The 144,179-nt window shown below is 32.8% G+C and overlaps 11 protein-coding genes and 5 pseudogenes across 18 annotated transcripts in view; 9 read left to right on the top strand and 7 right to left on the bottom strand.

Annotated features, from left to right (window-relative positions):
* The window catches only part of LOC124834850 (ankyrin repeat family protein / regulator of chromosome condensation (RCC1) family protein), a 10,217-nt gene extending 5,395 nt beyond the window's left edge, over nt 1-4,822 (top strand). For all 4 annotated transcript variants that reach the window (XM_088116124.1, XM_088116126.1, XM_047309651.2 and 1 more), the window contains 4 exons: nt 1-426; nt 1,922-2,578; nt 3,168-3,704; nt 3,904-4,822. The exon at nt 1-426 is cut by the window's left edge and continues 66 nt beyond it. In XM_088116124.1, coding sequence (XP_087972250.1) covers nt 1-426; nt 1,922-2,578; nt 3,168-3,704; nt 3,904-4,131 — 1,848 coding nt within the window. In that variant the 3' untranslated portion in view covers nt 4,132-4,822. The remainder of the gene's footprint in view (nt 427-1,921; nt 2,579-3,167; nt 3,705-3,903) is intronic.
* A 1,834-nt stretch (nt 4,823-6,656) lies between these two features.
* Nucleotides 6,657-16,199, top strand: LOC148197873 (uncharacterized; annotated as a pseudogene).
* Nucleotides 16,200-40,839: 24,640 nt separating this feature from the next.
* LOC148197872 (uncharacterized) lies at nt 40,840-41,550 on the top strand. The gene has a single exon (XM_088115659.1). The coding sequence runs from the start codon at nt 40,840-40,842 to the stop codon at nt 41,548-41,550; it is 711 nt and encodes a 236-aa protein (XP_087971785.1).
* On the top strand, nt 41,550-42,110 carry LOC148197871 (uncharacterized). The gene has a single exon (XM_088115658.1). It carries the CDS (start codon nt 41,550-41,552, stop codon nt 42,108-42,110), a length of 561 nt encoding a protein of 186 aa, XP_087971784.1.
* An 8,545-nt stretch (nt 42,111-50,655) lies between these two features.
* LOC124834840 (uncharacterized) lies at nt 50,656-54,599 on the top strand. 2 transcript variants are annotated; one of them, XM_047309642.2, is made up of 10 exons: nt 50,656-50,912; nt 51,161-51,402; nt 51,503-51,707; nt 52,089-52,179; nt 52,253-52,398; nt 52,786-53,029; nt 53,116-53,220; nt 53,310-53,492; nt 53,586-53,790; nt 53,888-54,599. In XM_047309642.2, exons 2-10 carry the CDS (start codon nt 51,183-51,185, stop codon nt 54,382-54,384), a joined length of 1,896 nt encoding a protein of 631 aa, XP_047165598.1. In that variant the 5' UTR covers nt 50,656-50,912; nt 51,161-51,182; the 3' UTR covers nt 54,385-54,599. The 2 variants fall into 2 exon arrangements, with proteins under 2 accessions (XP_047165598.1, XP_087972560.1); XM_088116434.1 differs by lacking the exon at nt 50,656-50,912 and adding an exon at nt 50,949-51,043.
* A 69-nt stretch (nt 54,600-54,668) lies between these two features.
* LOC148197870 (receptor-like protein EIX2) lies at nt 54,669-59,340 on the bottom strand (annotated as a pseudogene).
* A 3,213-nt stretch (nt 59,341-62,553) lies between these two features.
* Nucleotides 62,554-65,774, top strand: LOC124834839 (uncharacterized). Of its 2 annotated transcripts, none has more exons than XM_047309639.2 (10): nt 62,554-62,710; nt 63,074-63,223; nt 63,304-63,508; nt 63,592-63,682; nt 63,748-63,893; nt 63,986-64,229; nt 64,334-64,438; nt 64,541-64,723; nt 64,826-65,030; nt 65,138-65,774. In XM_047309639.2, exons 1-10 carry the CDS (start codon nt 62,698-62,700, stop codon nt 65,632-65,634), a joined length of 1,839 nt encoding a protein of 612 aa, XP_047165595.1. In that variant the 5' UTR covers nt 62,554-62,697; the 3' UTR covers nt 65,635-65,774. The 2 variants fall into 2 exon arrangements, with proteins under 2 accessions (XP_047165595.1, XP_047165594.1); XM_047309638.2 differs by having other exon boundaries at nt 62,556-62,710; nt 63,059-63,223.
* Nucleotides 65,775-70,166: 4,392 nt separating this feature from the next.
* LOC124834858 (ethylene-responsive transcription factor 3-like) lies at nt 70,167-71,246 on the bottom strand (annotated as a pseudogene). Its single transcript, XR_015786858.1, has 3 exons — nt 71,134-71,246; nt 70,886-70,971; nt 70,167-70,688 (listed from the first exon to the last, which is right to left on the bottom strand). The product of XR_015786858.1 is annotated as an ethylene-responsive transcription factor 3-like (transcript).
* Nucleotides 71,247-78,768: 7,522 nt separating this feature from the next.
* Nucleotides 78,769-80,880, top strand: LOC124834861 (spermidine hydroxycinnamoyl transferase-like). Its single transcript, XM_047309668.2, has one exon. The coding sequence runs from the start codon at nt 78,836-78,838 to the stop codon at nt 80,198-80,200; it is 1,365 nt and encodes a 454-aa protein (XP_047165624.1). The 5' UTR covers nt 78,769-78,835; the 3' UTR covers nt 80,201-80,880.
* A 9,802-nt stretch (nt 80,881-90,682) lies between these two features.
* On the bottom strand, nt 90,683-92,362 carry LOC124834862 (hydroxycinnamoyl-CoA:piscidic acid hydroxycinnamoyltransferase pseudogene; annotated as a pseudogene).
* A 1,803-nt stretch (nt 92,363-94,165) lies between these two features.
* LOC124834846 (signal recognition particle 43 kDa protein, chloroplastic pseudogene) lies at nt 94,166-94,729 on the bottom strand (annotated as a pseudogene).
* A 7,283-nt stretch (nt 94,730-102,012) lies between these two features.
* Nucleotides 102,013-105,218, top strand: LOC124834842 (cation/H(+) antiporter 15-like). The gene is made up of 3 exons (XM_047309643.2): nt 102,013-102,246; nt 102,754-103,758; nt 103,968-105,218. The coding sequence occupies exons 1-3, from the start codon at nt 102,013-102,015 to the stop codon at nt 105,216-105,218; spliced, it is 2,490 nt and encodes an 829-aa protein (XP_047165599.1).
* A 5,373-nt stretch (nt 105,219-110,591) lies between these two features.
* Nucleotides 110,592-112,719, top strand: LOC124834854 (thioredoxin-like 1-1, chloroplastic). Its single transcript, XM_047309658.2, has 4 exons — nt 110,592-111,042; nt 111,566-111,742; nt 111,857-112,021; nt 112,127-112,719. The coding sequence occupies exons 1-4, from the start codon at nt 110,785-110,787 to the stop codon at nt 112,394-112,396; spliced, it is 870 nt and encodes a 289-aa protein (XP_047165614.1). The 5' UTR covers nt 110,592-110,784; the 3' UTR covers nt 112,397-112,719.
* A 6,013-nt stretch (nt 112,720-118,732) lies between these two features.
* On the bottom strand, nt 118,733-120,312 carry LOC148197869 (uncharacterized). The gene has a single exon (XM_088114849.1). The coding sequence runs from the start codon at nt 120,055-120,057 to the stop codon at nt 119,296-119,298; it is 762 nt and encodes a 253-aa protein (XP_087970975.1). The 5' UTR covers nt 120,058-120,312; the 3' UTR covers nt 118,733-119,295.
* A 1,945-nt stretch (nt 120,313-122,257) lies between these two features.
* On the bottom strand, nt 122,258-124,921 carry LOC124830067 (MAEBL domain protein). Of its 2 annotated transcripts, none has more exons than XM_047303686.2 (2): nt 124,719-124,921; nt 122,258-123,683 (listed from the first exon to the last, which is right to left on the bottom strand). In XM_047303686.2, the coding sequence occupies exons 1-2, from the start codon at nt 124,904-124,906 to the stop codon at nt 122,375-122,377; spliced, it is 1,497 nt and encodes a 498-aa protein (XP_047159642.2). In that variant the 5' UTR covers nt 124,907-124,921; the 3' UTR covers nt 122,258-122,374. The 2 variants fall into 2 exon arrangements, with proteins under 2 accessions (XP_047159642.2, XP_087972102.1); XM_088115976.1 differs by lacking the exon at nt 124,719-124,921 and adding an exon at nt 124,400-124,660.
* Nucleotides 124,922-125,525: 604 nt separating this feature from the next.
* LOC124830066 (putative glycosyltransferase At5g03795) lies at nt 125,526-128,308 on the bottom strand. Its single transcript, XM_047303685.2, has 3 exons — nt 127,819-128,308; nt 126,413-126,980; nt 125,526-126,271 (listed from the first exon to the last, which is right to left on the bottom strand). Exons 1-3 carry the CDS (start codon nt 128,168-128,170, stop codon nt 125,788-125,790), a joined length of 1,404 nt encoding a protein of 467 aa, XP_047159641.1. The 5' UTR covers nt 128,171-128,308; the 3' UTR covers nt 125,526-125,787.
* Nucleotides 128,309-144,179: the final 15,871 nt, after the last annotated feature.

The raw sequence follows: 144,179 nt of genomic DNA, 5'->3' as shown, positions 1-144,179 counted from the left end.
ACAGCTACTGGTGATGTTTACATGTGGGATGGGAAGAAAGGTAAGGATAAGCCCCTTGTTGCAACTCGGTTGCATGGTGTAAAGAAGGCTACATCAGTTTCAGTTGGTGAAACACATTTACTAATCGTGGCTTCACTCTATCATCCTCTTTACGCTCCTATCATGATTCAGAATTCTCAGAAACTCGAGTTGAATAACGGGGATGATATGGAAGAGTTAAATGAAGACATTTTATTTGAGGATATAGATTCCAGTAACATGATATCTAGTGTGCAAAATGACACTAGCAGGCAGAGATCTATACCGAGCTTAAAAAGCCTTTGTGAAAAAGTAGCTGCAGAGTGTTTAGTGGAGCCACGGAATGCAGTACAACTGCTTGAGATTGCTGATTCTCTTGGAGCAGATGATTTGAAGAAATATTGTGAGGTACTGGTCTTTTCTACTGTATGAAGTATTTGCAATATATTGTTTCAAATGAATTGGAGCTATGTTCTTGCTTCTCTATTCATTATATAATTTATTGCTTAATGTTTTCAATTACACGGCAACCGACATGCAAATACACATACACACAATCGGAATGCACACATACACAATATTTAAGAATATGAAGTAAATGCTGACATGTCATCTTTATCAACTTGAACAAGCTTGCATTTAAAGAAAGTAACATGATATGAATTTGATTAGCTGGAAATAATTCATTTCATTGTTGGCAATAAATTCACGAGTTCAAAAGTCACTGCCATAAATTTGGCAGACGGTTAGACAAATCTGTGATAATAAACAAAGACTGTAAAACTATAAACTTAAATTGAACAGAGTAGTTAGTTATTATTTGTCATCAAGCTTTCTTTAAGCAACAGAAGTAAGATGTGCTGTCTCCTGTTTGATTAAAGAGTAGATTTCCTTCTGTCCATATTCACATAATTGTTGTTTGGTACATCACAATATTATAATCAAACTTCTGTCAAGTATCATGAGAACCTGATGTGAAATTAAATTTTTATTTAGATATAATTAATATTTAATTTCCCTAATTTAAAAAAGAGTAGATAGGTTACTAACACCTGTTTGGGAACGTTAATTTCTAGAATCATATTCATATTTACCTACAACCTTTGCTGGTTAATAGTTTTCTTTTCTTTATCTGGTAGACATAGTTTATCTTTTAGTGTATAGTAAATGGTAGTGCAAATTTATTTCGAAAGTTTTCTGTATGAATGAATGTGTCTGAAGGAATGTGACTGAAATGGCAATGAGTCTAACTAGTCTGGAAAAAATTATCAATAAAAGAATATCAAAAACTACATTCTCAAAAATCCACAAATATTGTCTAGAGATAGTATGAAAAATACTCCTCAAAACATGAAAATACTGCTACTACTGCTCTTCATTTGTTAGAAAGTTTCATCATCTATGTTGGTTAATATATGTTCATCCATTCTAATTAAATATTATTCTTTTCAAAGTATTCGTGAATAAGTATTATTTTTTAAATTGGACAAAAAAACAAGATAAGTACTTTGACATTATTTTTAGGTGAATCATTGAATCATAGAAATAGAGAAAAATGTTACGTGCTGTCAGTGTAATTGTTTTCACTTTTTTTTTTGGTCTCTTATGCTTTGTTTACCAGATTTTTTTTTTCTTTACTAACTTCATGAGGTACTATTTGTTAGATTATGCTTTATTGTACTCCATATTTGCACGTGTTTTTGTACTAGTATACTTGACATTTGACATTAATGTTAGGTGGTATCTTCTAGCATTACGTGCATTGTATTATTCTATCATGTAATTAGCCCTGTACTTCAACTGGTCTTTGCTGATATATATATATATATATATATATATATATATATATATATTACATGGTAGGTGTTTATATACTAAAGTTGTTATTATTTACTGGTTACAGGAGATTGTCATGCGCAATCTTGATTACATATTTACAGTTTCATCGCATACTATAGCAAGTGCATCACCAGATGTTCTTGCTAACCTTGAGAGGTTGCTAGACCAGAGATCATCTGAGCCATGGAGTCACCGTCGGCTTCCTACACCAACTGCTACCCTCCCTGCCATCATTAACAGCGAAGAGGATGATAGTGAGATAGAGTTTCAAAGGACTCGTGACAAACCCTTGAAAATGGAAAACGTCCAACGAGTAGATTCCTTTCTACAGCCCCAGGATGATTCTGATAAAGAAATCTCCAAAGTAGTCCGAGCTATAAGGAAAAAGTTGCAGCAGATTGAGATGCTTGAAGATAAGCAGTCTAGTGGACATCTTCTTGATGACCAGCAGATTGCAAAGCTTCAATCTAAGTCAGCACTTGAAAGCTCACTTGCAGAGCTAGGTGTTCCTGTTGAAACATCACAAAATAAAGAATCATCTTCTACTTTACCAGAAGGGAAAGGCAGTAAGAAAGGTAAACTATCAAAGAAACAAAGGAGAAAGAGTGGAAAATCAAACATAGGGCAGGCAGAAATAGAATCTGTTCACTCTAAAAGTGAAGCCATTCCCAAATCGGAGGACCTGTTGGACATTCACATCATGGGGATTTCTGATTCAAAGGTTGGTTTCCAATGTGCTATCTTACTATTTGAAAACACTGGTTGAAATCATATTTTTGTTTAATTTATTTTCTGGCTCTTGTTTTCTGTAAGGTTTTCAGTAGAGAGAAGTAATAGTGCACTAGATAAAATCGGTTATAGGCTGATAACTTGTAGTTTTAGATTGGACCAATTTTTCAGAGTATTTGTCTTGATAGCATCCCTGGGTTAGGTATGCAATCTGAGCTCTGAAGCATTTTTAATTCAGACTGCTCCTTCGTCTTTATTTTGTTTAAGTACCTGGCTTGGGTAGTTCATTAAACATTCATTGAGTTTTGGACCTACTTCGATGCTTTCAGAACTTTCATTTTTAGAGTTGTGTATATGCAATTTCATATTGTTGTTTGTTTGAGATATATTTAAATGGAAATAACTGTCCGTTTCATTAACGCAGATTTAACCAGTTATACATTTCATCATCTTAAACGGATGTTGTTATGTTTTGCAGAATATTTCTCAAAGAAGTTCTTGTCTTTTACTTTCTGTTATGAACTAGAATTAGTTGCACAGTTGCGTGTAATGCTTAAAATTCTACATTTTATTTTACATAGGTGGAAGAGGATGCTGTTTGTGAACAAATCACAGTAGACCAGGCTGCAAAAGATTTAGCTTTTGTAGTGCAGAAGAATGATGCTTTAGAGTTGCCGAAAGCCAAGGGTCCGTCACCAAAAGCTTCAAAAAAGAAGAGCAAGAAGGGTGGGCTTTCTATGTTTCTGAGTGGTGCTCTTGATGAAGCCCCAAAAGAGGTGGCTCCTCCTCCACCACCAGCACCAAAAAATGATGGTCCTGCATGGGGTGGGGCCAAGTTCATGAAGGGTTCTGCTTCTCTTCGCGAAATCCAGGATGAACAAGGCAAAATAAAGATAAACAAGCCAGCCGGGAGCAAGGACAAGGTGGAAGATCTTTCTGATTTTGGCAGTGGGGTTAAGATAAAGTTGAGTTCATTTCTTCTTTCCAGTCCAATACCCGTTACCTCAACTCGTAGTTCCCAGGTATCTGATGGAGAAATGAATACCCCTCCTTGGGCTGCTTCAGGAACCCCTCCCCATCCTTCTAGGCCATCCTTAAGGGACATCCAAATGCAACAGGTTTGTGATTTAACTCTTCCTTTCATGTTCTTATTCACTTGCTACAGTTGTACCTGTGTAATGCCTGCTTTGAATCATTAGGTGATAGATAACTCATTATGCATTTTGGCCTATTTATTATTTTTTGATTGCATTTTTGGTATCATTCAACTTCTAGTGTATACTTTTGTTCAATCATGGAATGTTGTTTTACATACAGGGAAAGAAACAACAAAGCCTTTCACACAGTCCAACGACTAGAACATCTGGCTTTTCCATTGCTACCGGTCAAGGTGGCTCGCCTTCGGAAACCACTGGAGTGAGTCGCTGGTTCAAGCCTGAGGTGGAAACACCATCCTCAATTCGTTCTATTCAGATTGAGGAAAAGGCTATGAAAGATCTCAAGCGCTTCTATAGCAGTGTCAAAATTGTCAGGAAGCAATCTTGATGCTAACCAATGATGTACGAATAAAGTAGGAAGAAGGGGCTCTTTCCTGTTCTCCTCTCCCTTGAGCATTACCATTTTTTCTTATCCTCTTTTCACTTTCCTTTTTAGTACAATATCTAAATCTGTACAGATAGTTTCAGTGTACATCCTTCCTTTTCAAATCAAAATTGTAGCTTTAGTTTCTTAGCATCATGGGTCTTTCCCATTTCTATGCTTTCCCAACTAGCTCTGTATATGACCCAAGATTTTTTTATGTACTCATTTTTAACCGTCTCAACTTAGAGATTGGTCAATAATGACCCTGAACCTGATGTCAAGGGCAGACATGGTTACTGTTTTCCTGACTCAAGTTGCTTCAAGGCTCAAGAATGTCAGAATAAAAGGGCACTTCTTTTCGAACAAGGGCTGTTTATGGCCCCATATCAGGGTTATTGCATCAATCTTCAACCCTTAATAATTTCACACCCTATATTATACATATCCACAGTTAGTAGTTGTGACCCTTCTCTACTGCATTAATGTTGTTCCATTTAGTAAAGAAATATTTAGACTTTGGAGTCATAATAATTGTTCTAATTGGTTTTTATAAGCTTTCTGAATGCTAGCAACATCAGAGACTATTGTCATCCTTTTAGCTCTGCAAGTCAAGTTCATTTATTATTTTCAATAAAGCTTAATTTTTTTGTCTGGATTTGGTTAAGCAATATTGACTTTAGGTAATATGAAAAGATAGTGGTTGAAAAAGATAAGGTGTTGCATGTTTTGGTATTATTGTTCAATGTTTCAAACTTGGGTGATTCAGATGTGTCTGTCGACTCTGAATCAGTACATTGACAACTTACTTCCCTTTTTCATTTTGATTATATACCTTGTTTGACAGGAAAAATAAGTAAATTTTCTTGATTGCAATAAAATATTTTTGCTTTTTTTTTATCCATTTATTCTGTTTAACATATTTTAAAATTAAAGTATTAGAAGATGCATAAAAATTTAATAGGAAGATGATAAACATGTTCTTGAAAAATTGAAAATATGGGTGAAAAAAACATTTTTTCACTAAAATTGAGAAAGATAAGAGTAATGAAACGAATAATTAATAAGTTTTATGATTTTATTAATGTTGACTTATTATTATTGATTGATGGGTGGGTTGACTTGGTAAAATGACAATGTCCAAATATCAATTATTTTTGTTAAAATTTATTATTTTCATGTCAGAAAAACCAGACGAGCGAAGTCAATTTACATCGAGAATACGATAAAACTTTTTTAACATTGGCTTTCATGGAGGCACTAAACTTTAGTATGTACTATTAGATTATTTGGATTTGAAGATGGATTAATGGGATGATAAAAAAAGGAAGTTAGAAATGAGAAGAAAAAGAATAAAAAGTGGAGTTACTTATATTAAGAAAGGGAGAGTGATAAGTGAGAACAAAGTTTGTAATAAATTTAATTGTATATTAATTTATTTTAATATAATCTATAACATATATTTTTTAAAATTAATTATGTAAATAAAAGCATAGATCTATAAATAAAAATGTTAATTGTGTAAAAAATATAATTAAATAGAAGATTGTTAGATATATTATCTTTGTCTTATTTTTATCTTTTATCTTTAGTTATTACCTCTTGCTTCTACTCGACGTAAATATTATAGTAACAGTTAAAGTTCTTCATGTTATTGGCGTTACACGACCTTGTTAATGAATATTTTCATATTTGTGATCAGATTTTGGGTTCACTTATTGTTTCCTCTTTGACTTGTACTTCTTCCACTCTTTTGTATGTACCTAGTAAACCCATCAATGATACACATGTTCCCTTTACGTTGGCATCTCAACGTCATGATCACAATCACTTTCGCAAGCTGGGAAAAAGATGTATCAAGTGTGACCATTGTGGCAAGCTAGGCTACAAGATTGATAGGTGTTATGCATTACATGGTCGCCCTCCTAGATCTACTGCTATTATTCAAACTGTTCCTCCCTCACAATCACCTACTAGGGATCCTCCTTCATTCAAAATTACAGATGACTTTGTTGTTTTCAGTAAATTTCTCAAATAGTATGAGGATCAACAACCTTCTAGTTTCACTACATCTGTAGCACGCACATGCACATCTTTTATTGTTTTGACTCCATCTTCTTGTCTTACCTCTTGGGTTCTTGACTCAGGAGCCATAAGTCACATTACTGATAACAAATCTTTGTTTTTTTCTTTGTCTTCTATGAATCCTTTGCCTTCTGTTACAATAGCTGATGGATCTAGAGTTTTAGCTCATGGTGTTGGGACTATTAACTTTTTTCCCTTTTTTTATCCATTAATAATGTTCTTTATGTCCCTAACTCTCCTTTTAACATATTATCCATTAGACATCTGTCTTGTTCTCTTATTGTAATATTTCTTTTAACAAAAATCTTATTTGTTTACAGGACCACAGTTCGAGACATGTGATTGACACTGAATGTGAGTCTCATGGTCTTTATCATCTTTTCCCTTTTATACATGTTGTCGCGGTTATGGAGTCTCCATCTCTTCTTCATGCTCTATTAGGTCATCCTAGTCTTTCCAAATTGCAACAACTTGTTCCAAGCTTATCCAAGTTGTCCAATTGGCTTTGAGTCATGTTAATTAGGAAAACATATTTATAGTTTCTTTCCTCGTAGTGTCTCACAACATGCTTCATTTCCTTTTGCCTTAGTCCATTCTGACATTTGGGGACCTAGTTGTGTCAAGTTTAATTTAGGTTTTCAATATTTTGTTACTTTTATTGATAATTATTCCAGATGCATTTGAGTATTTTTAATGAAAAATTGTTCTGATTTATTGTATATTTTTCAAACCTTTTATAATGAAATTAAAACTCAGTTTAGTGTTTCTATTCAAACTTTGTGCAATGATAATGGTTGTAAATATCTTTTCCATTCTCATAAACAATTTATGGCTTCTCATGGTATTCTCCATCAAACTTCATGTGTTTATACACCTCAACAAAATTGGATGACTAAGCGCAAAAATAAACATCTTGTTGAAACAACTCACATTCTTTTAATTCATGCTAACGTTTCTCAATATTTTTGGGGTGATGTTATTATTACTACCTGTTATCTCATTAATCGCATGCCCTTTTCTGTTTTAGATAATAAAATACCTCATTCTATTTTATTTCCTCATGAACCCCTTCACCCCTTATCTCTAAAAGTTTTTTTTATCTAAATGTTTGGTTCATAACTTTAGTCTTGATCTTGATAAGTTATCTCATCGATCACACAAATGTGGATTTTAGGCTTTATTAGATCATAAAAATGGATACAAGTGTTTTTCTCCTTCTTTTACTCACTATTTTGTTTCAACAAATGTACCTTCAATGAGTCTTCCTTTTATTTTAACGATCATTCTTCTTTTGATATGTCTCCTTCTAATACTATCAACATTCTTGTTATTTGTGCTCCTCCAATTGTGCTTAGTCCACCAAGTGTTTCTCAACAACCACCAAGTGACTAAATTCAAGTGTCAACTACTTTGTCTCCTCTAGCTTTGACAACCGAGTCTATCCTTCCAATTACCCTTCAAAAAGATATATGTTCTACCGTAATCCCTCTCCATATTATATTGCTTTAAGTTATCACAGATTGTCTTCACCTTTTTATACTTGCCTTTCGTCTAGGGAGCTTGTCCAATTACCATATGGAAAATCCTTTGTTGGTTGCAGGTGGGTTTTTGCTATCCAAGTTGGTCCTGATGAAACTATTGATCGCCTCAAAGCTCTTCTTGTGGCCAAAGGTTACACAAAAATTTTGGGTTGGATTATGGTGATACATTTTCTCCAGTGGTAAAGATAATATTTGTTTGTTTATTTATAGCCATGACAATTCTTCAACAATGGCTTCTTTATCACCTGGATGTCAAAAATCCATTTCTCAATGGAGATTTGAAAGAAGAGGTTTATATGGAGCAGCCTCCAGGATTTGTTGCTCAGGGGGAGTATTTTGGGTTGGTATATCGTCTTTGCAAATCCTTATATGGCCTAAAATAGTCTGCAATGGCTTGGTTTGGAAAATTTAGTAATGTTTTTCAATAATTTGGTATGACTTAGAGTGAGGTAGATCATTGAGTCTTATACCATCACTCGAGTGTTGGATATGTCTACTTGATAGTATATGTTGATGACATCGTTCTTACAAGCAGTGAGAGTCATGACATCTCTCAGATGAAACAACATATTTGTAACAATTTTTAGACCAAAGATCTTAGCAAACTTAGATATTTCTTGGGTATTGAGGTGACACAATCTAACGACGGTATTGTTATATCTTAAAGGAAGTATGCATTGGATATTTTTGAGGAAACTAAGTTGATGAATTCAAAATCTGTTGACACACTCGTGGATCCTAATACTAAACTTATTCCAAAATAGGGGGACCCTATCCGAGAAATATAGAAGACTAGTTGGAAAATTGAATTATCTCACAATTACTCGTCTTGACATTTCCTTTGTAGTTAGTGTTGTAAGTCAATTCCTTAATTTCCCGTGTGAAGATCATTGGAACGCAATTATCCGTATATTAAAATACATTAAAGGATTTCTTGGAAAAGAGTTGTTATATGGTTCTAATAAGTATACAAGAGTAATTTGTTATTCAGATACTGATTGGACATGATCTCCTTTTGATAAAAAGTTTACATCCGAATATTGTGCCTCCATTGGTGGTGAAAGAAAAATATTACAAAACAATGAAAAATGTAGAGAAATGTGAGAAAAATTTGTAAGTGATTTGGTTAATGTGAATGACATTTTTTATTAATAGATGAAATTGTAAGATGACGAAATTGTTCCTACGATTAAAAACTATTATTATTATTAGTATTATTAATTTTTTATTGTAAATATATATATATATATATATATATATATATATATATTATGATTATTAATTATTATTATTAATATGATTAATTTTAATTGTTAAAATTTATTTAAAATAAAATTTGATTAGTTTAAATCAAATTAAAACAAACAATGAGTTATTAGTTTGAATATAATTTTTTTAAATTGATAAAATTATTTTAAACTATTTTATTTAACTATTAAATTATAATTTTATCAATAATATAATTAACAAAAAATATTATTATATATATTATAATAAAAATTATTTATATATTTATTAGTATTAATTTTATAAATATTACTTTTTCAATATCAATTAATTGATTTTTATAAAAAAAAAATAAGAATCACGTTAAAGAATGTAAGAGCCTAGAAAATCATATCTTAGTTATGATAGAGTGTTTTAAAGAGACTGAGTTATTTTAATATTAGGAAATCAAAAGTATAAATAAAATTTCTAATAAGTTTCATTATCTGAAAACACTCTATCTCTCCAAAGCTCTTTCTCTTAGAGTTTCCTACTCTCTCTCTAAGTTTTCTAACTCTTTGTCCATCTGAAGATTAGAGACCGCTTGAGTGATTTTTGAAGATGCTTTTTTCCTCAGTTTATACAAGTGCAAAAACAGCGTGTAACGTCACGTGTTCGACGTCTAACCACTCAATAACCAACGTTAAAATTATCAGTGGCAATTTTTTAAATAAATGCAATTATTAAACGAAGTTTAGAATTATAATTCGACGTAAAAAGATATAATTTGTCGAATGTCTCAGTGTTAGACGTCAAAAGGTTAGTGAATTCAATAAAAAATTGAGCGGGAGATTGAAAATTCATTCACTTTATCTTAGCGCGCGAGACCCTCTTCTCTGCTCAAACTTTTCTCGAACGAAGTTTGAGGACCATCACATGTAATCTTTCTTTCATTTGATACAAATGTATGTTCATTAACTACTTTAGGTATGATTTTCGTTTTGTTTTCACCGATTATTTTCGTGTTCTTGTCCTTCATAGACACATTCTGCTTTCTCTCTCACTGGTGGCAACACTTTATTCCGATGAACCCACCTTTTGAAGGTTAGTTTTCGTTTTCATTTTGAAGAACTTATTTGTTGAATTTGTTTGTTGTTTTTTTGTTGAACTTGTTTGTTGTTGTTGTTTAGTTGAACTTGTTTGTTGTTGTTGTTTGATTGAACTTGTTTGTTGTTTGTTAGTGTTATTTGTTGTTGATTCTATATTACGGTTCATAGTTCTGCTTTTCAGGTCTCGTAGAGTTGTAAAAAAGGATTATAATTAATTAAAAAAAATAAAAAAATTTTATTAACGTCGTATATTGACAAAATTCGACGTTAAATTAACGTTGAATTTTTTAAATTTGACGTCAATTTAACGTCTCACAATATGACGTCGTTCTCGAATTCGATGTGAAAAGGCAAAAATATTCGACGTTGTATGTTGTTTTTGTACTAGTGTTATGTGTGTTTTCATGTATATGAATTGTTATAGTCGCATGTGTCATTCGAGTCTTTTATAAGACTCCATGTTGATCAATGGTCCTAACAGTATGCCTTGATAATGGTTTTGTGGTTTATATGAGAAGATAGGATTCTTGATCCTGTTGGAGCTATTTTAGGGTCTTTAGAGTCATTTGGTCATTTGACAGTTTTTAGGCCATGTGATATCAGCTGAGGGTATATTTGTAGATCCGAATAAAGATAGAGACAGTGTTGAGATGGGAGTGCCCTAAGTCCATGTTTGAAATAAGGAGTTTTATGGGCTTAACTAGCTATATATAAGATTCATTAAAGGATTCTCTAAGTTAGTGGCGCCTTTGACACACTTAACCCACAAGGTTTACTAGTGCGCTAGTGTTGGTGATTCTTGACACAAGTAGATCTTTTGAGGTCTGTTGTGATTCCTTTTATCAGGGTTTAGGTTGTGTGCTTATGTAAGAAAAGAGAGTGGTGACATATGCTTCAAAGAAATTGAAGGTTCATGAGAAGAACTAGGCTACTCATGATATGGAGTTGGCAACGGTGGTATTTGCCTTGAAGATATGGAGACACTACTTGTATGTGCTTAGCTTCAAGTTTTTAGTGATGATAAAAGTTTGAAATTCTTGTTTTATCATAAGGAGCTAAACATGTGACAAAGACGGTATATAAAGTTTCTAAAGGACTATGACTTTGATTTTTTATACCATCCGGGGAAAGCTGATGTGAATGCAAATGCTTGAAGCAAAAAGGCAGTGAATGTGTCTTATATGATGGTTAGAGAACTTGAACTGGTGGAGAAGTATAGATATATTTAGTTGCAAGTGGTAATGGGAGAAAATGTCATTAGATGTAGTCATATGATGACATAAAGTGATTTCTTAAGTTTGGTTAAAGCAAAGCAATTATTAGATCCTAGTCTGCAAAAGACGGTTAAGTTGATTGGATCAAAACATGCTAAGGATTTTGCGATGAGAGATGATGATATTTTAAGGTTTAAGGACATAGTTTGTATACATGATGATGTTGAACTGAAGAGTTTGGTTTTAGAAGAAAGGCACAAAAGTCATCTTAGTATTCATCCCCGTATGGTCAAGATGTATCAAGATTTGAATGATTCTTTCTTGTGGTCTAGTATGTAGTGTGATGTAGCTTAGTTTGTAGCCTCATGTTTGACTTGTCAAAGGGTAAAACTGGAACATTAGAGGCTTGAAGGGATATTGTAGTAAATGGAGGTAGCAGAGTGGAAATGAGATAGCATAACTATGGATTTGAAACCCATTTGCCACGGTTTGTGAGTGGGCATGATGTAGTTTAGGTGATAGTAGACCGGTTAACGAAGAGTGTTCATTTTATAACGGTTAACTTGAGGGTGTCTATGGTCAAGCAGACATAATTGTATATCAAGGAGATAACAAGGCTACATAAAGTGCCTTCAAATATTGTGCCAGACAAAGATCCTAGGTTTGCTTCTAGATTTTGGCAAAACTCTCGAAGAGTCTTTGGGTAGCAGGTTGGGGATGAGTTATGCCTATCATCCTCAAACTGATGGGAAATTAGGAAGAACAATTCAATCACTTGAGGATTTGTTGAGGACATGTGTATTGGATCATATGGGTTATGGAATGAAGTTTTTCCCTTGACAAAGTTCACCTACAATAATAGTTACCATGCTAGTATTAAGATGGCTTCATATGACGCTTTGTATGGCAGAAGTGTATAACTCCTTTATGTTGGTATCAGGATGGTAAGATGATAAGGAATCTTCAAGTGGTACAAATTTGAGGAAAATTCTCTTCAAGAAAAAGGGTATGATAGAAGATTATCTCCTGAACGTATATGAGAAGCTCTTGAGGAAAAACATTCACAATTCAAAAGATTTATGTCAAGGTCAATGATGAAAACATGTCTCCTTCAATCTTATAATATTCCATGAATGTAAGAGCCTTGAAAATCATGTCTTAGATGTGATAGAGTGTTTTAAATAATGAGAATCAATTATTTTAATAATAAAAGTTCAAAAGTATAAATAGAACTTTTATCAATGAGTTTCATTATCTAAAAGCACGTAATCTCTCTAAAGCTCTTTCTCTAAGAGATTCTTACCCTCTCTCTAAGTTTTCTAACTCCCTATCCATCTGTTTCAAGATTAGAGACCGCCCAAGTGATCCTTGAGGTGAGATCATTAAGTCTATTCTATTAGTTATTGTGAAAGAGTAAGTTGATTTATGCTCCTTTCCTTAGTTTGTGTGTTCTTCCAGGCATGTGAGTTGTTCTGTAACATGTGTCATTCGAGTCTTTTATAAGACTCCTTGTTGATTAGTGGTCCTGATGGTATACTCTGGTAATGTTTTTGTGGATTGTAAGAGCAGACAAGGTTCCTAGAGTTGTTGGAGTTGTTTTATAGTCTTTAGAGTCATTTGATCATTTGACAGGTAAAAGAAGCTAATTACTCTAATTTTAGCTAAGAGGCAAGTTTTGATTGATGCTTGTATGCTTGTATGACAGTTGGATTGTGTAATTGAGTTCTCTTAAGAGATATAACTTGTTAAGTTGAATTAGGAAGCTTGAATTGCCATTAGAAATAATAAGATAAAAACTATACTATGATAAAATGATTGAGGTTGTATTTGAAGTGAATTGTATTGTTGACATGCATATGATATGTGAACTAGTTTTGCAAGATTGGAAAGACAAAAATCTATAGAATTTTGTTCTTTTGAGTTATGCAGACTCGTTGGGCGAAGTCAAAGTTAGAGAGCTACTGACTTGGTGGTCAATGGGCAAGAAAAAACTCGTTGGGTGAAACCAGAGTCAGAGGGTTCACTAAAGTGACGACCACTAGGCGAGAATATATTCGTTAGGCGAATTTTGGGGGATTTTAAATCTCTAAGTTCCATTGGTTTTCTTGATGAGTGAACAGATCTGGTGGCTAAGCGAGAGTACTTTCGCCGAGCGAGAGTACTTTCGCCGAGCGAGCAAATTTGGTGGTTGGGTGAAAATATTAGAATTTTAACTAAATTTTCACATACCTTTTATAATGTGTTTAATGTGTGTAATTTATGTGAATGTGAAAACAATAGTTGGATTATAATATGATATGTGAATGGTTGGAGCCAATCCAAGAAGGAATTGGTAGTGATGTTATTAATGTGTGCTTTGACATGTGGGGATTCTGAAAGTAGGTATCTTGCTATACTACCAACCATTGAACTCATATAAAGATGAATGAAGTGAGAGAGAGAATGACAGAAGGTCTTTACCATGAACTTTCGGTCTCATGTGTGAAAAATTAACCTCGTGTGTAGTAAGGTGATAATCCATGTATTTATGACTCTTTAGAGTATAAATACTACTACAGGTACACAACTATATTGAATACATATGTCAAAGCATGTATCCAGATAATTGAGTTTAGAGTCAATTATTGATAAGTTTATATAATTGAGAGAATGTTATAAATGTTGAACCAATATGTGATATGTTAAATTGTTTGTGAAATTTTCTTTTGAATACTAGCTTATCCAGCCTTCTTTTCTATCTCTATTATTATCTTTTTTGCAATGATCACCCATTAGTGTGAGCAGATGATAAGTTAGGTGTTGATATGATGTTGACGGAGAGTGATGCTACCGAGTGATATGTTAGGTTTAGTTAGATGTTGTATATTAGTTTTTAACTTTTGAGTGACTTGTTAGTTTTCTAAGACCTTATATATATATTATGTTGTATATTTACTACTATGAATAATTATATGAATAATTATATCAATATTTAGTATGCTTCTTATCTATCTACCATGTATTATCAAAATATATGATGTTTTACTTAGTAATTTTAATTATTAAATGGGACGTTACAAATAAAATACAATATTACTAAATATTTAATATCTAGAAAACATATTTTCATATTTTTAGTGTCAAAATATTGAGAAAGAAGTTATAATTATATGAATTTTAAATCAAAATATCAAATAATTGGATAAAAATGAAAGAATTATGTAAAATATTTCACAATTACACGTAAATAAAAGTTCATGAAAACCAAAACATATATAATTTTTACAAACATTTAATTAAACAAAGTGGATAGAGTTAAAAAATATTTTTAAAAGTTATAGAAAGAAAGCAAATATCCAAGTTTAAAAACATTTCAATGTCTGTTTACTAATATATTTTTCTTATAAAATTATAGATATTATATTGAATTGAATCACATAGAAAAAAATTTATAAACTAACAATAATTCAAATTTAGACATAAATATTTCATTTTTTAAACAATAAAATATCATTAAAACAATATTTTACATTAGAAAAATAAATAACAAATAACATATATTTAAAAAAAATAAAAAAATCAAATAATTTAATACATCATTATATGAAATCGGACAAAATATATAATTAAATGTTAGATATGATGAAAAATATCTTGAAAACTTGAGAAATCTTTCCAAATCAAAAGTTATTCACATAAAACAAAAATAAATTATAATAGAAAAAACAAAATATTTTTATATTACTTAATAAATAAAATAAATGTAGGTTATGGCTAGAGATATATTTTGGTATTCGTGAGAGGTGGTTCGACTCCTTCGTTTCTGCCACGCCGCGTAAGTTCTATTACTTACTCAACTTCCCCAAAACCCGTCAGGGCAGGAGGCCATGCACAGGTTGCAGATGCGTGAGAAGCTCGAGAAGTGTGGTGGTACAACCCTCACCGCTCTGGACAAGGGGCTTGTTGCCATGTTCGAGGCGCAAAGGAATGATATGTTATCTTCCATCAGTGCGCGGCGGGCTGAACTTGATGCCAGGATCGCTGAACTCGAGTTGGCTCTCCAACGTGCTCGTGCAGATCTTGAGAACATTATTGATAACACAAAGGCTAGGTTTGCTCCTGCAAGTACCCTGGTTCACCAAAACAACGCCGACTTCAACCGCGCCTGCTGGGCGGCCTACAACGCAGAATGCAGTCGCGCTGGTGTCACTGCCCGTTCTCTCACCGAGCCTATGCTGGTTGAAGCCATTCGTACCTTTGGGCCTGAGCTGCGTCAGAGGGCTATCCTCAATCATCTCGAGCTCCCTTGGAACAGAGAAGCCCTGGAGGAGTACTGCAACACAAAGATCGGTTTCCTGGAGGCGCGACATGATCGGCGTGGTGCAAAACGTTTTCGAGGCCTCATGGATGCAGTTGGTGCTGAAGTGGTTGTACAGGTTCCCGTTGCAGATGAGGCGGGAGATATCGGACCGCTTGCCGGTGGGGAAGCTGAAGTCGGGACGGAGGACCAAATCTTCGGTCAGGTTAACCTTGCCCTTGGAGGTGCTGGAGCTGAGGAGGGTGATTGCGCAAAAGCCGCGCCAAACATTATCCTACACATCAGAGTTGAGCCTCTTCACCGCAGCAATGATGTTGAGCAATCCGTGGCTCTTCGTGTTACGCGAGCAACAAGGGGTCGGTCGACGGGCCATTCCCGTCGCTAGGAACCGCTGGGAGGCCGGGGTGAGAAAATTATTGGCGGAGGTGGGATGACGAACTGAACAGTCGACTCGGCTATGTATCGCGGAGGAGGTTGCTATGCTGGCGCAATGCGACTACCGTGCGATGCCCGTGCCGACATTCCAAGGCGTTATCTCAAAGAGTCCCGTCATTTCCTCCTAAAATGTTGTTATCTTCACGTCTTTTCAGAATCGTAGAACTCTTTTAGTTAAATAATAAAATAAATAATATTTTCTCCTCTCTTCTAATTCAGCGTACCTTTTTTCCTTTTGGTTTTTCATATTTAACCTAGTAGTAAGATAAAACCGTTTACCTGAAAATCCGGTTGGTTAGAGAACTTAACTGCTTGGAAAATATAACCGCTTGGTCGTACTTGATATTGGGTTAGTTGGTTCCGTGATTTGCGACGTCATGGCCACTTGTCTCTAACCGTTTTGACTAAAATTGACCGAACATTTGTTGACTTTTATCTTTGACTGGGTTTAAGAGACGATCTCTAAAAGACGATCGGTAAATGGGATATAACGATCGCTCGCTTTGGCGGGTGAACGATCGTTCGGGAACAGTCATATGACAGCTCGTTATTTTATCCTTGGTGATCGCTTGGGTTGCGAGTCTATCGATTCAGATATCTTACCATACAACTTCTATACAGTTTCCATCGCCCATAAGATTCTACACCTTCCTTCTGGGTTGGCACTTCCTGACCGCCCCTCCTTTAGTCTCATGAAGAACTTCAACAACAACGCTACCTCCGGACCCTCCTCTTTGCTTTTGGTTGCAAATGTACGTAACGCTGGTCTATCGGCTCTTTTATCTAACTTTATGTGTACAATGATTATGCTTCTAGTTTAATTTCTAAGGACTTTTTGCCTTATTTTGCTGGCCGTGTTGGTTTTCGGTCAAAACTGATATCTTTTGAGAATTCTGTTAACAAGTTATGTGAGAGGAAACCTATGGGCCAATGTGTTGTTATGCTTGATGCATTGGAATAGACGGTCTCCTCCCCTTTGTATAATGCATTCATCCAGGCCCTCTAGGGTCTCTTTTTGATTTGTTTTCTAGTTATTGGAACACTATGGTTTCGTGCTTCTTTTAACAGAGTCAAGCTATGGATAAGTCACGTTGATAACGTAAATAGAAGGATTTATTAGTAATTTCATTTCACTCAGTTTATTTTATACATATACTATTTTTAATTATTTTATTGTATTTATCTCCATTCTTACGGTTCATCAATGACAAAATTACAAAGTTCAATTATACAGTGTGTGTCATCTTTTATTTTACAAGAACTTTATCTCATGAGTGTCTGAATGAGAGAGAAATAAAAAAAGAGAGTGAAATAGTATTATGTCTTGAGTGTGTGAGAGAGAGAAAAAAAAGAGAGTGAAACAATTAGTTTGAGTGCTTGTGAGAAAGAGAGATGAGTGAGATGACAAATCTTGTGAACGATAATCAAAGAAAACCAATTATGATAATTGGAGTTTGCAGACGAAGGCTCTTTTAGATCCTAAGACATATGGGATAAATGGAGAATGGGTACCAAGAACCCAAGGAAGATAAGAGTAGACAATGACCGAGATTGTTGTATTGATAAAGACGTGAGTAAAAAACAAATTGACTGTGTAACTATTGTACAAAGTGGTGGATGAAGCAAGCTTTGAGAAGATAGCAAAAGCTACATCTTCAAAAGAAGCATACGTGGAAGATCCTAAAGATTGTGTACAGATGGGACAATTGTGTTAAACAAGTGCGACTTCAAACTTTTAAGGGAGAGTTTGAAAAATTTTGAAGATGGAGGACAAGGAAAGGGTGATTGAGTATATAACTTGGGTAGAAAAAGTGGCTAACCATCTCGGTAGGAATGGAGAACCAATGTCAACCAACCGAGTTGTGGAGAAAATCTTGAGATCACTAATAGATTATTTTAAGAGCATTGTGTGCATCATCGAGGAGTCAAAGGACTTGTCTATCCTCTCAATTGATGAGTTTGTTGTGTCACTTGAGGCTCATAAACAATGGAGAAGGAAGAACTATCAGCCACTTGATCAAGCACTACAATCATAGTTTGGCGTGAATGGAGGAGCCTGGAACACTCAAGGTCGATCCTGGAGGCAGAAGTCAAGGTGGCTGAGGAAGCGAAGGTCATGGTCAAGATGACCATGAATGGCGAAGAAGAAACCGATCAGTAGAATTTGAGTGGCTAGGGACAAGGCAAGCCCAAGAAGGTTGGCCAGGATTGAAGTGCTTTAAATATAATAAGCATGACCACTATGCAAATGAGTGCATAATAGGAAAATGCTATAACTGTGGTAAGGCTGACCACATTGCGAATTGTCGAGCTAAGACAAAGGGGAAACAAATCCCCTTGCTAAAGAAGCGGAGGAAGAGATAAGAGCTTTTTAGATGCTAAAGAGGTTACACATCCTATGCCTGACACTTATACCAATAGCCAAAAGAAAACAAATCTCAAGACAAGCTTCGTCAAAATGGTCATATTATCAAGTTTCAAGACACGCTTCGTCAAAACGGTCATATTATCAAATCTCAAAACATGTCTATATCATCAAGGTGTATAAATAGAAGACTAGAAGAAAGAGGAAGATGAGAGAAAATATAAAGATATAGAGATATATCATCATCCATTGAGCAAGAAAATCTCATTAAACTATAAAAGCTATATTTCTCCATCAAGGAAAAAAAAAGAGAAGAGCTCAAGAAAAGAAGTATACTCTCAAGCTTCATCAAAACATATACTTGAAGAAAGAAAAGAGAGTGAAAGATTGAAACATAAAAGAAAATCTCTCAAACTTCATTGTAATATTTACTTGTAGTAATAAGTAGAGAGAAAGAGAGAAGTAAAGCATCCCTCTAGTATTTCATTGTATTAAATATTTAGTTATATAAGGTGAGAAAAAGAAAGATAAAAGAAATATCCGGAATTTGGGTGGTTACACTTGCGAGGTCTCATAACTCTAGCCCATGCACCGCAGTAACAAACCTTAACCACTAAGTTACAAGCTTTTTATTGAAAAATACATACAAAAATACGCATATAAATCATACTAACTGCACCATACATTATTAAAACAACAAATTAATAAAACTATAAATTAATTTATAATCTAATAATAATTATAACACAAAACCACCAAAAACTAATTTATTTTATTTTATTGTTTTCTATATTTATTTGATTTTATTAATTTTTTTCCAAATTTACATTTGACATGGAAATATGGTTCCGTGCGGCACTTAAACCCGTCACCACCAAGGCTACACCACCTACAACGAGAGCAACCAAGACAACAACAGCCCATCACATCAATGCACCACCTACAACACAACATTATAATCAATTCTTGAAGAAATAAAGCGGGAGAATCTATTATGTTCAAATGGAAAAGACTGAGAATCCATTTTCTGAAAAAAAAAAGAAAAGAGAGTCGATTCTCCTTCTACACAAATGGTCGAATCGATTCTGTTTCACCGTAAAACGATGACCATAGATTATCTCCTGCTCAGAATAATACCCTCCATTTATCATCACTCCCAAATTGTAATCTAAAATCCGCGCATATAAATTGAAACAAACAAAAACAATAGTTGGCTATGTAAATTACTATTGTTTCAATAGATATTTTTGGGACCGAGAGACTAACCTGCTGACGTGTTTGGACCGCTCGCTCGCTTCCAAACTCCTGTTGTTTGCCGATCGGTATTGGCACAAACCGATCAGTCTCCTTCTTGACGAGGAAGGATGTACCTGCAAAAGATACTCCGACGCTCAAGTTAGGCGTGTGATTTGAAGGGCCTCGACTCTTAGTTGAATATTTAGTGAATGATTATCACTATTGAGTATTTGAGAGTAGCGTAGAATGAATAATGCGTAAGTGGAACCTCCCTGGCTTTCGGCCCTGGGTTTGTATTTATAATTTATCTCATGGATCTTGAGCTGATATAAGCACAACAAATATAAATAGAATAAGATATAAACAGATTATCTGAAAATCCGGTTGGTTGTTTATAACCTACTTTATCAATATCTTTAATTAGATATTAGTCACCAACCGCTCGGTTAATATTTTATACGATACAACTATAAACAACATTGTGTTAGTATCTGCAACACAATGTTTATTGTTAATGTATTTAATTTTGTTATGAATAATTTTTGTACACATCTAAAAAGTTTACAGTGCAGTTAATTACAAATTGATTTTAAATGTGATTATTGTAATATTCAAAGATTTAGTAATGAAAGTTTTCAATCGAACAATAGTATAAAGGCATTGTATAGTGTGAATGAATTACCGAGTCTATATTTTGGCGTATTTTTTAATTGGTTTAAATTCTCAGATTGTCCTTGTATTTACAGGAGAATCTCAAATAAGTTTTCTTGTTAAAAATAGTCTCAATTGAGTTTTAATTTTTGAAAAATTGACATGGACTGCATGTTTTCTCCAATAAATTATAGTAGAGGTTGACATCTATGAATTTTGATTTGGTAATTACTGAGATGGAATTAACAATTGACCTTTCTCGTTTATCAATTCTATCTCAAACTATTTAGAGGAGAGTGAAAGATGGAGCAACACTTTTAATTTCAAAATGAATCCTTCACACTTCCCTTGGCAATTCACTTTGTGCCCATCTCCTACCTCTATCATAACGCTGGCTATGGTGTCGATTTGTCCTCACGGTGGCGCATCAATAGAGATGAAGACATAAGCGATGGTGGTTGACGGCGTCGCAGATCGATGACGATGGGTTGAAATGGAGGAAGATTGGATTGCCATGGGTGGGAGGAAGAACGTCAATGAAGGATGTGAGAGGGGTTCGAGCAACGTGGAGGTCTACGTAATATAACATTTATACATCATTATATTACGTGTACATCATGTCAGCATCTGTTAACGCCGTCTGTGAAAACTTAACGGAGAGGGCTTAATTGACTCAATTTTCAAAAATTAAAACCCAATTGAGACAGTTTCCATCAAGAAAATCTACTTGAAATTCTCCTACAAATATGAGGACGATACGAGAGTTTAAACTTTTTTAATTCAAAATGTTCAAATTATGTTCAGAGCTCCAAAGCCTTTAGAACCTACTAGTATTTTCGGTTGAAATCCTACCTTATGCATTTTCCTACATTGTTTTTACCTACAATACTATTGTTGTCTTTATCTCTTACTAGAAAGAGTTGTTACCTTACTGAAAATGTTCATAATGAACAAACATTGTTTATTTTTCATCATCTGTGTCAGGAGGAAAAGAGATTCTTCGACCTTCCATATACAGTGAACATTTTCAGCTTTTATAAACAAAATTTACATGTTCAAAATTTTAGTAAAAGTGACAAGCATTTTGACTTGTTTATGCCTGGACAAAAGCTTCATCCTTATGTGGCTAAGTGTGTGAAACTATTATCACCATTCAACTAAATGGAATTGTGTAGCACCTATTTTATACAAATAAAGATCCTTGAATTATTTGGGCCTTGCGTTGGATTCTTCACTTCATTCAACGCAGAAGTTTTTTTACATAACACAGAAAAGCATATGATTGTCTCCATGACAGGACATCAATTGTTGGTAGGACCTAGGTGGCTAATTTTCCCACTATATACCAACATTCACACAAAGGAAATTCTCACTTTCCTTAATTTTCATTTGTTTAGGAGATATTCTTGTTAAGCGGTATTCACTATAACAACTACATAAAAATACCTTTATGAAAATTAGTTATATTTCTTAATAACGATATAAAGATGTTAAAATGGTTCAAATTTGTAAATCAGTTTGACTTATCAGTGGGCGAGGTTAGAAGAAAATATGTTCTTTATTTTTTTTTAAATGTGATCAAACTAAATCTGTCTCATTTAGTTCGTGAATTATCAAAGTTCGACTCAGGTTAAGTTGAGAGTAGGTTAGGTTGATGCATAATTTATTAACAATAATCTTAGAATAAATTATTATTTTTTATCATTTTTATAACTTTTTATTAAAATTATTTATTATTTTTAATGGTGTAAGTTGATAATTTGATTTTTTTTTAAAAAGTAGAATGTTGTTTAATAAATTTGATAGATTTAAATGTTTAATTTATTTATTTGCTAAATATATACTTGATATTTTAATTTTTAAGTATTATTTTTATAATAATATTATTTGAAATAAGTAAGTATTTTGATTATATTACTATAAAAAAATAAATCAAATCAATTAATTTTAATTATATTGTGATAAATATATAAAATAAAGAATAAACTATCTTTAAATGAATCAATTTATCAACTTATGGTAGATCCAACTAACTTACAAAATTTTTAATTCATCAAAAAATAAATTAGATTAAACTAACTCATTTTTAATTCAATTTAACGGTGAGCTAATTGAGCTTATGACACTCCTAATTATATAATATGTAACTTTTAAAAGCTATTATTTATAAATTCCATATGTCAAATGTAATTCGTTTCTTCTTTCAAAGTTTTGCATAATATTTGTTTTCTAAGGAAAACATGTCTTGTTCGTATTAATGTTATTAGTGATATGTATTTAGGGGTCTATTAATTAAATATGTGAATGAATATAGTATTTTTAGTTTGTTGAGAAGTGGTTAATTGTAAATTGAAACAATTAGGTTAATTTTGATTCCCTTGAGGGAATTTATATAAAACTGACAAAATGTGACATGTTTCTTGATTCTTTTACATGACATGGTTACAGTTACAGAAGTCATATAACTTTGTGTCTTGATAGCCAAGACAACAAGGGAGACATGAATAATCAAGAGCCTGTGCACAGTTTAGAAGTTGCTTGCTGCTCCTTTCCTCTATTTTTTCCTTTTGCATAGAAAGCATACATTTTTGTCAGAGGGAAATGAAAAAACAGGGCAATGTAATGAAGAGAAAAGGAAAATAAATGAAAAGGAAAAGGTTGATTGGAAATCCAGTGGGGCAAGTTGCAACTTGAGCAAGTTGATAGAGAGAAAACTAAAGGGAAAATATTTTTAGTTCATGTCTTTTTTGACATTAAATTTTAATAATATTATGTTTTTTTTTTTAATTTTTAATATGAATTTTTATTAAAATGTTGTTTAGTTGGAACATGCATGAACATAAGTATATTCATTATTCATACAAATTCCACACCTTTAAAAATATTAGAAATAAAACGTTAATATATATTTCTAGTTTTGATGTTCAAGAACAATATGAAATTTTTTAGACTGTGTTGGGAAGAGATACGCATTATTTGAATGATGTGACTTTCCAGAAGGTGCATGAAAGTGTCTAAATTAAACTACCAAAATGAGAAAGGACAAGAACATTGTTTCATGACATGGGAAATATACACACAATCATGGGACAAAACCCACTTCCTCACTATTCTTGTCCTTTTTCCATGAGCAATTATGTGATTTTGTGCAACTACCAACAAATAATTTGTTTATAATGTTAAAAACTGAAAGAAAGTTGAGTTCTTGTTTAATTCATAGTGATTATAATATATGAGATCATCTTATCAAAAAACATAATTACCACGTACGTCTCGGACTCTTGAAAGTTGAATGTTTATCCAATTTTAACTAACAATTTTGTAAAATAGGAGTCACCTTTCACTAGGGTATTTATATATCCATATTTTGAATTATATATTTAGATTAAATTAAATATTTATCACAGAGAATATATTGTTAAAATTAAATATAATACAAAATGCTGTTAATTTATAAAATAATGGTATATATATAAACTAAAGGCGTTGTAATTTTGGGAATATGATAGTTTTTCTTAGTAATTAAAGGATGCTATTTAAAGTAGACACACTGATTTATATATTAAATATGAAAATCTTAATTATTTATTTATTTATTATAGATATACAATGTAAAATTAGTTTATTAATTTTGGTTCATTCCCACCCTCCATATCATTGAACTTAACACCATATAATATAATGAGTGTTTGTTCTTTTAAGGATCCAAAATAACCTCATACATAATTTAAATTCAATTCCGCAAGCTCGTTTTGTAAAGTTACAAATATCTTGTGAGAAGTTTGTTTAAAGGGTCTTATTTGTGGAGAAAGGAAAACCCTACATTGTCACAAAAAGGTATTCAGAATAAATAAAGGAAAAAAGAAAACATCAAACATGCACGATTAGATTTTTGAATCATAAGTCAGGTTTTGTTATCTTGGTCGGTGAAGAGCTTTGGAATTCAATTTCAACAACTCTTCAAGTATGCAATGAATAGTGATTAAACAATCAGAGTAGAAGCAATCATGCACACTGTTGATAAACTCAGTTCTAAATTGGTAGTGCGCAAATGATGATGTCTAATGCCATGTTTTTCATTTTTAGAAGATAAAGGTTTAGGGTTCCATAATAGTATAATATAATAGAAGCTCCACGAGTCGAATATTTAGTGTATGAGTCACGTCGAGATTAATCATTAACTAGGGTTTCGTCACAAGTTTCAATATGGCTTGATGTTAGGTTTTTGCATTTTGATACGCTTTAGTCAACTTTCACATTAGTCAGCAGAAGATTATTCACGTAGTCTTTTCTTATTATTATCCACATTACTTTAAATCGAGTGCAAGATCTCATTAATTAATTAATTAATTAATACGTAATTAGATTTTAAAACCAAGAGAGAACCACTCACCTTAAACCTCACCTACCATGAGAACTACTATCACTTTTTGTTTTCTAAATATAAAGATATCATATGCATGCTTATGTATTTAGTCTTTCAGATTATAAGCTATGTAAAACTATTGAAATATCACAACAAGTTCTTTAATAAAGAATTAAGGAAGTTTTTGTTTTTACATATATTGAACTTAATTTCAGTAAGATAATTTCGTTTGAGTTAATCACACATACAAAATATTATCTGTTTTAGAATATAAAATTTTTATTATTTTTTTTAAAGTGATTGAAGAAAGAATGTGTAATTAAATTTTCCTTAATTTCAATTCTTAAATCATGTTAAAGTTGAAAGTGTCAAAACAAGGCTAAATTTAGATAAATTTATTTCTAGAGTTCTTTCTAAAATGAACTCACAATTTTAAAATAAAAATTCAGATAAACTTGTTTTTCTTTTTCTTTAGAGCATAACAGAGATGTCGAACTGTGTTATCTTTTCACTTTTGTTTTTATTAGGACCAAAATCATATTAAAAACCAACCAACTCTTGGAGTGTGTTTGGCAACTGAACATATTTTTTGTTGGTGAAATTTATTTTGCACTCTCTAAACTATAATCCAAACATGCATGTGATCATGGATTGAATTTCCAATATTAAGGTAGTTCAACCAATTTTAAATGAATAATTACTTATATTTAAGAATTTATAATTTTTTTTTAAAAATAAAATAAACTTTCATTTATCAAAATAATTTTAAAAGTTGTCAACGTTTGTCTGAACGAGTACTGTTTATAACCTTCTAAATAGCCGTGTTTTGATATAAAACTTGAGTTGACGCGTTATTTTTCTTTTAGTTTGTGTTAAATGGCATTATGCTCTATTTAGTTTTAAAATAAAATCATGTGTTTTTTTAACAAGGCGAGACTCATACTTTTTTTGAAATTTTTTTTTACATCTTTTATATTTTTAATGAAAAAACACTTGTCTTTTCTATTTTTTAACAAAAGGCATCTCCTTTTATTTTATATAAAAATAGCATATTCAATAAAATTTAAATAAAAATTATAATTAAAATTTTAAAATATAAAAAATTAGAGATCTTCTTATAAAAAATTAAACAGTTTAATTAAACGAAGTTATGTTATTTTTTTAAAGTCGTCTTCGTAAATGATTTTCACTCATCGTGGGGGACGATTCACGTAATAAAAAATCCATATTCGATTCTCACCAAGGGAAAAACTTTGAGTCAACGACAATTAGAACACTATAAACAAGATTAGTTTTTGGCTAAGTGGGTTGAGGAAAAAATGTTGGAAAACAAAAAAGAAATTCATTTCACTCTATTAATAATATATAACCATATCCTAAACTTTATTTCTATTTATACTAGTATTCATATCATATGTAAATATAATAATAGTAAGTTAATACATTTAATCATAATAGTATGTACTATTTATGTTGTACTTGTAAATTAAATTGTATTTTTATTTATTATTTAATATATGATATACAAGTTTAAGGAAGGGTGCAAATAACTTAAGTTTATATTGTTAAGTTTGAATTTGATTCAGGTTTGAGGATGAGCTCAAATAGACTATTGAACAAATAGACTAAAGGTGAATTTATCCAGCAATGTTGATGCCTATAGAAATATGAAAAAGAGAAAGGAGAGTTTCCTTCCTTCCATTGGAAAGATATAGAAAGACCTCCATGGATAAAATTAACTTTTTTTTTTTTATGTTTCTGAGAACAAAATTCAAGTTTTTCTTCACTTTCTAAGTTGATTTTCAACTATATACAGCCAAGTTAGGAGATATATAAAAGTGTAAGGATAAGTTGTCTTCTATCTATTTCCTTTAAATCTTCATTTTCCTCATCACTCATCATAGCGATAGACATGTAAAGGTTTATGAAATTATACTAAATCAAAATAAGATTTTGAACTATCAAATATTACACAAATAAGAAAATGATATAAAAATAAACATGATGACAATTGCATAAACAGATTAGCATTTATTACATTACTTACTACTGTAATATGTATTACATCAATAGTATTTTGAACCAACGTAACACTTTTGTTCTTTATAGCTTCTTTGGAGACTATTATTTTTAGCGAGACATTTCATGTCTTTTATACTCTTGTCTTGTAAGACTTATGTTTTTTTTATAAGAGAGAGAAGAATCATACTCATTAAAATATAAGAAAGATAAGTATTATTTTAAAAAATATATATATGAAAGATAAATTTCTATTTAAGAACTAAATATATGTAAATGTCATCCTGACGAAAATATAAAAAGTTAGTATCTATTAGGACTATCTTTCAGAGTGAAAGTAATTACATTTGTTTTTATAATAACGTTCTTATTCCTTGTGTGACATCATGTATTATATTCTTTTGTCTTTTTTCTTATTTATTGTATTTGGTGTATATTTTTATTTTCATCTTATTAATACGAAATATTATAATAAATTTTAGTGATGATTAATTTTTCCTTAAAAAGTTAAATAACTTTGTTATAAAATTTTCTTAAAAACAATTATGTAAATAGCATTTCTTGCTTCGGAATCTTCACTTTTTATGCGGGCAACCTATCCAGTGGTCATTCTTGAGATTTAGGAAACTGAGACATCATGCATCAAAATATCTTGATTCATATTTTGGCGATATGCATACACTTAGTTTGATCACAATTCAATTATGTAAAAAAGTTATTGCTTTATTAGTGATATAAGCCAGCAGGGAAATTTATTTAGCCTGCAAAATCATGAATGTTCTGATATTTCCTATTTTTTTAATATATTACTACACACAATTTTATTCAATTGCTTTCCTTTGCATATACCTAATTTATACTGATTATTAAACACTCATTACTAATTCATGTACATGTGATAAACAAGTCAAAAATTAATATTTAACATAACATTATAATGTGACTTTAATAATTTTATTGCCGTAAAACTATATTATATATATATATATATATATATATATATATATATATATATATATATATATATATATTAAGCAGAATCTTGCCAAATGCAATGAATTGGAAGGAAGTTGCCTGCTTCTTCCAACGTGCTTTTCCTAGGTACACAGAAAATTGTTTAATACGTTATAATCAGAAAAGGAAAAAATTGAAATTCAAATAGCTAATTGATGGTTCCAGTCCACATCCATCACCTCCACAAAATCTTCAAACTTTTTAGTAATAAATAAATAAATAAAAGGCTAGGTCAAGAAAAGTGATTTTTCTAATCCACATAAGAAATAATAAAACATTTTTTTATTACCATTTAAGAGCTAAAGAGATCTAACTTTATGACAACTAAATTTGCAAGATAAGAACAAAGTTCAACAAGTAGTTGGTACATTCAAATTAAAGTCTAAACAAAACAAGAATCATCAAAATGACTATGACACATAATGGTCATTATAACATATTTTTTTTAATAATTATAACTGTCGCTTTGATCATTATAATTAAAATGAATTAAATAATAATATTATTAATTATATATATATATATATATATATATATATATATATATATATATATATATATATATATATATATATATATATATATATATATCATATATGGAACTTTATTGGTGGTGGATAAACTTAAAAGTACTCTACGTACACGGACATGTTTCTTCCATTCATATTCTTTAATACACAAATTTGAATAATTTATGTTTTAAAATTTAGAAAAATTTAAATAATATAAATTATAAAATTTATAAAAATAAATTATAGATTATAAACTACCTAATAAAATAAAATTACATAAAAGGTTAAATATATAGTGCTCTGATTCTAAAACCATTGAGATAGCATTGCTAGGTCAATTAACTAAGGAATTGTTTGTTTTGGAGTATAAAGCTTTATTATGATTTTGTCTTTAGAAAACGTCTTAGAGAAATTAAATAAGAAATATTATTTAAATTTATATTGACTTTAACTCTTGTGAAACTATTAGATGTATTGGAACATAGTGTTATAAATTATATATATAATTTATAATACAATTTATAAAGTTATATATTTATATAATAAAATTACATTAATGATAAAATATATAAATTACATTAAAAGTGTACACAATAAAATGAAATAAAATTATAAATAGTATTTATTATAAAAGATAAGTAAAATTCAGATAAAAAATGAGTTGATTTGAGTATTAAAATTTTTTCAATATTTTGGAAGTTCAACGAAAAAGTGAGAAGAAGTTTTAAGTGAGTAATGTTACTATCAAGAAATTTTGTAAATCTAGTTCAAAGAACCTCCTTCTAAGTTAGATGACAAAATAACATATAATGTAAGAGTTTTAACACTGAATAAAAATTTGTTTTATATTTTTATGCTAATTTGTTTATTAGCCAAACACTAGTGTAAATAATATTTTTTAATAGCAATTATTATATCGGTTATAATCTACTAAATATAAAAGTGACATAATGACGTAAGTGTAAATAAGATAATACTTTTACGAAAATCAAATTTGATTAATTATGATTAGAAATAATTTTTTGAATGGTGTTATATTGTATATGTGGTTCCATATCTAAGCTAAATATAAAAAATGATTAAGAAATGTACTTAGTGGTTATATTTGAAGATTATTTCTCATGGTAGTTATTGTTGGAATGATAAATTGATTTTGTATTTTAGGCTTATAAGATAAAAGTCCAAAATTTGAAAATGTCCAAATAAAATTCTAGAAAAATCATATATAGAAATATTCTAGAATGAAGTATAAAAATATCTATAGAGTGTTTATCTATAAGATGTTTCAAGATAAATCCATATAATGTTTAGAATCACAAAAGTATTTTAGAAACTTCTAGAGAATGAATTATAGCTCTTAGATTAATGTTGTAGTGACAAGATCCTTAGTTGAGGAGGTGATTGGATCATATGTAATCAAGCCAAAAAAATTAGAAGCACTCAGTACTGCAACAAGCCTTTTCTCTTTCTCAAAATCTTATAACATCTCCCAATTTTTAAACACTTCCTTCAAGCCTCTAAAGTTTTCTCCAAACAAAGTGGTATCTAAAGCCATAAGATCTTTGTAGAAATGGAAAATATTGAAGTTCTCTTTCAAGTCACGATGCTCACCAAGAGCATTTATGACAATGTGAGCTTAAGGATGATAGCTCTCCTTGGTGCACATGATGTATGAGAGGCGGTCAAGAATGACCACACTGAGCTAGAGAATGTAGTCAGGTCTTTCTCAATCTCAAAATGCGAGTTTGAGAAACTCAAGGAAGAGCGATAAGAAAGCTCTATGTCTAATCTATCAATGATTAGACAAAGATACTTTTGAGAAGATTTCTGGAGTCAAGTCAGTCAAGGAAGCATGTGAGAAGCTTAAGATCTCTTACAAGGGAGTCGATCAAGGAAAAAAGGTATGTCTTCAAACTTTAAGATGAGAGTTTGGAGCTTTGCATATGAAGGAAGATGAACTTGTCTCTGATTACTTTTCAAGAGTTTTAGTGGTTACTAATCAACTATAAAGAAATGGTGAGAAGTTAGATGATGTAAGAATTATGGAGAAAATTCTAAGATCATTAGATCAAAAGTTTGAACATATTGTCACCATTACCGAAGAAACCAAGTCGATTCAAGAAAAGAAGAAAATGCACGCATCCAATTAAGACGAAGTTATAGGCAAGAATAAGGACAAGGGTAAGGACATGGACATGGACAAGGACAGACGCTTAACAACAATAACCAAAGAGGACAAAGCTCTATAAGAGGTCGTGGGAGAGGAAATTTGAATTTAAGGTACGACAATTCATGCATCAAATGTTACTCTTGTGATAAATTCAGACATTATGCTTCCGAATGTAGAATCAAAGGTGATAGTGATAGGTAAAGGTAATGTCCTCATCTGACTGAAGAATGGAGAACATCAATTTATTTCCAACATATATTATGCGCCCAACATGAAGAACAACATCTTGAGCTTAGGACAACTCTTAGAAAAAAGTTATGATATTCAACTTAAGAATGATAACCTTTCTATAAGAGATAATACGAGTAAATTCATTGCGAAGGTCCAAATGACAAGAAATATAATGTTTGAGGTCAACATTCAAAGAGATGGCCCACAATGTGTCAAGATGTGCTACAAAGACAAATAATGGCTTTTGCATCTTCGATTTGGCCATCTTAATTTTAAAGGATTAGAGTTATGCTCAAAGAAGGCAATGGTGAAAGGGTTGACATGTATTACTCACCCCAATTAAGATTGTGAAGGATGTCATGTAAAACAATTTTGTTTGAGTTTTCCAAATGAGTCAAACTTAAGAGCTCAAAAGTCATTATAACTCATACACACAAATGTATGCGGCCTAATCAAGCAAAGATCACTCGATAAGAGTAGTTATTTCCTTTTCTTCATTGATGATTTTTTAAGAAAAATATTGGTATATTGCTTAAAAGAAAAATCAGAGGTACTCGAGAGCTTCAAGAAGTTTAAAGCCCAAGTTGAGAAGGAAAGTGGCCTTATGATCAAAGATTTAAGATCTGACCATGGAGGACAATTCACATCAACAAAGTTTCGGAAGTATTGTGAAGACAATTAAATTAAACAATAGTTGACAATGCCAAAATCCCCTTAACAAAATGGAGTGGTGGAAAGGAAGAATAGAATAATCATGGAGATGGAAAGGAGTATGCTTAAAAGTAAGAGACTTCCAAAGGAGTTTTAGGCTAAAGTCGTTGCATGTGTAGTTTATCTAACCAACCGCTCTCTAACAAGAACTGAGTAAAAAAACACCACAAGAAGCATGGAGTGGAAGAAAACCAGGTATTTCTCATCTTAGAGTCTTTGAAAGCATAACTTATGTTCATGTACCATATGAGAAGCGAAGTAAGCTTGATGACAAAAGTGAAAAATACATCTTCATTGGTTACGACGCTAACTCCAAAAGTTATAAGCTCTACAATCCCGATACAAGGAAAATAATCATCAATTGAAATGTAGTATTTGATGAAGAAGGAGAATGGGATTGAAGAAGATGGTGTGGAACATCCACAATAATCAGAAGAGGCACCTGCTACCCTACCTACTTCACCAAATACAACCCCTTAAGAAGATGTAAGCTCAAGTGAAAGAATTCCACATTTTCGAAGTCTGCAAGAAATCTAAGAGGTTACTAAAAATCTAGACAATGTTACCTTATTTTATCTATTTGTTGACTGTGAGCCCATGAACTTCCAAGAAACAATTGAAAAGAAGAGTTGGAGAAATGTTATGGATGAAGAGATTAAGGTGATAAAGGAGAATGATACATGGGAGCTAGTCTCACTTCCAAAAGGCATAAAGCAATTGGTGTCAAGTGGGTTTACAAAACAAAGAAAAACTCCAAAGGAGAAGTTCAAAGATAAGGCAAGATTTTGGTGAAAGGCTATAGTCAAAGAGTTGTCATCGACTACGATGAGGTATTTGCTCCAATTGCTTGACTATAAACTATTAAACTTATTATATCATTAGCAACTCAGACTAATTGAAAGATACATCAAATGGATGTCAAATTTGTCTTCTTAAATGGAGTTCTTGAAGAAGAAGTCTACATTGAGCAGCCACAAGGATACGAAGTCAAGGGTGAAAAAGACAAAGTCTTGAAACTAAAGAAGACTCTTTATGAGTTGAAACAAGTCCCTATATATTGAAATGTTCGAATTGACAAGTACTTCAAAGAAGCAAATTTCATCAAGTGTCCATATAAGCATGCACTCTCTATATATCAAAGCTCAAGGTGAATATATTTTTATTGTATGCTTGTATGTCGATGACTTGATTTTCATAGGGAACAATCCAAACATGTTCGAGGAATTCAAGAAGGATATGACCATGCAAATTTAAATGACCGACATGGGGCTTATGACATATTATCTTGGAATAGAAGTAAAGCAAGGAGATGAAGGAATTTTCATCACTCAAGAAAGTTATGTTAAAGAGTTCCTCATGAAATTCAAGATGGATGATGTTAATCCAATTGGTACTTTTATGGAATGCGACATTAAGTTGACCAAGGATGAAGAGGGAGAAAAAGTGGACCCAACCCTCTATAAAAGTCTTGTTGGAAGTTTGCGTTATTTAACTTGTACAAGGCCAAACATTTCTATGTCGTTGGAGTCGTGAGTCGCTACATGGAAGCTCCAACAATTACTCACTTCAAGTCCGCAAAGAGGATTCTTTTATATATCAAAGATACAACAAGTTGTGGCCTATACTACTATATTTCTAAAGACTACAAGCTTGTTGGATATAGTGATAGCAATTGACATGGAGATATGAAAGATTGAAAGAGCACAAGTGGATATGTGTTCTACATGGGAGACACAATCTTTACTTGGATGTTCAAGAAAAAACCTATGGTCAATCTTTCTACATGTGAAGCAGAGTGTGTAACTGCAGCTTCATGTGTTTGCCATGTTGAAGTAGTTGAGCTTGCCACATGTGGAGCCAACAAAGATTTTCATGGACAACAAGTTGGCAATAGTTTTAGCAAAAAATCCAGTCTTTCATGATCGAAGTAAGCACATCCACACTTGTTTACCATTAAATGCATCAGCAACAAGGATGTGCAAATGGAATACGTAAAGACACATGATCTGGTAGCAAATATCTTCACCAAATCACTAAAGAATGAAGTCTTTATGAAGTTGAGAAGTTTGCTTAGAATACAAAATCAAGTTTAAGAGGGGTGTTGGAATAATAAATTGATTTTGTATTTTAGGCCTATAAGATAAAAGCCCAAGATTAAAAAAAGGCACAAATAGAGTTATATAAAATATCATATCTAGAAGGATTTTAGAATAAAGTATAAAAATATCTAGAGAGATTTTATCTATAAGACATTTTTAGATAAAATCCATATAATGTCTAGAATTATAAGAGAATGAATTATAACTCTTAGATTAATGTTATATTGGCAAGATCCTAATTGGTTGAAAAGGTACCACTAGTATAAATAGAAATGATTTGATAACATGTAATCAAGCAAAAAATAATTAGAACACTAATATTACAACAAGCCTTTCTTTCTCTCAAAATCTTTTAACCTCTCATAATTTGTAAACACTTCTTTCAAACCTCTGAACTTTTCTCCCTACAATTATAAGTACAATTTAACCGTAAATAAGAGAGAAACAAGGAAACCAAAAGGAGTTACCTTTATTATTAATACATATATTGTATGTAAAAGTTATTACGGAAAAGAATTTGAAGTTCTAAAAATAAACAAACTAAAATGTATCAAGTGCTGAACATATAATGTAATATTTTACTGCATAATTTAATCTTTGAGAGTTGAAATTTTTTAATATTGAGTCCATGATCCTGCAGGATTAGTTTATACATTGAGCCATGTTGAGTGTGGTAATTAGAGAATGAATGCAGATAATGAATAAAGAATGATGATGAGTTGTTGTGAGTGTAGGAGTAAGATGTAGTGGATGGAGAGTGAGAATGAGAAGGAAAAAATAACAGTGAGAAGTGCTTCAAAGCAAGGATATATGAGTGGCGGTGAGAACACTTTTCCTTGAAGATGTAGATATGTGGATTGTTGTAAGTAGTTGCACACCTTTTCCTTTATGCATACAATTACTTTAATTTGATAATCCTTTGTGGAGGCCCATGCTTTTGCTTTGGTCCTCCTCGTTATTTTCAGTGCTTCCTCCTTTTCCTCAGTGAGAGCCTGTAAAAGTCTCAGCTCTAAGCAATCTCTTGTCACTCATTCCTCTTTCTCATAAAGCTACACTACAGCCTCAGAACAAGACAACTTCCATCCCTCCAAAATCCCACCACCCTTTTCATTATTCTATTCTTATAATGACCTGTCTTTCATCTTTATTATTTACTCACCTCTTTCTTTATTTTAACTCTCTCTCTCCCTCTCTCTTCTTCCCTTCTACTTCCCTTCTCTGTCCCCTCTTTTCCATTTATTATTTAGTGCTGTACTGATTGGGATCTTGAGTGCTTGCAGGCCTTTCTTTGCTTCTTGAACCTTGAGAAAGCTTCATAGCTAGACACACAACATCGACCCTGCTATAGGAATTCATCACACTCACTCGTAAAGCTATATATATAGGTCTATATGCAAGATGGTTGGAAGAACCAACCTAACTTCTACCTCTCAATATATATCTTCAATTTGCTTTTTATTACCTTTCTTCTCTTATATACACCATTCCTTGTGAGGCCTGCTATTTCAATTTCTTGAGCTTGCTGATGATCTTGTGAGAAACGGACTCGTTATTGAAGAAGGAAAGGAGGGTGTCTGGAATGAAGTTTGATCCGAAATCATTGTCTCAGTTTCATCTTTAGCTTTGCCTGATGTGTGTGTGTGTGAGAGAGAGAGAGAGAGAGAGAGAGGGAGAGAGATTTTTCATCTGTGATGGAAAGGGGGTGTTTGGAATGAAGTTTGATCCAAGATCATATATCTTCAATTTCCTTTGTGTTTGCTTCTTGATTTACCTTCATAAATTTGTTTATCATCACTTCATGCATGGGATGGGACTGATCTCGGACCAGGCTTCATTCTTCACACCTACCTTTCCTTGTAGAAGCAATCAACCACAACAAGACAAAGGTAATCCCTTTTTTCCTTCCAAAATGATTCGTCTATCTATCAGATTTAAGTAGTTTTCTGGTTTCCATGTCCTTTTATGTTCTACCAACCAAAAATATTTTAGGCAGATATCCATAGATTCAGTTTCTTTTTCATTTGCTATCATTATTGCTTGTCTTTGGTGGTGTGCTTTTGAAAGAAGATGGAGAACTCACCATCAACTGTGTTCTCAATATTTAACTTGTGTATTCATGGTACCTAATATAGCTAAATCTGTGTGGTCTAGTTAAATTGATCCGAGTCTTATCAGATGCATTGATAGTTGGTTTGGAATATTTTTGGTTGCTTTTAGCCGTATCATTTAAACTAGAAGAAGAGAGTGATCAAATCCAAGGAAAAAAACTCATAAAAAGCACTCGGTTTCTGAAACCACGAGCCGCAAACAACACTATGATCTCAATCTACAGAAACTATGAGCACACCATATTCCATGTTTTGCACAGAAAAATATGTAGCTAAATGCTAAATCTAAACATAATTAAACATTAGTTGATTGATACTTCTCCCACGCCCAACGCGCCGTCATCTTTGTCCTTGCTGCTTTCACACACCTATTCTAAGAAACCCTAGCCGAGTCTTGTGACTTTCTAGGACACATTCATCTTTTGTATCAATGAAAACTTTCATATGATGAATGATACATCATAAAGGTTGACATCCATTTTGGGGAATTATTGGCACCACCCTGTTGCTGAAACAAGACAATAAGACAATGAGTTTACTCAGATATTCCCTCCATAGTTCAATACTGCCCCTGCTTTTCCCCATTAACTGTAGCCACAAAAAGGGTTAATCACTGCATACATTTTACATACTTATTCTGCATATCTTTTGTATGTATGTGCATGCCTTAACATGTAGATCAAGATATAAAGTTAACATCACACATACATACACATTGTTATTTCTTCTTACATTACTCTATCTTAATTGACAAATAACCATTGTTCCAGAGTGTTACAAGGAACTCAGCATATAGTTAGAAGCATCGGTTGTACATGTATATGTGTGTGTATATATATATATATATATATATATATATATGCAGAACTCATTCTAGTATCACATAGGGGTAGGGTACAAGAATCTCGCTGTCTTCTTGCTCTACGTTTGTGAGCGGTATTCAGATTCCTTGGAATATATCATACAACATTTTGTTTTTTTTTAAAAGCATATGTATAATATGTTGGATTTATTTTATAGGAAATGTCAGGAAGTTGAATGCATGCTTGATATGGATAAATTGATATTTTACTGACTTCTATGATATTGTTTTTGTTAATTTGGTATGTATGGAACAACATTAAAACTTGTTCTTTAAGCGCGTGGTAAAAGCTATATGTCACGTGACAAAGAACTATATCATTGCAAAGTTATGGCGTGATGTGAGTTAAAAACTGAAGTCACTTTTAACCTACACCACATGAAATTGTGATGTACACAGTTATTGGATAGCTTATGGTTGAACTTAACTTATCTTCCTTTTTCTACTTTTATCTACCTGTTTCTTTTCTCTTACTTTCTATTTGTGTGTATGAAAGCATATTTTTCTTTCTTTTTCTCATAGCAAACTTTAATTTATAGATTTTTCGTGTTAGAAATAATATCCGAATAAAATTACTTTGTATGTTATTATCATGTAAATTATTGGCTAAGGTTGATACGTATGTTTGGATGCGAAACTAGTAAGTTTTAATAGAATGCATTCTACGTCTTAAGGTTTTTCCTCGATATGGGTTTATTTGTTAGCAAGAAAGAACGCTAAAAACGACGTAAATTAACTTTATATTGGAGTGTATAGTTTTTAAAATCCAAACAAAATTTAAAATTGGAAATTAAAAGAGAAGATTAGAAATTATTTGAATGATTATTTTATAATTAACACAGGTGAATTAGAAAATTTCTCGATACGCAATGAGTCTCCTCCATTAAAAAACTCATGATTTTCTTTCTCGTCATAAAAGAACTCCCCCTTCTACTAATAAGAAAAATAAGAGGATCTACCAAATCTATTTTTCGAGCTAGGAGTATTGTTTTATAATTTAATTCCGTGTAGATAGGTGTTATAAAAGTTTTCAAACAATTTCACAATTATTTAATATATATAAGTTTCAAATGGATTTTTTTTACTATATACTATTTTATGGACTAATGAACATTTTTTTCTTTGAATAAAAAAAAATCTATATACAAGATGATCTCCAAAATATTCTATTGATGGAATAAATTTGGACAAATGGTTTTTACTTAAACATTATCTAAAGTTCACATCAATATTCATAACTATCTCATAAACTTTAACTATTTACGCATTTAGTAGGCATGTTTCGCTTCCTATCCCAAAAATGTATATTTTCGATGTAGAGAAGGCATACGTATAAGAAATTTAAAGCATATATAAAGTGTTTTCATTCAGTAATTGACTTATAAAAAAAATTTGCAATTTCAACTCCTTCTGAGTTTTATTTTTTCGTTTAATATGATTTAGTGTTTAACTTTAAAAAATTATACTGCATTCTAAACCCTTTAAATTTACACACCACCCCTACATAATATTACTCCACATTTCTTTTCTTTTTTTCTCATTTTTCCTTTTATTTTATTTCAAGTTACAAGCAAATGCTCAGCATAATACTGAGTCAAAATAACTAGGGAATTAATATGAAACAAAATTTTTCTTTTTCCTAATAAAAACTATTGTTTTCAAGTCAGGTGTAGTGGGAAGGGTGTATCTTCAGCATTAATAATGTATTAATAGTTAATATTACTTAAATGAGTTGTTTATATTGATTTATGAGTTTTTACAATGTCTGTTATGCTCAAAATTTTATATAAATATTCACCCAAATATTAATATAAGTGTTTAAATTAATTTTACATGTATTATATTTAATCCCGAGTATTAATATTTGAAGTATTTTCTTTGTTAATGTCTCTCCTTCACAGCATTAATTTTTTAAATAAAGATTATTGTGTAAAGGTTATCATGTCATTTTTTCAATGATAAATTTTGCAATGCACGACTTGAAACAATATTTTTAACCAACATTAATTATAACTTAGATGATAAACTACCACAGTTTTTCTAAATATGAAGATCTAATATTTTTTGGGTATTTAAAATTAATTTAAATATAAAATGAGAAAGTTCGAAAATTTTGCAGAAAAATAAATTTAATAATTTTTTAAATTTTTATATTGCTATAAAATGAAAAGATGTTGTTATTGAGAACACTTCTTTAGGAGCGCTCTCTAAAGGCCCAATATATGAGAAAGAATAAAAAGTAAATAACATTATATTAAAACCTCTTTATTTATGAGAAAAGTGAAAACAATTATTTAAGTAACTGCTCTAAAAATGTACATTTTTAAAGAAACTAAATTAATATACTTTTCTAAAGTATATAATTAAATAAGTTCACCACTATTTCATAAAACACTTATTCATCAAAGTGTTGTATAAATGTATTTTTTTTATGTAGTGTATCGATCTAAGTATAATATGATACATTTATGACCTTTGAACCAAAAACAACATTTCCCTTCGTAAAAGTCACGGTAAGATTTTGTTTTAACCTCATTTTCATATTAAGTTAATTACTCATTAAGGTTAATTAACATTAGAGTCATCCAAGAAAATTTATCACATGTGAGTCAAAAACAGGTTCATAAGGAAAGTAAAATTTTGATTTTGATCTCTTAAATTTCAATTGAGTGAATATATATATATATATATATATATATATATATATATATATATATATATATATATATCTCGAAGTCATTTTCATTAATAATTTAATAAATTTAGTTCATGGTAGATATTGACGGGACTAGAGAGATTGTGTGTGTCTACATGGTATATTATATGATAAATAATATATAATTTTTACAATTTATACGTATTACTTGTCAAATATGATATTATTATATTAATTGTAACGACCTAATTAATAAATATTATATACTAATTATATTATTACATAATTAATAAAACAGTAACAAATGTAAATATATGTGTAAGTACAATGTATTTATAATTTTTTTTAAAAAGTGTTTAAACAATTTTTAAAAGAAAATATGAGAAAATACAAAATCCAAGAATAAATATAACTTATTATACTCAAGCTTTGCAATTTCGTTGCTTGTTCGTCTCTATCATCTACTTAATTATTCTGATGTATAAACTACAATAATCGAAAGTGGATATCACAATACAACAAAGAAAAATATAGGGTAGTAAAAATTAAAACAATATTACACATATTGTCACCATTAACTTAAAATCAACAATTGAATCATGAATCAAATGTTTATCACATAGCACAATGGCATAATATTCATGATTTAATCATAATATAGACAACTATACTTTCAGGATACTCATAAATTGAATAGACTCAAAGATTTTGCATTTGTCATAACTATTAATCTCGCATATTTGGAACTATAACTATATACTTGCTAGGACCATCTTGAGTATGATTATGATAAATTTTTCATATATGATATTAGATTCTTTTTCATATTAAAGTTTTAAATTAAAGGAACCTCGTTTAACTCTCATCAATAGATATACATCAACTAACATAAATTCAATGTAACACTCTCTTCCTACAAATGAACGCATTCACACCATCACACAAACATATAACTTGTTCCAAAAACATTAATTTAATTGAAAAGAAATCTTTTTTTCTCAATTTTTCACCCACCCAGGAACTTCCCCACCTAAGGAAAACAAAATAGAGCTTTTTGGATTTTTAATTTTCAGTTGACACCTAATGACACCTAGCTCGACCCTAGTGGCTCAAGTCCTAATGCTCAATGAAAAAATCAATTTCATTTTCCGTTCAACACCCTTCTCCCTCGTTCAAAGACCAAGGTTTTGGAAGCCAATTGTTTGAAGCTCGTCCAACGACATTGATAAACTACCCAACGGTACTACAAAATTTTAGAATAATGATATGTGTATCATATTAGACTTTCTTTTTTTCTTGTACTAAAAACAAGTTTAATTCAATTTAAAATCTTCTGAGATGGTACCAACTGATTAATTTGATACGTTTTACTCAAATCAAAATATTTACTCAGTCTCATTTCTATTAATACACATCAATCACAACCTAAATAACTATTCCACAAAACAGTTTAATATTTCATCCACTTTATTAGTTTTGTAATTCAAGCTTTAATGTTTGTCAGTTTTGTTAGTTAAATACCGTTTTACTGTTATTGTTGTATGTTACATATATAAACATTTTGTAACTCTTTGTCAAGACAGTTCTTTTCTCTCTATTACATTTCTTTCACAATCATTGTTACATCTTTTCTGCCTATCTCATTTTCTGCTATCAGTTTTCTCTGCATCACCTTTTCTGCTATCAGTGGTATCCAGAGCTTTGGTCGAGGAAGGGCCTAAGGTGAATTGTGGGTTAATCCGGGTACAGTAAAGAAAAAAGTTCTTTGGGCAGGAAAGAAGAAGGATCATGGCTGATTTTTCTATGACAAATCTTCCCATTCTTACAGATAAAAATTGGAGTAGGTGGAGTACACAGATGCGAGTTTTGTTTCGAGTTCAAGACATCATCAGTGTGGTTGAAGGACAGGATTCTGCGGTTGATTTCCACAGTTCAGAGGATCAGAAGGAGATGCATAGAAAGAAAGATGATAAAGCTTTACTGATAATTCACCAATGTGTGGACGACACACATTTTGAAAAAATCCAAAATGCGAATACAGCAAGGGAAGCGTGGAATATCTTGGTCCGTTGTCATGCTGGAGGGGAGAAGATTAAGAAAGTAAGATTGCAAACACTGAGAAGACAGTATGAATTGCTGCAAATGGAGGACAATGACAAGGTCAGTGAGTATTTCAATAGAATTTTGTGTCTTACCAATCAAATGAAAGGTTGTGGTGAAAAGCTCATTGATTTAATGATAATGGAGAAAATAATGAGATCATTACCTAGACGGTTTGATTTCATTGTTGTTGCAATCGAAGAATCTAAAGATCTTGCAGAGTTAAAGATCGAAGAACTTCAGAGTTCTTTAGAGGCTCATGAGATGAGGCTCTTGGACAGAGATCCTATCAAAGCTGATGAGCAAGCGTTGAAGGTCCAACACATTAGAGGAGAAGGAAAGAAGAAGTATAAGAATTGGAAAGGCAAGTCTGCTACACAAAAAGAAATGGAAGAATAATGACAATTCAGATGATCATGAAGAAAAAAAGTGAGTCATCTGAGAGAAAAAGTGGTTCAAGGAAGAACTATAAGAAGAAAGACAAGAGAAATATAGAATGTTTCTCCTGTCATAAGATGGGACATTTTGCCTCTGAGTGTTACTCGAATAAGGATAAACAACACAAGAAAGAGTATAATAAAGAGGTTCATCTTGTCAAGGAAGAATCTGACTCAGAACCGTTAATTCTAATGGTTACAACGTTTCCAGAAGATTCACCATCGTTGAATAAATCTTGGTATTTAGATTCAGGATGTTCAAATCACATGACATGTAATAGAGAGTGGTTGGTTAATCTGGATGAATCTAAGAAAAACAAGGTAAGATTTGCAGATAACAGCACATTAAGAGTAGAAGGAATTGGAAATGTTACTATAAAGAAAAAAAGATGGATTGCACGGGACTATAAAAAATGTTCTGTTTGTGCCAGAAATGAAGTGCAACTTACTGAGTTTGGGTCAATTGATAGAAAAGGGCTTTACAGTGATTATGGGAAACAACAATCAAGTGGAAGTGTTTGATAAAAACAAAAAGTTGATTTTGAGAAGTAAAATCTCGAAGAACCGAACGTTTCAAGTCTGTATGGATATGGTTGAAAACTTACAGTGTTTGTCTACGGTAAAGGAAGATGAGAACTGGAAATGGCATTTGAGGTTGGGGCATCTCAACTTTCAAGATTTACAGAAGCTAAGTAAGAAAAATATGGTTTTTGGACTGCCAGATATTATTCTACCAGAGAAATCGTGTGAATCATGCATTGTTGGGAAGCAAACGAGAAGACCGTTTCAAGCACAATTGGAAATGAGATCCAAAGAACGACTTGAAGTTTTACACTCAGATATATGTGGACCTCTAGAAGTGCCAACGCTGGCTGGAAATAGATATTTTATCACTTTCATTGACGAATATAGTAGAATGATATGGGTTTATCTCATCAAATTGAAAAGTGAAGCTCTTGAGATGTTTAGAAGATTCAAGGTCAGCGTAGAAAGAGAGACAGGAAGACAGATTAAAATTCTGAGAACAGACGGTGGGGGTGAATACACTTCATCTGAGTTTGAGATTTTTTGTCAGAGTTACGGAATAGAACACGAGGTAACCACACCTTATACGCCTCAACACAATGGTTTGGCAGAAAGAAGAAACAGGACCATAATGAATATGGCCAGGTGTATGTTGAGAGAGAAGGCTGTGCCACGCGAGTTGTGGGGAGAAGCTGTGTCAACGGCTGTCTATGTGCTCAACAGGTGTCCGACGAAAAGGTTGCCAGGCAAGGTTCCACATGCAATTTGGACAGGTATGAGACCCTCTGTAAAACACTTTAAAGTTTTTGGATCTTTGGCATTTTGTCACATTGCAGATCAGAAGAGATCGAAGCTTGGAGACAAAGGAGAGGCTATGGTGTTTGTTGGGTATCATTCAACCGGTGCATACAAGTTCTTTGATTCTGTAAAGAGAAAGATGTTAACTAGCAGGGATGTGATCTTTCTTGAAGACGAAAGTTGGGATTGGAACTCCAATCAGTCGAGCCTGAAGAAAACGAAAACTATGATGCATGTACCAAAGCAGGATAGAGTAGATACTGATACAGTAGGGATTTCTGAAAGCAGCATTGAAGATGAAGATTCTGCAGAAGTCTCAGGAAGACCAAGAAGGCAAACGACAAGACCTTCCAGATTTTCTGAATACGAGATGTACTCAGATGCAGGAGTAGATGAAGAGGGTGATATCATTCACTTGGCTTTGATGGCTGGAAGTGAACCGCTGGATCTAGATGAGGCTCTTGCGCAACCTATTTGGAAGGAAGCCATGATTGAAGAAATTAAATCAATTGAGAAGAATAATACGTGGAAGTTAGTTAAGTTGCCACTCGGAAAACAATGCATTGGAGTGAAATGGGTTTTCAAGAAAAAGTTAAATCCAGATGGCACAATATCAAAGCATAAAGCCAGACTCGTGGCAAAAGGATTCCTACATAGACGAGGAGTAGATTTTACAGAAGTATATGCACCTGTGGCAAGGTTAGAAACAATTCGATTGGTTATTAGTATTGCTTGTGCTAGAAAATGGACATTATTCTCACTTGATGTAAAATCTGCTTTTTTACATGGTCCTTTGGAAGAGGAGGTATATGTCCAGCAACCTCCTGGATTCAGCAAAGAAGACAAGAAGCATTTAGTGTATAAACTGCATAAGGCTCTATATGGGTTGAGGCAAGCTCCCAGAGCATGGAACAAACGAATTGATGCATTCTTTATCAGTCAAGGGTTCAATAAGTGTGCTGTTGAACATAGTTTGTATGTGAAAGATAGTGACAGTGGAGGGAAAATGATAGTCTGTCTCTATGTGGATGATCTGTTGGTGACTGGGTCAAGTTTGAAGGAAATTGATGAGTTCAAGCAGATGATGAAAGCTGAGTTTGAGATGACAGATCTCGGGAGGCTTAGCTACTTCTTAGGGATGGAGTTTATGCATACATCCACCGGTTTAATAATGCATCAAAAGAAATATGTGAAGGACTTGTTGGAGAAATTCAACATGAACTGTTGTAATGAAGCCAGAAGTCCACTCGAGGTAAATGTGAGACTAAACATAGATGACGATGAAGAAGGCATAAATGAAACTGATTATAGACAACTTGTTGGATCTCTTCGTTTTTTTATGCAACAGCAGGCCAGATTTAATGTTCGAAGTTGGTTTGATTACTAGGTTCATGTGCAAGCCAAAGAAAAGTCACATGACAGCAGCCAAGCGCATGCTCAGATATATCAAAAAGACTTCAGATTATGGCATACTATTTCCTTATGGTATGAAGCAGGAAGAATTGAGCTTAGTTGGATACACTGATTCTGATTTTGGTGGAGATCAGGTTGAAAGAAAAAATACATCTGGGAATATGTTTTTTGTGAACAAGGCACCCATATCATGGAGTTCTAAGAAGCAAACTGTCATCGCCCTATCTAGTTGTGAAGCAGAATACATAGCCGGTTGTGCTGCTGCTTGTCAAGGGGTGTGGTTGAATGAGTTGCTGATGAAATTGCAAATTCAGAAAGGAAGATCTGTAGAATTGAAGATGGACAACACTTCAGCTATCAGTTTGGCAAAGAATCCGGTTAGTCATGGGAGAAGTAAACACATTCAAGTTAAATACCACTTCTTACGTGATATGGTTAACAGAGGCAAGATTGAACTGGTGCATTGCAAAACTGATATTCAGCTGGCAGATTTGTTTACAAAAGCTCTAGATTCTGCCAGGTTTGAGTATCTCAGAAAGGAGGTTAGAGTTGTGACACCAAAAGACTTGAATTAAGGAGGTGTATTAGTTTTGTAATTCAAGCTTTAATGTTTGTCAGTTTTGTTAGTTAAATACCGTTTTACTGTTATTGTTGTATGTTACATATATAAACATTATGTAACTCTTTGTCAAGACAGTTCTTTTCTCTCTATTACATTTCTTTCACAATCATTGTTACATCTTCTCTGCCTATCTCATTTTCTGCTATCAGTTTTCTCTGCATCACCTTTTCTACTATCAGTTTTCTCTGCATCACCTTTTCTGCTATCACACTTATCATAATTCAACAAATATTATTTGATTGGCAAGATTTTTTTTATATGTTATATTTTTGTTGGACCCTGACAAATATTGCTATATTTTCTTCATTTTATGTTAGATTATGTTGTGACGTAATAGAAAAAGTGGGTCTAGAGGTGTTCGACCTATAAAATATATTATTTGATAGATATAAGGCCATTAAATAGATGAAAAAGTTAATTTTGTATGCATTTATCGAAAAATTATTTTAATGATTTATCTACATAACATAGATATAGATCAGAATTAGATTAATTCAACATATAAAATGAAGATTACATGAGATGGTGAAAGAATTTATATAATTCATTCAACATAATACTGGTATAGTGTAGAAAATAGAATAAAGATAAGGTGTTTTTGTGTAAATTGTTTGAATGGCATGACATTGGATGTTTCATAATTAAAAAATATCTTTGTTTATAAAATAATTTATTACTTACACATGAATTATCCCAAGTTCAATTGATTTGTTGTAAATTTTTTATGACACAACCATTAGAGTTAAATAAGACTTAAATGCATTAACTTATGTCCAAGAAACATACTCTTCTGATAACATATATAACACTTTAGGATAGTTGACAAGTTAGAATATATTTATTCATAGAAATTTTTTATTTTTATAAAACTTTGTTTCTAACATTGGTATTCTGCTTTATATTTATTAGACTGTATAGAATTACAAAATGAATTTGTTTTTGAAAATTTGTGGAGGATTGTGAATATGTATAAATTCAGAGTTCATTTAAAAAACAAAAGTCTCACCTTTTAACAATGGTTCTAACGCAAACCATCTTTTCTAAGTCTATTTTTAATGATGGTTGTTTCTCTTGTCTAATTTCATTTTGTTTTTCTACTATGATTATTTCTAACGGTTGTTAGTTTTTTTTTTTTTACATATTTTCACCCTTAAATGTCATTGGTTATTTGAACATATGATATGATGACAGTTTGAATTGTCGTCAATTCTTCCCACTGGTTGAATAATATTTTATTTTTAAAATTAAATATCAAGACAAAAATAAATATGTATGTGTTAATTTTTTATTTTCTCTATTTTAAATTATCAAAATATTCATAATTTATTAAATATTTTATTTTAAAATGTATATTATAAGCATTCTTTATAATTTCACATTAAATAAAATATCATGTATGTTATTTTTTATAGTAAATTCCTAAGATTATTATATTTTTCACCGTTATTTTTATTTTTCATATAAAAAATGTAATAAATATTTGCAGAGATAGAAATTCATAATCATTATATCAAAATCAATAATAAATATTACTATTTACATTGGCCGATAGCCAACTCACACACTAAGCATCCTAGTGTACACTAAATGAAGATACTATATGAAATATTTTTTTAGGATGTCTATTAATAAGATTGGTGATTCAAACTATTTTTAAATAATTTATTTCAACTTCACACTCAGTTGACATGTCGTGATGATCTTTCCCTTCCATTACACACTATTGACATGTAAACATAATCTTTAATCTTTTCCTAACACATTTGCATCTACAAATTCATAATCACTTTTAATATTTTCAAATAACTTATTTGTCTGCTTATTATTTATTATTTATCAATCTGTTGAAATTTGAAAACACTCTTTATTATATTCTGCAATATTATGAATACGTTTGAATTAATCCTTTGACTAAGAATTTTGGTTTTAGCGAAGTGTAGATGATTTTATAAAACTACCATCAAATAAATAAAGTTTAATTTTATTTTATATTTATATATTATAAACTAGTCTCTTTAATTAATATAAGAATTCTAATATATATTTGATAAAAAATTAAAAGATGATCGGATAATGATTAAATAACACGTGGGACAATGACATAATAAATCCATTATTCTAATATTATGTTAAAAATTAAACTAATAAAACTAGTTTGTAAAATTAGGTTTATATTCACTTATTATTTTAAATTAATTTTCTTTGTAATCGTTGTGTTATTTTTAACATTTTAATTTTAATAAAGAATATTCTTTTGTATTGTTGTAACTTAATAAAATATATCTTACCCCTTTATTTATATGATCTTCCACGTAATGGTGAGTTTTAACTTTGTCATGGATTTGGATAATCTTTGTCCTACACATGGGTTGGGGTTGAAAGTCCATTTTCGCTTTGGTTTCAAAGTACGGAAAACAAAAGCGTGAGATTTACAAAAACCTAAATGTAAGAAAAGTCGTGGAAGTTTCTGTAAGGACATATCATAATCTTTCCATGTATTCAAATTACGTAACAGAGTTCACGTTCATAGTTATTATCTTCTGCTATCAATAATTCCATACTATAACTTTTTTTCTTCCAGAGTTTTACAGATTAATTTTTGCTAAAAATCTTATTGGTTTTTTTTAATGGAATCTGTAGTTTCAAATATTTTTTTATGGTTAAATAGTGTTTTCGTAGTTTTTTTTAATTGAGATTATCATATGCCCTCATGCCAAATTACACATTTATTAAATATTAAATATAAAACATACTAAAACAACTTTATGAATATCATTTTTAACTGAATAGAATACTACTAAAACCTACAACTTGTTGGTTCAGATTTTCAAATTATTAAATGAACGATGATGTTTATGTATTATTGTTTAAATGAATATTTATAAGTTAAACTAAATTTTATTATAAACTAGTATGTAAAAGCTCTTCATATAGTTTATCTAATATTTAGTTTTAATTAATATATAATTTAGTATTAATTTATAAAAAATATATTTTTTTAGAGAAGCCTATCCTAATGAAGAATTATTTTTATTTAATTTTTGCTTCAGTATCCAAACTCTTTGAGAGCTAATTACAGGACCTAATCTTTTTGTTCAAACTTGAGAAATTTTACATGAAGCTTAAAAATGTAGATGAATTGCGTGCGACATCTTAACTAATTGTTTCGATTTTGAACTCTTAATATATAATTGCATTAAACATTCAAAGAAAATATTTCATATTCAAAATGGTTTTACAGTTGGGGCAAAATTATTTATAATAAAAAAATACATATAATATTGTGTACTCTACGCAATGAGTTAGTCGAATCTGATTGTGTTTATCTAAGATTGTAAAATGTTGGTTAACTAACTAGTTGAATTAAATAAATAAGTTTCTAACAAACATTTTAGCTTAGCTTAATTTATCTGTAGAGTGTTGTTATGTGGTTATAAAAGCATTTTAATTATAGGTATCACTTTACGATGTTTTTAATTTATTTGGAGGATTCCATTTTATTGTATTTTTTTAAGAGGATTGTTTAGTAAAGAGAAGAAAGAATAATACATGAGATTTCATACTGGTTAGCTCCAACTCAGCTATGTTCACTCTCCTTCACAGAGGGTTCTACTATAATATTCACATGATTACAAATGAGTATTAACACCACTCCTGGTACTCAGCTACCTCGTCGAGATTTCCTTTGAGTATTTGCACCACCTTTGTACTCAACACCTCGCCGAGATTTCCTTTGAGTATTCGCATCAATCTTGGTACTCAGCACCTTGCCCTGCTGAGATTTCTTTGAGTATTTGAACCAATCCTGATACTAGACTACCGCGCCTAGATTCCTCAACTCAAAAGAGTTCGGTTTAAAGTGTTTTAATTCTTTTCAGAATTGCAATCAACGATATCTTACAAGCAAGCAGTTTAGACTAAATTTCTCTGCAAGAGGATTTGATTACAATACAATATAGTCTAAACACTCGCAAGTGCTTCTCTTTAAGATCTTATAGCAGTAAGAGATTTGACACTTAAACTCGATAGTATCTCTTTCTCTTTTCTTCAGCTCAAATGTATTATTTTCTTTGAGCTCTTTTCTCTCTTTTTCTCTTTAGGATAGATATGTCGTTATATGCTTTACGCACTTTTGCTATCCTCTTTTCTATCCTCTTGATTTTTTCTTGAGAGATATTCTATTTATAAGCTTTTTGAATATTTGTCCATTAGACTATGCTTGTAGTTCGTAGTCTTGATGCTTGTGTTTTCTCTTTCTTCTTTTCACAGTAGCTGTTGTGTAAGTCAACGTTGTCAGAGTAGGGATGTTTTTTCAGTCCTTTGCTTGAAGTAAGTTGTAAAATCCTTTTAGACTTTGCTCCAAGTGAGGAATTTCATGATTATCTCTTTTGTCTTTAGCGTTCACATTTGATATTTGATCTGTAGCATTGTGGATGCGTGTAGAATAACTTATTTGCAAAATTAGAATAAACTGTGCATGCAACATATATGACTTTTCTTATAACTTTTTTTGTTTTTGCACGTTGTGCTCAGAAAAACAAAGTGTTTTTTTTATTTTTTTACTGTTAGGTAGCATCTTACAATTAAGCTCTTTTAATTTGAAGATATCAATTCTATAGATACTTCATCACAAGATGACGTGTCTGTTTTGCTTATGGTATCATTTTGATTCAAGTAAATGTTTTTTTTCTTTTGTCTCTTTGTAGACCGATAATGTTTAGCTTGCTCAGACTTTCTTATATCTTTTAACAATTATGTCTTTTAATTGTTTTAGTTGAAGACATTGTCTCGACTTGTTTCTGTTTTCGAGAGAAGTCAAATACCTACTTCAGGTATTTAAGCATTGAGCGTTTAGCTCAATTTTCTCTCACAAGTCTTTAGATAGGACATCGGCTAGTCATGCATCTAATTATTCTAAGTAAGTGTTTTTTTATTTCCTAGAACTTAAGTGTTTTTTTATGATTTCTATGTTTGGGGTTCAAGTTCTAGTTTTTGTTTGTTTGGGGTTTAGGTTCTAAGTCTTGTATTATTATCCTAGGTTGTTTTCTGTTTCTTAACCCATTTTAATGTTATTTAGTTAAATTTTAAAACATGAGATATGAACGATTTTGTCTTAAAAGTTATGGGATATATATATATATATATATATATATATATATATATATATATATATATATATATATATATATATATATATATATATATATATATATGTTTGTTTCACGAATAGAAAAATGTTAATGGTGAGTTTGACATTATCTGTGATACGCTTTGATTATTAGTCGAAAGGTTGAAAAAGTAGAAAAGAGACGTAGAAAATGTTGAAATACGGAAATGTATACTCTGATATGGAAAGTTTCAGTGTCGTAGATAGAACAGATACGTATTAGGCAAAAAGTATTTTCTTTATATACATACTAAAAGTTATCTAAACATTATAAAATGATATTAACGAATTGATCACGTGAGTTCTCCTTCCTTCCTATGTAATAGTAAATTTTAACAGATTCTGCAGCAGGAAAGCGTTCTTCTTTTCTAAACTGCTAAATAAGATAATACCAGTTTGATATTTTGCACTACTATTGAATTAGTAATCTTTCCTACAAATGCCGTTTTCATATAAAACACGCAATGATACTAATTCCCTATAAATAACTTTGCTGTTGGTTGGCCCATTGTGTTATGTTTTCGCTGACACTAGTGCCTTTGATAAAGGTTGCTTCCAGTTATCTGATTGTGAAAATTCACCTTCTTTTTTATCTGTTTTCTCTTTTATGGGTCAGATTACCATATGGGGCATTTGTTCTAAGATTTCTTTATCAGCACGTTAATAGCAATGATCTGGATTCTGTACTACTTTCCATGCTTTTTTCACTATAAATATTACCATTTTCAGTGATGGTTGCTGCTTCATTTTTATGCAGTGACATCTGATGCAAGCTTTCCTTATCACATAAAGATTCAAGGTATGGAAATGATACAGCTTAACTAAGCTTTGCAATGTTTCTTCTTGAGCCTGGGATGTTTTAAATGTGTTTGATTGCTTGTTCAGTAAGCCTCTGACTGAGTCTCAGAGTAGTGCAATGCTGGGGTTCTGGTAGCATTTATGGACAATGAAGTGTTAATGTGGTGCATTTGAATTATGTGCAGAATGGACCAAGTTTTTATTTATAGACATTGAGTTTTACATATCTTGTTGCATTTGTTTTTCCAGTGCATACAAGGGTGGGAAGGAAATGACAAAAATCTCCATTTTGTTGGTGTGGTTTTGGCTACTAAGTGGCTGGACAGGATTGTTGGATGCAGAATACATTAAGTACAAGGACCCTAAACAATCAATTGACTCTCGGGTTGATGATCTTGTTAATAGAATGACTCTTGAGGAGAAAATTGGCCAAATGTTGCAAATTGAACGCAAGTATGCATCTGCTGATTTGGTTAAGAAGTATTTTATTGGTAACCACCTGACCAAACTTGTTTGATTTTCTTGATATTTTCCTCTTTGGTATATTCATTCAATGGCCAATGATGAAAATCATTTCTCTTTTTCGAGTAGGGAGTGTAATGAGTGAGGGAGGGAGTATTCCAGCTCCACAGGCTTCTGCTGAGACCTGGATTAACATGGTGAATGAATTTCAGAAGGGTGCTTTATCAACCCGGCTTGGAATTCCAATGTTTTATGGGATTGATGCTGTTCATGGTCACAATACTGTTTACAAAGCAACTATTTTTCCTCACAATATTGGTCTTGGAGCAACCAGGTATATTGATATCAAAGAAGCACCCCATATGTCTTAGCTTTTATTTTAAAAAAATGTTTTATTCTAAAGACAGTATAACTGATTTTGTTCTTTGAACTTTGTGATAAGACAATTCAGGAAACAGTTATACAGGCATATATAGGTTTGTGTGAAACTTGCATTGTCTAGTCTAGAAACTAAGCATAGATTGCTTTATCTGGTTTGTTCCTACGAAAAGGTGTCCTCTGTTATGTTGTTATTGTCATAATCTTTTATTAGATTGGAAACTTGGGTATGTAAGTCATGTAGAAATTTCCCATAACACAAATTGTTTTATTCTTATTCTATTCAATACATTTATTTGATAAAGATTATAATGGATATTTTTATTTTGCTTGTTAGGGACCCTGAATTAGTCAAGAGAATTGGTGCAGCAACTGCCCTTGAAGTTAGAGCAACAGGAATTCAATATGCTTATGCACCTTGTATAGCAGTAAGTAACAACAACTGGTCTTTTATGCTCTAAGTTACAGACATCTCTAAAAGCATCATTATAATCTTTGAAGGTATGTAGAGATCCAAGATGGGGTCGGTGTTATGAAAGTTACAGTGAGGATCCTAAATTAGTTCAAGCCATGACTGAAATCATACCAGGCTTGCAAGGAGACATCCCTCATAATTTACCAAAGGGTGTCCCTTTTATCGCAGGAAAGTAAGAATTTTGAAAACTTAATAACTTAATTTTGAGATGATTGTTTTATCATCAGTTATTTTTAAACCTTGTTAGTTGATATTCATGCTCCTCATTCTGTTGAATTGTTAAACCTTCCCAAGAAGAAGAGTCATTACTTTATCATTGGTTTTGCTTGACTTGCAATAAAATGGTCTTAGACAAGGTTTTAGAAAACAGTGCAAATTGCAGCTGTAATGTAAAGGATTTTAAAGTCTCAATAACGGCTGCAATTGTAATTGAATTGCAATCATCCCAAAATATCTATACAAGCTTTATAAATCTTTTCCTTATATCTTATGTTACAATTATGCCATCTTTTGGTCAGTTAGTATTGTGTTTCTAAAATACTTTTGCATTGCTCGACAGAGAAAAAGTTCTAGCTTCTGCTAAGCACTACGTGGGTGATGGTGGAACAATCAATGGGATTGATGAGAACAACACTGTTATTGACAGAGATGAATTGATGAAAATTCATATGCCAGCTTACTTCAATTCAATCAGCAAGGGTGTGGCAACCGTTATGGTTTCTTACTCCAGTTGGAATGGAGTAAAAATGCATACAAACCACGAACTTATTACTGGCTTCCTCAAAAATACTCTACATTTCAAGGTAAAATAAATTGGGTTGAATATGACATTGAAAGCTGTTTATCATCCAATTTTAAATGACACTTACATTTTCCTGAACTATACCAGGGCTTTGTTATTTCAGACTTTGAGGGTATTGATAGGATCACCTCTCCACCTCATTCAAACTTCACTTATTCAGTTGAAGCAGGGGTTTCTGCTGGCATTGACATGGTAATTTATGCCAAAAGTTTCTGAATTTAGGTATTACGTTCCAATAAGAACACAGTTGATATTGCTATAAACTTTTCTTGGTGTTGCAGTTCATGAATCCAAAGTTTTACATAGAATTCATCGATGATCTAACCATGTTGGTGAAAAAGAAGTTCATTCCAATGAGTAGAATTGATGATGCAGTGAGAAGAATTTTGTGGGTTAAGTTCATGATGGGTATTTTTGAAAACCCTTTTGCTGATTTCAGTTTGGTCAGATATTTGGGAATCCAGGTTAGTACTTTGTTTTTCTTAAGTGTTTCCTTTAACTTCACTAAGTTCAGAAAAGGGATCATAGTGTTCAATGTTTTTCAAAATTATTAACAGGAGCATAGACAATTGGCTAGGGAAGCTGTAAGAAAATCTATGGTCCTTCTAAAAAATGGCCAATCTGCTGCCAACCCTTTACTGCCTCTTCCTAAAAAGGCACCCAAAATACTTGTGGCTGGAAGCCATGCGGATAATCTAGGATATCAGTGTGGTGGCTGGACCATAGAATGGCAAGGATTCAGCGGAAACAATCTTCTCAAAGGTGAAAATTTATACTTTTCTTTGAAGATTATATCATAACTCACTTTCATATTACAACTCTCGTTCCTTAATATTGTTGTTAACCTTTGTATGAGCAGGGACTACAATTCTCACAGCTTTGAAAAACACAGTTGATCCTGAAACCAAAGTGGTGTACAAGGAGAATCCTGATGCAGAATTTGTTAAATCCAATGGATTTTCATATGGGATAGTTGTAGTAGGAGAGCGTCCTTATGCTGAGATGCATGGTGACAACATGAACTTGACAATCCCAGACCCTGGTCCTGAGATGATAAGAAACGTGTGTGGAGTAACAAAATGTGTGGTTATTGTAATTTCTGGTCGTCCTTTGGTGATTGAACCATATGTTGGTATGATAGATGCACTTGTTGCTGCATGGCTTCCTGGTAGCGAAGGCCAAGGTGTGGCTGATGTTCTATATGGTGACTATGCTTTCACCGGAAAGCTTCCAAGAACATGGTTCAAATATGTTGATCAACTGCCCATGAATGTTGGGGATCATCATTATGATCCCCTCTTCCCATTTGGATTTGGCCTGTCTACCAAACCTACTAAGGGTTTTTACTCTGCCTAGTTCTCATCTTGATTTGTATATATATTTTTTATTTTTTACGTAAAAAAAAACAATAAAGAGTGTATTATGTTGTTTTTAAACGATAGGTTCAGAACTAAGTGATTTTTTCCTGCTACCTGGAAATTTTTGTTCATTATTATAAATGATCCAGTTTCAATAATTAAACTAGAACCAGGGAAAATAGAATGAAAATTGAATAAAGTAAAATTCTTCAATTTAGATTGGTTATTTTTGCTCAAAAACTTGCATTCAAAACATTCAAACTAGACAGGACACATGTAAGATTAACCAAATTTATCAGGGAATGTCAAACTAGACAGCTCAAGAAGCACAATACCAAGTGCATAGACATAAATCTTGTCATTTACTTTGCCATACATGAAGTACTCAGGAACCATGTAACTGCATAAATGAGTGTTTAAAGAATTTAGAAACTGGAACTATTTAAAAGCAAATTCTCTCTGCAGCATGTGTGAAAGTACAAACCCAAATATTTGATGAAGTTGACGTCCATTTTGCAAGTCCAAAGTCAGAGAGCTATATTCAAAATGTTTATTACTTACACAAAGAAAAGAAAAACATTATCATACACAATTTTAACATAAGTAAAAAAATATAGCGATAAAGAAAGCAACCCAAACTCTCTAAGAATATAATTTAACAGGGGAATGCGTGTATAAAATTAGAGTCGATGTAGGAGTAGACGCAAGTACATGAAATTAATATATTAAACTAGAAAATAAGAATTTGACATTATAGAACTAAGAATTTGGCATGAAGGAACTAACCACAAAGTATCAAAACTGAGCTTAGCTGGAAGATTACCGAGACTGTCCCAACACAGGCTTTATTAGAACTGCTAATTATAGAACTCACTTACTTTCAAATCAAGTAGTAGCTCTGAGATTTCTGGGACTGTTAGACATGTAAAAGGTCATATGAAATAACTTTTCCCCACCTATTTCTGATGATCGAGTGTAATACCTGTATGACACCGAGCATGTTTAATGGTTGATCACCACCCAAAGGAAAACCATTCTCTTTAACACTTGCCCGTAACAATTATTTTTGTTTCGGGTAGGGTTGAGATTTCTTACTCAGCATTCAAAGTTGTCCATTCCATCATCCAGGTTACACTACTCTCTCTTCTCCTTATCTTAACCGTGAGGAGGGTGCTTGCAGAAGACACTCCCGGACGTTCTAGTAAGTTACTTTGGGTAATAATCTTGTAATAAAGATAAGTAATTAATTACCTATCTTTTTCGTGAGACATATATTCATATATTATAAGAAAGTTACCATTAGGTCTGACTCATTAATTACCAATAAATTGCTATTATTCTACTTAACTATTCATTAATTGTTATTATTGTCAAGATTAATTATCATTTAATCATTGTTCTGGACCGACCGGTCATTATAGCTTGATACACTGAAACTTTGAAGTTGAGTCTCTATTGAATTTGTCCAGAAAAATTGTTACATGATAGATTCAAATAACTCAGAAAACACAGGGTGGCCATGGTTTTTGGAATTTCGCCAAAAAACTTATTATTAGAGAGATAAAGAGATTCCAGATTTTTCATTCCTCCAATTGTCTTAGGTATTTTTCAAGTCCAATGATTATAAGATAAATTCAATGTTTGAACTTGAATTAGCCTAAATAATTCCGAAGGAATCTCTCCATATATCTTGTTAGTTGAAAGGTCAATGGTATGTCTGTCCAAGTCAAGTTTACATTCATAAACTTGAACTTTTTCATACAAATCAATGTTATCATCTTCAGCTTCACCAAAGAGAAATGGTGAATAATTATCTGCAATCCTTTTTGTTGTGTTATACGTAATCTGAGGAATTGATCCTGAAATCTTATTATGGGCAAGATCCAAGTGAATCAAATTAGAGAGAAGGAATAGTTGAGGTGGAATACTCCCCTCAAATTTATTAGATCTTACTATCACCACTTCTACGGATCTAGATATGTTGTTTGGTATAGTTCCAAAAAAATCATTGTTTTCGAGGTTTATAACTCTTAAATACATCGACCATGAGAGTTTCTCAAGAACTTCATCAAATAAATTATTGTTCCACAAGCTGATAAAAAACAAATGTTTCAAGTTCTTCCAAGCATGTGGAATCGATCCTGTGAAAGAGTTATGAGATAAATCTACATATTCGACCTTTGGTGATAAATATGGGAGTCTTCTTATGGAATTATTTTGGTTTAACTTTATGATGTCAGAATTTAGCCTGACGTTCGATATGTCTCCACTAATTGAGTTGTTGGATATATCAATCTCCATATCAATACTAGCTATGAAGCCCCAAAACTTTTCTTCTTCTGTAAATGAAATTTTTGAGCTTGACAAGGATAAAACTGAAAGTGACTTTTGTGTATATATCCATGATGGAAATTGAGGACCTTGATTTGTATCATCCAAATAAAGACTTTTAAGTTGAAATAGAGGAATCCATTCAGGATTGAAATGAAATGTAAACTTTATGTTTCTCAAGTCCAACTCTTTTAAGTTTTGGAGTCTAGGAAAAACCATCTCAGATATTGTACTAGAAAAGGAATTATAGCCAATATTTAGGGAAACCAAATATGTGAGATTTCCCAAAGTTGGAGGAAAGGAACGAGAAAACATGTTTCTCGATAGATCAATGTATTCCAAATTTTGGTAGTTAAACAAACTTGAAGGTATTTCATCGTATAAACTAATGAATGCAAGAGAAAGATGAGAGAGATCACGACTGAGATTAAACAACCAATTTGGCAATTCAGAGTTAAAATGGTTGAAAGAAAGATCAAGAGTGACAAGTGAAGTAAAATTCACATGCTTTAAAGATGGATTTATGTTGGTTAATTGACAATTGCACAAGTGTAGGTTTGATAATGAAGGAGGCATATCCAAAAGCCAGTTTGTTGCTTCATGAATATCAATGTAACTAAGGTCAAGATATTTAACAAAATGAAGTTGAGAATGCCATTGAAGATCAAAATTCCCAGATAAAGAAATTTGACTAAGGGTAAGATGAGAGATGCCACTACTACAATTAAATAATCACCTTAATGATTTTGAGGTGAAATAGTTGCTTGAAAGATCAAGAGTTACATGTGAATTAAAATTCACATGTTTGAGAGACGAAGTGATGTTTAGTCCACAATACCTCAATCGTAACTCGAACAAAGAAGGGAGCATATGCAACAACTAAAGCCCATTGATAGTCTCAAAATAAATTTTTCATTGATTCCATGATAATAATCACAAGAAAGGCAAAGCCTGTATATATAAGGATGAAGAAAATCATCCATCTATAACAAACTAGACATGTGTAATAACAAACTTTGCAAAACTGTTCAAGGAGGAAAAAATATGCAAAACTGTTCAAGAAGGAAAAAGACAAAAAAAAACATAACAAATTGTAATAAAATGATTAATTATTTGGTAATACCCCCTCAAGTGGGACTATGAACATCGAATAGTCCAAGCTCGGATATGCATTGTTGAAAACTTTGGGATGAAGAGCCTTAATAAACATATAAGTCAATTAAGCAGGTGAAGAAATGGGCAACAAATGAAGAAGACCACTTTGACTTTTCTCGCAGATGACATGACAGTCAATCTATATGTTTTGTTCGTTCATGAAAAGTTGGATTTTGAGCCAGGTATAAAGCGGACTAATTATCACAAAAAACTGAAGTAGGAGTAGTGGGAGGAACTTGCAAATCAATGAGCAAGAAATGGAGCTATGCAGTTCACAACTCAAAGCTGCAAGAGCCTTATATTCAGCTTTAGAGGAAGAACGAGATACAATTGTTTGCTTCTTAGTTTTCCAAAAAATTAAGGAAGAGCCAATAAAGACGCAATACTAGTAACATTTTCGAGTTTCAATACAACTACCCAATCAGAATCAGCAAAATTGGAAGACATTAGAGATAAGTTGGCAAGAAAGTGAAGACCTTTAGTAGGAGAACCTTTGATGTAGCGAAGAACTCTCATGGCAACACTATGACGAGTATCCATTGGTTAAGAAACATATTGACTCATATGTTGAGTAACAAAAGTTGAGTCTGGTCTAGTGGTTGTAAGGTACATCAACTAATCAACTAATCTACGATAAGGTTGTGGATCAGATAATGGATTGCTTGAAGAGCTATTGAATTTGGTAGAAGGCTCCATTGGAGTGGGTATAAAGAAGAAATGAACAAATTTGTATGATAGGTTTTTGGCTACTAGAACTCCCGAAAGAGCTTTGATACCATCTTAGAATAAATGTTTCATTGATTCCATGATAATCATTATAGGAAAGGCAAAGCCTATATATGTAAGGATGAAGAAAATCATCCATCTATAACAAACTAGACATGTGTAATAACAAACTGTGCAAAACTGTTCAGGAAGAAAAAGACAAAATACATAACAAATTATAATAAACATGATTAATTATTTGGTAATAGGTAGCATAACGAAGATTTGTAGAACCAAGGTCGAGATATCTGAACGAAGGAAGTTGTAAAGCCAATGAAGACTATCCATGGAAATATCATTATAGTATAAGTCAATGTAATGAAGGTTAGAGCCAAAAATGGTATCATTATGAATTGGTGGAATGCTAGTAACCTTAAAGGAGTTATCGCTCACATCCTAATGATATAGAAATTGAAGTTCTAACAAAGATAACTTGATTTCACCTTGTAGAGATTGTTGGGAAAGGTCAAGTTTTGTTACTCTGCTTGTTGTATTGTCATAGTGAACTCCTTTCCATTCACAACAATCTTGTTGAGTGGACCATGTGACGAGGTTGTTGGATGGATCAATAAGATCCTCTTTAAATATTTGCAACGTTTTTTAGTTCTTCTCATTGCATGAGATTATTGCATAGAATGTTTTGAAATGTAAAAGTATAAAAGAGGGAAAGGAAAATAAGTGAAAATTGTGATAGAAAGGTCATCTTGATTGGTAGAAGAGGAAAAACATTAATAGATGAATGATGATTGTCGTCGCTTTACTCGATGAAAATGTATATTTATAAAGATGATCTTCATGAATTCCTTAAAGAAAGAATGGAAGAGAGTGTGGCACACATGATTCAATAGAGTGTGACACCCGTAATGAAAGGAATGCTTGGATGATATTAAGTTGTTTATTATTCAACAGAATTTGAAACTAATTGAAATGACACACATAATCAAGCGATAAAAAAAATAGAACATGATAAAAACACACAATGTCAAGAATTATAGGTAAAATAGAATTGTTTATTAAAATAAAATTTTGTAGAGGAGAAATGATTCTAACCAAAAGTTTACATTTGACTTAGCACAAATATTTTCAAGTATCGATCTCCTTTAAACTATTAAAATATATTTTTATTAGTTATGTTCAAAAGCATTTTATGTTAAATAATTATTTTTGTAACTTAAATATAATAAAAATATTTTAAAATAAAATTTTCAAAATTTTATATAAAAATTTAATATTTTTTTATCATAAATTTGTTACTTCTATTAAATATCATAATGATAGCATTTATTTAATGATAATATAACAGAATTAAAATATTATTTTTTAATATATATTATAAATACATTATATTAATGAATTTAATAATTTTTTAAACAATAAAATATTATTAATGATCGCTATTTTAGTTTATTTTAAATAATTAAAAAAAATAAACACTGAATTTATAGTATATTCAATCATTGATTTTTTTTATATCATTTAATTAACTTTTAATTTACTTTTAGTTTTCTTTTTTAAATTAAAAACCATAAATAAAAATAATTAATTTAATTAACTAAAAACTTTAAAATGTCTATACTTATTAAGAATAAATTAAATAATTAAATCAATTACAAATATTATAATATTTGTACTTATTAAAGAAAAGATAAATACTTAAATTAATTATATTTTAAATTAAAAATTAAATAATTTTAAAAAACTAAATAATCGTTATTTAAAATACATTTTTATAAGAAAATTAAATAATATAATATTATTTATATTAATTGAAGAATTAAGCATACTAAAGTATCTATATTTGTTATAGTAGAAATTATATAAATAAATTATCTAGAAATATTCAAATCATTGTATATATTGAAGAGAAAAAATATATATTTAAATTAATATGAAATATCAAATTGTCTACATTTCAAAATTGTAATTCAGACTCAAACATTTTAAAAAATTAAAATATTTAACAGTGAATCAAAATAAATTTTAAAAGAAACAATTGAAATATCATGTGTAAGGAAGTATTCTCACCAGTAAAATTAAAACAAAAAGGTAGAAAATTTCCGTAAGCGATTAAAGTTTTCTTTCCGAATAGGCTTTATGGAATATATATATATATATAATTTAATTTGAAAACAAATATAATTTTTAAAATTAATTTCCGGATGAGAAACATATATAACTCTAATAGTTTAAAACAATAAGTTCAAAGTTTTTTATCCAAAGCTAGGATTTCGAGTTAGAAATTTCAAATAAATTTCATAATATGTTAAATTCTCTTGCATTTCTTGTTTTAGTTTAACAATATATTTTTATAATCTGATGTGTTTTACGAAAAAAATATAACTTAGAAAGAAACAAATTTATAATTTAAATTTAGAATGAAACTTAATTTTTTAAAATAATTTAGAAATTAACATATTAAATATATTTCATTACTACATTTTAAAAAATACATATTTTAAAAAATAAGGTCAAATAAAATTGACAGAAGCAATTAATTTTTCTTTTCTCAAAGTTATATTTGTGCTTTTTTTTTTCATTTTTTTAAAAGACCAAATTTAAAGAAATTTTCTAATTTAAAATTCTTTGTCAAAGAGTTATCGTTTCGAATGAGAAGTTTCAAAATAAATTTCACAATTTAAAAATGTCTTTTATTTCTTCTTTAAAGAATTCATCACCACCACATTTATAAATATACATTTTGGTGGAACAAATTTTAGTGTAGTCAGACAAAGGAAAAGGAAGTGGGAGAAAGGGACAGAGAGAAACGAGAAGATACTTTGTTTGTGTTGTGAGATAAGAGAAATGACTTTAACAGTGTTGTCATATATAATACTATTTATCGGTCTGTATTTACTATCGGTTAATCGTTTAATACATACACAAAGTAATCTTAATGAGTTAATCTTTGACTTGGTCAATGGTCTTAGGAAATAGCTGTGTCATTAACGGTTGCTGATTGGGATGATGAAGAAGAAGAAGGTGGAAGAAGAAATTGATACTGTTTTTCTTTTTTCTTTTTAATTTAATTAAACTAAAATAAAATCAACCTCATATTTTATTTTTTAATTAATATATTTTATTATTATGTTTTCTTAATTTTTGACTCTTGTTTCCAAAATTACGTGAACGTTTATTTTAGATCTTTTGAAACAAAATTTAAAGAAACTTTTCTTCGATCAATTTTTAAAACCCTTTTAAATTATTACTTTTTAAACCAAAATTTAATTTTTACCCTTTTTAGTTAATATTTATTTTTGGATCTCTTGGAAATAATTTCTTATTTATCCAACATTTTGACATATTTACATTTATATATTATAGATAATAAATACTAGGATTAAATATGTTTTTAATCCCTAAACTATTGACCGTTTCTGGTTTTCGTCCCTCCTCTTCCAAAGTAAGGTACACTTTAGTCCTCAATCTTTAAAAAACGTTTGTTTTAGTCGAAAAAACAAACGTTTTGAGAGGACTAAAAACAAAATTTTGAGGACTAAAACGAACGTTTTTCTAAAGAATGAGGACCAAATTGTACCTTACTTTGGAAGAGGGACGAAAACCAGAAACGGTCAATAGTTTAAGACTAAAAACATATTTAACCCTAAAAACTATTTGAGTGAATATTATTACATCCGTGTATACCACTTATTCTTATATGTTTTTCCTTTTGTCAGTTTCCCATGTCACGTGGCACTCTCTGTTTAAAGATTTCTCTTTTTTAAAGGGGATTTTATTTACAATTAGTTTTAAGTTAAGAATAATTTATAAATGGACAAAAATTTATGTTTAAATATTTTTACACTAAAGATGAGCAGTATATGATATCTAAGTATATTTCTATTTGATTCAATCGTATAAATATTTGTATAAAGTCACTTTACCTTCGTCACGTATTATAATATTATGGAAAGCAGATCCAATCATGCAGCCAAGCCATACATTTTTTTGATTATTAATTTCATGTGACTCCTTTTTCGCAGTTTTCACATTATATGTCACCATTCACAGTTCCGGATTATGCTTCATTTTCTGCAGTGACAAACATCATCCGAGAGCATCCATGAACACGACAGGTACGGTACAAATAAAGAATGCTTCTCTGTTAACTTAGCTATGAATATTTTATCTTTTACATGTTGCTCGTTCTATAAGCCTTTGAATCTGAGGCTCAGTGTAATAATTGCTGCCATTCTCTATTTAGCCTTAATGATCAGTGAGCACCACATATTTTCTGTGCTAGAGATTTTGTTCTTGATCATTGAAGGGTTAATATCGCACATCTGAGTTACGTGCAAAGAAGACAGTTTTTATGGAAACCGAGTTTTACATATCCTGTTGAATTAGTTTTAGTACGGAGTATGGATCTGGATGGAATGGCTAAAATCTCCTTGTTGTTGGTGGGGCTTTGGCTAACTGGGCAGGTTTGTTGAGTGTAGATCAAATGAAGTACAAGGACCCTAACCTTTCAATAGATGCTCGGGTTGAGGATCTTCTTAGCAGGATGACTCTCGAGGAGAAAATTGGTCAAATGTTGCAGGTTGAGAGGAAGCATACATCTGCTGATTTGGTCAACAAGTATTTTATTGGTAACCACTTTACCTTTTCTTGGTTTTTTGTTTCCCATTTTTGTGGTATATTCACTCAATTTTTTTGGTGTTTTGAGTAGGTAGTGTAATGAGTGAGGGAGGGAGTATCCCGGCTCCACAGGCATCTGCTGAAACTTGGGTTGACATGGTGAATGAATTTCAGAAGGGTGCTTTGTCAACCCGGCTTGGAATTCCAGTGTTTTATGGTGTTGATGCTGTTCATGGCCACAACACTGTTTACAATGCAACTATTTTTCCTCACAATATTGGTCTTGGAGCTACCAGGTATATTGATACCAGACATAATTATTCTATTCTTATTTTATTGTTATAAGAGATCATTGTAGATATTTGATTTTGCTTGTTAGGGACCCTGAACTAGTTAAGAGAATTGGAGCTGCAACTGCCCTTGAAGTTAGAGCAACAGGAGTTCAATATGCATATGCACCTTGTATAGCAGTAAGTGATTACAATCAATTTTTTATGCTCTAAGATCTTTTAGCACAGGCTTATACTCTCTGTAGGTTTGTAGAGATCCAAGATGGGGTCGGTGTTATGAAAGCTACAGTGAAGATACTGAACTAGTTCAAGCTATGACCGAAATCATACCAGGATTGCAAGGGGACATCCCTCATAATTTACCAAAGGGTGTCCCTTTCATCTCTGGAAAGTAAGAATTTTAAGAACAAAATAACTTAATTTTTATATGATTGCTCCAATATCAGTTAGTTGTGAACCTTAGTAGTTTATATTGCTGGACAGAGAAAAGGTCATAGGCAGTGCTAAACACTATGTGGGTGACGGTGGAACAATCGATGGAATTAATGAGCACAACACTGTTATAGATAGAGATGGATTGATGAAAATTCACATGCCACCTTACTTGACCTCAATCGATAAAGGTGTGGCAAGCATAATGGTCTCTTACTCCAGTTGGAATGGTGTAAAAATGCATGCTCACCATGATCTTATTACTGCCTTCCTCAAGAATACTCTCCATTTCAAGGTAAAACGATTTGTCTGTCGAATTAACATTAGTTGAAACCTGTTTATCATATCATATGTGCATATTTTTTATATAACCCTTTGCCTTTTCTTGGATTATGTCAGGGCTTTGTCATTTCAGATTTTGAGGGTATTGATAGGATCACAACTCCACATCGTGCAAACATCAATTATTCAATCGAAGCAGGAGTTTCTGCTGGCATTGACATGGTTGTTTATTTAGGACAAAAGTACATCATATAACATAACCGGTCTGTATGGTACCAATGAGAACACGTTTAATATAGTTTCACACTATGCTTGGTTTTGCAGTTCATGTTTCCAAAGCTTTACACAGAATTCATAGATGGTCTATCCATGTTGGTGAAAAATGAGCGCATTCCCATGAGTCGAATTGATGATGCGGTGAGAAGAATTTTGTGGGTTAAGTTCATGATGGGTCTTTTTGAGAACCCTTATGCTGATTACAGTATGACCAAATATTTGGGAATCCAGGTTACCTATTTTTGTTTTCCTCAAGCACTTCCTTTTACATCCCCAAGTTCACAATATAGGAACACGTTGTAAATGTTAAGTGTTTACCAAAATTCTCAACAGGAGCACAGAAATTTGGCTAGAGAAGCGGTGAGAAAATCAATGGTCCTTCTGAAAAATGGTCAATCTGTTGATAAGCCTTTATTGCCTCTTCCTAAAAAGGCACCAAAAATACTTGTTGCTGGAATCCATGCAGATAATCTAGGATATCAGTGTGGTGGCTGGACTATAGAATGGCAAGGGGTCAGTGGGAACAATCTTCTCAAAGGTTAAGATATATGTATTTTGTTTGTTCTTTTCTACTTATATCATCACTATCAATTATATAATGCAACTCTTGTTTCTTATTATTCTTGTCAACCTTTGTATGACCAGGGACCACAATTCTCAATGCTGTGAAAAACACTGTTGATCCTGAAACCACAGTGATCTACAAGGAGAACCCTGATGCAGAATTTGTTAAATCCAACGAATTTTCCTATGCCATTGTTGTGGTAGGAGAGCCTCCTTATGCTGAAACGCATGGTGACAACATGAACTTGACAATCCCAGACCCTGGTCCTGAGATGATAAGAAACGTGTGTGGAGTAACAAAATGTGTGGTTATTGTAATTTCTGGTCGTCCTTTGGTGATTGAACCATATGTTGATATGATAGATGCACTTGTTGCTGCATGGCTTCCTGGTAGCGAAGGCCAAGGTGTGGCTGATGTTCTATTTGGTGACTATGCTTTCACAGGAAAACTTCCAAGAACATGGTTCAAATCTGTTGATCAACTGCCAATGAATGTTGGAGATCCTCACTATGATCCCCTCTTCCCATTTGGGTTTGGCCTTTCTACCCAAACTACTGAGGCCTTGTTCTCTGAGTAGTTCTCATTTTCATTTGTATGTATACTTTTTATCTGCATCATTTTCAAATGTTGTACACATTTTGTTTGGTTTTCTTTTCCCTTAAGCTGACATTCCAAATGATCCCAGTATTATGTTCTAACCTCGCACATTATTGGTTACACTTCTCTCACTAAACTATTTAAATATAAAAACTACCCGAAAAAAAGCACACTAACTGCATAATCAAATGTAGTAGACAGACAAGCATGAAGGTGCATTCCATACCTTTCATGAGAAATAACCATGATCATCTGTACCAGTTAAAAGCTATTTATGTCCGTGAATGGAAGAATAAGCAAAAGGACTCCATATATCAGCATGAATTAAATCAAAAGCATTAGAAGAAAGATTGTCACAACGAGGAAAAGAAGCCTGTATTATTTAACTAAGTGGCATACATCACACACCCTATATATACATTTGTTAGTTATCTCTTCTTAGATATTGATTATGTGATATTTCTTTTAGGAGTTGTATATATACTATAAAATGAGATGTTATAAAGAAAATTATTAACAAAAAAAGTTAAATATAAGATAATATGCATAGCAATTCAAATGATATTTTTTTCAAGTGAATGTGTTCCGTTTATAGATTGTAACACCACTTAGCACTTACCCAAGTGTAAGAATAACAAATTCTTGATCTTTTTTTCTTGGAAAGTGAGAGAAATCATGTCAAGACTATTGGGTGTCCATGCAACAACCCAAGTATACTGGCAAGTATATTAAGTAGTTTGTAGTATAACAAGTGTCGTATCCATAGAGATTTGACAGAAAACACAATGTTTTAACCATCTTGATCATTGATGGAAAATATAAATGATTATAATGTGTAGAAAACAAATTTGTTTCGTTAAAATAGTGTGAAATATGTTGGAAAACAGTTTGGATTATGTTAAGACCTCGGCAAGTGTACCGAATCGTTCAAGTAATATAAAATGATAAGATAAAGTATCGTTTTCCAAGAGACTCGTGTAACACTAGTTAATTGCACGATTAACAACTCATTTAGATTAATGAATATACAAATAAGTGCAACAAATTAATTGACAAGGAAATAAAAGTGGTCTTTGGCATCCGGAGACACGCTTAAGAGCAAAAAAGACTAGAATTGGTACAAAATGGCAATGTTAAGGTTAGTTTTCACCAATTCACACTTGTGCATACACAATTTCATCTGCTCTCATTCAAATTACTAAAGTCAATCCACAAAAACACTCTAGCCCTAATTCCTTAGGTGAAAGAGCCTAACTTTCACCTATTAACTATCAATCTCTTGATTAATTAACAAGCAAAACCCGCATTAAGAACTAGGATCTAAGACAATAAGTGAAGCATCTCCCATCTCTAGAATCAATGAACCACTAAGACTCTTGTTTCTATTCTAGATCACACAAGATACATTCCCACACCCATGAATCAAAGATCAAGCCATGAACATCTCTATAACATGCAAGCTTTAAGATTAGAAACAAGAATACTAGCAATTGATAGACAAGGCATATATATATATATATATATATATATATATATATATATATATATATATATATATATATATATATTTGAATCATTCAACAAATACACAAGAGTTCATAGGCTACGAGTAATCCCAACAAGATGGGTTTGACTCTCCATGTCTATGGAGAGCCTTTAAGCTTACAAAATGGCCATGGAAGAAGAATAAGAAACCAAAGAGGAAGAAGAGAGTGTTCCCACAAACCCTAACAGCCTTCCAAGCTCTCCTCTGAGTGAATCGCGCCTCTAAAGAACCAAAGACTCAAAACCCCTTCGCATTTTAGGTTTATATAGAACAAATATGCCACATCAACGCCGTTAGCGCTCAACGCCCCTAGAGGGGGTGCCCAAGCGAAATTGCGAGGTGCATGGCACTCAGCACCCTTGGAGAGGGCGCCTAGGCAAGAAATTCTGACAGTATCATAGCGCTCAGTGCCCCTACTAAAGGGTCCTCAGCACGAGCACACCAGAAATCAGCTTTTGTGCAAGTGGCGCTCAAGGCCCCTGACCCAGGGCCCTCAGCCTGACTAGGTGGCGCTCAGGGCCCTGACCTAGGGGCCCTCAGCCTGACTTTTCTGAACTACATTTTTTTCGTTTTTTCTTCAGATCTGCTTGTTTCTTGTGGCTGGTTCAGCTCTATACATTGTTGGAGATTCTTCCAAACACATTATTAGCTACAAAATAAAGGGATTATAGATGAAATTACATCAAAGTAGCCCTAAACAAAATTATTCATAAAATTAAGATAAAAGAGAGGATTAAGCAAGTTATAAGCTAGAAAAGAGTTGATTTTTGCTACTAAATTGATGCTTAAATAATGGTAAGAATTAACATTATCAAACTCCCTCAAACTTACAACTTTGTTTGTCCTCAAGCAAAGGTACTTTTCCTAGCAAACAATTCAATTACAATGGTCTAGCAACCCAAGTACAGTTTCAATCAAATAAACAAAATCAATCATGCTTGCTCAACTTGGGAATTACATTCAAGAGATAATATGGTTTCAACAAGCTAAACTTCAATCATGGTGCTCACATTTGAAAATCACGAGATAGATGCAAATGATAGATCAATAGACATGACAAGATGTTTTCATGCATGGAACCAATCCCCACCAAAGAAAGTGTTTCACTCAAGCATAATGATGTATAAGGATGTGTGTCTAACTCTCAACTATCACAGTGTTACACAAATCAACTTTACCCTTCGTTTCAACAATATCAAACACATTCACAAGCAAGTTATCATTACAAGGACTTTTTAAGGCTTGTAATGTGCCTAGGCTAAGAAAAAAATTTGGTTTTTCTGGACAAAGCACCTTGAGCTAAGAGAGAAAACAATTTACTTCAAGATATAACATTAGTCTCTCTTTTTGCTTCATAATTGGATAAACCATTTCTCAACTTATATCCCAACTTTTGTTCATTGAATGCATTTTTATTTTTCTTCTTCTTTCTTCTTTCTTCTTTCTTCTTTGTTCTTTTTCTTTCTTTTTGACCCATATTGTTATTTTTCTCAATGCTCCCTTATGATAAGAACTCCCCCAAACTTAAACCATTCTCCTCATCTTAACATATATGTTCATCTCAACTCAAGGCAAGGAGGTTAAAGATTTTTCAATAAGCTTAAGGTTCCAGGAATGAGAAAGTTCTTTTTTTTTTAAGGTTCCAAGGTTATGCATTGGCTTTTAAGCTAAAAAATGTAGAATAGGTTGAAGAACAAGATGACCTTGATCATTTGTTTTATTTACATAATAAATGATTGATCGAAAAAGTTAACTTTGCATGCATTCATCGAAAATTCATTTCAATAATGTATTTACATAACATAGATATAGATCAGTTAGATTAATTCAACACGTATAAAGTGAAAATTACAGGAGAAGGATGAAAAAATTTATATAATTCATTCATGGTATAGTGTAGAAAATAGAATAAGGATGAAGTGTTCTTATATGAATTGTTTGAATGGAATGAAATTGAATGTTTCTATAATTGGAGAACATCTTTGTTTATAAAATGATTTATTACTTACACATGAATTTATCCCAACTTCAATTAATTAGTTGTAGATTTTTTATGATACACAACCATTGGACTTAAATGCATTAACTTATGTCCAAACAACATGAGCAAACTATTTTGATAATATATATATATATATATATATATATATATATATATATATAACACCTTAGGATAGTTTACAAGTTTTATATTTTTATAAAACTTTGTTTCTAACATTGGTATTCTGCTTTATATGTATTAAACTGTTTAGAGTTACAAAATGAGTTTGTTTTTGAAAATCCTGTGAATATGTACAAATTCAGTCATTATATTCCCTTTATAATGATTAGTACTATAGCTTTTATATTATTTATTTATACTTTTGAATCCTTTAAACTAATGAATATATAGATGGAAAAAATCTGTTTTTTTTTAAAGAGAGAAAAATATTATTAATTATTTTATTTTAATAATTTAGTTATTTAACTCTATTAAAATAAAATGTTCACAACTTAGATAAGTCAAATTTACTTGATTTATTTAGAACTTAACATTCCAGTAAAAAACTTTCATTTATGTTTCAACCATGATGACATGATAAATAATTATGCGGTTATAATTATTCGCTAAAAGAGATTTTGATATTAAAAGAGAATATTTATATTGGTTGAATAATATTAGATTTTTAAAATTAATTAATCTTTCAAATATCATCTTATTTTGGATTTCGTTCCTCAGGTATGTTCATTTTCATCTAAAAACTCGAGTTTTTAGTCCTAAAAAAGGAACAACTCGAGATGACTAACGATTTACCACGTCACTTGCCTTTTTCTGAAACGTGGATCCTTCCTTCATCTTCAAGCTGCTGAAGCTTCAATCCTCCCTTATTCATCTCCATCATCCTCCAACTCGCTTCATAATTACTTTTTTTTCTCATTCAATATTTCCTCCTAAATAAAATTCTAGAAAGAGAAAATACACCAAATCATGGAATCTCCCTCTCATAGAACTAAGATCATATTGCCACAATCTTACATCTGATCATCATTATAATTTAATCCGCGCAACAATAAGAAGAAATCAAGGGTGAAAAAATTTAGAAATTAAAAACCATCACGGCACGTTCAGGAGGCAGAGCGCGGTGCAGCGGAGATCGTCATCGGCAGCGGCATCGTCGAACGGTGGCGCGTTGAGATCAAAAGGCAGGGGAGGGCGGAACGACGAGGAGACGATGTAGAAAGGGTGTGAAAGAGGGAAATTTGTTTTGGCCTTGGGACCCCGGAGAGTCCGTGCGGCGGCGTCTTAGGCTTGAGCAGCTTCCTCGACAAAATCGAAGGTTCCTAACCAAACCCTGGCTTTCTTCAACGGGTCTCTGATCTCCGCCGCAAACCTCCCCCACGGTCTCTTTCTCACGCCTCGGTACCGAGGCTCCTTTAAAAGGGATTTGTTGGCCGCCGCAGCCGCCACCATGACCACCGACGCCGCCCTTCCTCTTCCCTTCGCATCTCTTCGGAGAAATTAATAAAAAAATAAGAAAAAAAATACAACTGGCTATTTTAGCATGAATTGAAGAAACCAGATTTAGGTTGTTATGAATTTCAATCACATTTCCCTCAAGAGACATCAAATTGCCCTTAGGGAACAGACTGTTTAATCTTTGAGTTCCAAAACAAGATTTAGGTCTATCCTCTGAAGTCTTAGTACCTCAAGAAAGGTTGGCACTATAATCTGATATTACAGACTGCAAGCTTCGACTATCTTCCAATTCCATAATCACCAATCTGCAACAACTGAAATGCAATAGATAGTAAATTAATACTTGGGTTTGCACTACTATATAAAATCAATCTAGTTATTATTAATTTTTCCCCCTTTTACAAAAGGTAAATAATAATGTAAAATACATTATTGCCGGAGTTCCAAACCCAGACATAAGGGAGGGTGTAGCTGACCTTGGAGGGGAAGCTATAGTACTAATCCATTGGAAGGGAAGCCATACAATGACATAATAAATCCATTATTCTAATATTATGTTAAAAATTAAACTAATAAAACTAGTTTGTAAAATTAGGTTGATATTCACTTATTATTTTAAATTAATTTTCTTTGTAATCGTTGTGTTATTTTATATGATCTTCCACGTAATGGTGAGTTTTAACTTTGTTAAGGATTTGGATAATCTTTGTCCTACACATGGGTTGGGGTTGAAAGTCCATTTTCGCTTTGGTTTCAAAGTACGGAAAACAAAAGCGTGAGATTTACGAAAACCTAAATGTAAGAAAAGTCGTGGAAGTTTCTGTAAGGACATATCATAATCTTTCCATGTATTCAAATTACGTAACAGAGTTCACGTTCATAGTTATTATCTTCTGCTATCCATAATTCGATATTATAACTTTTTTTCTTCCAGAGTTTTACAGATTAATTTTTGTTAAAAATCTTATTGGTTATTTTTAATGGAATCTGTAGTTTCAAATAATTTTTTATGGTTAAATAGTGTTTTCGTAGTTTTTCTTAATTGAGATTATCATATACCCTCATGCCAAATTACATATTTATTAAATATTAAATATAAAACATACTAAAACAACTTTATCAATATCATTTTTAACTGAATAGAATACTACTAAAACCTACAACCTACAACTTGTTGGTTCAGATTTTCAAATTATTAAATGAACGATATCAACGATGATATTGTTTAAATGAATATTTATAAGTTAAACTTAATTTTATATAAACTAGTACGTACAAGTTCTTCGTATAGTTTATCTAATATTTAGTTTTAATTAATATATAATTTAATATTAATTTATAAAAAATATTTTTTTTAGAGAAGCCTATCCTAACGAATTATTTTTATTTAATTTTTGCTTCAGTATCCAAACTCTTTGAGAGCTAATTACAGGACCTAACCTTTTTGGTCAAACTTGAGAAATTTTACATGAAACTTAAAAATGTAGATGAATTGCGTGCGACATCTTAACTAATTGTTTCGATTTTGAACTCTTAATATATAATTGCATTAAATATTCAAAGAAAATATTTCATATTCAAAATGGTTTTACAGTTGGGACAAAATTATTTATAATAAAAAAACTACATATAATATTGTGTACTCTACGAAATGAGTTAGTCGAATCTGATTGTGTTTATCTAAGATTGTAAAATGTTGGTTAACCTAACTAGTTGAATTAAATAAATAAGTTTCTAACAAACATTTTAGCTTAGCTTAATTTAGCTGTAGAGTGTTGTTATATGGTTATAAGAGCATCTTAATTATAGGTATCACTTTAAGACGTTTTTAGTTTATTTGGAGGGTTCCTTTTTATTGTATTCTTTTTAAGAGGATTGTTTAGTAAAGAGAAGAAACAATAATACATGAGATTTTATACTGGTTAGCTCCAACTAAGCCATGTCCAGTCTCCTTCACAGAGGGTTCCACTATAATATTCACACGATTACAAATGAGTATTAACACTACTCCTGGTACTTAGCTACCTCGTCGAGATTTCCTTTGAGTATTCGCACCACCTTGGTACTCAACACCTAGCCGAGATTTCCTTTGAATATTAGCACCATTCATAGTACTCAGCCCCCGTTGAGATCTTCTTGAGTATTCGAACCACTCCTGATACTAGATTACCGCGCCTAGATTCCTCAACTCAAAAGAGTTCAGTTTTAAGTGTTTTAATTCTCTTCAAAATTGCAATCAACGATATCTTACAAGCATTTTGGACTAAATCTCTCTACGAGAGAATTTGATTACAATACAATATAGTCTAAACACTCGCAAGTGTTTCTCTTTAAGATCTTATAACAGTAAGAGATTTGACGCTTAGGCTCGAGAGTATCTCTTTCTCTTTTCTCTTATCTTTTCTTTTCTTCAACTCAGATGTATTCTTTTCTTTGAGCTCTTCTCTTTTTCTCTTTAGGATGGATATGTCATTGTAGGATTTGCGCACTTTTGCTATCCTCTTTTCTATCCTTTTTGATTTTTTTCTTGAGAGATCTTCTATTTATAGGCTTTTTGAATATTTGTCTGTTTGACTATGTTTGTAGTTCGTAGCCTTGATGTAGGTGTGTAGCCTTTTGTACAAGGTCAGATGCTAAGTTGCTTTTGTAGAGGCAACAATGTTGCTTATACAGATGGGACAGACAAAAAGCATTGAAGAAATATTCAAAAATGTCTTCGAATCTCTTAATGTTTTTCTTAATCAACGTAAAACTTTTGAATAAAGTATTTGTCCTTTATCGATGTGCACAGATAAAGAGAAACAACACAATAGATAATAAGTATTATTTATACACTTGGATTTAAAACATTAGACATTTATCATATTGTTTAGCATAGTCTGTGTGCTATAGCATTTAGTGTAGTCTATTTATCAGATTGTTTAAAGTATTGTTTGCATTTAGGATATTGTCTGGACATAGATATCATTTAGTGTGTCATCCTAGATTGTCATATTGATAGACACTATTTTGTTACACGCTTTCGCTAAACTTCAAAATAAAAGGTTTCTAGACAATATTGTCTTAATAAGCTTGAGCCTCAAGGCTTGAGGAAACCTTCCAATGTGAGTTTTCTTCATGTGGTTCAAGCCCTAAATTTTAGCATTGCAACTTTGCTGAAGTTAGTTTGTTGTGAAATGCTTAGAATTTCTCTGTTTTTTTTCAAAATTCAACTTTCACTCTTGAATTTCATCAAAACCTGCAAAAACAAGTAAAATTGAGGTGATTAACATAAATATTTTATAGAATCAAAACAAGATAAATGTCAAATTAACATTAAAATCAACTCATATTGAGAATTTATCATAGATCAATCTCAAAACTCATGAAGCTCATATTACTTACATCTAAGAAAAAAAATACTAGTATGATTCTTGTTAATGCTCAATTAACTCGAGCTAATTTTCATTATTGGAGTAGAAGTATGAAGCATGTTTTGCTCTCTAAAAACAAACTCAAATTCATAGATGAAAGTGTTGATTCTCCTTAATTTTATTTCTCCAAGAAAACCATAAACTTCATCCACCTTTTCTAAGTTTAGCACATGACTTTGTTTTCCCACCTAAATCGCCTCCAAAATTCATGAAACCTTATTATAAATCTTCCTATAGGTTTGCAACAAAAACCCACAAAGAAGCCAAGAAATATAACCAATAATTAGCACCTTAAAAGTTTTTTTGTTAAAGGATGAAGGATTGTCAAGGAAAGTTCAATCAAAACCTCAAAAATGTAACATAACAAACAAGACACAAATCTTTAAAAAATGTGAATCTTGGTTTATTTCTAGGTTGTCCATTCTTCTTACAAAAAAACTCTCTCTTGTCCATAATATTATTCTTTGTAATAAAAAACTTTGCATCACAAACACGAAGAATATTTCAATTATTATCTCGCAGTTGTGTTTACAAATGGTCATACTAAGATGAGAAAAGCTTCCACTTTTAATGTGTTTCTCCTAAATTGTTTATTATCCCATACAATTGAACACTCATTAATTTAAAGAAAAGAGTAAGCATCCTTTTAGGCCTTTCCTATGACACATGGATCAAGAAGTTGCACTACCATCAACCTAAAGTCATTGATGAAAGTCTAGTTATATATGATGCTACAACGATGTTAATTGATGTGTGAAAGTCACAAACTCATTTTATCACCATGATTGAATATATTATATTTAAGACATCTAAATTATTACGCTTCTAAACTCACCTAGAAAAAGCTTTTTCACAAACCATAAAATCATTACATCCATTGAAGCAATAGTTTATTTTAGTAGGTTTATCCAACGTGAACCATTATAAAAAGTGAAATGGTTATTGATGTTCTGAGTGTTCTTAGGCGAACAACTATCAGAGGGAGTGTATCCCGTAGAACGCTCGGTTTTCTGTTGGCCGTCTACTGTGACCTGCATAAGATATACAATATATAAAAATATAGAGTGTTTTAAACCTGGCGGTCGAACGTCAATAGGATCGCATGGTAGAGCGGTCGTTTCGATAAGTGGTCGAGCCGTAGAGGTCGAGTTGTCGAACATCAGGGAAGCTGAGTGTTGGACGCTTTAGGCCGAGCGTTCGTGAAAATGAATGCTGGAATGCTTGAGACGCAAATCGCCGAACGACTGAGGCGAAAGGGTGGAGGCCAGGCGGCCGACCATAATTGAGACCTACAGTTGAACAACTGAGGCAAGCGGACGAACGACCCAAGGCTTGAGTGCTGGTGTAGATGTATGGTTGAACAGTAGAGGCCGAATGTGAGGCCGAGTGGTTGAAAACCAAAGGGATGCCGAACGGCCGATTGTTTGAACGCTCGTCTACATTGATTGTCGAGCGATCGAATCCAAAGGGCAAGGCCGAACGGTTGACTGTTTGACATCGATGTTGAGCGAAGCGATGAACGCTCTAAGCCGACCGTCCGTGAGATCTAATGGGCGAACGATTGGCCCCAAGAGAACGAACGTCGTTGGCGTCGAGTGGCCGAATCCAAATGGAGTGTCGAGCGGTTGAACGTGAGGACGGTTTGGACGCTCGACACGTAGGTTGAACGCGTGGACGGTTTGAACGCTCATGGACATGGTTTGTCGAGCGGTTTTTGAACGCTCGTTGATATGGATTTTCGAGCGGTGTTCGAACGTCAGTGGCGCTCGAACGCTGACATGCTCGTGTTGAAGTATGGTCGAGCGGTAGAGACCAAGACGCCGAACGTCATTGAGGACCAATGTGCGAGCATCAGATGTAGTCGAATGAGCGAACGCTTGCGGATCCGAGTGGACGAACGTTACTGAGGCGGGTGGCCGAATGGTCGAGGCCAAGGATGGTCGAACGTTGGGGACCCAGTGGACGAACGTTATGGAGACGGGTGGCCGAACATGAGTGAGGCGGAATGGTTGATCGCCAGGGATGAACGTTGAGGCCACTCGGTCTTGTCGTCGACCAAGGTGGACGACCTTGTTGGTGGCTCATTCTTGACGGTCGACAAGGAAATGGTCGATCGGTAATGAAGAAGGTTTTGTCGATCGGTCACGGGCGACACTTGGTCTTGTCGGTCGACCAAGGTGGATTGCCAGGGAGGCCGAATTGTTGAACATCAGTGTGGTTGAACGGCCGAACGCTGGAACGTTCGTGACCATGGATGGTCGAGCGTCATTGAAGCTGAAAGGCAGAACGTTTGGCGAGGCTGATTGCTGGACGCTTGAAGTCGCACGTCCGTTAGGTGAAATGGCCGATCATGTGGAGGCAGAACCGAACGAGGCGTGGATGGCGCGAGTCTTGCGGAAGACGTGGAGAATGGGTCTGACAATGCGGCAGACCTGGAGGCGCCGAAAGGGCTTGTCATTGATTTGGGAATTTTAGGGTTTTCGGTTTGCGGATTGTGCGATCCTGGTCAGAGTTTTTCTCGTTGGGGATTTTGGGGTCCTTCCGTTCTCATTCTCGATTCTGTTTTTAGGGGTTTCGATTCTGGTGTGAAGAGTTCGCAACTTTGAATGCCTGAAGATGGCGAGGGATTTGAAAAAGCGGCGGCGCCATTGAGCTTTGGGTTTAGGGTTCCTGTTGTTCTCCGATTTTGGAGATTGGGGTTTGTGGAAATTGGGAAATTAGGGATTTCTGGTGTACCTCTATATCCTTAAGTTCTAAGGAGACAGGAACTGAAGTCTGGTGGATGAACCATGACCCTGTGATCAGAGCGTGAGTGACGGTAGTGGTGGTCTTCTTTGCGGACTAGGCTCATCACCAACTGTAGAGGATCGTTCCCGTTCTTATGAATTGGGGTTGGTTTTGATTGCGCGTTTTGAGCTCTGATGAATGGCGTCAATGAAGATGCTGGTGTGGGCTGTTCTTGTTTGAGACGCATCGTGGATAGGAGTTCGGTGGTCTCCACCACTGTCGTAGGATCAGCGTGACCGTGTTTGGGAGGCGATGGGGATGAATTAATGATTCCCCTGTGGCAGCGGTGTCCGGCGGCGCGACGGAGGCTGATGGATGGACCTGATTTGGAGGCGTGCTCTGCAAAGAGGCACAATTTCGCAAAGGTGTTTACAGTGGCATTAATGGCTCGCGGAGGAAATTCCTGGTGGTGATGCGGCTTCATCTTGATGGGGTAGCTTTATCCGAAAAAATGATTCGAGGCCGAGGCTCCTCTTGTGGCTTCTTTGGGATTGCACTCGGCCCCACGGTGGGGCCAAAATGTTTCGGTGTACATGTTGTCAGGTGTGTCTTTGTTGCTCCTAGTTGTCTGGGACACTGTTTGGGACGCCTGCTCTTCTCCAATTGTTGTTGTTCATACTCGCCAAAGGAGGGGGAGGTACCTGCAAAGATACTCCGACGCTCAAGTCAGATGTGAGTTATGGAGTCTCAGCTCTCAAGAGAATGATTATGATACTGCTCTGAAATATTATTCAGGGACTCTAGAGCATAAAGAGAACGTACCTGGATTTTGACCCTGTTATTGTATTTATAAGCCAAAATAAAAATAACCACCTTACCTAAAAATGTGGTTAAGTAATCAACCGTCTAAAATATCTAAGATATTTTATATAATAAATATCTAAAATATCTTACTACATAAGAGTTATGATCTTACCTAAACACATAGTATTTCGCTTAACTATTTTAGAAGTTCATCCATATATTAAATTATTGTGTTACATTACCATCATGAAAAGTTCAAAATGATTAATGTTAACTACAAGAATTGTGAATTTAGAAAAACAATTCTTCCAACACATGTTATCTTTTTCTTAAGTGTTTCACAATATCAATGAAATACTAGAATAAAAATATCATAAAAAAGTCATAAAAATCAATTACTAAAATCCAGTTAGAGTTATAAACAAAAAAATCATTCACAATTTAGTAGAAATCAAAACTTAAACTAATGATGACCAGGTATAAAAAAATTCTTCACTCCAACATGTAATATTGAAAAAATTATAAGCCAACATTCAATTATTTTTCCCAATTAAAAAGAAAACTCATTTCAATATGTACTTTCCCTTTCCATGTGTATTTGTTTCATTTTTGTTATATTGCTATTCTTTAAATTCCATTTATTTTCTTTACACATAACATTAACTTTGAAAAAAAAAATAATTTTCGATGTATTATATCAAAATTTAACCTTAAATTTCTCTACATCTTAATGTTTCGTCATATAGGTTTAATAGAACTATTTGTAATTAATAACATAAAAAATTTTAACTATTACTTTAATTTTGTATGAATTTTATATTTCCTAATTGGAATTTTAAAACATTAAATAAATTGAGACCAGGTTCAGACATGGAAACGTTTTTTTTATTTTTTAAATTAGGTTTATTCGGGAAAGAAGCGTAATAAAACTATCGATAAAGACAGTTCAGAAAAAAAAATTGACGTGTGAAGTAACCATAAGGCAGGAAAGGATTATCCAAGTTTATATTTATTTAACACATTATAAAAATAATATAATTAAAAGAGTGAAATTTTATATTTTAAAAAATAAAAAAGGTAAAAAAAAGTACATTCTCATTAAAAGAATATTAGTTTCTGAAAGTATAATTTCTGTTTTAAGAAAAGCTTACGTTAGGAATGACCAATACGAACTTTCTATATATGCGGCTAAAGAGACAGCCGCAATGGACGGCATCAAGACTTAGCCAAAAACATGGTTACCATCCAAAGTTCCGATGTTGTGGTGCCCTCCGAGATTACGCCAACTTCAATCTCCTCACTCTCCCTCTGCGACCAAATCAAGCTTCCCAACCACGGATCTCAGCTCTATATCTACTCCAACACACGCATCACCGATGATTCATCCTTCGCTTCTGCGATTCACACTCTCTCAACCTCTCTCAGCAAAACCCTCACTGTCTTCCACCCTTTAGCCGGTCGCTTGAGCCGGATCCACGGTGGCCGCCTCCAGCTTCTCTGCAACGCCAAAGGGGTGCTTCTCGTGGTAGCCACGTGCAACACTGAACTCAGTTTTGAAGATCTGTGTGAGTTCGCTCCCACCTACGCTGTCCCCAAGATCAACTACGATGTCCCGATTGAGGATGTTCCCTTGCTAGTGGCGCAGGTCACCAGGTTCCCGTGTGGTTTCATCACACTTGGAATTGCCATGTTTCGCGCTTTCCTTGACGGAACTTCACTTTCGAACTTCACTAGCTCCTGGGCCAAACTCGCCAGAGGGGAGAGTTTAGATTCCGGTTTGACTCCTTTGTTTGATCGATCGAAACTAGATTCGTTCAAACTGAATAAACCGCCGCGGTTTGAACATCCCGAGTTTCTGCCACCGCCCCTTTGGACAAAACGCGATGAGGTGATGCAACATGAACTGGGTACGGCCTTGATGGTACTCACAAAAGGGCAAGTTCAGAAACTGAAGAATAAAGCGAATGACTTTGGAAGTGGGCATGGTAAGGTTCCCGTACGAGGTTTTACCAGCTTTGAGGTCATAAGCGGTCACTTGTGGAGGTGCATGTGCAGGGTTCGTTATTTAGGTGATGCGTCTCAACCGACGAGGTTGAACACTTTGGTTAACTGTAGAAACCGTTTGAGGCCATCTCTTCCCACTGCATATTTTGGCAATGCAACATTTCCTACTGTGACAGAAACTTGTTCCTTTGATGACATTATGCAGAAACCTCTTGGCTATGCTGTGAGGAAAGTGAGCGAATCGATTGAGAGAATGCGTGATGAGTACGTTAGGTCTGCTCTTGATTATATAGAACGTGTGGAGGACATGGATTTGTTCAGGGACACGTTTTACAACTCTGCTGGGAAAGGTAGAGAAGACCCTAATGTGAATGTGGTTGGTTGGGCCAATTTTTCGTATTTTAAGACGGATTTTGGGTGGGGGAAACCTGTTATTTTGCTTCCCGGGAACATTAATTCTAATGCCAAGGCTTTCCTTTTGGACACTGCAAGTGGTGATGGCTTCGTTGTAGCTGTTTGTTTGCGGAGATCGTATGTAGATGCGTTGAAGAAGTTGTTCTTTGAGGATATAGAGAAGCATGCTTCTAAATTGTGATAGATGACATGTAGTTTTAAAAAGATTGTATGTGTTCTTTTATAAAAGGGCACAATAGAACTTGGTTGAACTTTCTTTGCAGAAATCTGTGATAAAAATTTACATCTTAACAGAAAATTAGACGAGGCTTCTTTGTATGATTCTGTATTCTGATTATCTAAGTGGTTTCCAGAATTGATTTCTGCGTGGAAGTTCAGGATCAAACCGTGGGTTGCGTGTCGTGTCGTGTCTTGTTTCAAACTGCATCATAGCATGTTCATTTTCTCTTTTAAGTTAGATTGATTTTATAGAATGTTGGTTTATGAGCTAATAATAGTATTAGAACTGTTGATATGATTAATTAATACATAAACAGGAGTTGATGTTTTGAATGGTAGAATGGTGTTGGTATTCAAGCATGGAAGGCAGATAAGGCTTGGAAGAGAATGTGTGTGAAGTTTTTGAAGGGTCGATTGTGACATAGGTGGAACTGAAAGCAGAGGTTTCAATAGCACAATCAAGAAATAGTGGCATTATATGTAAGAGGGTCCCTATAGATTAGAGGTTAAGTAGTTGTTGGCACCACTAATGTGAACTGGGTGGGGGCAATGCTTTGTATTTTAATTGCACTCTGTATTAGCTCTATTATCACTCAAGTGTTACATTATAGCAATAAAATCACAACTTTAATTTCTCCCTTCCTTTGAATTGTGATTTTCTAAAAGTATATGTTTCACTATTACTCTGTATTTTTATACTTTTTTGTTATTTATGAAAAGCAGATTTAATAAATTATGAGGTTATACAACAGTACTTCATTATATTTCAATACAATGAAAATAGTGGTGTTTTTAGGTGTTTCTCGTATTTAAATTCTTTTAAAAGTAAGCAACTTATGACAGTTTTAACTGTTATTAATTATACAGTACATAAATATTAGGTGTTATGGTAATTTGCACAAATATATCAGAGTGTTGTTTCCTGCATTATTTGACTTTTCTCCTGTGCATCTTCAACTTTTTTTTTTTTAATTTTTCCGGACAAACAACCTTTAACTTTTTTCAAAAATTTTTAAAATGGCAAACATAACTTTTCGTTTAAATAAGTTTTACCAAAGTAATTTTTCTTTAACTTTTTTTTTTCTCCTTTTGTGACTTTAAGGTTGTGTTCGTTAAGATAATAGATTTGGGAGTTGTTAGCAAAAATCAAAGATGAAGTTTTGATGATGAACATATTTACACAAGTCAAGATCCATAAAGACAAATTGAAGATCTCTGTATTTTATAAAGCTTTTATAATAATCAAAGTTGATGTAATAGTGCTCAAATATGTATTAGGGTTGATTCTTGTAATTTATATTTGATTTATTTAGTTAATCGATTATTCCTGAGAATAATCAATTAACACTAGCCGTTGGGGGTTTCATATTTGAAAAACTAGCCGTTGGGGGTTTCAGATTTGAAAAACTAGCCGTTGTACTCATTATTAATCGATTAATATTTATGTTAATCGATTAAATGCGTTAGATGGCCCGTTTTCGAAGAATGGAAGGGTATTAGGCTGAGTCTATAAAATGGCTCACTCTTTATCTCAAAAATAACTCTTCCCTTGTGCAAAAGATCTCTGAACTCTTTGAGAACTCTGTGAGATTGTTGAAGCTAAGGAAACTCTTGTCTGCAAAGTCCTGAAGTGCTACTGCGGTGACAGAGGAATAGCTTGTTCATCCTTGGTGTGTCTGAGGAAGTGCCTGGAAGAGAATCATCCTTCGTGAAGCATTCGAAGGAGGTGGTCATCCTTTGTGAAGATTCAAAGGAAGTGTAAGTTCGTCTCTTGTGGTTTCAAGAGAGGTGGTATTTCTAAACTCTTACAAATTGTTTTTCTTTGTGACTAATATTTGTAAGTGTTTTGTGTTAGTGAAAAAGGTTTATCTTGTTTGAGATAAGCGACTGGACGTAGGATCCTAGTGATCTGAACCAGGATAAAATCACCTGTGTAATTTTTCTCTTTCCCTTACTCTGTCATTTATATTTAATCATCCGCCCAGTAAGAAAAATTAAGAGAAAAATAATAAAAGGCACAATAAAAGTATATAACCAATTCACCCCCCCCCCCCTCTTGGTTTGTTCCACGCTAATAATTCCGTTGCAGTGATTCTAACAAGAGTGAGAGAGTGAATGAATTTGAGAAAAATTGATAGTAGATTTATTATTGTTATTTTTAAGAGATTGGAAGGTGAGTGAGAATAAATTTGAAAGAAAAGTTTATGAAAATTAGTATAGGAATGAAGTGATGTGACAGATAAATAAAAAAATGATTTAATTAGTAGAAATTGTATATTATCAAAACACTCTTAGTAGTAAAAGTAATATAAAATGATAATTGTTAATATTATATATATAATTATAAAAATTATTATACGGAGAGAAAAAATAAAATTTAATTTCTAACATGAAAAAATTGTTTATTATTATTATTATTCAAATACATGTAGTTGGAACTAAATATATTTCGTGTGTAACCGAATATGAAGGAAAGAAAATCAAATAAAGGGTTATGTATTAGAATACACTTTTTTGGAACCTTATACAAATTGTTGTAACAGAATACAACACTTGAATCCATGCATTGTGTGCTTTGAACAAGTCTTGGAATTGAATAAGGATTTGGTGGAATTGGTTCCAACTCCAGGTTCACTCCTCTGCAACCTCCATGAACACCACCTTCATCTTCAATTTCTTCAATGGATATGACTTCTCCTTCAACATACTTAATATAACCTAATATCTTCTCACGTAAATATGGTAATGATGAAGGGTTATTTTAGAATTTCATCCTCAATCCACGCAGATCTGAACAACTTCAAAGGATTGCAAAACCTCACTCATCCCTTAAATCCGCTATGTCACTCACTCAACAATCAGTCTAAACGAAGACCTACAATCCTCACACATCCATCTTCACATATCCACATAAGCAGTTCTATCCCCTTAAATGAATACAACATAAAGGTGGGTTGTCCTAGTCGTTGTAACTCTTTTTCAACCTAAATAACGCCTCTTCCCTCCACTTTCTCTTGTTTTTTTTTCACTCCTCCGTTGTTTCTTTGCTAGTTTCGTCTTTGTTCATACATGACCAAATGTTTTTGGTCAATCCAGTCATCCGAGAATTGTAATAAATTGTAATAATTGTTTGTATTTGTTTGAAATTTCATTTAGTTTGAGTTGTTTGGTTTGATTTGCATTATAGTACCTATAATAAATCAATAGTATATATGTTTGAAATGCGCTAGTTCTTTTTCCCCTCAAGCCTTAATTGGTTTTGAAAACAAGTTAAAGTCTCGTTGAATTTCGAAAATCAATTAAAAATTGAATTTTGAAAATCGATTAAAGCGTCATCGAATTTTGAAAACGGGTTAAGATTTCGGTGATTTTTGGAAACTAACGAGTTCTTAACCATGTTTCAAAAACTAACAAGGCCTTAATCGATTTTCGAAAATTGAAGAGGTCTTAACTGATTTTTGAAATCGACGAGACCATAGTCGATTTTCAAAATTGAAGAGGTCTTAACTGATTTTTGAAATCGACGAGACCATAGTCGATTTTCAAAATCTGATAAAGTTTTAGTCAATTTTTGAAACTCGATAAGACCTTAGTCGATTTTAAAATCCAGTGAGGCATCATTTGGTTTTCAAAGCCCGATAAAATCTTAACTAATTATCGATAACTAGTTATGGTTTCACCAGTTTTTGAAAACCGATTAAAGAATAAACAATTTTTTATTCCTTAACATTAATATTTAATTTTTTTAATACGGTTAATTTCTTAACCGTTTTTAAAACCCGATTAGAAAATCAACTCAACCATTTTCGAAAACTAAATACTTGTAATATAATAGGAGTTTTCAAAACTTATTTCACGAGTATACTACGAACCACTACCACACACGAACACTAACTCACCACCACAAACACATGCACCAATAAAGACCACCATCCACGACCACCCAAAGAAGAGAGAACATGACCACAAAGCTCGTAAAGCTCTTGAAAGAAGAAACTATGAAGCTCGTGAACGAAACAAGACGCTATGAGAGTGAAGGAGAAGCAAGTGAAAAAAGGATGCAGTTAAATACATATAGAAAAAATTCATTAAATTAGTTTGATAAAAATTAAATATGGAAAACGTTTGTTTTTTCTTTATTAAAAAGAGCAATTTTTGGAGGTGCGGGAAGAAGAAGAGATGGAGGTGCATGTTGAAGTTCTCCCATGTGTGTCTATATTATATATATATATATATATATGGGTTAAATATGTTTTTAGTCCCTAAACTATTGACCGTTTCTGGTTTTCGTCCCTCTTCCAAAGTAAGGTACAATTTAGTCCTCAATCTTTAAAAAACGTTCGTTTTAGTCGAAAAAATGAACGTTTTGAGGATTAAAACGAGGACTAAAAACAAAATTTTGAGGACTAAAACGAACGTTTTTCTAAAGAATGAGGACCAAATTGTACCTTACTTTGGAAGAGGGACGAAAACCAGAAACGACCAATAGTTTAGGGACTAAAAACATATTTAACCCTATATATATATATATATATATATATATATATATATATATATATATATATATATATATATATATATATATATATATATATATTTTGTGCCGACAGAATTAGGACATTAAATAATTACTGTATTTAACATGATTTTTTTAATGTTTGTTATCCAAAAGAGGACAATTCGTGTTTGACTTGGTTTCATAATTGATTTGTTGCATTTAAAAGCAAAATTTATGGAGTACAACAAACGTGCAATTTACTTCAAATACCGACTAACTTGAACCACTAAAAAGAAGTTTGGCTGTACATGTAAACTTTAATAAATCTATTAGATTTATGAATAAATTAGGAAAAAGTTACACATACTTCCGATTAGGTTAGATACATTACAATCACATTTTTTTATACCTTTTCGTGTTATTTTTTTATTGAACTTTAATAAATGAATGACCACAGTCTCTACTATTTTAAAAAATATTTACTTCTTCTATGTTTTTTAAAATATAAAATTCACCTCCCTATATTTTTAACATGGTGTAATTTCTTATTGTTTTATTTAGCAATAACATTAACTACAATTTAATTAAAAATTATGGAAACTAAAGATTAAAATTTTAAAATATAAAAATTGTAGCTTTTTTGTTATAAGTAAAATTGAATGATTTAACTATAGAAAAATTGCGTTATTATCTCCTGAGATGTTTTTAAACATTCATACATATTATTTTAAGTTTTGAAAAACACTTTTGTATCTTTTTATGTTATTAATAAAATAATGGTCATATTTTTTATTCTATTTTTATTTTTATTTTACCTTTACAATATAACTATATTTTTATTGAAATCATTTATTGTTTTTTTATCAAAAAATAATAATAAATAATTATAGTAAAACACTTATAAAGTGTTCTAACCCTTTACAAAAATTAATTATAGTTATTTATATAAGAGATTCAAAACATCTAAAAACATGAGTCATTGTAAAAAAAATTCCAAAGGATGAGCAATACATATACACCTGCATATAAATGAGTTGGGAGTTCTACTTTATGCAAAACTGGAGCAAGAGATGAGTAATACATAAAAAGAAAGAAATACAAATCTTACAATTTTTGTTTAAAAGTGGCGTCATACTCCATTATATTGATGTGAACATGAGAAAGAGTTTAAAGATGGTTGGATCAATCCACTACATGCTTCCCAACATAAGAAGAATGAGAGAATCGAAGAAGAAGAGATGGTGATGTTTATCAAGGTTCTTGTGGAATCTTGGAAAGATTCTTGAAGAGTGGAATGATGTAAGTGGAATCTTAGAAAGATTCTTGAATAGTGGAACGATGTAAATTTGTGAGAGCTTTGATTTTGATGGATATGGTGTATAGGTTTGGTTGGATGTTTTGGGTTTTGTAAGGGTTGTGCTAGATAATACAAGCTAACTCTGAATTATGGAAGGAATTTAGTAGTGTTAAAGGTGCTTGTTGAGAGATTATGATATTCTTAATTCTTGGATGGAAGATTGGGTAGTCGAATGGTGTCTTTGGCTTTAAGATGGCAATGTCATGTGTTGTTATTCAAAGACTTGTAAAGAACAACAATTTGCTATAAAAGAATATGAGGCTAAGCTAAATAGAATGACATCTTTAACCTTTCTTCAGTTATTTGAAAACTTGTTTCAAATAGAAATTTGAATGTAGGAATCAATCTTGATAAAAATTTGAAATCAATAAGATAAAAAATTATAAAGAAAGAAAAATATCACATAAAAATATATGCTAATTCATATTACTATTGATTTTACATCTAGCATCAATTATTCAATTGAATAACTGGAATCCAATACTTGTATATGTTTATACAAACACTCACTACAACCAAAATATGCACAAGATAGTAAATAACACAATATTATTTCTTAAATAGCACTAAGAGGATATGACATACCTTAGATCAAAAGTGTAAACCAACTAAATCAACTCTTGAAAACTCAACACACTTTAGCAACTCAAAAAGGAAAAATGTTATTAGAAAATAATCACACCATAAGCAACACAAGATTATTTTAGTAGCACAACACAACCTTTGAAAATTCCTTTACAACATTGAAAGTATCAAGTACAGAGGTAGCACGTATTGCTGGTCTAAGATTGGTCCGTGTAGCACCCCCTTCAGAATCCCACGTGTAATTAATTAACCTAAGAAAAAGTGACTTTTAATACCATCACAAAATAGTGAAAATTAAAAAATTTATTTCATTGTCGTGAAAATAATTAAAGTCATGCCAAAAAAACAAATAATCCAATTACAACTTATAATGTTCAAAAATTCTCAAACTAAACTATATTATTGTTTCAAATATATTTCAAAAATTTCTCATAAGATTTCCTTACTAATTTCCTCGCTCTAAACAACACCAACATCATATAAAAGATTATTTGCTCCCGTATACTGACACGAGTTTGACGATCATCGTACAAACACAAACAGGCAACACACCCATGGCCAAACATAACATAACCACACAACTCGACAATGAAATAGAATAACACGATCAACAACATCTACAGTTCAGAAATCATCACAAACAGCTCAGTCAAACATACTCACAACACGACAATCATAAAAAACAGCTCAATCAAACACACACACAACATGACATCATACAAAACAACGAGACAAAAAACCTAAACAACATAACATCATACAAAATAGCACGACAACATAGCAAACAACATGGCATCATGATAAACAACATGACAACAAACCCAAATAACAAGGCTCATATAAAATAGAATGGTAACATACCCAAACAATATGGCCTCAAATAAAATAGCACAATAATAGATAGAACACCACAAATTCATATAAAACATCATGAAAACATGTATCACCACTACAACTTCATATAAAAACAACACGACAATATACATCAAGACCACGATGTCATATAATGACAACATAGCAACAGTCCAGAAACATAAAAATAACATGGAAACATTCCGGAAACATATAAAACAACATGGCAAGAAAGGAAAACAAGAAAACAAAAATCAAGAATTTAAGCTCCCCCTATCATGGTTTCCCACTAAGCCTTTTCCAGGAATAGATAATGACTTTCTACCACACCCTCGGGCTCGCATAGACCTTCACTCGATTAAACTCTCACTCTCACTCTCATGGCACTCAAAATTCTTAGCGTATGTGTGTGTGTGTGTGTCTTGTTGTATATATAAGCCTTCAGATTGGTGGTCAAGGTTGGTTGTCTTGTTGTAGTTTTCAATGTTGATGAGGATTTCCTTGGAGATGCGGGCACGAGAAACTTTTGTTATGAAAAGATGAAAGTTCTTGATGTGGTTAGTCCTGTCTCAAAAATTGTTGGCATGTACCCGGGAAGCGTAGCTCTCTTCCCGCTTAACCCGCCTGCTGGGAAGTTCTGTGGAATCTTGGGACTAAGCTTATTTCGATCTCGGTGCGAGCTGCGATGTCTATGCCTATCGTGCTTTGAGTAGCGAGAGCATATTCAAGTTTCCTCTATTTTGCATCAGGTTGACATGCTTCAATCTCTTTGAGTCACACATCGAAGGTATCGATCGCGACTTCCACATGAACCTCGTTGTGTTGACGAGTTGCTCTTTGCCCGAGAATTGCATGAGCCTTCTTCTTGGGAGTTAAGTCAAGGTCAAGGACGTGATTTGTCTTTCTCTAGGCTTGTCAACTTCTGTTAAAGCTCTTGGAGGTCTGCTTGATGTTTGGCGCATAGGGCTTGAAGCTCGACAATGTAGCACCTGCACTATCCTTCGTAATGCTAGATTATTTGATATTGAAGGGTTGCCACTGAGTTCAATTCCATCTTGTGAGAAAATTGGGCTTGACTTCAAGTAGTGACCATGGAAGAATGAGGTCGGGGAAAAGTTTAGTGAGACCTTAGGACACCAAATGTTCTTATCGAGGTCTTAAACGTGGTCCTTTGGTCAAATGGTGTGATTTAAATAGTTTCCTGACGTATACTTCTAAAGGTTGAATCACGAGGAGAGATCAATTACAAAAGATTTTAGAGGATCAAGTTAATAAGAGACTTTGGATCTATATGATTAAATACAAGAAAGTGTGTATGAGATTTGAGTGAGTCTTCATTTAGGATACAAGTTGTATTTATAGAATTAACATGAGTTGTGAACCTATATTGTAATATCACAAAACCAATATTTAGCTCAGATAAATAAAAATAACAAAGTGATATTTTATCATAAATAATAATCATAATATTAAATGAGTAACATCGCGTTAATATGTGAATATTCTCTCAATAAAATATGTTAAATTATTTTAGGATAAAGAAGGCTTAAACTTATTGAATTAGAATCTTTAGTGTATTTATTGGGTTATATAGTTACAAAACAATAAATATATATAGATAGAGAGAGGGGAGAGAGAGAGGGAGAGAGAGAGGAGATAGAGAGAAAGAGGGTTGAGAGAGGAGAGAGAGAAAGAGAGTATATTTGGAGTTTTTTTATCTTTTTATTATGAAGAAAATAAAATTCCAACACCTATCCCATAATTTTATTATAAATTACTAAAAATTGGAAAAGAAAAAATAGAAAGAATAATAAATAACTGTTATTTTGGCCGAAAAGTCAAGTGTCCCTTTTGTATGAACATAGTCTACTCAAAACAAAGCAACGTAGATTTATTCTCTGGAAATATGAGGTTTGAGTGGGATGTGATGAAAGTTGGTCACTATCATTTTCCGTAAAAAAAAACGACATCTGAGTATCTTGAGGGTTTGATGGTTTTTCTTTCTTGTATTGGGTTAATCGCCTCTAATATGGAGAACAATGATGAGATTAAACTGAAACACAATAAGTGGTGATAAGATTAAACAAAATATATCATTAACCAAAAAAATAAGCTAATTTAGAATTACACAAATCTCTCCTAATTCTAAACAAATCCCACTTAATAAAGCTATAAATATTATTCCAGCAAACCTAAATTTCTCTCTATCAAGGCAATAATTAGCTAACTCATCATAAACAAAATAGTGTCTTCTGCTTCATCTATCAACATAGATAAACATCTCCATCCAACACAATGTCCAATAAAAAAAATTGTACATTTGTAAAAGATTCAATCATCAATTTTACTTTCACAGCTTATAACCTCCATAAAGTGATAAATTTACAATTATATAAAAGAAAAAAAATATAAAAGGCGGAATAGAAGTTATAATTTCTCATTCTATTTTTTCATTCCATGAAAGCATATAAATGAGAATTATAGGAATCATAAATTGTTAAATGTTAAAGACTATTGAGAGTCTATATTAAAGAAAAATAAAAAAATTGATTAGTATGTAAAATAATAAAGGTCCACAAACGTTAGGTGTTAAAATAAAATTTTATATTAAACGTGATATCACAGCTCTTATATCTAGAATTTACATCTCACAAATAAAAATTTAAACAATAGTACCACAGACAATTATTTGTCTTATTGTCGTACTCACTTGTAGGAAGCCAAATACGTTTCTTGCGGAAAGATTCAATAGAAAATTTTCTAACAAAGATTGTTCCATTCAAAGATATTGCCAGAGTTTCTTTGACAATCAACTACGACAACGCCGTTTTGTTTAACCAAAGTCTTGTTTGAAAAAATGAACTCAGTTTAAGAAAGGAGATGTGTCAGGGTCAAATTTCGACACCAATAAATATAATTTGACAAAATAATTTTAACAAAAAAATTAAAATAAAAAGAGAATAAATGATATAGTGTAAAATAATTATAAAAAATAATTTGGTTTTAAAGTATCACCATCCCAAATTTTACATATCGTAATTGCAATGTCGTATTCATTTTGGAAATTGGAGATATCGTCATAAAATAATTTCTCGAAAGCATCCACACGAGATGCCAAACAACCATGAAAACAACAATGTTTCAGTTAGAAGAACAGAAACTCAGAAAAATATCATTATTAAAGATATATTTTTATAGGCAGATAACCCCGAAATGGAGTAATTGTTTTATACAAAATGTCATTACTACCATGTTTGAAAAATCAACAAAGTCCAAGGTGGCCCTTGAAACATGTCACAGTTTGGAAATGAGAGATTCCTGCTCGATATCACGATAAAAAATCCTCTTGAAAGCATCCATGTGAGATGCTTCGAGGGAAATGGCCACAATGATTCCATCCCCATTAGCGTCATTCAAAAGAAATGCTTTTCCTTCAGAATCCATGTACCCAGGGCCAAAATACACGGGTTCTCCCCATCCAAAATCGGCATCCTTGAAAGAGAAATTCATCCAACTCACAACAAAAAGATTCGGGTTCCCCTTGTATGCTCCCTTATGAACACTTGGGGCAGGGTAGTGAAAGTTATACCTAATCAAATTCATGTCTTTTTCCCTATCTATGTGATCAAGTGCAGACTCCACAAACTCCCCCGTCACTCTTTCAAGCGCCGCCCTCACGTTCCCGACCGCATAACTCAATGGCCTCTGCATGATTTCACCAAAAGAGCTTGTTGTCACTGTAGGAAATGCTGTGTTCCCTGCGTAATCTTCTGGAAGAGGTGGCTTCATTCGGTGCCTACAATTAACCAAAGTGCTCAACCTCGTAGGTTGCTCCCTTTTCCCTGCATAACGTGCCTTACTCACACACCTCCACAAGTGCCCTGAAATAACCTCAAACGTTGAATAACGTTGTGAACCAGATCCAGAATTCCCCTTGTGCTTGAGCTTCTTCACTTGTTCACCCGTCAGCTTCACTATTGCAACCGCCACCTTGCTGTCTTTCCCCAATGGACCTAACCAAGGAGGAGGAGGGTGAAACTCCGAATGATCGTGCAACCCCGAATGAGCCTTGTACGAATTCAAAACATTTCGATCATGGCACGGTGCCGTTTCCATGTTCTCTCCCCGAGCCAACTTGGCCCACGTGTTCATGAACCGCATGGTTGCGATTCCGTCGATGGCCCCTCTACACAAGGCCACCCCAATGGTAACGCCACCACAGGGGAACCTCGTAAGCTGCGCAACCAACAACGGCGTGTCCTCAATGGGAACGTCATAATCAATGTTTGGTATGAGCTGTGACACCAAATGGGTAGGCACAAAATCATCCAAATCATCCAAAGTCACATCTTTGCAAATGGCTTCCAGGAGTTGGGCACCCTTGGCATTGCAGTGAAGCTCCCATCGCCCCCCTTGGATCCAACGCAACCTACCCGCAACTGGGTAATAGATTGTCAAGGCCTGGCTTAGAGAGTGCCTAAGAGCGTTGACAAAAGTTGATGCATCGTGACGAGGGTGTGGCTTGAACACGTAAAGGAGTGGCGCATGAGTGCGAAGCTTGATTTGCTCGCACAGGGAGAAGAGGGTTTCGTTGGGGGTGGTTTCTGAGGGAAAGACAGTGTATCGAGATTGAATGCTCACCATTCTGTGTGTTTCGTTCTTTTGTTTGGAAAGGTGGCCTTATATTACCTTTGATGCCTCAATTTGATGCTTCCATAGGTTGTGTGGTCTGCTTTGACGTGTCATGCTATATACGTGCGCAGAGACGTCATGTGCTTGTAAGACACAATGCTTGATTTGAATTGTCCCACTCTTAAATTATTGAAACTTTGAAAACGAAATTAGGCAGGTTCAATTTCAATTCCGTGGGCCGATTTATTTTTTCTTATTTAATTCTTCATTTATATGTATATCTTATAACATTAACTCTATCATTCACTTTTTATTTTCCTTAAAAACGAGAAATTTATTTTATTTACCACCTTTTTTAAAATAAATTTACAATTATAATATGCTATCAATAACTGCCTTCGTGTTAAAATTCTTTCAAGTCTCAAATGATATAATACAAACTAGTTGTGTTTTTTTTTTTTTAGTTTTGTTTTTCAATTTTAGTTCTTTATAATTTTAAATTATTTTTATGTTGAATCTTTTCTTATTTTAAGCTAAACTGATTTAGAAAGAAAAAATCATAAGAAAACATTAAATGCCTCTCCTTATTTAAATAGCGCAATTATTGAAATAACTTATCACAATATTTAATATTGTTATCCAGAAGATATGGTATTTTAAATTGATAAAACTGCAAAAATGAGTTTCATCCTTTTAGTGTGGCTTAAATATTTTTTATTTAATAAGATTACCTTTAGTCATGTCAATGAACTGTACACTTGGCTGCCAGAAACATATTTTTGTCGTATAGATTCGCTGACAAAAGCAAAACCCTTTATGCGTTTTACATCAAAGAAAAAGAGAAATATTTCAAGTACACTTACATATGGAAGTTATTATATAGATTTTTTTTCTGGATTTAGGAAAATTTGATTCTCTTATAATTGAAGTAGGAAAAAAAAATTAATTCAGAAAGTAATGTAAAAAAGAGGTGTTAGAACTTTAATTTTAACCAATGTAAAAAGGTGAAGCTGTGTGTACTTTCTAATGTTTTTTTAGCATGTGTGTAATTAATTATAAAAAATTATAATTGATTACATAATGTTAAAATACATAGATATACAATTTTTTACAATTGATTACATATTTATTGTAATTGATTATTAATGAATGTAATTTGAAGTACATGTCATTATAATATATTACAATAATATTGTAATCGATATTGTGCAGAGTTTATGCAATTATTGATATTGTGATTTGTGGTTTATATTCTACTACATATCTAAATGCATAATTAGGTTATAATTGACATAAATTTTTAAATAGACAAAGAGAACAAAATAATACCAACAAAAGTGAACAAATTCATTGACTAAAATAAAAAGTACTTTATTAATTCATAAGTTAGTAAAAAAAACTTAATCATAAAATAAAAATATAATACAATCAAATTTAAGAGGACCTTATGGACCAAGGTGTAGATAATCCATGTCTTTTTTGAGGTGTGCAACTTGAGCAACCATGTTATCAAATCTGTTCCAAACAAATGGTCGAAGATTATAGATCTCATTCATAATTTTTTTTCAGCATAACAGAAGAAGTATATTGTTAGGGTGGAGATGGTGGGAGGTCATTATGAATTGGTTGAGCATCATCTCATTTGTGAAACCATTGTCCATCTACACTTTTAACAAAACCAAACGAACAGATAACTTCAACACCAATTTTGAAAGACTTCTTAAGTGGTACCACTAGTGCAAAATCGGTATTTTAAATCGCCCATTACGCTTCGGTTTTTGAAAAACCGAAGCGTATTAAAATGCGGTGGCAAAGCTGTAATTTTTAAGACATTATATGTCTCGGTTCTAAGACAACCGCTGTTCAAGGAGTATACTGCCTCAGTTACTCAGGAGACCGAGGTAGAAAACGCTGTTGACTCAGTTTTATTGTCTCAGTTCTCTCACGAACCGAGGCAGAAACCTGACAACTTTTCACAAGATCCTCCTCCACAACCATGGTCGTTACCCACTCATTCGCACCACCGTCCTTCCACTGCACAAGTTACTCCAAATTCTCTCCCTTCCCTCTCCGTTCAAGAATCTCCACCACCTTCGCGATTCCAAATTCTCTTCCTTCTCTCTCTGTTCAAGAATCTCCTCCACCTCCGCGTACTCGAACATAGCCCCTTCCAAAACCCTAACCACTCCCTCAAGCCCAATCTTGCGCCCAAACTGAAACGGATTTCCCTTCGGCTTCGCCTTCAGAATCTCCTGCGTCAGATCCAACGTCGTTCTTCCACACTCATCCGCCACCTCACGATCCTCGCCCAGATCCAACAGCACCTTCGCAACACCAGGCCGCACGTACCTAGCCGCCATGTGCAGCATAGCAAGATCGTCGTTGCGGTCGCGATGGTCTAGGTTCGCGACGACTTCCGCCAGCAGCTTCACGCACAGTTCCAAGCTAAGTTCGACTAAGAAGAGGAGCGTGGTACAACATTCGGCGTCCTCGGCGTCCATAGCATCGACATCACGGTCGACGCCTCCCTCTACTTTCTTCCTCCACGCATCTGTCACCGTTATCATTTCTCACCCTCATTTCGGTTCTTGACAACGAGATCAAACTCGTAGGAGTGTACCACGGCTACACCCCCATTTCGATTGGTGAGATCAGAGAAGAAAATGGCACCACCGTTGTTCAATTGGGGGTGAAGGACACCCACAGGGGAACCATTGTGGTGGTGAAGATAGAGAACCCAAATTGGTCAATGGAAGGTCTCGCATGGGTTCTTCTCCTCAAAGCATACCGCGCCGCTGGTTGCCTGACCTCCCTATCGCCGACATTGATGAGGTTTGTAGTTAATAGAGCACCATTATTGTCAAAATTTGGAATCACGCAACCCTTCGAGCAACCAATCCTTAAAGTTGAACCAACAATACTGGTACAAAAATTGTGTTCTATTAGTTTCTCATATTTGCATCAAATGGTTATGGGAGCATCTGAGCAGTCAAGAAGCAGTTGATATTGTCCAAAGTTGTCCACGCAATGTAGGATTCTAATTTACTTAAGTTTCCTTTGCATATATAACTGTCATCTTTGGTATAAAAATGTATTGAACAAATTATTGTGATACAGGGAGTGACAAAGAAACTTGTGAAAACAGTACTTTGTGAAGCTGCGAAGAAAAGAGAAATGAGATACTCAAACTTGAAGATGGTTTAGCTATGGTGTGTTTGGAAGGGTTGAAGATGAACATGTTGCAGTAGGAGTGACAGTGACAGTGACAGAGTGAAATGGGGTTTGTTTGGGGACTTACAGATAAGGTTTGTATAGTAACTCTAAAGAAGACTCTATACAGAAAACTAACTTACTTGCATCAGAATAATTGCTTGTATATTATATCCTCATTAATTATGCATTTATTGAATGTGTACTTTGATGATAATTAATGAAGTCATTTTGGTATAAAATCTTAGAAAATTAATAAATAAATAGAATGAATATGAACTGTGGTTGAACATATAGACAACATAGGCTAAGGATGGATTTTGTTCATGTCAACCAGGATGTTTGTTGAATCATGCAAGCGTTTATGCATCATGAAAGGAAAGGAGGCTATTGGTCTTGGTCTTGGTAAGTAAAAGTGCTATTTAAAAACCTTGTATTTAATTAATTGATTTAGATAGAGATTCTGAAAAACGTTGTTTGAATTTGATTATTTCAGTACCAAGAGCCATGGCAAAAAGCAAGAACAGGAGCTAGACTAGTGGGACATTGATGACCTGGTCCATCCTTTGTAATTGTGGTGCCTAGTTGGGTTAGTAATACTAAAGTAAGGATAAGTAGCAGCAGACAGGGATGGACATTGCAGGGTGTTGAACAATGGGAGTGACAGTGGCAGAGTGCCTCGGTTTATTTGGATTTCAACTGGATATTGCCTCGGTTCAAAGAGAATCGAGGCGAAAAGTCCTTTTAAAAAAATAAAAAATCTTACGGCTTCGGTTATCTTTGAACCGAGGAAAAAAGTCTATTCCTTTTGCCTCGGTCCACAACCGAGGCAAAAAGAGATAGACTTTTTGCCTCGTTTATATATGTCTCGGTTCTAGAACCGCTATCTATGTGCGAAAATAATCGTTGTTGTTCCCCTTAACTGCACTAGTGTACATAAGGCTCATCATCAAGAGGAACTTCAAAGTACTCCATAAATATGGTAATGAGTTAGGAATATGGTATGAACATTGTTCCGTAACGCCTTTTTCATTCGATGTCTGATTAGATGAGCCTAGTTAATCTACCTTGAAGTAAAATATGTCCATATCAAAATATATGTAATCGATTACCAGAAATATTTTGTATTGATTACACAGTTCGTGTAATCGATTAGCAATGTCATTGTGTAATCGATTACAATGTAAGTGTAATCGATTACTAGTCGCATTTTGTGAGGTCCTTTATTTACATGCTTGTGTATGTTAAGACAAAAATCATCCAGAGAGTAGAATGTTTATTCAACTTAGGTTTTGAAGTTTAAACAGACAACATTAAATGAAATATTACTATGAAGGAAAAAATGTGTAAAACAGTAGCGTCTAGTGAAGAAGCATTTTATAACGTCTAAAGGCAAGACTTGAAGTAATGCCTTCAAGATCAAACTGTTTAAACGAATTAGAAAATCATAAATAGTGTTTTTAAGAAAAAATGTCTCTCATTGATAACTCTCAATAGACTATATAAGAAAAATAAGTAAACTTCTTATGAAAACAAAAGTATATATCTTATATAACACTAAAGATAAAAAGAGATGTTTCATTCAAAACAGTGTTAAATCAAGCAAAACCTTCTATAAAAAATATTATCTAATAAGTAACCACCAAACGCTTTAGCCTTGAGAAAACATCTTATGTTTATATCATCTGATGAATATATATTCATCTTTCCAAACGATGCATTTATTGATGAAATGAGAAATGATAAAAAAAATTGACCACACTACACTAGTTAACGTTTATCAACGTTCAAAACAATTAATGCACTGTATGAAAGTACTTTCAATGCTTGTATACTTTGTTCTTGATATCCGTGCACATCAATAAAGCAAAAATATATGATCATAATCATGACACCAAAGAAAAAGACGTTGTGAGAGAAGAAGAACATTCTAGGAATGTTTCCTTGAAGTCAGTTACTCTGTCAAAACATACAAGCTCAAGTTTCATATAAGGTTATAAGAAAAAGCTTTAGACCCTACGAAGTAGATGAAAGTTAGACTTCACATCGAAAGGCTACCAACTCCTCAGAAGTTAACTTCTTAGTCTAACATAGCTCTCGTACCACTCTTAGTACTTTGAGGTTATGAAATGAATAGTTTATGGGAGTAGAAAAATGTAGAGATAGTAAAATGTGAATGTAGTAGATGGAAAAAGTGTATTTTATAGTTGTCTTAATTGTAGTAGATCTTTTCTTGCTTCAAATGGTAGAGTAAATGAAAATTTATAGACTTGTAGATTATTCTAGAACTTGTTAACCACAACTTACATAAAATATCTTAAATTTTTTTCTATGTAAAATGTTTTTGATTTTTCTTCTTCTTATTTTAGGTTTTTCTATAGTATTCTAAAACTTTTATTACATTTTAATACTTCTTTCTTTAAATTTTCTATATTCTTCTAAAATTTGTATTATACTTTAATATTTACTGTATAGTTTTATTAGTTTAATAGTACAGTTTTCTTCATATATTTTATTAATCTTACTCATTTCTTTATTTCTTTCTTTCTTTCCAACTTGAATTCCATGTGTAAATAAGAACCTATTGCATGCATCGAAAGATGGTCTTTGTCGGCACCAAACTCGTGATGGTGGACCAAACTCTGCGTCTCTATCAGATTCTTATTGCAAATTAAAGTTTAATCCAGAACATTTCTCTTACTGTTGCAGAATGACAACCATCATGTGAAGGTTTCTGCATAATCTAACAAATTTGATTCTGTTTAAGGTGGAGCCATTTTAAAGATTTAACAGGGAGTTGATAGGGAAAATGTCATCTTTAATGGTGTGTACAATGCAACCTGAATTTAATTGATTATATATATACAATATATATATATACAATATATATATATATATATATATATATATATATATTGTATATATATATGTTTTCCTTTAACGTGATAAAGTTATAAGAAATGAAGGATAATTTATTATCATGTTTTGCTTGCATTGGTTGATAGTTATTTATTTTGTCACTTCTCATGAATTTCTTAATACATTTATGAAGTAGGGTGTAGTTAACAGCATAACTTGCTTAAAAAAAGGCTTAGTAAGCAAAACTATAAGCTTTAGTTTTAATAATATCATGACATTGGAAGAAGAATCGCCCATGCAAATACCGTACTTTAGTTTCATCTCACATATTCATATACATTTTATAAATTAAAATTAGTTTGTAAAATTAAACACTAGTAAAAAAATGTTATTTAAACTCGCGCAGTAGGCTTCGGTTTAGGAGAAACCAAAGCCTATCAAAACATGCTGAACTTTTTGTAGTTTAGTCGAACTTATACGTCTCGGTTTAAAGGGAACTGAATCATAAAAGTTATATTACCTCGGTTAACCTATTGTTCATTTTCTTCTTCCTCGCCCATTGCTCTCGCGCAGAACTTCCTCCATTGTTGTCGCACTCTTCTTCCTTCATTGCTCTCGCTCTCGCTCGTGCAAGGTTTTTTTCGTGGCCTCCATTGCTCACACTTTCGTGGCCTCCATTGCTCACACTTTGTCCGCCATTGGTGCTGTCATTTTTGTTCCTCCTCCCTTTCGCGCATTGGTACTGCCATCGTCATTTTTGTCGTCGTTGGTCGAAAGTCTCTCGCTACTACCTCAGCCTCCATCTGTCTCGCAGTTTGGTAGTTCGATATCGCCATATTCATTGTTCCATTTCTGTCGTCCGTTGTTGCTTCCGTTTTAGTCGCGACTGCCTCCATTTTCTGTCTTGCGAGCTTTGTTGGCGTTGTCGGCCGTTTGTGCTGCCACGCTCCCAAGTTCTTTACTGTCTCTATTCTTTATTTTTTTATTTTATATAAAGTATGGAAATTGCATAATGGTACACAACGCATCCTATTCATACATACCTTGTATATAATGTAATGAATGTTATTTGATATGCTATTATTAATCCAAGCATAGCCTTAGCCAAAATTACTAATAGATAAAAAGAGTTGGTGAAGTAGTTTGCGTGTTGGGGAAGTGGGAAACAATGTATTTGAATAAGTTAAACTTCAAATTTGTCACATTGTAGGTAAAAATATAAAAAAATAAAAAGTGATTTTGAATATATACAATGATGATAGAAAGTTGATGATTAAATTAAATGGAGGAGATTTAATTAGAGATATATAAATTAGGGGAATGGAAATTTGAATTGTTTGTATTAAATTGGTTGATTTGGTGATGAAATAAACTTTAGGAATCATGATAGTAATTATTGTGTTATTTGTTTTTGTCCAGATATTGTATAGTTGACCGACTTCGTAAACGCAGATATTCTCTATAGTTGATCGATTTTCACGCTCCCAGGTTTATATTCTTAAAATTTTCCTTTTAATATGATTATGTAATTATTTGTTTGCTTGAACATATTGTTTGCTTGAATATATTGTAGGTTGCATATGTAATTATTTGTTTGGTTGAATATATTGTTGTTTTGAATTGGCCTTAGTTTTCTGTTTGAGATTCAATACAAAAATTATTTACTATATCCAAATTTTTTTGAACAAATGTACTTTTTAAAAATGAATAGAGAGGAGATGATAATATTAATTTACAAGTATTAAATTTTGAATTGTCTGATTGGATAGTTTAATAAGAGTAATAACTTTTTCATAATTTATTAATACATATAAGTTTTAATATACATGTCTTAAAGCCTCTATGACATCGGTTCAGGTCATAACCGAGGTAGAAAGGCTAGCGTTAAAGCAAAAAATAAAAATTAAAAAAACTCTACTACCTCGATTCAGGTCCCAACTGAGGTAGTAGAGTTCGAGATACTGCTTCGGTTCAGAAGGAAAAGTCCTTTGAAAAAAAATAAAATAAAGGAAAAACCCTACTGCTTCAGTTACCTGTGAACCGAGGCAAAATCCTATCTTTTTTGCCTTGGTTCTCAACCGAGACAAAAAGTGTACCCCTTTTTGTCTCGTCTGTATATGTCTCGGCTTAGAAACCGCTGTCTATGGACGAAAATAACTGTTGTCGTTTTCCTTGACAATACTAGTGAAATTTTTAAAATTTTTAAAATTATTACTCTTGATGCATGTGATATAACTTTAGTCTACATTTATTTATTTTTTATTATCTCCATAAAAATATTTAAAGAAAAAATTATTCAACTATAAATTGAACAATGACGATTCTTCCAAATGTTAATAATAATAGTAGGAATAGTGGGAATTTTCATCTAATTTATTCATTTCATATATCTGTTTTCCTTAATTATATACTTTTATCTTTTATTTAATCAAAATAGTTTTTTTTTAAAATTCGAAAGTAACCATGCAACTCTTCATTTAAGAAATAACTTTAGTTTGTTTATATAAAATTAATATAATAATAAATATGTATATAATTTTGAAAATGGTATTTCATTATATACTGATAACATGTTAATTTTTGGCACACAATTTTAGAACAAAATCGTTTAATATGAGATCTAAGTTTGAAATGAAAAATATGTTTTGAACTATTGTGTGAAACAATACTTTGTGAATGGTTGACAATTGATAAAACTGAAAAATGGATGACAAATGATAAAATTGAAAGGTGTTCTAAGACACTAAAGTTATGGAAGAAGTTATGGAAGGTTTGAATGAGTTGATATATTATTTTTGATGTGTTATTAGTTATGATATTTGATTGATTGCAATGATTATATATTTATGTAGATATCGGAGTATATATATATATATATATATATATATATATATATATATATATATATATATATATATTTTGTTGCGGATCTTGATTTGGATACATAATAACGAGGAACTTTAAATTTCTTTGAGAAAAGTACTTGTAAATGAACTTGTTTTAAACAAATTTGTTGTGAAGTAACGTACACTTTAATTTAGTTATGGATTTTCGAATCTTACTATTAAATTTTTTATAAATTTTAGTTTCCATTAATCTTAAAAGATGGCATCTGAGTCCCAAAATAAAATATTTTAAAATTTATAAATTTTAAGTATCTTAATAATATCCTAGCTAGGGTGTTACATTACCGGTGTAGAGTTGAAGATGTCTGTATTCTAAGTTAAAAGGGATGAAGTAATCCCAATTTCGGCCTAATCGGTTTATGTAATGTGTAATATTGATTAAGTTGTTAATCAGCCCTTATGGTTGACCTGTCCCGTACAATATTATGATCCTAGGCAAACTTTTTGCAATTTCGAAGAAATAAAAACAACTCATTATAGATATGAATATTTCGAATGTGCGTGAAAAGGACAAATATACGGGTATATTATTTAACAAAAAAATATCATAAGTTAACAATATAAATTATTGTTTTGTGAAAATCTGTCGCGAAAAATAGAAACATCGTAGAGCAAAGAAAACGAATTGTCTAAAATTATACATGCAAGTGAAGCAACCGTATAATAATAATCATAACACTACGACATCTACCTGGAATTATCTACGTGAGTTCCTTTTTCATCTCTTTTTTCACACTTCGACAAAAACTCCTTCCTTCTCCCTATGATGTTTCACTTAATTATATTCGTCATTCCGTAAACCAGAGAAGAACAGAAAAGGTTAATCAGATTGCAAAGACAAAAAAAAAATTACTGTATTGGAGTTAGCCATTCAGATGAATTCTTCCGACTATGAAACCACTGATTCCATTATCATAGACTCGAACAACACGCGGAAGGTCTGTTTCAATAAGTCTATCTATCCCGGTTCAGCCCTTTGGCTGGAAAATTCTCTGGAGGAAACGCTTCCTTCATTTGTCCTGCAATTCGCCATCATCCTAGCTCTCAACCGCTTTCTGTTCGTTCTTGCAGAACAATGCCATGTACCTCGCATTGTTGCCAATATTTTTGTAAGTGCTTTTCGACTTATGATGATGATGTTAATATATCATCACTTTGAACTCTCAGTCTTAACAAGGTCAAGATAACATACCAAAACAAAGATATAATCAGATAAAAAATAGAAAGCTTTTGTGGTTGTAAAATTGCTTTGCAGCCATGATCATAGGGTCTCGTTGCAATCCTTAATGTTCCAAGACATTGCAAAATAATGTAGTTGGTGTTGCAGCAATTGCAGTCACGACACGAATATTCTGAGATGAAAAGGTTTTATCTTACTGTTGCGTATCAGAATGGGTTTGTGTAATACAAACTGAGTCTTACAAAGAAAAGGTTATCGACCATTTATGGACTACCATCATCCTTCACCGGTTACCTTATGCACAGATTAGTCGTGAATCATGATCATATAATCTTGAGTTTTTTTATATTATTCTTTTAAACACCTGTTAATTTATTTGCTTTGATTTTGATTATTGGTTACCAATTAACTTAAATTTTTGTGATTATGTTCCAAGACTGGTTTTCTGTTAGGTACATCTGTCATGGGACGTTGGAAAGTTTTCATGGACCAGTTATTTCCTTACAGCAACATGATACCATTGGAGACGGTAGGATCGTTGGCCCTTGTTTACTACGTGTTTTTGGTGGGCTTAGAGATAGACTTGAATCCAATAAAGACGTTGAACAGAAAGACCAAAGTTATAGCCATTGCAAGCACCATCTTCCCCATACCAATAGGGTTTGGCTTGTACTACATGCTTGTCACGGACATGGGGCGAAAACATTTGTCCAGTGACAACGTTAGACCAAAGGGTGCAATATTATGGGGTCTCGCCCTTTCTTGCAGCAGTGAGTTCCCTGAGATTGCAAAGATCCTTTCAGATCTGAAGCTGCTTCTCACGGAGAACGGACAACTGGCTCTCACAGCTTCTCTCCTGAACGACTTGATTTCATGGACTCTTCTTGTGTTGGCCCTGTCACAATTCTATCACGCTTCTGTGGTATCGTTTGTCATCACTGTGGTGATTCTGTTGTTGTGTTTTCTGGCACTTCACCCCCTTTTCAAGTGGATATTCAACAATGTAGGAATGGCCGATAAAGAGTTCTTGGAGTCACAAGTCATATTTGTGCTGAATGTGGTTTTGGTTGTTGGCTTGTTAACTGATGGTCTGGGCGTGCTTTCGATAACGGGGGCTTTCTTTTTGGGTGTTGTGATGCCTCAGGGGTCGCTTAACAATGCGGTGCAGGACAAGGTGCAGGATTTTGTGGCTGTGCTGATGATGCCTTTGTTCTTTGTGATAGTTGGAGAGAGGATTAGGATCCAAGACTTTGCCTTGCAGACACATTGGACAACTGTGTTTGTGGTGGTTCTGTTGGCCATGGTGACCAAGATTGTGTGCACTATGGCTGTCACTTGGTTCTACCGGATGCCGCACATGGAAGGATTCTCCCTTGCACTGCTCATGAACACTAAAGGAATAATGCCACTGATCATTCTCTGCACCGGCAGGGACAGACATGTAAGTTATACCTTACAAACTTAACATCGTAACATGCCATATTTATCATACATTGCTACAAATAGTCTTGTTCCACATGATGTTACTGTCTTATTTTATAAATTAAAAACATGGAACATGTTGTGTAAAGATTGATTGAGACTATCATCAGTTACAAGAATTTCATCAATGAAACATTGATGTGTATGAACATATATGTATGTATGTAGGAACTGGACAACCAAACCTTTGGGGTGATGGTGTTGGCGTGCTTGTTAATGACAATCCCCGTGGGACCTGTCTCGTCAGCTTTAACAAATGCATTGAAAAGCAGAATGGTTATGGGAAGCTTACGCAGGACGCATGAAACACAACCAGACTCACCACTCAAACTACTGGCCTGCATCCACGCAAAGCGCGATGCCAACGTGATTATCGACCTCTTAAAAGCCTCGTGTCCCTCTGTGAGAAACCCAATCCAACTTCTAGCAGTGGAACTGAACAAAACAACCAATCGCCCCGCCGCGTCACTCATCATAAGGAACGCTCGAAACACATCCTTCACCTCGAGATCCTTGAAGCTAGGCTCCGAAGACACCCTCGGAAGCTTCGACAATCTCAGCCAAGCCATCTTCGCAGAGAAAATGAGTATAATGTCAGACTACAATACCATGCACCAGGACATCATCAACCTCGCAAGACACAGAGGTGTGACACTTATCTTATCCACATTCCACAAGCAACCAACCTACGATGGTTTAGGAGCAGGAGCTGCAACCGCAAGAGCTGTCAACATCATCAACCGCGACCATGCAAGCAAAGACGAGAAGAAAGTGGTGTTAGAGAGTCTAGTTAAGGCTGCACCGTGTTGTTTGGCCATATTAGTGGACAGAGGGGTGAGTCGTAAGCGTTCGAAGGAGCTACGAGTGGGTATGTTCTACGTTGGTGGTGCTGATGACCGTGAAGCTCTATCTTATGCATGGAGGATGACTAGGAGTTCAGAGGTGAATTTAACGTTAGTGAGGCTTGTTTGGGAGAACCCTAATGACGAGTTTGATGAAACGGATAAGGAGTTTCTGAAGGGGTTTATGAAACAGATGGGGGATTCGGGAAAGGTGAGGTATTTGGAGAAGGTGGTGAGTGATGAGAAGAAAACAGTGAAGCTTTTGAACAAGATAGCGAAAAAAGGGTTTGATTTGTTTGTTATAGGAAGAGGGCATGGGAGGAAGATGTCATTGGCACAAACGGTGGATCCTGTGTTGGAGGAGGCTGTGTTGGGGCCTCTTGGGGATGCTTTGACGGATCTGAACTCTGCGGCTGAAACCTCCATTTTGATATTCCAAAGACAGGGTGAACAAGTTGATGGGAAGCATGTGAGGTCCGCATCATCTCCTGACGGAAAACTGTTTACTTGCATGATGGAGCAGATGTTAATGTGCCCTTCAACCAGGTCTACTGTCATTTTACCTCAGTCCACCTGAAACTTTTCTAAAATGGAGATCCTCTTCAACCATGCTAACTCATCATATTTAAAGTATGTCTGGATACAAATTTGAATGGTTTTCCGAATTCTTCTTCCTATAAACTATAGATTATTTTTTAATAGGAAATTCTTTAAAAGTTGATTTAGATATTTAACACTATTTACGTTAGGTAATAATCCGATATACATGGAGGTTGAACCTATTCCTCAACGTAAAAAGTTTTCATTTATGTCATAATAATGCAAAAGACATAATATGTACCAGTAAAACGAAAAAAAAAACATGTAAAATTTATGTCCGTCACTGCGTAGTTGATATAAATTTTACACTTTTTTTTAAAGTTGAATTAATTTTGACTTTAAGCCAAAACGTGAGATGTAGAAAATTCTCAATACAATGAGTCAAATATTTCAATAAACAGTTTTATAAAGAATTATCTAATCTAACCTATCACTTTTCTAAACAAGAAAATAAAACTACGAAGAAGGAAGATTGTCCATTGTTCTCTTATTTGTTCCATATTATTATTGGACAATTGGAAATTGATTAAGACTTGAAACACTTCACTTTATCCTGTGTTGAAATATGATACATTTTTTAATACCGCTTTCAATGATAAATTTCACTCAATATATGATGTAATAGTCACATTTGACCAAATCAACTTGTCGATTACAATAAAATGACAAGTGCATATATTAATTTCGCAAAAACCTTTCTAATCGTTAGTAGTGATGTTATTATGTCGTTCTACTTAAAATGTTTGTATCAACCACAATTCTTATGAAAGTAAAGACATATGTTAGTCGGAATATACTTATACCTGTCAAATGTAAATAAAAATGTAAAATTTATTCTTATAATAAGTTTTTCATTTTGATTGGATTTTCTTTGAAGTCAACAAAACCACTTTAGTATGTAGTATTCCTAGGTATAGTTACAATTAATTACCATTGGGACTTACAATTAATGATAAAGAGTTAGTTTAAATCATTAAAACTAATTATGGAACCATGTAATTAATATGTTTTTGTGAGCCACATATCAATGTTTGCAAATATTTTTGGATTTAAACCTTTTCGTTTCCAAAATTTTTATATGGATTAAGGTTTATATATTTTTTATTCCCCTTGTTCCATATTCAATTTTTCCATATACCTAAAACAATAAAATAAATTATAAGTTAAAAGTCATCATTGTAATATGATAAACATACAACATAATATGGCTTATAGATGGCCTATAATTAAATGATTGAAATGTTTAACATGGAGGTTCTCCAAGCAACCTCTCATGCATATGGCAAGAAAATATACTGAATGACAACAATAGTATCAACTTCAAATAGTATGAAGTCTCTTTGTATATGCAAGGAGTTCTCCCTTAACCAAGGTAACATAGTAAAAAGTTATGATGTGGAATCATCCTCGGTTTGAGTCATGTCATGATCAAGACTAATAAGTTCTCCCAAAACTTCTTTATCACGACCAACGAAATCCTAAAGAAATGCATAAATTTTAGTTCAACCGTGATAATAATTATAACAATAAAAACTTAAGAAAATAATGTAGTTCACGTTTTATAATATGACCAAATGTGTAGGCCAAGAAAAAAATGAGCCTAATGGCTCTCCCACCAATTGAACCTCTATATTGGGTAAGGAGCAAAATCTCCAGCTTCACCAATTAGCCCACATTCAATAAAATTATAGAAGGATACCATGAATGGTTAACCCACTCTTCATTTTTCATTTAATTTTGATTAAATGTGAGGGATTATATTTAGCATATAATTCACAATGGTTTGGTACATTTGAAAGAGATTTTCTTGCTCAATTGATGATGATGTATCTTCGTATCTATCTCATCTTCCTCATCATCACTTTCTTCTTTTTCATATCTTCTATTTATACACCGTGATGATATAGTCGTTATGATGAAGTTTTTCTTGAGATTTAATAATATGACCGTTTAATGAAGCTTGTCTTGAGATCTGTTATTTCCTGCCTATTGGTGTGGATGTCTGCCATAGGATAAAGTCTTTTATTAGAGCAAACGTACTTTTTAGAGCTTTTATCAGAAGAAGATTTGACTTCTCATTTGGCACGACTTTTTATAATATGATCAAATCTTCTTTTATCTTCTTCCTTCCAACGTTCATTTTGATACATATAAAATGAGATAAATGATCGTTTGAAGCAATTGCCTTGCACAAGATAACACCGAAGTTTGTACAGCAAGTATATTATATTTCCTGTTTATTTGATGTTTTCAAAAGCTTTTATTGTTTGTTCAGGATTCTATATTTTCTAATGTTATGTTTGTATGTCTAGCTGTTATTGTTTAGTTTGTAAGAGACTCCTTATCGATTGATGTTTTACTTATTGTTTTTAGGTTTTGTTTTAGACGTAGGTACTATCACGATTTCCTAAGGTAAAAACATTTTGTGAATGTCTTTCTTATTACTGACACTTGCTATTGAATTGATTGGTGTTATGATGAATAATCTACTCATCATATATCACTTTTGTTGTTTTTGAACGTTGAACATTTAATGTCATTTAATGCTTGCTCAGAACAACAAAGTACTTTTTGATTTCCTAAAGTTGAGGTAGCATTTGACAATTAAGCTTTTCTTATAAAGATATCAAGTGTTGAGTAAAGACTTTATCGTTGGACAAAGTGATGTTTTAGCTCATTGTATCATTTAGACAATTTAAATGCATCTTGTGATTTTGTCTGTTTAGACAGACAACGTTTATCATTTGTTTATCTTTGGTATTTTAAGTTTTATTCTTTTAGTGTGTTTTATCAAAGACATCGTCTTGACATTGTTTTGTTTTTCCTCGAGAGTTAAGTTGAATGATCTTTGGTTAACATGAGCCTATGTGTTTGTTCAAACTTTCCTATACGCTTTGACTTCACATAATAGCGTGGTAAAGTTCGTTTTTCGCATTTAGCTTTGATTCTCTTTGACGTTTTTGACTTGTTAGTATAGTCTAACATTGCGTCTAGATGTCTTGACTTAGTTGTTTTCTTGTTTCCTAGAATCCTAAGGTTTTTGTGTTAGGGATTTTGAGTTTAAGTCTTGTGTTTTCTAGAGTTCTAAGTGTTTACTTAAGGTTGACATGATATTAATGCTTTGTTTGTGTTTTCCTATTGTTATCTTGTTCGTGTTTAGCTAGTCTAATCCTATTTTTCTTATGTTGTATCTAGTTAGAGTTTAGGTTTCTGCTTGTCCTACTAGTTTTATAGCCTCACTTGATTTTCTCGTGATTTTTCGTGTAATCGTTTACCTCTTTTTTTTTTTTGTTCAGGCTTGTTGTGTGGATGCCTGTTCTTTTCAATTTTAATGTTTTTTGTCCTAACGTTTAGATTTTGTTTTTCTGTTCCTATTCTGTGAGGCTTCCTATTGTGTAGTTACCTGTTCTTTCTAACTTAGAGTTTTCTATTAAGACTTCTTTCTATTGTGTAGTTACATGTTCTTTCTAACTTAAGGTTTTCTATCCTATCGTTTAATGTTCTTTCTAATTTAGGGTTTTTTATGACACTTCCTATTGTTCTATGGAACTTCTTCGTTTCATATTGTTTGTTAAACTTCAAAGTCAGATTTCCTATAGACGAGCTTGTCTTGTTCTAACACCCCTAACATTAATTTCTGCATCATTTAATAAAGGTAAAAAGACAATTTTTGCCCCTAGGCAAAAATATAATTAAAAACATAAACTTCTATTAAACCCTTCTCCCTAGGAATTAAACCTCATCCATTCCTAAACAACATCTCTACCAACAAACCAATACATCACATTGGTAATGTCTCACACACACAAATCACCAAATTAATAACTATCAATCATGTGTTGCACTTTATCAATAATAACATCAAATAATTAACATAGCAATTATAATTCTAAGAACATCTAAACATTAAACACCAATTACCAAACAATAATACCTAAGTCTCAAAACCACTGTATTCCCTATTTACTACATTTTTTTCAAGTCTTATATTTCTACCATAAAGGTGTTCATGGTAGGTTTATTATCTTACCATGAAATTGAGTATAGAGTCAACCTATTATATGTTTATGAGTTATAGGATGTTATAGATGTTGAAGTGATATGTGATGTGTTAAATTGTTTATGAAGTTTTGTTTTGAATACAAGCTTACCATGTTGTTTCTTTTTTGGTGTGATATTTGTTTCTTTTGTAATGATCACCTTATTAGTGTGAGTAGATGAGAGATAAGTGTTAAAGTATCTCTGATGGAAGACGGTGATGCTGCAGAGTGTCTTTTTGATTGTCTAATGGTTAGATTTAACTATAGTTATTTTCTTCTAAATAATTGTAAGTTAAGACAATTTTTTTTTGTTTTATCAATTTTATAACATCTTATTTTATAAGTGGTAAACTAAAATTGAGATAATAAAAAATATTTTAAAATAATAAAAACTAAAAAAAATACCATCTATATCAGGATTAGTAAATTAAAGTATGGGCTTAAAATAGTAAAATAATACTATCAATAATATAATAATACGAATAAATGTATAATATAAAAGTATCTAAAAAATAATAAACTATTTTCTATCATCATCAATATTTTATTCAATAAAAGATTAAAACAAAATCGCCTAGTAAAACAAAAGTCATATCTTGTAAGTGGATGAATAAAAAAACAGAAAAAATTATACAGGTAACAATAATAATAATAATAAATAATTTAAAAATAAAATATAAAAAAAGCTAGAACTTATGTTTTAAAAAGTAGTACGTCTATCATTTAAAAATAATTACAAATCACAAAAAGTATTCATTTATCAAAATACTAATAATAAAACGAAAAGATCTTTTCAACGAGTAAAAAAAATGAACTGAAATTATCAAATACAAAAATTTCACATTAAATGATTGGATTAAATTTCATTTTGAAATATCTTTTTATATTCCGTGCTAGATGCGGATGATGCCATATGCATCTCATTCAAATCAAACACAAATGAAAATAAAATAAAATTCTGGACAGAAAAAAAAATCAATTCTAAAAAAAAGGCGAAAAACGAATGTAAGAGAGAGAGAAAAAAAGGAAAGAGCGGCTAATGCCCTTTTTATTATCCAAAAAAACTGATCAAAGCAAACACGTGTCGTTACAACCAGCGAACTCCACCTCACGTGCGGGTCCCATCCTCTACCTTAAACGTCTCTCATCCAATCGCGTTTAACCACGCAACCACATCAATTCGCCGCGTGTCGGTCATGATCACACTTCCGCCGTCGATCTCCCCGTTGCGCCATCGCAGCCGTCAACTGAACGAGAATTCAACTTTATCTACTCTCAATTTTTTTTTCATTTATCAACTTCTATTTTATCTCGTTTCAATTTCAAGCTCGCAACTTTGCATGTGGATTTGCAATCACTTGCGGATAAAGCTCTTTTCTGAGGATCCCTTTCTTTTCAGCGTCTTCTTTATCTTCTTCTTCTTTTTCTTCTCTCTCTGACAGAACAAGAGAGACTTTTTTGCTTTGTTCATACGTTGTGGGTTTTGAAGCCGAGGAAAACTTAATGGCTGAGGTTTTGACCAAGGCGAGTTTCGTTTCTTCTTTGCTCGGTAGTAGTCATCGCCACCATCGAAGGGGGACGGTTCCCGATTCTCGTAGCTTCGTTTCTGGCGTCGGAGGGTACCCTTCTCTCAAGTTAAAGTCTCAGATTCGCAGATCTTGGTCCTCTTCTGAGTTACAGGGTAAAAAGCTTCACTTTCATGTAAATAGAGGAATACCCAACAGGGTCAGTTCGCGGTTGAGAGCTTCAACTGGTGCTCAGGTTTGTAATATTTCTACTCCTTTACGGAATTTGCTTTATCCTTAATTCCATTCTTTTTAGGAATTGGAACCTTTTTGTTGGTGGGAATTTTGTTATTTTGCGTGGCATGTTTGTTTCCAAATTGCTTGTATTTTTTTTTTAGTTTTTATTGGGAAGATTTTTGTGTTTTTCTGACGGGTTTCTGGATATTTCTTGTGAAGTATTGTAGATGGCCATGTTTATTTGATATATTATGTATTTTAAAGGTAATTAAGACGTTTTTCTATTGTTGGGAATTTTGTGAATTTTCATGAAAAAGTTCGAAATTTCTTATATTGTATTTTGGGGAGATTTTGTGTTTCTCTCAAGGGGATTTTTGGAGCTTATGGAATTTTGATATGTAACTCTTACAGTTTGTGTTTTTTTTTCGTGTGTTGCTAATTTTCCTTCGAACTTTCCAAATTACATATATTGATATTCTAATCGGGCAAGATTTTGTGTTTTCCTGACGGGGTTTCTGAACCTTTCCTGTGGAATTTTGCAGATGACCTTTAGAATAGGGAATGTTCAGAAATGGTGGGAAAAGGGGCTTCAACCCAACATGAAAGAGGTGATTTCCGCCCAAGACCTTGTAGAATCACTGTTAAACGCAGGGGACAAGTTGGTGGTGGTTGATTTCTTCTCTCCTGGTTGTGGTGGCTGCAAAGCCCTTCATCCTAAGGTATTCGTCATCCCCTTGATCCAATTCACAGATCAACCCACATGACAATTTTTAATATCATGATCTGTTAATGTGTATTGTTGTTCTGATGTTCCTTGGTTTATGGTATGACAGATATGTCAACTGGCAGAGATGAATCCTGATGTTCAATTCCTTCAGGTGAATTATGAGGAGCATAAGTCCATGTGTTATAGCCTCAATGTCCATGTTCTTCCTTTCTTCCGCTTCTATAGAGGTGCTCATGGTCGATTGTGTAGCTTTAGCTGCACCAATGCCACGGTTAGTATACATGCTATGTCAATTTTATATCATATCTTTGGCCTTTGACTATTTGTTCATTATTAAATGATTTAGTAACAGCATTCAATTTGATTTTAATTACAGATCAAGAAGTTCAAAGATGCATTGGCCAAGCACTCCCCAGATAGATGCAGCTTGGGCCCAACCAAAGGGTTAGAGGAGAAAGAGCTCCTTGCTCTTGCTGCCAATAAAGATCTTTCGTTCACCTATTCACCAAATACCTTACAACCTGAACATGCAGATGAAGAGTTGGTTTCTGCTTCCACTCCTGTTCCTAGTTCAGAATCTCTTCATTCATTGACTCTCATTTCTGAGGTCTCAGAAGAGAAAACCTTGACCACTGCTGGGAGATGATGTGGTCAGTTTGTAACCAAAATCCATCATCTGGTTCCATACCTTGTACAGTGTATAGGTTTGTTTTAGTGCAATATATCTTCATGCAGTATACTTGTGAGAATGAAGATATCATTGCAGATAAAGTCAAATAGTGTGATATATAGGTATAATGTATTCCTCCATGGCATGTCTTTTTGGATCCATGCCTTGCTAGGATTAGGGAAGATAAAAGTTGGGGAATTAGAAGTTACCCTTTTTTGTGTGTGAGAAGAAATCATGTCCTATTGTTGTAAAATGAATGTCATTTTATTCATCAATGGATAGTTTGTTTCTTTCTCTGAGCAATACTTGTAATATTTAATTATTTTCCCTAGTTGTGTATTTTTCTGAGGTAGTAAACATGCCAAGTGCATGTTAAGATATGAGGTATTGTGGTTCTGAGATGACGTTCTGGTTTGAAGAACTTGTGGTTGAGCTTCTTACCTTAAAAAAGGAAATGGTACTCTAATTTTGAAGGGAATGAACCTTATTGGATAGACTTCATATATTTCATATATTTGTTAGGTTTTAAAAGATATCTTTATTATTTTCTGAATTTGTTTATCTGAGTTTCATTATAGGAAACAAATACGTATTCTAAATTGTTTATGTTAGCATAAAGCTGAACAGATAAAGTTTTGATGATGTTTTAAAGTTAAGTTTCAAGGGTTTTTGTTGTAAGAAGATTTTTGTAAAGACTTATTTTGTGTTAAAGTTTTTGTAATTTAGTAAATTTATGTATAAGATATGGTTTATTTTTAATTTTATGTATTGTCTGTCTTAGATTGTGTTAAAATTTGTTTTAAATAAGAAAATTTCATTATTTTATATTCAAGATAATTTATTACCAAATTATAATAATCAATTATTAATAATCAGTTATGACTTGTCATAATCGATTATTATGAGAATTTTTAAGCAAATCTTTTACCATGTGGATTCATTAAATGCATAATACGAAATCAGATTGGGACTTTCATTTTAAAATACACAATATGAAATTAGTTTATTTCGAAAATCTTATATATTTAGTTGTGTGCTTTGATAATTGTGTTCTAGAATTTGTGTAACCTTTATTTTTTGGCTTTGAGAACTTGGTGTTGGCATAAAGTGATAACTTTCACGGAAGTTGTGATTGAGTATTATTGCGGTTGCTGAGTTAAAGTCAGTTATCCTTTGTAAAAATTCAAATGAAGTGTTTATCTTTCGTGAAACGTTAGGAGGAAGTGTTCATCGGTTATTTTCTTTATAATTGTAACCGTTTATTGGTTTGTAATAGTGAAACTTTAATTTTTGCTTGAGATTAACAACTAGATGCAGGATTTATATGATCTGAATCAGTAAAGAAATCATCTTAGCAATTTTCTCTCTTCCTTACTTTTTTATTTGTTTATATTATTATTAAGGAATTTATATTTTACGAAAAAAATTATTAAAGATATTATTTGTGATAAGAAATCAATTCAACCCTCTTAGTTTGTTGTATATGTTAATCATTCTGCAGCACCGATACAATTGTTTATCTAAATATACATTAATAACCTTTATGCAAGTAAAACATTAAGTAGAAAAGCACTTATTTGACTAATTTTTTTTAGATTTATAACAGTAAGTCAATAGTTTTATCTTACTAACAAATTTAGTTGACTTATTTTTGTAAGATTGATAATAAAATTAATGAAATGGTGCTTGATAAAACAATCATTAAATAAATAGGTAAGAAAAAACGGCAGAATATCTCAGAAGATAGGATGATAAAGATATGGAAGATTTGGTTGGAAAGAAGGGTTTGGAGTGTTGGGAAACATTTAGGCAAATGGAAAGAAGTTGGTGGTTGAAGATTTGGAATTGACATGAAACCAAAAGAAAGAAGAAAATTGAGGTGTTGAAGAAAGGGTGAACGTGGCCGTTTTTGCTTTGCTCAACTTTTCAAACAATGTGGTCCATTGCAGATTTTGAAGCTCCTCTTTTTCTCCTCAGTCTCACACCATTCACGTGGTGATGTGCTATTCCACCCATTTTTCTCTTTCATTTTCTTTTACAATAATTTCATAGATTGTGTTTTTAGTATTTTTTTTTTGTAAATCTTGTTTTGGTCTTATATAGTTGTGTCATGTAAATTTAATTACCCATATGTATATATTATCTGATATTCTAAAGTTAAATAATTTTGATCTACTGTTAATAAGTCAAGTAATTGCTAACAAAAAATAGATTACATATTTGTAAATAATAACAAGATCAATTACTAATCTATCAAAAATATTAATAGTAAAGTTTAATAACAAAATTTTAATATATTTTTCCTTACAAATAAGATTATATTTTCTGATAAAGATTGAATGATAGTGATCAATGAATCAACAATTTTACAATATTAAAGAACTGTATATATGATTAAAATATTATAAGAAGAAAAATTTTAATGTTCAAAAATTACAAAAACAAAAAATAGATTTAAATCTATTTTTCATCCATAAAAATTAAAAATATGTAGACAAATTACAACAACTCACAATTATCAAGTACTTTATTTAATCAACTGAAATAATGTTGTAAAAGCTGACAAAAGTAGAATAAAGATCACGAACAATATACTTCCTAAGGCGTGTAGATCACTGTCCTTAAGGACTTATCCGCGGTGTATTGCGCAAGCCTCCTAAGATACAACAGGAACTTCTCAGAATTTCTGAGGATCTCAGAACTAGCAAGGATCTCTTAAAAAGAGAATAAATAAACCCACAATATTTTAAGGAATAAAAGACAAGAGAGAAAACAAAAGGATAATTAGAGAATGAGAGGAAGAGAAGAGTGTGGAAAAATGTGATTTGGAAAGATGAAAGTGCTCTATTTATAGAGTTCATGGATCAGGCCCACTATCCAAAACACCTAAAATATCTTCTATTAAAATAAATGATTTTTAATAAAATAAAGAACGTTGAAGCAAATTATAACTTGCAGCGAGCCTTGTGGGAAGTTAATATTGAAGGCAAGAAGCTTGCGGTCCAAGCTCAGAAAGATTCTTCCGCATTTGATGGAAGCACGAGACTTGAAGCTGCATCATTCCACCGAGTATTGCGGAACATGCACAGTCAAAAACCAACACTAGATATTTTGCAATATCAGTGTAACGACATAGTTTTTATAACAATCCCCCACATATTGCAAAATATATATACGAACGAAAGAGAAGAAATTATTCTGGGTTTCAAAAGATGTATTGCATCAGAGCTGGTATAGCAAGCTATATGAACCAGTCCTAGATTGAGAAACTTAACACATAATGTAGTTGGTATAGCAAGCTATATGAACCAAAGATACTTGAGTGTGTTAGAGGTTTATCAATCACAGTACACCCCCACAATCCTTGCTGTTATCGTTGTGATGCGCTTACTAGGCCATGCGCGTGCCCGATATTCATGAGTGCTCTAGAGATCATGCCAAGATCTCATGCAAGCGGCCCCACTTGACATTCATATAGGTGATTTCATCAAGTGTATGCTGCAAGTCATACACCACCCGTAAGGGATATGAAGATCATTAAAAACTTTGTTTAATTACAAAGTTTAACCTCTCAATAATGCAGTCTCTAGCACTTTCACACACACACCATAGGAATGGACATATTTGATTTAAAATCAAATTAGTGCTATCAGAACTAACAAATGACTTGTTTTTACCCATATGAACCTTATTCATGGGATCTCCAATCACAAAGGTTGGGTTACCATCACTTGTTTGTTTGCTAGTGGCTTAAGTCTCATTCCCCTCGATGTTTCTAAGATCATATTTCTTCCCAAGGGTTTTGTCAGAGGATCTGCTAGATTCCGTTCTGATTTCACATAGTCAATGGAAATAGTTCCACTCTTTAGCAGTTGCTTCACCAAATTATGTCTCAATTGAATGTGTCTATTCTTTCCGTTGTAATTCTTGTTTTTAGCTATAGCTATTGCCGATTGGCAATCACAGTGTATTGACACCGATGGGATTGGTTTCATTCCTAGTGGAATGTTTGCTAAGAAGTTTTTCAACCACTCAGCCTCACTTCCAGTCATCTCAAGAGCGACAAACTCAGATTCCATTGTTGATCTTGCAATAATAGTTTGTCTGGAAGATCTCCATGTAATCGCACCACCCCCAAGTGTGAATACATAACCACTAGTGGATTTTGTCTCATCTGAATCAGAGATCCAGTTAGCATCACTATACCCTTCTAGTACAGCGGGAAATCCACTATATTCAATGGCATAATCCATTGAACCTCTTAAGTATCTCATAAGCCTGGAAAGTGCATCCCAATGTTCTTGATTTGGACATTGAGTGTACCTACTTAGTCTACCTACTGTATAAACAATATCGGGTCTAGAAAAGCTCATCAAGTGCAGTAAGTTCCCAATTATCTGGGCATACTGAGGTTGAGATAATGATTCTCCTCTATTTTTCATTAATTTAGAGTTAGCATCATAAGGGGTACTCATGGGTTTGAAATCATAATACCCAAACTTCTTAAGAAGTTTCTCAATGTATTGTTCTTGGGATAGTAATATACTATCTCCATTCCTTATGATTTTAACACCTAAAATTACGTTGGCTTCACCCATGTCTTTCATTTCAAAGTTCGATCCTAGAAATAATTTAGTTCTAGTAACAATCTCATTGCATGTACCAAAAATTAGCATGTCATCCACATACAAACATATAATGACACAATCACCATTTTCAAATTTAGAGTACACACATTTATCAGCATCATTAGGTGAAAAACCATCACATAACAATACATTATCTAGTTTTTCATGCCACTGTTTTGGTGCTTGTTTCAATCCATACAAAGATTTTAAAAGTTTACATACCTTACTCTCTTGACCAGGTACAACACACCCTTCAGGTTGAGTCATATAAATTTCCTCTTCTAAATTACCATTTAGAAAGGCAGTTTTAACATCCATCTGGTGTATCACTAACTTATGGATTGCTGCTAAGGCTAACAGAACTCGAATAGAGGAAATCCTAGTCACAGGGGCAAAAGTATCAAAGTAATCTATGTTGGGTTTTTGAGTAAAACCTTTTGCTACTAATCTTGCCTTATACTTCTCTATAGATCCATCAGGATGATACTTTTTCTTAAAGATCCACTTACAACCAATGGGTTTTGCTCCTTTAGGCAAATCTACTAAGGTCCAAGTATTATTTTTCTGAATTGATTCAATTTCAGTCTTAATGGCTTTATCCCACTGTTTTGCATCAGGAGCACTAATGGCTTCTACAAAGTTACTTGGATCATTATCAACTAGATAGGTATAGAAATCATTACCAAATGAAGTTTCCTTCCTCTGTCTTTTACTTCTTCTTAATTCCTCACACATGACATCACTATTATTATTATTTTCTATAGGTTGAGATGTCTCACTAACCTTTAAAGGAAAAACATGTTCAAAAAACTCAGCATTTTTCGTCTCCATTATAGAATTTCTTTCAAGTGTATCACTTTTAAGAACTAGAAACCTATAAGCAACACTATGTTCAGCATAGCCTAAGAACATACAATCAGATGTTTTAGAGCCTATTTTCCTTTTCTTAGGATCGGGTAACATCACCTTAGCTAGGCACCCCCACACTCTTAAATATTTAAGATTAGGTTGATAACCTCTCCACAGCTCATACGGAGTTTTACCAGTTTTCTTATGAGGTATTCTATTTTGTAAAAAACACGCAGTAAGCAAGGTTTCTCCCCAAAGGTTATCAGGTGCACTAGAACTAATAAGCATAGCATTCATCATCTCCTTAAGAGTTCTATTCTTTCTCTCAGCTACTCCATTAGACTCAGGTGAATATGGTGGAGTTACCTCATGGATGATACCTTCTTTAACACAATAGTCATTAAATAACACATACTCACCACCTCTATCTGATCTAATCCTCTTAATTTTCTTATTTAATTGATTTTCTACTTCTGCTTTATAGGTAAAAAAGACATCAAAGGCTTCATCTTTATGTTTGATTAAGTATACTTTGGTGTATCTAGAATAATCATCTATAAAAGTCACAAAATAATTTTTACCTCCTCTAGACATTGTTTGTTTCAAATCAGCTAGATCAGTATGAATTAACCCTAACAATTCAGTTTGGCGATCTACAGCAAAACATGTTTTCTTAGTTATTTTAGATTCTACACATATATCACATTTACTACTCTGTTTATCATACGTATTAATTAATCCTAGTTGTTTTAATTTCATAACATAGGAAGATTTTAGATGTCCTAATCTAGCATGCCATATATCATATGAGTCAATAATATAAGCAGAAGAAGATGATTCATTAATATTTTCATAAATGTTAAGTACAAAGAGACCCTGATCACAATATCCCTTCCCCAAAAAAACATTATTTTTTGTCATTACAATCTTGTCAGACTCGAATGACACTTTAACCCCCACTTTTCCCAGTAGTGCTACAGAGATTAAATTAACTCTGATTAATGGCACATGTAGCACATCACTCAAGGCCAGAGTCTTTCCAGATGTGAGTTTGAGAAGAACTTTCCCTTTTCCCAGAACAGGAGTGGTCCTGGAATCACCGAGGTAAACGTGTTCTTCTCCATCCCCTACACTAGTGTAAGAGGTAAAAGCACTTCTGTTTGCACAGATATGCCTAGTAGCACCAGAGTCTACCACCCACTTACTCACATTGGTCATCAGATTTACTTGAGAAACGACCGCAGCAATAATGTCATCTCCTTCGACTATAATAGCCTTAGGAGGATTGTCCTTTCTTACTCTGCGTCTGCACTGCGGTGCATGATGGCCCGGCTTTCCACATACGAAGCAATTTCCTTTCTTCTTAAAGGTGGGGTTAGATGTGTTGGGGCGAAATTTTCAAAAATTATTTTTCTTATTGTGATCAGGTTTGTGTTCGTACCTTTTTGGAGCAGGTTTGTCTTCTACCATGTTTGCTTTTGCAGACAATGCTTTGTCCCTCACAGCAGCACATTCTTTCCTGTTGGTATCTTCAATAATTATGTGAGTGATCAGCTCTGAAAGTGACATTTGCTTGTGCCTATGCTTTAGTTGTTGCTTGTAATCAGTCCAGGAAGGCGGCAGTTTCTCGATCAAAAGCTCTGAAACAAACTCATTTGGAAGAAGAACGTTCTCCGCTTTGATATCTTCGAGTAGCTTGTGGTACTCATTAATTTGCGACTTTATGTCCTTATCTTCAACCATTTCCCAGCGATAGTAATTTCCAATGATGAATCTTTGCCTAACTATATCTTCAGCAGTGTATTTGAGAATCAACGAATCCCAAATTTCTTTTGCTTCCTTATAGGAACAATATACATCGAACAAATCGTTAGAGAGTGCACTAAGTAAAGTATGACGACATACCTTGTTTGCATGAACCCAATCTTCAACTTGTTTTGAATTTGAAGGGGGACTGGAGTCGGGTTTTGAAGATGAAAGAGCAAAAGAGACTCCGTACATGTCTAAGAGGGTTGACACGCGTTCTTGCCAGCGCCGGAAATTCTGACCAGAGAAGACTTCAATTTTTGATACATCCGGGAAAGGTTTTGCGAAGACCGTCTGAGTACCGGAAACACTATTCTGATTCTCCGGGATTGAGTTGTTGTTGTTGTCAACCATTAGTCCTTAAGATTGTTGTAAAAGCTGACAAAAGTAGAATAAAGATCACGAACAATATACTTCCTGAGGCGTGTAGATCACTGTCCTTAAGGACTTATCCGCTGTGTATTGCGCAAGCCTCCCAAGATACAACAGGAACTTCTCAGAATTTCTGAGGATCTCAGAACTAGCAAGGATCTCTTAAAAAGAGAATAAATAAACCCAGAATATTTTAAGGAATAAAAGACAAGAGAGAAAACAAAAGGATAATTAGAGAATGAAAGGAAGAGAAGAGTATGGAAAAATGTGATTTGGAAAGGATGAAAGTGCTCTATTTATAGAGTTCATGGATCAGGCCCACTATCCAAAACACCTAAAATATCTTCTATTAAAATAAATGATTTTTAATAAAATAAAGAACGTTGAAGCAAATTATAACGTTGCAGCGAGCCTTGCGGGAAGTTAATATTAAAGGCAAGAAGCTTGCAGTCCAAGCTCAGAAAGATTCTTCCGCATTTGATGGAAGCACGAGACTTGAAGCTGCATCATTCCACCGAGTATTGCGGAACATACACAGTCAAAACCAACACTAGATATTTTGCAATATCAGTGTAACGACATAGTTTTTATAACAAATAAATAGTATTTTTAGTACTGGTTTTTTGTTTGAATATGATTTTACTTCCAGTACTTTTTATTAATTTCAATTTCAATTTCGTGTGAATTTATATTCCTTTTAAATTTCAAGCTTAACATTTAGTAGTGATTCTTTACGGTATGAAATATAGACTAAATTCATATATTTTTGAAAATTAAAAGATTAAATTTGTTATTTGAATATGTAGAGATAAAAACCAAGTTTAACACAAATTAAGAAACATACTTTCTTTCGTTGTATTAGTTTGGTCTTAAGTGAAGGACTATTAATGGCAAGTTATCAATATACGTAATGTCTCATCGGAGCAAATGACCAATCATAAGGTTTTCATTGTCAATGGGTACTCATTTATTTTGATGTTGTATGTGTTATGTTTAAACAGATATTTTTTTTTACTAGTGATGTACATTGTTTTTTAAGATCTAAATTCTTAAATATAACATCAGATTATGGTAATTATGAATGGATATTTTATAAAATTTAAGTTATGATATGTGGATAAGATTTTTATATTAAGTATTATAATTTAATTTTATTTGTTCAACATTGCTGCCAATAAATTAATTTGTTTTATATTGATGTCAATGTCTTTTCCTATTTACATTTTCTTCTTTATTATCTTCATCCTTAGATTTAGTTCCAATTCCAATCCATTAATCACCAAGAACATCAAGAGTAACGTATAAGTTTGTTACATCAATTAAGTCGAATAAAGTAATGATGAAATAAAAAAATACATTTCATAATTCATTGTAGGCCAAAAGACCTAAAACTTAATATTTTTTTATTAAAGAAAGTACCATTTTCTCTATTCACCTTTATAAAATCCCTCAACTTTTTAGTTGACTGTTACTGCAGTATATGTAGTTTGGCATGCTAATATATGGTTCTTAATTTTCATAAACTGTAGCGGTATGAATTTTTTCCTCAACTCATTTTCCTGTATGTGTTATTAATGGTATATAGCGTGGATTGCAGAATCTATCCAGTTTGGTCGAAATCCTGCTGCATGGAAGTCTTCGGAAAAAATTGAGTACAAAAAGCAAGGAAATGTATCAAATCAAAATCAATATGTGAAGTGAATCAGTGAGTGAAAGTTTTATTCTCTTTCTCTGTCTCCTTCCCGTGTGTAAATGATTATCTGTACGCAATAAAAATTTATATCTTAAAATGTTTAATACAGTGGATCTTGTCTATTTTTTTTTGTTCGGATTCACATAATGTCATCCATTCTTGCTAACGTTTGCACCTTTCACATGTTTCGAGTCCAATGTCTCCTAAATTGCTCCTCTGCCCTTCAAATAAGAGAGAGCAGAGTCTCGATATATGCATGTGCCCAAGTCATTCAGTTAGGAGAAAATCATTCAGAGATACACAGTTAGTTGGATATTCTGTTGGTAAGGACAATAAGTATTCTTGTATCCTCTTGAAATTAGCTTTCTTTCCCTCACTTTCATTCCAATCCGATTCCTCTAATCAAAGGCCCTTGAATTATGAATTATAAACTACTCTTCACCTCCACCTCTAAATTGTATTGAATTTTTCAACAGCCGAAACATAATGTGCAGTAGACAAGTGTATCATTTCTCACTCAAATGGAAGGACAACTTTATTCCACAAAACAACTATAAAAGAGCAATCAAAGTATTTATATTATGCAGTATAGTACAAGTGTGTCATTCAAAGCTCCTGTACTTCCTTGTTCTTGTCGCTGACTACATGAGCCTCAGCTTCAGCTTCTTTTATCTGCCTTTCTATATCAGCTTTCTTTTGAAGGAGCGGTTCTATTTTTGCGTTAATTTTTTCAAGTTTTTGCTTCAGAGAGCTAAGATCCTTGGTTTTGTCCTTTCCAGTAAGTTTGTTCTTCTTCTCTTTCTTGTCTTTGTCTTCTTTTTTCTTCTTCTCTTTCACTTCCTTCCCACCGTCTTTTTCTTTGTCTTCCTTTTCACCTTCCTCTCTGATTTCTTCTATAGTGATATCCCTTACAGAAACTTCAACCTTGCCATCCTCTTTTTCACCCTCCTTTTCATCATCTTTCTCCTTTTTTTCCTTTTTGTTATCCTTGTTTTTCTCCTTCTTATCTTTTTTCTTCTTTTTCTCAATTTCTTCTTCATCCTCACCTTCATCATCTTTTCCCTTCTCTTCCTTTTTATGATCCTTATCTTTCTCCTTCTTATCCTTTTTCTTTTTTTTCTCATTTTCTTCTTCATCCTCACCTTCATCATCTTTTCCCTTCTTATCCTTTTTCTTCTTTTTCTCAATTTCTTCTTCATCCTTACCTTCATCATATTTTCCCTTCTCTTCCTTTTTATGATCCTTGTCTTTCTCCTTCTTATCTTTTTTCTTCTTTTTTTCATTTTCTTGTTCATCCTCACCTTCATCATCTTTTCCCTTTTCCTTTGATGTGTCTGTTTCTTCATCCTTGTCCTTTTTTTCCTTTTTCTTCTCCTTCTCTTTCTTTTTCTTCTTCTCTTCATCGTCATTTCCTTCTTTTTCTTTGTCCTTCTTTTCCTTTTTCTTCTTCTCCTTGTCCTTCTTTTCACCGTCTTTCCCATCATCTTTTCCATCCTTATCATTTGCTACATCAATTTTGTCATCCTTTTCCTTCTTCTTTTCTTTCTCTTTCTTTTCCTTCTTCGCATCAGTTTTGTCATCGTTGTCTTTCTTTTCCTTCTTCTTTTCGATCTTCCCTTCGTCATCTTCTTTCCCCTTTTCCTTTTTCTTATTATCCTTTTCCTTTTTCTCATCACCATCCTTCCCTTTAGCTTTTAAATCTTTACCTTTCTTCTCTCCCTCTTCATCTTCCTCTTCCCCTTTTTCTTTCTTCGCTTTCTTTGGTTTATTTTTCAGTTCCAGTTCTACCTTAACCTTCTGTTCATTTAAATCACCTGGCTTGTCATCCTTGATATTGATGTCATGGGAGATTTCCATATCTTTATTATCTTCACACACTAATGATGAAAAAACCTCAACTAAATCTGACAAGTCCCTGAAACATGCACATGTGAAACAGTCAAGCCATTAATTTAAACAAATTGCGTAATACAACTACTTGCAAGACATTAGTTAAACCCCAACATACTGCTTAAACAAAATACACCTACTTCTGAAACAATGACAGAATACACAGCCCAAGCTAAGCAAATAGAAATCCACCAAGTCCATACAGAATACCCAACTAGGCTAACCAAACCAAGTGCAAAATAGAAGGATGACAAATTGATATATATATATATATATATATATATATATATATATATATATATATATATATATATATGTATGAACATTTACAATGGATACAAATGAGTTTTCACTATTATTAGACATGGAATTATAAAAGGCACTAAATTCAGTAAAATCATTAAACAATTGAACAAATTTGAATAAATCCACAAAATCAAGCAAAACACTACCAATCAGTTCGCATTTTGTTTTTTCTCCATTTTGGTTATGTAAGCAGAAGCATACGACAATATCATAACCAAAACAAACTACATTAAAGGGGGAGAAAAAAGGCAAAACCTGGATCACTGAACTTACGAACAAGATCCGAGATCATAAACAACAGATTCAACCAAATAATTAGCAAACAAAACCTATTAACCACACTCTCCAAGTCTCACCAAGCACAAAAGATTCCCAACGAGGGACGCATAAACATTACATTTACATATGCTAATTTGCTTAATTAAACATGCAAACCTCTGCTGTACAAAATCCAACATTATCTTTGATCACAATCATCCAAATCCCAATCAAGTCTATACACGTATTGAATTGCCTCTTCCTCCAAAACGTTCTATAAATTTTACATCTTCTGGACGAAAATCATTAATAAAAAAATCTTAAGAACGAAATCTGGGCGTGAAAAAAGAATCCAACAAGATCTATAAACATTCGATTCCCGGTAATGATCATAATTTAAACACAACTAATTCAATTTTCCACTGTGGAAAGCACAGATTATGATCTGAATCGATAAAAGTAAGAGGATTGGATGAACAGGTAAAAGTAAACGTACCTGTTGTGAAAGCTTGGGATGGGAGAAACTGAAGAGGAGCTTCTGGAACGATGGTGACTGAGGAGAGGCTTTCTTTTGTTGTATTTATAGCATTTTCCCCATCCATTGAGTGCGACATTTTGTAACGTGTCGGTTGCACAGGCATTGACGCGTACACAAGGAAATTTAATTGAAGAAGCGGTATCCATTTCTACAAGACAAAAACCTTTCTCTTCCCACACTTTGACGGTGCTTTTTTCTCCCTTCTTCCGTGTTCCAGACGCGCATTTTCCATTGGATAATTATTACAATTTTATAAAATTATTCATAAATTTAAATGTTTTTAATTAAATTTTTTATTTATTAAATATTAAAATTAAAATTTATATATTAAATTTGCAAGGTGCTTGTAAGATATTTTTCATTAAAATAATACAAAATTATTTAATTACAGTATTATTTTATATTATTCACGAATGACGTGAAAACAACATAACAAGATATCAATCACATAAACTCAAATAAAAAATTTAAGAACTCAGAATAAAATAAAGTTTAAGAGGGACTCAATATACTTTAATTTATATAATTTAGTGTCTGCATAAAAAAATAAAAATCACTCCTCCTAGTAATTGATATACATGACAGAAGCTATCTCTAAACCTTGGTAAACACTAAAGGAAAAATCAAACACTTGTGACTTGTAAGATTGTTCTTGTTCTGCTGCTGTGCCACTCAGATTTCCAAAACACAAGGAACGATTCCTTTAACTCCTCTTTACTCTTTCACCAAGCAAAGAACAACCCCTTAATTCATGATATAGACTCCTTTTTCAATGAATCAGATAATTAAAAAGTGTATTATTAGGTATTATGTTCTTATTATACAAATAATGAATCACTGATTCTTGAATGATACTATTGTACAAAGTTACCTTCACAATAACTCGCATAAATCTGAGTTTAATTTACATGCACTGTTAATGTACAATAGTTTTATACAAACTTTCAGTGAGATTTAGCCATGATAAATTCCTGCTGAATGTGTTTGTATAAAAATATTGCACACTGATATTGTATATAAAATTTTCCTATGAAACTTTTATAGAGCTTCGTCTGAGCCATAATTCATACATAACCATGTAAAACGCATCAAAGTCGTGGGGGGGTGAATGCCATTGGAAGTGTTTCCTGACCTTCAAAACATTCTTTTGTAACATCAAGTATTTGTCAGAACTGATGATATCGTTGAGGATCTTTTTGAGTAAGGGGATGTCTGAGGTGGTGACAACAACTGAAAATCTCTTCCAGTTCAACACATCAGCGAAGGGAAGGTCATAGTAGTTTTCAATGATCACTGGAACACAACCATAATATAGAGAGTCTCCAATACGAGCTGTGTTCACTTCAATGCCCTTAACATGAAGGCAGAACTTGCTTCCTAGCAACTCATCTGCATATGTTGTTTTAAGTCTTCCATGGTGCACAAAAATTTCCGAATCATTTTTCCATGTCTGAAGAAGCTTTACACGTACTGGGGAATTAACTCCCCCTGCAAAGAAAGCTAGCCTTTTCCTGTGGTTCAAAATCAAAAAACAGCAAAAAGATTGTGCTTGGTATACTGAATAAAATCATTGTTGTGATGCTGCTTCATATGCTACCAGGTCACTAACTAAATAAATCCATTTGTAATTTGTAACTAAAAAGTACTGCTACCTCTTTGATGAATCAAGGCTAGGGGGATTTCCTTTTCTTGGCCAAATCTGTGGTAGGCATGTATCCTTATGAGCAATACACCCAGTAAGGAAATAACTAGATGAGCATTCAACTTGAATAGCATTGAATTTCCCATCAGGTGTTTTGTTCATGGCAGGCCTTCCAATTGAATGACAAGCAACATAAAAGTGATCAGCACCACCTGTGCGATTCCAATATGGATACTTGTGACTGATGTTCTGAATGTAGTCTCTAATGAAGTCTTGTATACCTCCTACACCAACTCTTCTGTCATGCCGCAATCTTGCTATGGAAAAGGGCAGAAAGAAAAGATCCGCTTCTGTTGGTTCAATTGTAATGAAATGGCTCTTCATAAGTGTCTTTTTCAGGTAACTTTCACTCGCATAATTGCCATCAGGTTCAGATTCCAGAGGCAAAAGCACGTTTGCAAAAGGATCATCTTCCCTGTGAGGATAAACATATATCTTTAAGCTCCTATTCATTTCTTTATAGTCTTCCAGAAAAATATCTTTGTCATGGAACACGTCGTTGTTATTCTCAATATTTCCTGAATCATAAAAAAAGCATTCCCCAGATACTGGAGTTAAGACAGTAAAGTTCATACTCTTTGTAGATTCCTCAGCCTACCGACTGAACCCAATAACACCTAAGTTTGTTTTATGATGAGGCACCTAAAGCTACTAGATATACAACATTAACCCTTCAAATTCTACTCCTTATATCTCTTAATATAAACATCATCGTTATACGAAAAATGTTGAGATAAGCTTAGCTACTGATCCTTAAAACCTAACTATTGAGTAAAACAGAACCCAGAAAATGAGTAAAATCCCCAAAATAACAGATGCTAGAAGAGGATATCGTCTCACAAGTTTTATTTGAATCAAGGGTTATGTATTTTACAGTAAAATTCTCCATAGGGTTGCTTAATGAGTAATTTTCTACAATAAGAAGGTTGTGTACTTGACATATTCATATTCTTAACATTTATTTTACTGAAATTCTGAATTCAGTTTACATTTAGCAAATTAGTAATATACTTTTGAAATCTTCCATGTTAGAATTACACATGTCCATATCCCAGATACAAGTATCATACATACATAACCTTCTCTTATTGAATACAATAATCAATGTAACCAGCATCTGCATAAACCATATAGAACACCCAATATCATGCCGAAGTCAAACAAATCCAGGTTCCCACAGCCTAGTACAGATGTCTACAGGTCCTACTAACATCCTCAACTTCCCTTCGCACTAAAATAAACAAGTGAATCATTCAACTAAGACTGTTATTTGACAACAAGAAAGCCACACACAAAAAATTCTTTTCAGAAGCATATAAACCGAAAAGAAAGGTAAAAAACGAAACTTTTGCGTACCCTTTGGGCTGAACTGCGGTGGAAGGGGCAGACCCCGTTGACTTTGTGGTCTGAGTTCATACCCCAATCGGAAAGAGTGAGACTTGGTGGAGTCAGAAGCATTATTGTGGAAGATAGGATCAAAGTGGGGTGTGGTGGAAATAGAAGGGGTAGTGGAAAAGAGAAAGGGTGGTTTGAAAAGAGAAGTGGCATGGTGGTTGTGATGGGAGAAGAGGTTGGAGGTGGAGTAAATGTAGAAGAGAATGAAAAGAGAGGTGAAGAGCGCTAAAGTTGTGGGGATGAAGAAGAAGCCGCTGAGAGAGCCTGCAACACGGCGTTGAGAGTAGTGGTAGAGGAAGGAAGAACGAACCATGGCATGAGGAGAGAGCCAGAGAGAGAAAGAGAGTGAAAGGAACAACAGACAGAGACCAAGAATAAAAGTCAGAACACAAACGTTTGATTCCGGTAGTAATGCACTGTGATTAAGTAGTTTTTCTCCGCATGAATCTTCAAGTTAGATCACAACTGAATTATAACACCAAGAGTTTGAGTCTTGAAAAGTAATTATTTGAGCATTCAAGTGTGTCTAACAATTGGTATTCTAAGATTATAAATCGATGTGATAGAATCTTTCATACCACAATATCATGAATGAACTAATTAATTTTTAGGCGTAAAAGTGAAATTTTCATAGGATTTTTATGGTTGTATCCTAAATCAACTTTATTAAATATCCATGTTCGCTTTCTTTTTTAAATATAATGGTCCTTGTAAATTCGAAAAGGGTTATTTTTCAAAGGAACAATTTCATTTTCCAAATAAAATGTAATAAATGAGTTACTAAAATTGTTAGATATAAAAAATGGAATTTTTATAAAATTTTGTGATTATTAACTCAACTTAACTAAACATACATCTTTTAGTTTTTCAATATAATATCTAAATTATCCTTTTGTAAGAATTTAGGAAAAGAACTGATTACCAAATTCGGTTTCCAAAAAGTAATGCAATTGAAATAATGAGTTATAATTTTCTCATTAGTGTTTTATGTACAACAATTTGAATTCAATGACAAAAGATGTTAATATACAGTCAAGCATAATTTTAAAAAAAAAAATCTAAGGACATACTACAACAACATGCAAGATACATGGAGTCTGACTTTGGACATTTATTGATGTGATCCTAAAATCAAAGTTTTCATTAAAATAAGAGATTGATGAATACTTTTCAAGAAGGAAAGTAAAAAAAAAATGTAAATCATTAAAATAAGGTTTGAAAAAGTTGGTTTGAATATTCGAAGTGAACCTAGGTTAGAATGGTTAACCTCAAATGCGTACGTGTAAAATGGAATCTCACGTCTTTATCTAGAGTATATGAGATGTAGTTATAAGTAATTTTTATAATTTTAATTGAATGAAAACATCCGGATGTTGAATTTCATGATTCTTAATATTCTTACATATACGAAGAAAAACAACTTACCTGAATTCATTATAAAGTTTTCTCAATCAATTGTTTTCCCTTCTCTTACTTTTTTTATATAGTTTCTTGATGATATAGAAATTATCAAGAAAGTCTTCTTATGTCAAAATCACCTTTTCTCTCTATTTCTTAAAACGTAGAATAAAGAAAAACATGACTTTAATTAAATTTACAAGTGTCATGATAGTACAAGCTTATAACTATACATATCCATATAGATAGATAACATCATCATATTAATATTGACTTATCCATAATACTCATACTTTCAACATGACCAATAAAAGTTTTAGGTAGTAGTCCTTTAGTTAACAAATTTGTTATATCAAATCAGTACCAATATGTTCAGTCAACAATTAAGAAGATATTAAACAAATTTCCTAAGAGATAATGTGATTATAAGGGTGTATAAACTGAATTGGATCCCATGAATATAGTAATATATCTCCAAATTGTTTCAATGTTAATTATCCCTTGAATCTAGTAGAAGATAATTGGATTTTAGGGTTGAGGGTTCCCTATAAATAAATGAGCTAAGATGGGTGGTAAGATACTCCAAGTAGTGCCGTCAAAATGGGTTGAAACCCGTGAGCCAACCCGGCTCACCACAATTTTGAGCCGGGTTGGGTTGGAAAAAAATGCAAATTTTTTTATACGAGCCAATTTTGACCCGGCTCACTAAGAACCCGGCTCACATGGGTTGAACCCGTGGTAGGTCGGGTTGGCTCACCAATCCACCTATTTTTTTAATTAAATTAAATTAATTATTCAAATCCTATTTTTTTATTGAAATCAAATTAATTAAATTAATTATTCAAAATGCACAATCTTTACTTAGCAATAGAGCATTTTGCATTGTTGTCTTTCCAAAAGTTCCCCTTCGCAAATAAAACCCTAAGATTATAGATTGATAATATTATAGATGGAGATAAAGAAGAAGATGTTTCAAGAGAGCATAATACTGTGGATTTATCCATTCAGGACTCCAATTTAATAGATGGATAATATTATAGATTGGATAATTCGAGAATATATCATTTGTTTTATCTTGTTTTTAAACATATCTACAAGCATGACAATTTTATCTTGTGCTATATATTTTTGTTAAAGTCTATATGTAGTTTCTTGTATGTCTCACTAAATTAAATTGACAAAATTTTACGCTTGATAGCTTAGAATATATAACAATATATTTCTTTTGTTTCATTTTCTTTTATATCAATTAGTTCAATTATTACTCTTTCAATTTGATCGATCAAAGTAACATGTTATAAGAATTTGAGAAGAAGAAGGTGAAAAAAAAGTTAATTAAGTGAACCAATGAGCCAACCCGTTTAACCCATCAACCCGTGGTGGGTCGGGTCGGGTTCGAATTTTTTTGGCTCGCTAATAAATGAGCCGGGTTGGGTTGACTCACTAAGTGGTCAACCCGTGGTGGGTCGGGCCGGGTTACCCGTTTTGACAGTTCTAACTCCAAGTTAAAGCATTCCAATGGTTTAGAGAGTGGAGAGAGAAATGTGAGTGGGTTTTGAAGGAGAACGCGTGGAAAAAAGTACAGAGTTCAAAGTGAAGATTGAAGGGTCTAATTGAAGATTGAAGGGTCTAATTGAAGCATTGAGTATTCAAGTAAGGGGAGCTAACATTCTTGTTTTCTTTCTTACCTTCTTACTTGTATGTGTGTGGATATGTTGAGTTGGGTTAAATTATGGTAATAAGGGAAGCTAACTTGTTAAATGGGTTTTATGTGTTGGAATGTATGGTATGATCAATGGTAAATTTGATTGTTTGATTTTAAGACAATGATAATGATGATATGTGTGAGGGAAGCTAACATGTCTTTTATTGTTTGTGTTCATATGTTGTTCAAAATGTGTTTTCTATTGAAGTGTAAAAGTGTAAAAGTGAAGCTTGTGTTTTCTTCTTGATGAATGTGTCGTAGGGTGAGTTTTGTTAATAGTGGTTATTGTATATTATTGTGTGCATGTTTTTTAATATGTATATGGTTGAGTATGTGAGGTACAATTATATATAAATGATGTGTTGTATGTATAAGCTTCAATTAGAGTAGTGGTGTGATATTTTTTACTCTTTATAAGTGTTGTTCGAGCTTTGTTCAAAGTGGCTCTTCAAGTGGTTAGCTCTAAGTGGATCCCTCTTGGCAGGTGACTCAATTGAGTAGAGGGTTCTTAAAGCAATTAGTTTAGAGGACAAATGAATTCCTTTGGGTAATAGCTCTATGAAATGATGTTTGGGTTTGCTTGAATATGGGTGTTAGGTTCTTAAAGTGTTTAGCTAGGAGGACGGCTAAATCCCTCTAGACATGTAGCTTTGTGAATTGGTGTTTAGTATGCATGAATGTAATGTAGGATTCTTAGAGTGATTAGTTTAGAAGATGGTTGAATCCTTCTAGATAGATAGCTCTATGAGCTAGTGTTTGATGTGTGGATGCTTGGACTCTTGAGTGGTTAGTTTATAGGACAGTTAAACTTATAAAGGTAGGTAGCTCTATGGATAAAGATTTTGTTGTAATCGTGAGGATGTTAAAGCGATTAGCTTGAATGAAATCACTATGGACAAGTAGATTTATGACCTAGTGTTTTTGGTGGTGTGAGCAAGTACCTCAATAGATGTTTTGAATGGGTTGTTAAGAGAAGGAATGATGCATAAACTTATATTTGGTGTGTTTTAGAAATTGTTGGTAATTAGTTTTTATTAGGTTTAAACCCTCGAATGGTCCTTGTATTTATATGGGAATCTCAAATGGGTCATCATTTTTTTTTCGGTCTCAATTGTGTCATATTTTTTGTAAAAATGAGCTAATTTTACCCTAATCGTTAAGTGCTCTCAAACGGCGTTAAGTTTAGCTGAGTTGTATTTTATATTTTGATGACGTGGCATTGTTCATTAAAATTGAATGGGTGATGTGTTTTAAATCATCAAATCCACGTGGCGCCGATGCTTCTTCTTCCCTCCAACCATTGATCACCTTTCACCTCTTTCGCTCCTTCGCCCAAGTTGCTTTCTTCCCATTCCCACCCTCAAACCCTCACTCCCCAGACACACACCCTTTCTCCCTCTCAAACTAAAAAACGCCGTTGTCGGGGGCGTGTTTGTCGAACTCCTCTTCTCCTCCGTCGGCGAAGCACCTCATCTTCCATTCTCTCACTTCTCCTTTTCCCTCACTCTCTCTTCATTTTTCTCTCTCCAGAAATGGCATCAAAACTATCATTCATGGTGTGTTTCATGGCTCTATGTGTCATTGATCTAGCACAAAGCGCACCATCCCCTCAAGCGCCAGCACCGTCCGTGGACTGCTCAACCCTTGTTCTCACCATGGCCGATTGCTTGTCCTTTGTCACCAATGGCAGCACCGTCACCATGCCAGAGGATACATGCTATTCTAACATCAAGTCTGTGCTCAAAACTGCCATGTTTGCCTTTGCGAGGCTTTCAAAAGCAATGCTCAGTTTGGTGTGATTTTGAATGTCAGCAAGGTCATAAAGATCAGTGCTTTCAAAACTGCCCCTGTTTGTCTTTTCATTTTCTTTATGGTAGATTCCTTCATAAAGATCAGTGCTTTCGACTTCTAGATTGGTTAAACGTTTTATTTTTACAAACAACATTTCTATAGTTTATAGCTATTCCAATTCAAATATAAATATTCATAGGAAGTTGATGAAACAAGAATCATATTTCTTTAGGAAAACACGGCAGTGATAGCAACAAGCTCAGAATTTTGATGGCAACAAGATCCTCCCTTTAGAGCACTCACCGCAAAATATTCCTCCACAAAACCGACAGTGATGTCGAGAGCACATGATGGGATGAAACCTCACACCACAAAGCATACAAGAAGAAGCAACACTATCAGAGGAAAAAGAATCAAAATACTCTTTAGTATTGCAACTCCTCCTCCTACCACCCACTTTATCATCCTATCAATAATATTAAGCACCATAAACAAAATCAAACATGGAGCCCCAAACTATATCCAGACCCAAAGGAAAAATTGATATAATTTTAACTTTAAAGTAACATATTAATTTAATGTTTGTAGATGATCCATGAATAATTCCCTTATTCCTCTCTCTCTTCTGGTCTCACTTTCAAATGCAACATGAACACATCAATGTTTGTAAACTGTAATGGTGAAGCATCGGCACCGTGGAAGGTGATTTAAAACACATTAGCCATTCAATTTTAATGAACAATGCCACGCCATCAAAATATAAAATACAGCTCAGCTAAACTTAACGTCGTCTGAGAGCACTTAAGGGTTAGGGTAAAATTGGCTCATTTTTACAAAAAAATATGACCCAATTGAGACCGAAAAAAAACGATGACCCATTTGAGATTCTCATATAAATACGAGGACCATCCGAGGGTTTAAACCTTTTTATTATTTAAAAAAAATGGGTTCTATTAGTAATTATTGAGATGTGTGAACGTGATCTTCAAAAAACTCTGGTTAGGAAATATAAGATTTTTAAGTTTGTCCATTTGTGACTCAAATCTCTTTTTTGGGAGTCTAACTTGCTGAACTTCTGTGTATTTTTACAAATGGAAAGACTTTTGGAAAAGTTATGTTTTTTTTTTTCATATTCTGAATTTTAAATGCTATATGAATTTATTTTCAAAACTAGGGGTTTTGTTGGGTTATGTTAGCATGCCTATAGATCTCATCAATAAAAAGACAAGGCGATAAGTATCATTATATTGCAACTTAACCTAAATAGACTGTATCCTTCATGGCTAATCAAGAAAATCCAATCACCAAAAGTCAATTACATTGTATCGAACCAAAAAAAAAAAATATTCATTACAATAAATGAAACAACCACTTATTGATATCATTTTAGCATCCACTATAGTACCTAATATCTTTAACCAAACAAAAGAATTTTAATTCATGTTTCTCTCAAAAAATACAAATAAAAATAAAAAATATGAAACAAAAGTCATATAAAAAAAACTTCAAAAAGTAACCTTAAGAAATTGATAAGAGTGCCTTTTGGTAGTCCTAATACGTTAAAGTCAAACCCAAAAAAAGTAAAAAAATTAAAAAATAATTAAATTCAACTTAAAACTTTTATAGTGTTAAAATTCTCATAATTATGATATATAAAGAATTCAACCTTTTATATAAAATGTCGAACTAAATGTTATAGTATTGATAGGAATAGCCAATATATAACATGATAATTGTTTTTTTTCCCTTAACATATTCAAAATGTCAAATTTAATATTATTAACTTCTATATCATCTTCTAATATATTTCCAACTCATGTCCTTGTGCTCCCTTTATCTTTTCTTTATTATCAATTTATATTGATAGTGTCAATCCTATCCTTTTCTATATATTTTCAACTCAATTTTTTACAACTGACATTGTTTTTTCTTGATTTTTAATATAAATTAACCATTTTAATTTACATCATCGTCCCCTTAGTTGACATTGGATTTTGAGGTAAAATTTGAAGTTAAGGTACCAGATTATTACTTTTAACCGTAAATATTGTATTTCACAATACAATGCTAAAATAGATCAGACCTATTAAAAAGTTCAATCTATCCTTGCTTTTATCAACAGCACACACATGATAAAACAAAATCCAACTTACTCAAACTTAAACATGTGATAAAATTTATAAATAATAGATCATTGATCCCATCACTTTCCCTATTCCACTTTACATCATCATTAATCCTCAATTATTTAGTGGTTTTTTAATACCAATCAATTAGTAATAGTTGCAACATGCAATGAAAAAATAAAGGATGTATCGTCATAAAAATCTTTAAAAACTTCACAAATACAAGCACATTCTCAATCAAATTTTTTTTTTTGACATCCTCCTTCTCTATTAGCTTGTTTATATTGTGTAGCAACATCTAACATAAAAAAGGTGAAATTTCACTTATCTGATACACATTGTAGGGATAAGATTACTTAAGTAGGTATGCTTACTTAGTTTGTACATCTCTTGAAAGTTACTAACCTATTAAAAGAATATTTCATATGATTGCATGCAACTTTTATTTTATTAACTGAGGAATCAATTTCGTGTTTTCTCTCACTTTTCAAAATACGAGTAAAACATCTTATATATGCATGTACTTTCCATTCAATAAAGTATAATGATACCAAACATTCATGTCTCCTATCAAATATGAATTAACTAATTTGTTTACTTGTTTTATCAACAATTTAGAGAACATTTTTTTTCATTTTCATCCTTTCATTATCTTTCAGAAACTAACAATTAAAATCTTAATCCAATTAGAACCAAATTACAAACTAAAGTTCAAATTAATAGAAGTGTAATCATTACAAATTAAGTCATGGATAGGTAAACACTATTGAAAAAAAGAACAACTTGTTGGTGCAAGGTAAGATCTCACTTTTCAAAATACGAGTAAAACATTTTATATATGCATGTACTTTCCATTCAATAAAGTATACACTAGCACAGTTAGGGGAAATGACAACGGTTATTTTCGCTGATAGGCACCGGTTCCTGAACCGAGGCATATTCAGGCGAGGTAAAAAGTGGTAGACTTTATGCGTCGTTTCAAAACCGAGGCATAAAATGGTACGATTAGGCCTCGGTTATTAGAACCACAATTGTTTCTCTCCCTCTACTGCCTCGGTTGGAGCCTGAACCGAGGCAGTAGGGTCCTTTTTTTATTTTTTTTTTTCTTCTTCTTTAGCCAGTCCTATAATTTTGGTGCGATTTGTTGTTAAATCGAAGTAGTAAAAGGGTTTATTTATTTATTTTTCTCTAATTATATGCCTCGGTCGGTCTTATGCCTCTACTCAAGCTCCTTGACAAAGTTAATAGCACTTCCAATTATAGAAGCTTGATCACGCTTCAATGGCTAACCAGACCAAACAAACAAACAAATTTTTTAGTACAAAGGAAGCAAGTGAAGAAACAAGTAAAGTCAAATTCAATTTAAACACATAAACAAACCAATCTTTTTTTCTTTTGATTCCAAAGCTTCGGTGTGAACTGTTCAAAAGATCCTTCTCAGATTCAATTCAACAAATAAAAAAAATCTCACAAACCAAATGCAAAACTCTACTGAATCTTCTCCAGCTTCGGTCGTGCCGGTGGACCTGGTTGAGTTCCAAAGGAGAATGATGAGTGGCTATGCGCAAAGCTCTCCAGCAACGGTCACAGCTTCCTGAAACCCGAAGCAGCTACCCGAAGCGGCGCTCATGAGCATCGTTCCTCACCGCTGTTGTCGTGCCTCACAAAAAGAGAAAAAAGAAATGAAATCTGGAGAAAGAATACCTAAGGCGAAGGGATTTCGTCTCTTATTAGGGTAAATTATCCCTTTCTTCTCCGTTACAGAGCCTCAGTCCCAACATTCTCATCATCGCCGCATCCGCCTCCACCACCTCAATCGTCGCTGCCTCCGTTACTTCTCCTCCTCCTCCGTCGCACCCTCTACATCCACCTACGCCATGCCGATATTCTCCTCCAGCCACCGCATCTCATCGGAGATTGTCCACTCCTTGTCCACCACAGCCGTCGCTGCCTCAGTCATCGACACGCTGCCGCTATTCACGTTCTCCTCCGTCACGCGTTGCTTTTCCTCCGTCGCCGTCAACTGCGCGATATGCCTCTCCTTCCTCTTCATCGCGTGCTCTTTACGGAAACGGTGGCAGATTTGGGGCTGGTAGTGGTGTGGTTTAGTTGTGGGAGGAACCTGGGTGACCTTCGTGGGGCTAAGGAAGAAGCAGCAATGGAGGGAGAGAAGAAATGAGTAATGGAACCAGAAATGAGTAGTAGGGTTTGAATAGTCGAGCTCTATTACCTCGGGTATACCTCTAACCGAGGCATAAACACCCTTCTCGCAGGTACCAATGGGATTTGACAAACTCTTAGTGAGATGGGACAGACTCTTAGGCCTCGGTCCTGTGTAGAACTGAAGCACTAGATCACTATCAGACCAAAACTCAGTTTTGTAGAGGGTCAGATGACTTTTTTTACATAGTATTAGGCATCGGTTATGCTTTAATCCGAGGTAATATGCACTACATGCTTCGGTTCTACACAAACCGGGACATATAAGTTCGTCTAAACTACAATATTGCCATCGCTTTCGGATATGTTTCGATTTTGCTTTGACCGAGGCCTATTAGGTGAGTTAAAAAGCCTATCTTTTACTAGTGATAATGATACCAAACATTCATGTCTCCTATCAAATATGAAATAACTAACTTGTTTACTTGTTTTTATCAATAATTTAGAGAACAATTTTTTTCATTTTCATCGTTTCCTTATCTCTCATAAACTAACAATTAAATCTTAATCCAATTAAAACCAAATTACAAAACTAGAGTTCAAATCAATAGAAGTGTAATCATTACAAATTAAGCCATAGATAGGTAAACACATTATTGAAAAAAAGAACAACATGTTGGTGCAAGGTGGGGAGGGGGGATAGAGCATGTAGGCATTTTAAACTTTTTTGCATGTAGACATTTTAAACCTGTTTTGAAATTGAAGTAAAAGTATAAAAGTAAAGGATGGATACACAAAATTTATACTAGTTCACCCTCAATGTAAGGGCTATGTCTAGTCTCTTAAAAACATGCTTAAGATATTCCACTAATAAAATATTTCCATTTGATTAAAACATAAGTATCAACCTCTCTAGGTCTCATAAGTATCAACTTATCTTAGTCTCATGAGTACCAACCTTTCTAGGTATCACGACAATTAACCTCTCTAAATATCATGAGTATAAACTTTTCCAAGTATCACAAATATAAACCTCTTTAGGTATCACGTGTATAAACCCTCTATAGATTCCTTCTCAACCTCATCCTAAGATTAATAAATGTCAAAATCAAGTAACAAGAACAACTCTCAAAGTAAAAGAGTAAGCTTACAGGGTAAAACTTCACTATGGGAAGAATATCACAATGGTTAATCACACAACCATTATCACTCGCAACTAATAGAATTTGACTTTATAATCTTAATGTTTTTTTCTTTTCAATCTTCTCTTGATAAAGTAGTATTTTTTTTTTGTTGTTCCATCTAAATATCATTTCTTCATAACCTTGTTCCTCTATTTATATATGTTACGGAATTACTATCATTGAGACTTATTCATCTTGCTTCTCTTTTGAGAACATTTTGGATATGACCTTCAAATTATTTTCTTTCTTTCAATCTTGAAAGTTTCCTTATTTTCTTCTTTGAATTTCTTCTTTAATTTGTATTTCTTCATTTTAATTTATATTACTATTATAGCTTGAATATAATCTTCAAGATGTTCTTCGTGCAATTTGTAATCTTTAAAATACTTCCTTGCTCTTGATTGATTTAAATCATATAAGATATTATTCAATATTCACAATATGCCATCAACATAGATATTCTTCAAATATTCTTCTTCTTTAATCAAATCTTACACTAATAAGATTTCTTCTAATTCTTGATTTGCAAAGTGATGAATTTGATATTCTAATTGTTGATTTAATATTCATTTTCAGCGTTCAGGTTTTTTTTTGCTAAATAATGTATCAGGCTCACTTCTTTGTTTCGATGGGTAGTTTGGTTCCCTTTGTAGACTTTTGACTTTTTCGTGTTGTCTGGTCAACTTGTATCTAACTCATCTATGCACTATGGTCATTTGCTTTATTTAATTTGACTTTCAACTCGTCTGGTCTTACTTGACTTTTACTCATTTTGTCAATGTGATTCATCTTGTCACTTGGTTTGACTTCCTTAGAGTCTGGTCTTATCTTGACTTGTCTAGTCAATAGATATAACTTATCTAGTTTGGTGAAGCTTTCCACTTTGTCTAGTCTAGTTGACTTTTTATCTAAGCTCATTGATGCGGCTGTCGCGGCCCATACAAATTTGATGTGCAAATAAATGCAGTATAATAATAGGAAGTGACTCCTAGGTCGTCTCTCACGAACCAAATGTGGTTCGAGGCTGAGGTTAAACACGTAGTGGGGGGTTTTGAAAGTGTTTTTGTGATTCGAAATGAACTAAATTAAAACTGGAAATAAATACAACCAAACATAATTGAAAAGTTGAAATAAATGAACAAAGCATGAAGATCGAACGATCCTATAGATGACCGAACGGTTCTACATTGAACCAAACGGTCTCTGAAACAATATGTGTGAACTAATTAACATGTAGCAGATAATAAAGAAACACTTAGCTAAGAACGAAATGCACATTGCAGCTTGGAATAAAAATTCAAAGAAACAAGGTGTCAACCAATTGAAACACAAAGCAGCAGGAATAAAAGAAAATATGCCACGCTTAAGCTAAACATAGAAGTGCACATTATAGTCACACCAGCGCATATCTGTCACGGTAATCAACAAACTAAAACTAAAATAAATGCGCTAACAGTAAAATAAAATGAACCAGATTGCTGAGTGTAATTTCAAATTCAATAATATTAAAATGAGTCTTGATGCAAGTTGAAGCTAAATCAAGGAAAATCATTTTGGAGCAAACCGTGTGCTACTCTAAAATTAAATCACCATGAGTTTTTCTCAAAGCAAAAAGAAATGCACTGCATGTAGAAGAAAACATGAATTGCTTAAATCAAATCACCCTGTTTTCTAAAAGAAAGAAAAGCTCCATCTAGGACGTGGCAGTTGTGTGCAACACTCCAAATGAATCCGATGTGCACTTCCAACAATGGAAATCACCATGCTGCACCATAAACATAAATCACTGCTTACCTCCGTGCTCTCCTAATTAAATCACCACTCTGCCTCGCTCCGTGTTCTTGGATTAAGATAAAAATTTTGGAGCTCTATCTTCCAACACGTCACCATGCACACCACTTCACCTCTCAATATAACCGTGCTTCCCATTCCACCCCCGTGCAGCACCTATTAAAGGAAAGAATAAAGCACTCCAAAATGAAATTAAGGATCTTTCCAAAAATCAAATCACCATCCTATTCACGCACCAAGTTGAACGTGACTTCTCCCATCCCATCATCATCAAGCCGTGCAAGCTCAATGTGTACCGCTCCAGAAAAGAAAATAAAAATCACCGTGCACCACTTTTCTATTACCGCTTCATGCTTTTCTAAAGGAGATTAATTGAATGCTAGTGCTGCTTCCAGGCCGTGACAGCGTTGCACACTTCCATCATCCATGGGTTTTTAAACCCTCATGTGCCAAGCTGGATGTGAGCGTAATGTGCTACTCCCTTTCTCCAATGAAAATTTAATGTTATCAAAGATGTCCCCCTCAAGAATCAGCAAATATCAATTAAAAAAAAGTGCTTCTAAGTGGGTGGCGGCTGCCATGTCCAGGCCGAGACACACTCTCCTCTTTTTCCTCTGGTTTTTTTCTTTTGAATAATAATAATAATAATAACTAAACCTAAATCACTTTTGGGCCCAACATCATTTTGCCAAAATCGGCCCAAAGTGCACAAGGTGGTTCAAAAAGCCTAAACTACTGAATTACAATATCATTAATTCTAAAATGTTTATTTGGAGATTCTTGAATTATGTGGCAGTCCTCCAAATGTCTCCAAAATATTATCCACAATTTTCCTGCAAATAATAATGCAAATAATTAGCCTCAGATGATCCAAATTAATTAAAATAAGAATTTTTGGTCAAATTAAGCACAATTAGCAAAAATGGGAAAATACTGGACATTCAATCACAATTCCCTGATTAAATCTAGCACAATAAGTTAAGTGAAATCAAGAAAATATTGACTCATCACTCATATACTCTTCTCTTTCAAACTTATTTCACTTAGTTTATGATTGATATGTTTTAGATAGTGTCTAACTAGTGTATAGTTTAGTGATGACAAAGTTTAGTCTAATAAGGCAGACTCTATATGAGTGTATTCTATTTATTTTTTTGGTTAAAGTGAGACTTAAATACTTGAACAATTGTAATTTATGTTTTCATTTCATTATAAATTTTGCTATCATCAAAGCCACTTTATCAATATTAACATCTAATGGAGTTTGTAGTGTCTTTAACACAACAAACTCTAAGGACAAAGAAAATCCACAAATATAACAACTCATGTTTCAAAATATTAGGAAGAAGATAATTATTATTTTGTATATGTATGTTGTTAATTTATATTTTTGTCAAGTGAGATATCCCTTATCATCTCATTATTATATTTTGATTTGGTATGATTTGATATGAACATATTATTATTGATTTCACTTTATATTTGACATTATTTGGAGAAAGTGAACATTTAAATTGTGTGTCATTGAATGTTTGACATAGGAGATTTAAATCAATGATATTTGAATCATATTAAATGGTTAATTACATTAAAGTTTATTTATTCTAACTAGTCATTACAAAAATAATTTAAATTGATTTGGTATGATTTGATATGAATGGAGTATTATTGATTTCACTTATAGCTGACATCATTAGGAGAAAGTGAACATTTAAATTGAATGTTTGACCTAGGAGATTTAAATCAATGATATTTGAATCATATTAAATGGTTAATTACATTAAAGCTTATTTATTCTAACTATTCATTACAAAAATAATTTAAATTGTTGTATGTAAATCAAATAGTGTGTATATATATATATATATATATATATATATATATATATATATATATATGTATATATATATATATATATATATATATGTATATATATATATACATATATATATATATATATATATATGTACATATATATATATATATATATATGTATATATATATATAAGGCTTAAATGCTTACTTCGTCTCCATGTTAAGAGGTGAATTTATGTTTAGTACCCAGTTTTAAAAGTGAAGACATTGAGTCCCAAAATTGTAAAAATTATATGAATAAAGTCCTATTCGTTAAGTTAATAGAAACGACGTTAACTTGACTGAACTTTTTTTCTCTCTCTTCTGCTCTTCCTGCCACCTTTTTCTCTCTCTTTTCTATTTCTCTCACCATTAAGCAAAAAAATATATCACTTGTTCTTGTTCCTTTTATTGGTTTATGTAATAATATATTTTATATTGTTTCCGAATCAAAGGATTTAATTGTTTATATATCATAAGCTACACGCAGTTTTATATTTTAATATAATTATTTTCAAAATAACTAATGTTAACAAAATCAAAATAACTAATAGAAAGACAATAATTTTTTCTGAAAGAACGTGACCTTCCGCCTTTCAAACTTAGAAAGGGTGCCAAAACATGCAACCACATATCAGTTGTAATGGACATCTTAAACTCAATCTTTCTAGAAATATTTAAAAAGAAAAAAAAATTAAAGCATTTCTTTGTAATAACTAGGTCTGCGATATTGTATTTTGTTGTTTCACCTTTTCAGCCTCAATCTTCCGTAGCATCGTTGAACTCAGCTTAATTTCACCTGCTTCTCCAGAAAGCAAATCCACAACTACAATCTGCATATGATCCAAGAAAATAATTCCTAATATGTCATAAAATATTTAGAAAACTGAAGAATTTTTCTTAATTATTTTTATATCAAAAAGAATAACCAAACCACAAACAATAATTTGAGACCTTCAACAATGAAAGGCCTCTTTCAGCTCTTTTTCTGTTTATTGCCAATCCTCCCGGTAATGTTTCTTTGTTGTAACATAGCCAAATCTAGTTAGCAATCAAATAACTCCATGACACTTTTAAAAGTGAACGTGCATAAAGTTGTGATCAATTGTTTTTACAGCAACTCAATCAGAGTTTAAGAGAGAAATAACAAAATCATGACAACAATGGTGGATCATGGGATACATTTTCTACCAAAACAAGGTTTTAATTACCATGATCATTGAGATCAGAAACCAGACACTAGGAATGAGATACTTGATTAGAACATGGAAGATACTTTTTATAAGTTGTCTATGGATATATATATATATATATATATATATATATATATATATATATATATATATATATATATAAACGAATATCTACCAAAAATTTAATATGGCCACTCAGGAACCAGTCTTAACACTAACCTCACAATCACAACCTCTAAATTTTCATCTATAATGGAAGGGCTGAATGGGTCTGTGATTGGTACAGCTTGCACTTGTAAATCTGGCTTGATAGACTGCATGTTAGTTCAAACGAATATTAATTAAGATTTATTATGCTAGAACAAGTGAGATATTTTTCTGTTTTTAGTAATTAATGGTGAGAGAAATAGAAAAGAGAGAGAAAAAAGTACGGCCACGTAAGCGTAAAGTTAACTCCGAGGACTTTATTTATACAATTTTTACAATTTTGCGACTCAATGTCTTCACTTTTAAAACTCGGTACTAAACAAAAATTCATCTCTTAACATGGGACGAAGTAAGCATTTAAGCCTATATAAAATTACATTATCTATTATAATAATTATTATATGATAATTATTCCTACTTTGCTTTTTTGTTTCACATTTACTCTTTCTTTTCCTTAATGAAAAAATGATGGTGAGATTTTGAATACATATTCATACTTACCCATTCGTTTGACAATCATCTTAAACAGTAAATGCTACCTTGGATGCACCAAAATAATATAATGACATTTAAAGAACATGAATAACCTTTGTTAACACTACCACATGGAACAACTAATATCTCTATGACACCAATTACTATTATTTTCACTATTCCAACAAGCATAATGCATGTTAATCCATTCTATATTATACTAATGGATCAAATTTCTTAAATATGATGTAATTAAACTAATGACTTTTGAATCATACGCTGAGTCATAAATACTAATTTGATAATCTAAATAGGTCTCATGTTCCCCAAAACTTAGTTTTGAAGTTGTTGATTTCTGATGTGGCATTAAACGATGCTAGTTTGATGTTGAGCGCAACTTGGTTAAACAAGTCAAAGAATAATTGTGCTTTAGACCATT

This window comes from Vigna umbellata, chromosome 5 (genome assembly GCF_029865625.1).
Source record: "Vigna umbellata cultivar VRB3 chromosome 5, Vumbellata_1.0, whole genome shotgun sequence".
Lineage (NCBI taxonomy): Eukaryota > Viridiplantae > Streptophyta > Magnoliopsida > Fabales > Fabaceae > Vigna > Vigna umbellata.
This window is presented reverse-complemented; position numbering and strand designations above follow the sequence as displayed.

Coding starts and splice junctions, on each gene's coding strand:
- LOC148197872 (XM_088115659.1), top strand. CDS start 40,840: ATGGCTGATTTTTCTATGACAAATCTTCCCATTCTTACAGATAAAAAT.
- LOC148197871 (XM_088115658.1), top strand. CDS start 41,550: ATGACAATTCAGATGATCATGAAGAAAAAAAGTGAGTCATCTGAGAGA.
- LOC124834840 (XM_088116434.1), top strand. Junction 53,493..53,585: donor TCAGATATTTGGGAATCCAG/GTTAGTACTTTG, acceptor AATTATTAACAG/GAGCATAGACAATTGGCTAG. Junction 53,791..53,887: donor CGGAAACAATCTTCTCAAAG/GTGAAAATTTAT, acceptor TTGTATGAGCAG/GGACTACAATTCTCACAGCT.
- LOC124834839 (XM_047309638.2), top strand. Junction 63,509..63,591: donor ATTGGTCTTGGAGCTACCAG/GTATATTGATAC, acceptor TTTGCTTGTTAG/GGACCCTGAACTAGTTAAGA. Junction 64,230..64,333: donor AGAATACTCTCCATTTCAAG/GTAAAACGATTT, acceptor GGATTATGTCAG/GGCTTTGTCATTTCAGATTT.
- LOC124834861 (XM_047309668.2), top strand. CDS start 78,836: ATGGTTACCATCCAAAGTTCCGATGTTGTGGTGCCCTCCGAGATTACG.
- LOC124834842 (XM_047309643.2), top strand. CDS start 102,013: ATGAATTCTTCCGACTATGAAACCACTGATTCCATTATCATAGACTCG. Junction 102,247..102,753: donor GCATTGTTGCCAATATTTTT/GTAAGTGCTTTT, acceptor TTATGTTCCAAG/ACTGGTTTTCTGTTAGGTAC. Junction 103,759..103,967: donor GCACCGGCAGGGACAGACAT/GTAAGTTATACC, acceptor GTATGTATGTAG/GAACTGGACAACCAAACCTT.
- LOC124834854 (XM_047309658.2), top strand. CDS start 110,785: ATGGCTGAGGTTTTGACCAAGGCGAGTTTCGTTTCTTCTTTGCTCGGT. Junction 111,043..111,565: donor GAGCTTCAACTGGTGCTCAG/GTTTGTAATATT, acceptor GGAATTTTGCAG/ATGACCTTTAGAATAGGGAA. Junction 112,022..112,126: donor TTAGCTGCACCAATGCCACG/GTTAGTATACAT, acceptor TTTTAATTACAG/ATCAAGAAGTTCAAAGATGC.
- LOC148197869 (XM_088114849.1), bottom strand. CDS start 120,057: ATGGTTGACAACAACAACAACTCAATCCCGGAGAATCAGAATAGTGTT.
- LOC124830067 (XM_047303686.2), bottom strand. CDS start 124,906: ATGGATACCGCTTCTTCAATTAAATTTCCTTGTGTACGCGTCAATGCC. Junction 123,684..124,718: donor ATCCCAAGCTTTCACAACAG/GTACGTTTACTT, acceptor TGCATGTTTCAG/GGACTTGTCAGATTTAGTTG.
- LOC124830066 (XM_047303685.2), bottom strand. CDS start 128,170: ATGGTTCGTTCTTCCTTCCTCTACCACTACTCTCAACGCCGTGTTGCA. Junction 126,981..127,818: donor ACCGCAGTTCAGCCCAAAGG/GTACGCAAAAGT, acceptor TTTATGATTCAG/GAAATATTGAGAATAACAAC. Junction 126,272..126,412: donor AGCCTTGATTCATCAAAGAG/GTAGCAGTACTT, acceptor TTTGAACCACAG/GAAAAGGCTAGCTTTCTTTG.